Raw genomic sequence first — 119,069 nt, 5'->3', positions numbered from 1 at the left:
AGGCAGGAAGGGGAGCCTGATGCACCGGCCAGGGGCTGGGGGCTGACTGGAGGGGCCTGTCCTGCCTAGCCAGGCAGATATTTGCCCCACCTCTGTCCAGCCTGGGCAGCCGCGCTGCCAAGGTCACAGTGGCCTGGCCAGGAGCCCTTCAGGCCTCCCTGTCTCCTCTGCTCCACCCTTGGCCTGTCTCATCCCTGGGGGTCCCAGCACAGCACTGGCCACCCCAGGCTCTCTGCTGTACATATTCCAGACTAGTTTTTATTCCTTGTGAAGATGATATACTATTTTTGTTAAGCGTGTCTGTATTTATGTGTGAGGAGCTGCTGGCTTGCTGTGCGCGTGCACGTGGAGAGCTGGTGCCCGGAGATTGGCGGCCTAATGCTCCCTCCCCTGCCCTGGTCCGGGGAAGCTGTCCCAGGGGTCTTGGCTCCTGAGGTGCACCTGTCCTCCCCCACCCCCACTTGTTCCAGCTCTTTGAAATAGTCTGTGTGAAGGTGAAAGTGCAGTTCAGTAATAAACTGTGTTGACTCAGTGAACAAAGGCTCTCGTGTGCTTGGGATGGGGAGAGAAGGAGCTGCTGGGCAGGCAGAGGCTATAGGAGAGCCAGGAACCAATCCTCTGCCCTTGGAGAGGGCCTCGGCCACATCCCTTCCTCTCTCTAGGAATGAATTGCTTCACCTATACCTTATAGTGTTTTTATTGAGCACCTGCTATGTGCTGGGCACTGTGAACAGGACAGACAGCCCCTGCCCTCAGGAGCTGACATTGTAGTGGGAGAAACAATCAAATAGCCACTCAGCAAGTAAGGACTGAGCACTAGTCTGCATCGGCACAGTCCTAGGCACTGGGGATCCTACAGCAAACGAAACCCTTGCCTTTTCGAGGCATCCATTCTAGTGGAAGAGACAGGCACAGACCAGCATTGTTCAGGTTGCTGTAGGGCAACAGGTGGTCATAAGGAAGCCATTGCATTCTCCTGGCAAGAAGGACTGAGATGAAGGAAGCAGTCAGACTTGAGGTGATTTTTTTTTTTTTCCAGTACCAGGGATTGAACCCAGGGACACTTAACCACTAAGCCACAGGGTCTTGCTTAGCTGCTTAGGGCCGTGCTAAGGTGCCGAGGCTGGCCTTAAACTTGCGCTCCTCTTGCCTCCTGAGCTGTTGGGATTTCAGGGTGCACCACCTCGCCTGGTATGAGGTGACATTTTAAGGTAGAGTCTCAGGACTTAAGATCATTTGAGATGGCTGTAGAGTAAAGGTGGTGCGAGGGTGATGTTTTTGGAATGGTGATACCGTCCTATGCATGAAGGTGAAGCCCGTGCCAGCGAGCTCGCCAATGCAGACGGACTCGGCTCGTCTGGGTGGCAGAAGACAGGGAGGGCTCCTGGAGGAAGTGACAGGAGAGCAGGGGCCTACAGAGTGACTAAAAGAAGGGGATGCAGGGAGTTGGTCCTGGGGAAGCAGATGCACAGGGTGACACCCTGTCTGAGCCAAGATGTGAGAGGCAGCAGGAGCGGGAACTGAAGGTGGCCCTGAGGGCAGTGCCATCTGAGGAAGGCGGTCAGAAGAGGTGAGAGGTATGTCCCTTAGTGCCCCCAAAGGTCCCTCTGGCTGCTGTTCTGAGTGTGTCCTGGAGGGAAGCAGAGTGGAACTGGTTTGGTTAACGCTCCAGTTTCCAGAGTGGCAAGGTGTGTGTCCCGGGGTCACATGCTTAGTCTTGTGACGCGAGGCAAGTCACCAACCTCTGCATGCCCCAGCTTCTCTACAAAATGGGTACCTACCCCCTCATAGGATTCCTTCGAGATTGAATGAGATGACCCAGTGGCGGTGGGGGAGGCCTGGATGTCGGAGGCGGGGTTGGGGATGATCCCGCCATTGGACAGGCGGGCCCTCCAGGAGAAGGAAGGAGGTCCTGCTCTTCAAGTTTCACGTGGCCTTGGCTAGAGGTCCGGAGGGCCCTGGGAAAGCTGTCCGGGAGTCCAGGGGCGGCTGCTCCAGCTGGGGGGCGGGGCCTGTCTCCACCCCGCCGCTTTCGGGAGCGGGCCCGACTGCCCCCTGGTGGCCACGGGGTGCCACTCGAAAACCGCCCTCAACCCAAGCGGCTCAGTGCCCACGACCTCTGTCTGGCCCGCCTGCTTTTCCCAGTGTCCTCCAGAGTCGCCCTGCTCCTCAAAGGACCGATTCAGAGCTTGCCCCGGCTCTCCTGAGGCTGAGTCGCCCTTCTTAGTTCGAGGATAAGCCTCCAGCCTCCCGCCGCCTCTCCCTGCATGAGGTATCCCTGGATCCCACCCGCTATCCTGCCACTCGAGATCCCTCCCCAGATTTTCCATATGCTTCCAGAAATGTCTTTTCACCTACAGGCAAATACACACATTCAAATATCTTTTTATCCCTCCTCCCTTTTTAAACAAGTGGTAACATATTAGACACTTGGCCTTGCTAGTTCCTGCGTACATATGTATCTGTTTTCATTCGTGAATTCCCAATGTACTTACTCATCAGGCAGCCTCAACGATTATCAGCTGGTAACAACTTCATTCTTTTATCCAGTTGTATAAGTATTCCACAAAAAATTTTAACCAGACCTCTCAGTGATTCCCAGCCATGGATATGCCATCACACGTGAGTAAATACTGGAATTGCACACTGAGGGAAAGCTGGAAGGGAGTTGGAACTATCTAGGTGGGTCTTGTGGAAAAATTCATTCCATTTTTGTATATTACATATTTATGATAAAAGAATTGAAAGATAACACATTTCATAAGATATGAAATATTAATTTGATTAAAACATCCAGATAAAATATTTCTAAATTGTTTCTTAAACTTGATTTTGAGCCTGATACAGTGGCACATGCTTGTAATCCCAGTGACTCAGGAGGCTGAGGCAGGAGGATTGCAAGTTCAAGGCCAACTTCAGAAATTTAGGGAGATCCATCACAAGGCCCTGGTTCAAATCCCCAGCACCACAAAAAAAAAAAAAAAAAGAAAAATTTAGGGAGATCCTAAAAAACTTTGAGAGACCTTGTCTCAAAATAAAAAATAAAAAAGGTCTGGGGATGTGTCGGTGGAAAAGCATCTCTGGGTTCCATCCCCAAAAAAGAAAAAATGAAAAGAAACAAGAAAGAAAGAAACTTGATTTTGAGCTGGGTGCAGTGGTACACACACCTTTAATCCCAGCTACACAGGCCAAGGCAGAAGGATTCCAAGTTCAAGGTCAACCTGGGCAATTTAGGAAGAATCTGTCTCAAAAAATAATATTAAAAGGGCTGGGGATGTAGCTCAGCAGTAGAGCACCCCTGGGTGGAGTCTCCAGTACCAAAAGGAAGGGAGGGAGGGAGAAGAAAGACAGATGACATCTCACAGTCACATAGACACCTAGGGGACAGCTTCAAAGTCCTGTGTCAGGGTCTCTTCGGCTTTCGCTCTTTCCTGTCCTCCCTCCCTTCCTCCTTCCTTCAGTGCCAGGATCTAACTCCAGGCCTTGTGCATGCTACTCAACTGCTCTTACCACTGAGCCAGGCCCCTAGTCCTGCTCATGCAATTTTTTAAACAACTAGCTCTATAAAACCCATTTGATGGTGTTGGGGTTGTGGTTCAGTGGTAGAGCGCTTGCCTAGCACACGTGAGGCACTGGGTTTGATCCTCAGCACCACATAAATAAATAAATAAAGGTATTGTGTCCATTTACACCTAAAAATATTAAAAAAGAAAAAACAATTGAGCCCGCGGTGGCGCACACCTGTCATCTCAGGAGGCTGAGGCAGGAGGATCGCCAGTTCAAAACCAGCCTCAGCAACTTAGTGAAGCCATAAGTAAATCAGGGACCCTGTCTCAAAATAAAATATAAAAAGGGCTGGGGATGTGACTCAGTGGTTAAGCACCCTGAGTTCAATCCCTGGTACTGAAGACAAAGGAACCCATTTGATCATGATCAATTTATATCATGATCATATTCATAATGTCCAACTCTCCATTTTTCCGTCTCTACCTGTCTTTGTTATAGGCAAAAATAATAAGAACTTGTCTTAATATATAGAAAATAATAGAAATAAACATATGACACATATAAATTTATGTCTTAATTTTTAATAAATAATCCACACACAAATTTTAGCATTGTGGGTATATGGAATATTTATTCTCTTCTAAATTATTTAAACCATCTCATTTCAGCAAATTCACACATGAATAATTAGCTGGAATAATTTCACTATAAAGGGTTTTGTGAATTCTTAAGGAATACAAATAGGTGTATTACAAAGTTTTAACAAGACAATCTTACAATTTGAAGAAATCAGGCTGAGGGCATAGCTCAGTGCTGAAGCATTTGCCTAGCATTGTCCAGGCCCTGGGTTCAAAGCCCAGCACTACAAAAAAATAAAAAGTTAAATTAAATAAATAAAAATAAACAAATGATCGCGGTGGTGCACACCTGTAATCCCAGCAGCTCAGGAGGCTGAGGCAGGAGGATCGCAAGTTCAAAGACAGCCTCAGCAACTTAGGCATTAAGCAACTCAGCAAGACCCTGTCTCAAAATATCATATAAAAAGGGCTGGGGATGTGGCTCAGTAGTTAAGCACCCCCAGGGCTCAATCCCTGGTATCAAATAAATAATAAAATAATAAATAAATTTAAGAATTCCTTTTTAAAGCATTAAGATACCAAGAATATGAACAAGTAGTTCTAGAGCCTGGTGTGGTGGCTCACACTTGTAATCTGAGCTACTCAGGAGACTTAGGCAGAAAGAACTCTAGTTCAAGGCCAGCAAGTCTCAGAACTTAGCAAGAATCTGTCCCAAAAGGAAAAATAAAAGGGGCTAGGGATGCAGCTCAGCAGGAGAGCTACAATCCCTAGTTAGGCAAAGACACAAAATGTAGTTGGGGAGCCAGGCATGGTGGTGCTCACCTATAATCCTAGCTACTTGGGAGATTGAGGCAAGAAGATCCCACATCCAAGGACAGCTTCAGCAACTTAACCAGTTCCTGTCTCAGAATAAAATTAAAAGGGCAAAGGATGTATACCTCGGTGGTAGAGCCTTGCCTACCCTGTTCCAGGTCTTGGATTCAATCCCCAGCACTGCAAAAATCATAAAATTATAATAACGATAGAACCTTCCATTGCAGATCATTTATGTGGTGAAGCATCCCTCTGCTGCTATTGGCGGTCCCTTACCTGGGCTAGGCGCCAAGCTCCCTGGGCTCCTGGAAAGCAAACGGTGAAGGGGAGGTGGCCACCATATGGCCCCGCTGCACAGCTGACTGCTGCTGCGACGGAGGAAGCCTGCCTGGGCCTCCTCTGCTCCTCCGGGTACAGCAGTCGGGGCCAGGGCAGAAAGGCCAGCATGCGGTTTGGGAGTGGGATTCTGAAGCAACACTGCCCAGAATAACTGACTATCCTGGATGAGGGACTCTTGGGGCCTGAGTTTCCTTACCCCAAACCGGAGGTGGTACTCATCCCTATCTCCTGGGGTGATTGTGCAGATTCAACGCTTATGTTGTGAAGTACCTATCAGTGGTCCCTGGCCCTGTAAGTACTGCATCAATCTTATCAGGCTGAGCTGTCAAACCACCACCATGCTCTAACTGTCCCAATATGGACTCCCCCTAATGAAAGTCTCAAATCAGATTCGGATTGTGAGTAGTTCAAAGGGTGAAGTGAAGCAGTTGCTGTGGGTTGAATGTCGAATGGACCTCTGGGGCTAATGTGTGGGGCTAATGTGCTAATGTGTGGTCCCCAGGGTGGGACTGTTGGGAGGTAGTGGAACCTTTAGGAGGTGGGGGTTGGTGGTAGGTCCACTGGTCATCAGGAGTGTGCCCTTGAAGGGGACTATAGGACCTCAAGCTTCCTGTTTCCTTTTCGCTTCCTGGCTGATGAGGTGAGCGGTGTTCCTTTGTTTTGCAGGGGATTAGGCCAGGAGGCACTGCTCCACTGAGCTACGTCCCCAGCATGTTTTATTTAGAGAGAGGGTCTCACTAAGTTGCTGAGACCCGCCTTGAACTTGTGATCTCCTGCCTCAGCCTCCCAAGGGTCTGGGATCACAGGTGTGTGGCGCCATGCCCAGCACAGTGAGTGGCTTTTTCCCACCACACGTTCCTGCCATGCTGTGCTGCCTGGCCACGGGCCCAAAGCAGTGGAGCCAATCAATCATGGACCAGAACCTCCCAAACTGCAAGCCAAAATAACCTTTTTCTCTTTATAGAATAGTTATCTCAGTTATGTTGTCACAGTGATGGAAAACTGATGAACACACAATATAGGGTAGGACAATGAGGAAGTTACCACTTCAGTCCTGAGGATCCTTTGATCACCCCCAGGGATTCTTCAAAAGAACTGTGGGACTCTGGGTACGGTGGTGCACCCCTGTAATCCCAGCAGCTCGGGAGGCTGAGGCAGGAGGATCTCAAGTTCAAAGCCAGCCTCAACGAAAGTGAGGCACTAAGAAACTCAGTGAGACCCTGTCTCTAAATAAAATACAAAACAGGGCTGGGGATGCGACTCAGTGGTTAAGCACTCCTGGGTTCAATCCCTGGTAGAAAGAAAGAAAGAGGGAGAAAGAGAGAGAGAGAGGAAGAAAGAAAGAAAGAAAGAAAGAAAGAAAGAAAGAAAGAAAGAGAGAGAGAGAGAAACAACGAACTGTGGGACGCTCTTCAGAATCATGTCACCAAAATTAAAAAAAAAAAAAAAAATCATGTCACCAAGGGCCACTAGCAACAGCACCAAGGTATTCATCCCCTAACTTCCATTCCTCGCTGGCCCTGGGCTGCCGATTGCTCCCCGGCATTTGGCACATCCTGTACGCTCCATGCTTGAGTCAAGTGTAAACCTTGCAGTCACAGAGACACGGGCCCCTGTGCCCTTGGATAAGACCTGTTCACCAAGTCTGCATGCGACCTTTGAGGGTGTGCCAAGGGCACATGGCTGGGCCACCAACGCGACCACAACTTGTGAGGACTTGGTAGCACACCAGCTGGGACGAGCTGCTGGAGGGCGGAGGCGCGAGCAGTTCTCCAGCTCCGCTGATCCGGACAAGACTGCAGCAGACCACCTTGCGTATCCATCATGCGGCACACCTGCTGCTGTAGCCACAGGACAAGTCCCCAGAAGTACAACTGCTAGGCCAAAGGGGACCTGCATTTGTCATTTTGATCGATACAGTCAAATCTGGCATCCTGTGAAAGTGCCTGTCTCCTGCACTCTCGCCAACCTCAGCGTTAACACTCCTTGATCTTTGTCAATCTGGTAGATGAAAAAGCAGTACTGTACTTTAAAATTTCATTTTTAAGATTCTAATTGAGGATGACATCTTCTCGTGTGGTGGAAAGCCGCCTGCGCTCCTAATAAGTTAATGAATCCGCACCACGACCGATGGGAGCTGCTAATGGCACACAAAGAACACCAGGCACCTTGTGCCTTCTGAAAAAAGAACACAGCACACCCAAGCACATTCTTGCCAAAAATTTAAAACAAGCCGGATGCAGGGGCACACACTTGTAATCCCAGCAGCTCGGCAGGCCGAGGTGGCAGGATCTTAAGTCTAAGGCCAGCATCTGCAACTTAGTGAGGCCCTGTCTCTAAATCAGCCATACAAGGGACTGGGGGAGGAAACAGTGCACAGGCAGAGCGGTCCTGGGTTCAACCCCCACTCCCGAAAAAGAAGCCCTGGATCCAAAAGGAAGTAGTTCAATATTTTTCGACTCTTGAAAGAAAAGAACCCAGAATCCCACATTCCTGGAAAATGTCCTTCAGAGTCAGGAGTAATGGCGTAATCCCAGTGACTGAGGAGGCTGAGGCAGGAGGATCGCAAGTTCAAGGCCAGCCTGGATGATTTAGTGAGACCCTGTCTCATAAAGTAAAAGGTGCTGGGAACGAATGTCCATCAGTGGTAGAGTGCCCCTGAATTCAGTCCCCAGTACTGGAAAAATAAAAATAAAAACACAGCCTGGGATGTAGCTCCGTGGTAGAGCACTTACCTAGCATGCGTGAGGCCCTGGGTTCCAGCCCCAGCACTGGGGGGAAAAACGGTCTCCTTCAGGAATCAAGGGGAATTCAAGACATTATCACATTATCCGATGAAGGAATACTCCGAGATTTGTTGTCAAAAGACACGTTCTCTATTCTTTCTTTCTGTATATTTGAAAGTTTCCATAACAACTTTTTGTTTTGTTTTTCTCTAATCTCCTTGGTTACGATTTTTGCTCATCTCTCTCTCTCTCTCTCTCTCTCTCTCTCTCTCCCTGTCTCTCTCTCTGTCTCTCTCTCTGTCTCTCTCTGTCTCTTTCTCTCTCTCTCTCTCTCTCTCTCTGCTGGGGACTGAACCCAGAGCCCTTCATATGCTAGGTGAGTGCCCTGCCATTGAGCTATGCCCCTCTGCCCCAAAGGGATTTCTCCATTACCAATCAAAAGCTTCCAAGTAAATGCTGCCATGAAGATCCGATTCTTCTTTCATTCATTTCGAGCTCCTCTCTGCGTTCCCTAGTTTTGTGTCATTGTGTGTTGTTTTCTGTGTCTGTTATTTCCAATTGGTCCAATTTCTTCAGGTCAAATGTGCTTATTTCAATGTCAAGATTTTTGAACTTTAATGAATAACCAATTTCATATGGTTAATTTTCATTTCCATTAACTTGATTTAATGTTTACATTGTTTAAAAATGTATTTATCTTTTGAAGCTGGAGATTGAACCCAGGGGTATGAAAGGGCAGCAATTTAGGAGGCTGAGACAGGAGGATGGCAAGTTCAAGGCTGGCCTGGCAATTTAAAGAATAAAAGAAAAGAAAAGGAAGAAATTAAAAAAAAAAAAAAAAAAAAGAGCCGGGGATGAGGTTCAGTGGTAGAGCCCTTGCTTAGTCTGTATGAGGCCCTGGGTTCAGTCCCCAGCTCAGTAAAAAAAAAAAAAATAATAATAATAATAATAATTAAATTATTTAAAAATCCTATCAATTTGATATCATGTTGACTATCTGTGATAGGTGTTATTATTTGCTTTGTCTGCCTTCCTATGTTCCCCTTGGATTTCTCTGCCCATTAATATGGGGCTTGACCTTGAGTGACAGACCGTATTTTCTTGTTTGTTTGTTTGTTTTCAGGGCCAGGGACCGAACTCAGGGCCTCATGCATGCTAGGCAAGCACTCTGCCCCTGATCCAAATCCCCAACCCCTCAGACCATGTTTTCTAAAGATGACCACAGAAATATTCCCATTTCACATGCAATCACAAGTCTTGTGATTCTGACGTCCTTCTACTAAGCAGTGGGGCTACGTCCTCTTCCTCTTGAACCTGGGTGGACCCCGTCCTGCTCCATGTCTTCTGAGGCTAGAACATAAAAAGGCAATGCATGTCCCCCTGGTTCTCTTGGGACACTTGCTCTTGGAACCCAACCACCACCATGCTTTGAGGGAGCCCAAAGTAGCCCATACAGAGAGACCACGTGGAGGCCGAAATGAGGCATACCTACTGACCTCAGTTCCGAGGTCCCAGATGTCAGCCTGCAGCAACCACCAGTGTGAGCGAAACACCTCCAGCCAGTTCTGGCCACTGCCGCTCAGAGATTCTAACTGAAACTCCAGACTTGTTAGAGCAGAGGTAAGTGGTTCCCACCATGCCCCACAGCAACTCCTGACCTACAGAATCTCTGAGCAGAATAAAATGGTTGTTTTGGGCTACTCCTTATGTTCTGGGGTGGTTTGTAAAGCCCCTACCCTAACCAGAGCACTGTTTGTGGACCAGAGTGCTACTTCTTTGTACGTGAGTTTGAATCTGGCCAGAGAGGGTCCCCATTGGTCCCTCTGCCTGCTCAAAGTCTTCTGCCATGAGAAGATCATGCCCTAGGTGCCCACTGGCCCCAGACCATGGAGACACATGGAGTAAACCTGAAGCCAACGATAGGCTAAATCATGTCCCCTCAAATCCCTGTGTTGGAATTCTAACCCAAGACCTGAGATCGTGACTTATTTGGAGAATAGAGCCTTTTAGAAGCAGCAGTGAATCCCAGCGAGGCCTTTGAGGAGGTGCCTGATCTACCAGCCTGGTGTCCTTCAGAGTAAAGGAGATTTGGGTTCACAGAGGGACATCCGGGATGCTCACAACACAGGAAATACCATGTGAGGAAACGGCAAGAGGACGGCCTCCTACAAACCTCAGAGACAGGAGGATGGCAAGTTCAAGGCCAGCCTGGCAATTTAAAGAGGTCAGAAGGGACCTCTGGAGAAACCAGTCCTGGCAGCTTCTCGATCTCAGACTTGTAGCCTCCAGAAAGTGAGGAAATAAATTTCTGTTGTTTAATGACCTGGTATAGGGCTGGGGAGGTAGCTCAGTTGGTAGAGGGCTTGCCTCGCAAGCACAAGGCCCTGGGTTCAATTCCCAGCACCACAAAAAGTGAATGAATAGTAATAATAAAATAAATAAATAAATGACCTGGTATGTGGATTATTGCTATGGCCATTTTGGAAAACGAATCCAGCAACCTACGACCTGGAACCAAGCCTGGCAGGGCCTCCGCCAATTCCAGATCCTTGGAAGATAGAAATAAGCACTTAAGGGCTGAAGAGAGAAGAGAGAGCTCTGCTACAGTGTTTACCTAGCATGTTCCAGTCCCTGGGTTCCACCTCCAGCCCTGAAAAAATAAACAGATAAGACACAAAGGACCCGAAATAAATATTTGAAGTTGAAAGTCACTGAATTCTGGGGCTATTATTACAGCAATTTTTTTTTTTTTCGGTGCTGGACATCCAACTCAGGACTCACACAGGCTAGGCAGTACTTCCCCACTCAGCCAGCGACACCCCCAGCCCTGCACAGCATTATTGTAGAGGGAAAACTGACTAATACAATGTCCATTTTTTCCCTGGGTCCATCTTGACAACTTTCTTTCTTGCCCACATCAACAGAATGCCTCAGTAATTTATTACTCTAAATGGATTTTATTGCCTGCACATTGAACAAGTCTGCTTATGTCCAAGCTGTTAGCAAAACATCCAGGTCAAAACTATGGGGTGGGGCAGGGGAGATAGCTCAGTTGGTAGAGTGCTTGCCTCGCAAGCACAAGGCCCTGGGTTCGATCCCCAGCACTGCAAAAACAAAAAACTATGGGATGGAGCCAGGGGTGCTGGTACACTCTTGTAATTCCAGCTATGCAGGAGCCTGAGGCAGGAGGATCACAAGTTCGAGACCAGCCTGGGCAACTTAGCAAGACCCTGTCTCAAAATAAAATAAAAATGGCAGACCACTTGCCCAGTGTGTGCAAGGCCCTGGATTCGATCCTTAGTACTGAAAAAAAAAAAAAAAAAAAAAAAAAAAAAAAAAAAAAAATTTGAACCTACTAAAATGATGAGGACATGAACTAACCTTCAAAGACAGTAGATAGGATCTGGGGAGGGAGGAACGAAGGGAAAAGGAAGGGACTGGGAAACGAGGTTGACCGAGTTGTCTTGCGCATGCACAAATATGGCATAATGAATCCATTCTGTATGATTACGATGCACCAGTAAAATTTTAAGAGTAGATATAAAAATACCATTATGAAGAAACAAGACCTACATAGAAAACAGAGGGCTGGGGGTGTCGTCAGGGGTCGAGCATTGCCAGGCATGCGCAGGCCCTGGGTTCAATCCCTAGTATTGCACAAGGACTCGAGACAGCCTGGCACAGTGGCGCATGCCTGTAATCCCAGCGGCTGCAGGAGGCTGAGGCAGGAGGATTGAGAGTTCAAAGCCAGCCTCAGCAAAAGTGAGGCGCTAAGCGATAGTGAGACCCTGTCTCTAAATAAAATACAAAATAGGGCTGGGGAGGTGGCTCAGAGGTCAAGTACCCCTGAGTTCAATCCCCAGTACCAAAAAAAAAAAAAAAAAAAAAAAAAAAAAAAAAGGACTCGAGACAAAAGAAAACGGGGTTGGAACATATTTCTGAACACTTCTAGAGCTCCTCCCCCATTAGCTTCTGACTACTATGTCCACCCAACAGGCGGGAAGGGTCCCTATCTGCTCCCTCTCTGCGTCCCTGCCATCTCTCCCAAGGCAGAACCTGGGACCAAGAAAGCTGCTTCTCGGATTAATTAAATTGATGTTCGAGGCTTCCCACGCTTCGGTCCCGATCTTCCTCTCCTGTCTCTGCTTTCCTCCAAAATCATCTGTTTGGCAGAGGCAGCAGAACCTCCAGGGCCCTGGGTGGTCTTCTGCTCCCCACCCTCTCTGGCTCCTCTCTTCCTTTTCCTCTTTGTGTGATAGCTCCACCGACTCCCTTTATTTCTTCTCATGCCATGGCCCTCACTACCACAGGGCCTTTGCCTAGAACCCTGTCCCCTACCTCTCACCCAGCATCCTTTTTTTTTTTTTTTTTTTTTTTCTACAAGGGATTGAACCCAGGGGCGCTTAACCACTGAGCCCCATCCCCAGCCCTTTTATATATTTTATTTAGAGACGGGGTCGTGCTGAGTTGCTTAGGGTCTCATTAATTTGCTGAGGCTGGCCTTGAACTTGTGATCCTCCTGCCCAGACTCCCAAGTTGCCGGAATGACAGGTGTGCACCACTGCTCCTGGCTCATCTTTCATAGTTCAACTTCCTCCAGCCTCGGTCAGTTCCCGGGTTGGTTGGTCCAAGCACCGTGCACCTCCACTTAGCATCCATTTGTGCTACAATTTATGAAGGTGACCATCTGACTAATGTCTCTTTTTCCATTTCAGAATTTCATATTCACAAGGACTGGAATTAATGAGACTGAAATGAGGTCTCATTCGCTCCATCCCCAGATCCTGGGACATCCTGGGTACATAATAAATATTTGTTATCAAATGAATATTGCTGCAACTGCTCTGCCAAGTCCTTCCATTGGCATCTAGGGTGTTGGTGTGCTACTCAGATCTGTCTTCAAAAGGGTGATCCTACGACCACACTTTATCTCACCAGGGCTGCAGCTCCCTTGGGCTGCTCCCAGTCAAGGATGGAGCCCTGTGGGGTTTACTGGGGACAGAGCAGTTTATACAGGGTCTATTGCTGCCTCTCAGCTCCAAATTCACTCTTCAGGAGGCAGTGAGTCTCCTCCACAGGGAGATGCTGAACTCTGCCAGTAGGGGGCACTGCAGGAGGAAGGGCAGCTTCTGTGTGTGTGTGTGGGAGGGGGGAGACAGACATCTAGCCTTGGTCTGCCCACTCATGAGCCCCGTGTCCCTAACTATCAACCCCCTCGTAGCCCCCAGGCCTGGGGACCATCTTCCTGGTGTCCTCCTGATACACACAATTTAGGCCTTGCTTCTGCAAATGTGCCCTGATCCATCCACCCACCCACCCAGGCCTCAGCCCTCTTGGCCTGGTGACTCTGGAGCAGCTGTGACTCAAGCAACCCACCCAACCTGTCACCAACCTGCGGGCTGCAACCACATGGTCGCCTATGAGGTCTAGATCCCAGTGTGGGGAGGGCAAGTGGATCCCTCCCTGGTGACTCCCCTGGGTACCTTTTAAGGTCTCTGTAGAGAGCTACCTCATTGCGTCAGCTGGCGAACGCTTCCTATTAAGCAGCCTCTGTTTGAACGGCCATGTGGGCCTGTCTCCTGACTGAACTCAGACGGTCCCGACGCGCTGGGTCTGAGGCTCCTCCTGTCCACTCCTTCCTGTCCTCTCTTCCTCACAGGTTTCAGACTGCAGCCTCCATCTGAAGTTTCTTCCCATCCCAACTGCCATTGCCCCTCTCCTCGTCCCTCACAGGCATAGCCTCCAGCAAATCTCTTCGCGGGGTTGATTTTTCAGCTGCCCATCACACCAGGGTTGAAATCCCATGGGCCCCTGTGTGCTCTGCTCTTTGGCCCCGGACCAGCGGCCCCATGGCCTGGCCTGCCCTCCCGGGGCGCTCCAGGTCATTCTTCCCCTGTCACCACAGCCCCTGAAGGTCCCCCACACACAAGCCAGAATCCCACCTTAGAGGACGACGCTCTCAGGTTCATCTTTCTTCCCTCCCTCTCTCTCTTTTCTGGTGCCAGGGATTGAGCCCCGTTCCTCACACATGCTAGGCAGCGCCCTGCCACTGAGCTGCCTCCCCAGCCCCGTTCCATCTGATGCGAGGCCTGTCCTGCTATTTCGGTTGCCCGAGTGGAGGCGCCATCTCTCCAGGAGGCCCTCACCTACCGCCCGGCCCCTCTTAACGGCCCTGCATCCCGGATGTTCTGCTTCTCCAGCGCTCTCACTGCCACGGACATACTGTGCATTACAGTCACAATCCGCTTTCCTCCTTCCGTGGAGGAATGTCTCCTCCACGAGGCGGAGGACTTTGTCCTGTTCACTGCTGCAGCCTCAGGGTCTGGATAGTACACGGGACACAGGCCACAGCTGTGGTGGCACACGCCTGTAATCCCAGCAGCTTGGGAGGTTAAGGCTGGAGGATTGCAAGTTCGAGGCCAGCCTCAGCAACCTAGTGAGGCCCTCAGCAACTTAGTGAGACCCTGTCTCAGAATAAAAAGTAAAAAGGACTTGGAACATGGCTCAGTGGTTAAGTACCCCTGGGTTAAATTCCTGGTATTCAAAAAAAAAAAAGTACCCAGTATACAATAGGTGCTCAATAAATGTTTGCTGACTGAACAAAGGCACACCCTTGCCTTTGCCACTCCCTCCCCCTAGAATGACATCCCTTCTTCCTGCCTTTCCCAGTCCAGCCACAGCCCCGACTCCTCCAGGAAGCCCTCCCTGACCCTGGCAGTCTGGGCCCTGAAGGTGGCTCGTTCCCACCTCTCATCTCCTACGAAGTGGAGGCTCAAGGTGGAGAGAAGAGGCCAGCTTTATTGGAGTTAGGGGAGGGGAGGGCGCTGGGGCTCCAGGGCAGGGGCGCTGCAGGCGAAGGCCTGGAAGGCAGCCAGCAGAGGGTGTCACTTCCGCCACTCCTTCTTCTCGTAGTCCCACCGGGAGGCCAGGCCTTGCACCGGGTTGCCCTTCATGTCCAGGATGCGCTGGAGCTGCCGGGCCTTCCACTCGTCCGTCAGGGTCACAGGCTTCTCAGGAAACACTGCGGGGAGAGCACAGGGCGAGGACAGCAATGGCCAGGTCCGGCCCCCCTCCAAGCCAGTCTCCAGCCGCAGGGTGGTGACCTGCTGCGGGGAGCTCCCCCCTCCTATCTGCCCCCGCAGACTCTCCTGAGGCAGCACTCCAGGGGCCTCTAGGTTCTAACCCCAGCCTTGCCTTGACCCCCTGTAGGTGCTGGGCCCAGGCCTTCCCACCTTGAGCCTCAGTGTCCTCCCACTCTGTGGCCAATGGTGGGAGAGCACTGATTTGAAAACTCCCCGGCCATCCTAATCCCTTGCTGTGCGGCCTTGAACAAGTCACTTCACTTCTCTGAGCCTCAGAGTCCTTACCTGTTCAAAATAGGTCCTATCCTCGAGGGTTGTGGGGATGCAGTGAGTTAGCATTTATGAAACAGAGAGGAAGCATCTGCCACGTGTCACCTATTGTCATCATAATCACAGATGTGCTCCCCCTCGCTGGGAGGAGTCGAGGTGTGAGAATTCCCTTTGTTTCCTAAGCAGGGAGGGGTACATTGGTATGAGCTGTTCACTACAGGAACCTGAGAGGGCAGTGCAGAACCCAAAGACCGCAACGATCATCTGGGCACCTGGAGGGCCTGGGGCCACAGATCCCAAGAAGGCAGCCCTTCCTGCATGACCCAGCTGCGCCTGCAACCCACCCAGGCTGCCTGGCCTCCATCACCTGATGCCTTCTCTCCCAGGGAGGGGAAGGGAGGCAGTCATGTTCACGGGCACCTATGTGCCACGCTAGCCCCACCAGACTTTCCCAAAGGCTCTCTCATTTCACCCTCATGCAGGCCAGGAATTCCCATCCCACTCTCGCACAGGAAGCGAGACGGGACCACTGGACAGATTGCTAGCGCTTCCTCAATATCCTCTCATCCAGAGTAATGGCTTTCAGGCCTGAGTGAGCATTAGGACCAGCCAGAGGGTTGTGCAAACGAAAACTGCAGGCAGGGCTGTAGCTCAGAGTTAGAGCTCTTGCCCAGCACGTGCAAGGCCTGGGGTTAGCTTCCCAGCACCAAAGAGAAAGAAAGAAGGAAGGGAGGGAGGAAGACTGGTTCCACCCTCTGAGTGTCTGACTCAGTAGATCTGGAGTGGGGCTGAGAATCTGCATTTCTAACAAGGTTGCAGGTGGTGCTATCTGTCCAGGGACACTTTGAGAACCATTCTTCTAAGGTAATAAAACCTCAGCTGGACATGTGAGACCCAGCAAAAGACTACATTTCCCAGCTTCCCTTGTTGTTAGGCATGATCACGTGAGCACATCTAGCCAATGGGATGCAAGCAGAAGTGGCAGGAGCTGGAGCAGCCATCTTGTGTGTCAAGATGGAAGCTCCAGCTCCAGGTCTGGGGCTGTAGTTCAGTGGCAGAGCACTTGCCTAGCATATGAGTGGCACTGGGTTCAATCTTCAGCACCACATACAAATAAATAAAATAAAGACATTGTGTCCATCTACAACTACCAAAAAAAAAAAAAAAAAGATGGAAGCTCCTAGTGAAGGATGGAAGAGAAACAAGTCAGAAGGAGCCTGCTTTGTGGAGTCCCAATATCTGGATTCTTTTTTTCTTTTCCTCTTTCTTTTTTTTCCCATGCGGCAATAGGGATTGAGCCTAGTGGTATTTATCAGTAAGTGGGACTAAGCTACATCCCCAGTCCTTTGTATTTTTTTATTTTGCGACAGGGTCTTGCTAAGTTGTTGAGGGTCTTGCTCAGCCTCTTGCTGAGGCTGGCCTCCAACTTTCAATCCTCCTGCCCTCAGTCTCCCAAGTCTCTGGGATTACAGGCGTGCACCCCCACACAAGCCTCTGGATTATTTCTTTATCCTCATTTTGTGATAAAGGAATAAACTTCTACATTGCTTAAGTTCTTGTGTTGGGGATTCTTTGTTACAGCATCTGAAACAATATACTGGACTCTACATGGTTAATACACAGTTATCAGTAACAACACCTTCATGACCACGTGGCAAGCACTGACCAGCCTCCCTCTCATTAAATCCTCATGAGAACACTGAGACATGGGCATTATTATCCTGTTTTACTGATGAGGAAACTGAGGCTTTTTGAGGTAGAGTCCCTGATGGGTTATGGAAAACAATATTCCCATAAGACAGCTCTCCAGGAAAAAAGGAGGGACTGTAAGGCTCGGGAGGTGGGAGGGGAAATTGGCCAAACAGTGAACCTCTCCCAGTGCATTCTTTCCTGATAACAATGGGCCCTGAAGGAAAGGGGCGGATAGGGAGTGCCAGGCCATAAACCTTGACCTTCCCCAAGTCAAATTAGTCCTGAATGACCATGGGCAAGATCCGAGCACTCATCGCTGGGTCTGGTCTTCACCTGTACAACCAGCCCCTGAGGGTCAAAACTGCAGGTGCACAGCTTCCAATGACCACATCCTCCTCCACCCTACAAAGCCAGAGTCCCCTCTGTAACTGAGGGCCATTTGTCCATCTGGAAAATGGACCCGACCGTGCCAAAGTCTGTGAAGGGGCCAAGGCTTCTCCGAGTCCCTCCAGGACTGCCTCCCGGCCTTTTGCACGCACAGCCCCTACATCCCAACCCAGCAGCCCCGTTCTGTCCTTCACCCTCCGCCTCTTGGGAGACTTTGGCGAAGTCTTCAGGTGAGTCACAGTATGGCTTCCTTAAGAGTCTGGCCAGTGGCCACGGCCACAAGGCCACAGCCCAGGCCCGCAGCCACTCACCATAGACTCGCTGCCACCACACGAGCAGGGCGGTGAACCCGATGAAGAAGAAGACGCAGCCCACCACGGTCTTCCACTCGCTGGAGCGCCGATTCATCTCTGCGAAGGTCTCGTGGTACTGCAGCCGGTACACTGGAAGCAGGTGGGAGTGGGAAGGGGCCTCCGCCACCCCTATTCCAAAGACCCTGGGCCAAGAGCTGGCCCCCCTCTTCCTCCAGCAAACGCTGTCCATCTGGAAAATCCCCCTCGCCTCTCCCAACACTGGAGACTGGATCCAGGGGCACTCTACCTCTGAGCCACATCCCAGGCCTTTTATTTTTATTTTTTATTTTGAGACAGGGCCTCACTAAATTGCTGAGGCTGGCTTTGAACTTGCAATCCTCCTGCCTCAGCCTCCCGGGCTACTGGGATTACAAGCATGTGCCACTGCACCCAGCTCAGTCAGCAAATTTTTCTTCTTTATTTCTTTTTTGGTGCTGGGGATCGAACCCAGGGCCTCGTGCTTACAAGGCAAGCACTCTACCGACTGAGCTATCTCCCCAGCCCCCCTTTTTTTTTTAAATTTTATTTTTGCCATGCTGGGTCTGGTACCCAGGGCCTCATGCATGTACCCTACCGGTTTGCTATATACCCCCAGTCCCTCCCTCCTTCAGCAAATTCTTACTGAGATTGCACTACGTACAAAGTATGGTCAAGAAGTGGCGCTACAGCCTTGAATAAGCTGGTTGAAAATTCCTGCCTTTGTGGAGCTTGGAGTGGGAGACAAATGGCAAATCTTCAGACAGACTGTGGGCAGGGACTACTTTGGTTAGAGCGGTCAGAGAAGGTCTCTCAGAGGAGATGACACTGGAGCTGAGGCTTGAAGAAATCAAAGGGAGAACAGTCAAGTGAGTACTGGCAGCTAGTGCAAAGGCCCTGAGGCAGGAAAGGGTGAGTGAAGGCCATTGTGGATGAACCAAAGAAGGGAAAGTGTTGCAGTACAGTGTCAGCTGGAGTCAGATCACCCAGGGCCTTGCCAGCTATGAACAGGAGTTTAGATTTTTTTATGAGTTGGGGAGGGTGGACTTTAGACAAGGAAGTGACAAAGTTGTGCTTTTATTTGACTCAACTTTTATCAGGACCCTCGCTTCCCTCACACTAAAGGTTTTCATTCATCTACTTTCTTATTTACTGCTTATCTTTCCTACTTGACTCTAAGCCTCAGGGGAACAAGAACTCACTGTTCACTCTTCGATCCCAGTGACTGGAACAGCGGCTGGTGTACAGGAGATTTTTTTAAAAAATGTATTTAAAACATAGAACTTTTATTTTTGCTTAACATGTCTTCTACTAGTTGTCGAAATATAGCCACAGGTAAGTATCTCTATATGGGGTCTAGCCTGGTTGTCAGGAGGTGGGCAGGCTGGGACTGAGCCCACTGCACCCTGGTGACACCTGAGATCAGGTGGAAGAGGAAAGTGTGCAGGACAGCAGGAGGGGAGGGAGCACCAGGGACGCCCCTTTTCTTTCTTTTTTTTTTTTTTTTTTTGTAGGGCTGGGGTTGGAACTCGGGGCCTGCACACACTAGGCACGCGCTGGACCCTTGAGCTACATCCCAGCCCCAGGAACTACTTCTGCACACATGGACACCGTAAGAGTCTCTCAGAAAAAACATGCCGAGACCTGACCTCAGCGGGGCTCTAGAAAGGAGACTGACCCCTCTTCCTTCCTTGCTTCCTTCTGCCCTCTCCTTTTCTTTCTTTCCCCACTCCCTCTAGCTGTGCTTGGCCACCCTGAGCCCGGGTCTGCTGGGCTGTGAGCTGACGAGAGGACTGCTTCCTGGCTGGGTGCTCACTGTCAGGAGCTCTGAGCTGTAACGGGGAGGAATGGTGGTTTCTGAAATGGAAAGATGGGTGGCAGGGAGAGAGAAAGAAGGAGCGAGATCTGAGAGGAAGGGAGAGGCCTGGAAATGTGAGATTTCAGGGCAAGCATGGAGCTGGCTTGCTTCCAGCCATATGCCCAGTGCCTGGCCTGGTAGTAGGTGCTCAATGACATGCCGGGGTGTGGTGGCACCTGCCTGTAACCCCAGCGATTCAGGAGGCTGAGGCAGGAGGATCTCACCTTTCAAAGCCAGCCTCAGCAAAAGCGAGGTGCTAAGCAACTCAGTGAGACCCTGTCTCTAAATAAAAATATAGAACAGGGCAGGGGATGTGGCTCAGGTTCAATCCCAGGTACTTTAAAAAAAAAAAAAAAAAAAAAGAGCTGAAGAATGAATGAATGGAGAAGCAAGTCCTTGAACCTTGAAACGCTGGAGGTCCGGCTGGGTTCCTCCATTGGTGAGCAGCTCTGAATATCAAAGGGTCAGCCCAGGGGCACTCTGTGGGCAGGACCTGCGGGGCCACCCCGCGGCCTCGGGGTCAGGTTCCCAGCTCCCCGCCTACGCCCTCCCCTCGCTGTTCCCCTCCCCCTCCCCAGTCAATGCAGCCTTCCCCACGCTGCCCCTACTACCTGGAAGCGCCCTCCCGTCCCTTGCAAGTCCTCTGGAGGCCCGCCAGGATCCCGCCTCTCTCCTGTCCCCAGTGCCACCCACCATCAGGCTGCGCACGAAGGCTGGGTGAGCAGGAGAAGGGACGGAGGAGCTTCGGCCCTGGGGCCTTCGGCGGTCTTGCAGGGGCCTCTGTCCCACCTCCCCAGCCAGCCAGCCCGACCCCACGTACAGGCCACCTTCTCGGCATGGCTCAGCTGGGTCCAGCTGCCCTTCTCCTTCTCCTTCAGGGCCCGCTGCTCGGCGCTGAGCTCGGTGCAGAAGGGCTCCTCCGGCATAGGGTAGGAGCGCTGGGCGAAGTAGTCCGTGTAGGGGGTCATCTTGCCCTGGCCCCGGGCTGCGGGCACAAGGAGAGAGATGTGTCCAGTCTGTCCCCAGAACACCTATCTCCAACCATCTCGCTTACGGAGCGAGAGCCACGATAAGGCTTTTGGGTGGGTTGATTCAGGGCTCCGCACATCCGAGCCAGGGGTGTGGTTCTCGCTCCCTCTTTTTGGCAGGACTGGGGACTGAACCAGGGGTACTCTACCACGGAGCTACATCCTCAGCCATTTCTCTTTTTTGAGACAGGGTCTCACTAAAATTGCCCAGGCTGGCCTCGAATTTGCAAGCCTCCTGCCTCTGCCTCCCAAGATGCTGGGATTATAGGCATGCGCCTCCACACCCGGCTGGGGTTAGCTCCGTTTTGCAGATGAACACACTGAGCAGCTACGGGACTTGCTGAAATGCGCAAAGCAAGGGCTGGGCTGCAGTTCAGCCCCTTTGGCCTCGACTCCCGCATTCTCTGGGAAGATTTAAGCCAAGGTGATGTCAGGCAGAGGCCATGGCTTGGCAAAGGCTCAGAGGCAGGAATCCGATAGATATGAAGCCGCAGAGTATAGGATGCGTGCCTCAACAAGGGGTCAAGGGCATGGCTTTGGAGTCAGCGGGTTTGAAGCTGTTTGACCTACCCCAGCACCAATGAGTTCCTTGACTTTGCTGTGCTCAACCCTCATCTGTTAAGTGGGATACTGAGAGTCCAGATGGTACCTGCCTTCCTGCAGGAGCTCAGCACACCATACTGATTCACAGAGGTGGTTTTTACCACTGGCCTCCTTTTCTAGGAGCTTCCCCGATGGTTAAGCCCCCACGACTCCTTGTCGGGGTGCAGAATAAGGCTGGGCACTAGGGATGGTCTTGATAAAGGTTCCTCTGTCCACTGACACAGGAGTGACCCATGTCACCCTAAGGGGACAGCACTGGAGCTGCCTTGGGCAAGGAGTCCTGGTTCTTCTGATGTTCTGGGGCTCGGTCTGTTCATCTGAGAAATGGAGACAGCACAGCGTCCACCTCACACAGTGGTTGTGAAGTCTAAATGTATTAACCTATGTAAAATGCACATCTTGGGGCTGGGGTCGTATCTCAGTGGTACAGCACTTGCCTGGTACATGTGAGGCACTGGGTTCGATCCTCGGCACCACATAAAAATAAATAAAATAAAAGTATAGTATCCATCTACAACTAAACAAGTATATATTTTTTAAATTTTCATCTCAGCTTGGGAAACTACTAAGGGCTCAATAAATGTTTGCTATCCTCCTGAGGGTCAGAAAGTTTCTTCTGATAGCTGGCTGAAGCCTCTCTTGTTTAAGACTCTTTCTTCTGACTAGGACTGATATCAAGGTCTTGGAAAGGAGGATTCAGGGTTCGTGGTGCCGTAGCATGCTTTATCTCCAAAGGCTCTTAGGGGCCTGAGGTTTGCCAGTTGGGCCCTCAGGGGGCTCAGAACAAGGGGTCTGCATCTACATACCCTATAAGCTCCATTTTATGGAGGAAGTCCGTTACAGACCAAGGCATGGAATCAAGGGAAGTGGACAGGGGCCGGGTCCAGGGCTGCATGGGAGGGAGCAGCAGCTTGCATTAAGGACCCCTGCCCCTAACTCCAGAGTTAGGTTGGGACAGAGGGGGTGGAGCCTTACCAGTGCCTCCTGGGCTGTGTGTCCCTCGAGCTGCAAGGCCACCTCTTCTCAGCACGGAGCTCCAGGCAGCTCTGGAGAGCATCTGGGGCAGGTAAGGAGGAGTTCTACCCCTGCTGGCCCCACCTCGCAGGGCCCAGGAAACCCTGTTTCCCCAGTGTGGTGGCAGTGAAGGCCTGAAGGTTCCAAGTCGCCCTTATGCCACTGACCCTTCTAATTTTGTCCACTGTCCCGTGGGGTAGCTGGAGGGTGCTGGATCTTTGGATCCTCTCTTGGGTCCTCAAGGCACTGAGAGGAGTCTTAACTCACCACGTATGGTCTGAACACTACGGGGCTGGAGGCCTGGGTTCTGGTGCCAGCCTGGCCAGATTGGGGGCTCCACCTCAACTGCCCCCAGAGGAAACTGGGTGGGAGTCCAGGTAGGGAGAGGCGGTCCGGAGGCTCTTCCCCCAGGGCCATCTGTGGAGGTCTCTGCACAGATGGTGGGGGAGGGGGACCCTTCCCCCTAATTGAGTGCCTACGTGCGCACAGAGCCGGCGGGCTGGATCTGATGGGGGAGGGGGCAGGCTGAGCCCCACCCCCACCCCTGGGGGACGTCTCGGGTCTGGCATCCCATGGGGGTGGGGAATGGCTTTAGAGGACGGACTGAACTGGGTCAGCAGGAGGGGACAGCACATCTGGGAGGAGGAAGAAAGCATTCCACTTCTGGAAAGAGAAGGGGGTTCCCCCACATCTGGAGAGAGGAAGCGAGCATCCCACCTCTGAAGAGAGAGGGGGTGCCCCAGAACTAGGGAGCGATAGGGGGCACACCGTGTGTGATAAGTGGGAGGGACGCCCCCACAGCTGGGAAGGAAGGACTGGCTCGGCCATCTACCCGGTCAGGGATCCATGGGGTCAGGGATCAATGGGTGGGAGAGCTGGGCGCATCGGGAGGTGGAGCGGGACCTCTATCTGGGGAAAGGGAGCGCGCCCGTGGCGGACAGAGGTACCCGTCAGGAGCCCCCGACCCTCCTCTGCGGCAGGGACCACGGGGCCAGGCCGAGGGGACGGGCTCGGGGCAGCTAGGATCTCCCACCCTCTCACCTCGCGGCTGGCAGCGGCGGCGGAGCGCGACCCGGCTCTCCCAGCGAGTAACGGAGAACAGGCTGAGAAGGGACCAGAGCGCCGGCGCCCGCCCCCCGGCCCGCCCAGCAGCTTTCCTGCGCCGCCCCCGCGTGGGAACGTCCTGTCTCGCCGGTCCAGGGCGCCCGGCCCGAGTCCCTGGGGGAGCGCGGGCCCAAGCCTGCGGGGAGAGCGACCGTCGGGCGACTCCGTGTCAATTCCCTCACCCGCCCAGCTGCTACCCCTGGAGACCCTCAGCTGACAGCGCCCCTCGCTCTCTGTGATGGGCCGTCCCAAGAGCAGGATGCGCCTGTCTCCACACTTCTGCTCTTGCTGTTCCTCCTGGAACCCTCTCCTCACGGGAGCCTTGCCAGCCCTTCAGCCCAGTCCAATGCCTCCTACTACATCTGGGAGCTGTCTGTAGTGTCTTATGTCTCCCTGACCCCATTCCAGAGAGAGGTTGTTGAAAAGCCTGTCTCAGGGCTTCAAATGTTAGCTGTGTGACTCTCAACAAATGGCCTAACCTCTCTGGGCTCCTGTTTTGTTTGTTTGTTTTCTGTGAAAGGAGACATTATAATGAGAGTAACCTCCTCATTTTTTTTTTTAACCTCACATAACTGTGGTGAAGACTGAATCCAGAATACAAAAAGCCTCAGGTGGCTGGTGGTGGTGGCATAAAATCGCATAAAATCCCAGAGATTCAGGAGGCTGAGGTAAGAGGATCCCAAGTTTGAGGCCAACCTTGGCACTTTGACCCTGTCTCAAGATAAAAAATAAAAAGGGCTGGGGTTGCAGCTTAGTGGTAGAGCACACCTGTAATCCCAGCCACTCCAGAGGCTGCGGCAGGAGGATCATGAGTTCAAAGCCAGCCTCAGCAACTCAGCAAGACCCTAAGTAACTCAGTGAGACCCTGTTTCTAAATAAAATAGGAAATAGGGCTGGGGATGTGGCTCAGTGGTCGAGTGCCCCTGAGTTCATTCCCTGGTACCCCCCACCCCCGCGCGCCCCCAACAAAAAGAATATGAGAGGCAACCAAAGGAAGAAAGGGAGCGATGTGGTTAAAAGGAGCAGAGCATGAGGGCAGTAAGCGTGGCCTCAGATTGTCCATCCATGGTGGACTGATGGCGAAGGCTGTGGTCGCCATTGTGGGCTCGGGGGCCAGAGCTTTTTGGGTATCCTGGCTCTGGGCCCATGAAGCGTGCTCAGCCCCAGCCATTCATCAAGTGTTTCGCTAGCTCAGGGATGAGCCTAGAAGGAAGGACTCGGGGTAAGACCCTAGAAAGAACCTGGAGTGGGCAGACTGCACATCACCTCCTTGGACAAGGGCAGAGACGGACACCACAGCCCTGAGAAGGCTTTCACGGAATTCCAGTAGCCGCTCAGGGTCCAAGAGTGGCCCTTCTGGGTCCAGCACCCTCTGGTGTTCACTCCTGGGAGCGGCTCCTCTAATTCCAGGTTTGAGCGACCCCAAAGGGAGCCTTACCCCTGGAGCCCCGCCAGCCTTATCTCGTGTCCTGTAGAGTAGCACCTTAGAGGCAGAGGAGAGGGGAAGACCCTGCGTCACGGAGCCTGGAGGAGAGCACGCCTTGAATCTTGTCAGTGTTCGGGGCGGAGGGGAGGTAGCTGTCCTCGAGTGAGTGGCCTATGCGTGGGCTCTCCTGCTGCCTCGCTAGGTCGCCCTTTCTGGACCTCGGTTTCCCCTTTCTCACAGGGCCTCCCAAGGGGAGACGTTTGGGGAGCTCGACCCTCCGTTTCCCACCCCCGCCTCTGTGGGAACTCCAGGCTGCCGACGTGGAGTGACGCTGTGATAGGGAACAGCTGTGCGGGAAGCTGGCCCCGGGCGGCTCAGGGTAGACGCGGGGCAGCACCACCGCGCGGGCCTTGGTGGCGCATCGTCTGGAGATCCTGGGCCTGGGAGTAGACGGGCGCGGCCTGGGAGCGAGCACAGGAGCCGAGAGGGCACCCGACGGCTCGTTCCAGGTCACTCATCGCCATGGACGCTACTTCTGAGTACCGTGGGGCCACGGGCGGACACCGTGGGAACAGCCACCTGGGAAGTGATAGGGATATGTCCTCTTCCTGTCGGCTCTGCGGTTCGGACCTCCAGGGGACGCCCCTATAGAAAGGGGCATCCTGCCCTCACTCGGTCAGCTCCAGGGAGCACGAGATTCTGCCCAGACACAAAGGCATGGCAGCATGACCGCCACCCAGGCTCTGGGCTTCACGAAGGGACCAACTCCAGCCTGCCCATCAGAGGGGATACCGAGGAAGACCTAGGAGTCACGCAGGAAGCGTGGCAACACAGGAAGAGGTGTCGCCCGGACAAGCGTCGCGGACCGGACCCCCAGGGCCGGGTGTCCCGGCGGCGGGTCTAAGGTGGTCTAGCTCAGGAGGGGCCAAGGGAGAAGCCAAGAGCAGACTCCCCGGGTCGACGGAAGGTGGGACCAGCTGGAAGAGCGCTGAGGGCGCTCTGGGAGGCGGGGCCAGGGGCCAAACGACCAAGTTGCTGAGGAGGCGGGGTCAGTGGGAGGGGGGCGGGGCCAGCTGGTGGGGCGGGGCCTGCCCACTTGCCGGCCCGCGCCAGGTGGAGCAGCCGGGCTGGGGCTCCTGGGCGGGCGAATGTAACTGCAGGGTACTGGGCGATGGTGCTGGGAGGGAGAACTTCGCGTGAAGACTTATAGACGAAACCGGGCTCCATGGCACGTGGATGACCGGCTCCCCGGTCAGATACCGGGGAGGCTGAGGCAGGAGGATCACCTGATCCAAGGGTTCTAGGCCAGGCTGGGCAACGTGAAGAGACCTCAACTCTTGAATTAAAAAAAAAAAAAAATGCAATAAAACTGGACAACCAGGCAGAGTCAGAGCCGGGACGCCGAACCAGGACTGCCAAGGGGATGACCACTAACGGCGGAATTTGGGGCCCGCTACAAATCCTATAGTGTGATCCAGGGCGGTGGACGCACTGGAAGTGAGCAGGACAAATGACCTAGGGATGGAAGGCCTACGGATGGAATGGACTGGCCCCTCTGACCAGTCTGATCTCCGTATCATCTTCCTCCTGCTGGCCCTTCCCAGCGCGAATACACTCAAGAGGAGTGAGGCCGAGTGAATGCAAAACTGATGGGATTCTGGGCGTGCAGGAGGTGGAATGAGCCCGGGCACTGATCTCTTCCAGTCCTGCTCCGGAGCTGCCCACGAGCCTACAATAATCTGCAGCTTCTGCTTCAGATCTTCCAGGGCCTTTTGCACTACCAAACTGAGGGATGCAAGGCAGGCTGTGAGGGACCCTGGCTAAGCCCTCAGGCCTCACCACTTGTCCTGTTTTCCGTGTGTGTGTGTGTGTGTGTGTGTGTGTGTGTGTGTGTGTGTGGTGGTACTAGGGATCCAACCCAGGGTTTCTCTACCATCGCCAGCCCTTTTTATTTTTTATTCTGAGGTCGGGTCTCTCTACGTTGCCCAGACTGGCCTTAAGCTTGTCATCCTCCTGGCTCAGCCTCCTCAGTCCTGAGTAACTGGGATTACATGTGTGTGCCTCCACACTGCAGCATCTGTCTGCTTTAGGACATTACCGGTTCGTGGGCATGGGTATAAGGGTATGGCTCCCAGATGTGAAGAGAATGCCCTATGGCATCCTCAAATCCTTTTTTTCCCCCCAAGGGTGCTCTACCACTGAGCCACCTCCTCAGCCCTATTTTGTATTTTATTTACAGACAGGGTCTCGCTGAATTGCTTTGCACCTCACTTTTGCTGAGGCTGGCTTTGAATTTGAGATCCTCCTGCCTCAGCCTCCCAAGTTACTATTCCCCTTCCCTGAACCTGGTCTTTGTGGCAGTAAAATATGGTGGCAATAAAGCTGTGTGACTTCTCAAGCTAGGTCATAAAAATGCCAGGTGCTCTCTTGGAACACTCTTGGAATCCAGCCTTTGGTGTTAGGAAGCCACAGTAGCCCACTTGGAGAGACATGGGAGGTCATGTGTAGTGTCTTGACTGGAACCCTGCTGAGGGGCCAGCCTACAGCAGCATCAACTCACAGATGCATACATTGCTACGATTTGAATGTGCCTCCCCAAAAGCATGTGTTAGAAACAATCTGCAAAGCATGGCGCGGGGAAGGAGGGCCCATGAGAGGTGACTAGTCAATGGACTAATGCTGTCTTCATGGCAGGCGGTTTCTTACAAAAGGAAAGGCTCCACCCCTCTTGCTCCTTCTTGCCCCTTTGCCTGTCTGTCTTCTGTCATAGGATGATGCAGCAAAAGGCCCTCAGCAGATGCTAGACTTTCCCATCTTGGACTTTCCAGCCTCCAGACTATGGCCAATAAATTGCCATTTCTGATAAATTATCCAGTCTGTAGTAGTATTTTATTATAGCAGCACAAAGTAGACTAAGACATACATCTTTAGATGATTTCAGAGCCAGGCCATCAAGTCCTTCCTAGCCATCCAGTCTTTCCATCTGAGGCCCCAGACATAATGGAGCAGAGACAAGTCATCCCTGGTGTGCCCTTTCTGAATCCCTGACCGCAGAACCCATGGGCATCGATAGTTGTTTTACACACAGTTTACAGGAGGCTTGTCCTGCAGCCATATAACTGGAACAGCAAGGGCTGCTACTTGACTCCTCATTGGGTGCTCAGTTGTCATTACTTGGGCAAGGAAGAATATATTATATATTTTTTTATTCTTCTTTTTAGCTATATATGACAATAGAGCATTTTGACATATTATACATTCATGGAGTACAACTTATTCTAACTAAGATCCCATTCTTGTGGTTATACATGATACGGAGTTACACCGGCCGTGTATTCATATACAAACTAAGAAAGTGATATTTGATTAATTCTGTCTTTCCTATTCCCATCCTCCTCCTTTCCCTTCTTTCCCCTTTAGCAAAGAAAAGCATGTTATATATTGACACCCCAAACCACACTACTGTCCTTCAAATTTCATTCAAATATCATCTTTGTGTGTGTGTCTGCGTGTGTGTTACTGGGGATGGAACCCAGGGGCACTCTACCACTGAGTCGCATCCCCAGCCCTTTTAAATTTTTTTTTTTTTTTTTTTTTTTTGGTGGTGCTGGGCATTGAACCCAGGGCCTTGTGCTTCTGAGGCAAGCACTCTACCAACTGAGCTATATCCCCAGCCCAATTTTTTTAAATTTTGAAACAAGTTCTTGCTAAATTACTGAGGCTTAATTTGTGATCCTCCGACCTCAGTCTCTCGAGTAGCTGGGATTACAGGTGTGCACCACTGGGCCTGGCTAGTCAAATGTCATCTCAGAAATTTCCCTGACCCAAATGGAGAGTGCTCTCCCTAATCTGTTTCGATTTATTTTCTTCCCAGCACTCTTCATTATCCAAAATTAAACACGAAGAACCCCACTAGTGTATGGGGGTAGGAAGGATAGTAGAATGAATCAGACATTATCACCCTATGTGCATATATAAATATATGGCCACTGGGATTCTACATCATGTACAACCAGAAGAATGAGAAATTCTACTCCAGCTTCATATGATGTATCAAAGTACATTCTACTGTCATGTAGAACTAATTAGATCAAAAAAAATTTTTTTTCAGTGCTGGGGATTGAACCCAGGGCCTTGTGCTTGCGAGGCAAGCCGTCCACCAACTGAGCTATCTCCCCAGCCCCTAGATCAAATTTTTAAAAATTAAAAAAAAAAAAAAGAACCCTACAAGTTTGCTTAGCTTCCATCTTCTGCCCACAAAGCCTGTTCATTTGGGCTCTATTTCCACACTGCGATAAAGTAGCATCTGCCTGTTAGACTGATACCGCACTATTTAATATTTATCGGTGCACTTGTAAATCATAATTTCAAAAGACTTCAATCCAGGTGCAGTGACACATGCCTGTAATCTCAGCAACTCAGGAGGAGGAGGCAGGAGGGTTGTTAAGTTTGAGGCCAGCCTAGGCAACTTAGTGAGACCCTGTCTCAAAATTAAAAATAAAAAGGATGGGGAATGTAGCTCCAAGAAACAAAATTCATTTTTCCAGTGTTCATTCATTGCTATTACATATAAAAATAATTAATTTTTAAATTTTTTATTTGTAGATGGACACAATTCCTTCGTTTTATTTATTTATTTATTTTTAGCAGTGCTGAGGATGGAACCCAGTGCCTCACATGTGCTAGGCAAGCGCTCCACCATGGAGCCACAAGCCCAGCCTAATAACTGATTTTTTAAGATCATCTTTGAACCCTTGACCTTGCTTAATTCATGTGCTAGTTGTATTGGCTTCCTCCAGCTGCTATAACAAGTGACAGACTGATGGTTCATACAGCAGAAATTTATTGTCTCATGATACTGGAGAGTAGAAGTCCAAAAGCAAGTTGTTAAAGGGTTGGTTCCTTCTGAGGGCTGAGAAGGGAGGATCTATCCCAGGCCTCTCTCCTGGACACTGCTATCTTCTCCTTCTTTATCATGTTTTCCCTTCATGCCTGACTCTCTCCAAATTTCCCCTTATAAGAGGGGAGGGTACAGCTTGGTGGTAGAGAGCTTGCCTAGCATGTGGGACACAATAAAAAAAAAAAAAAAAAAAAAAAAAAAAAACAAATTTCCCCTTCTGATAAGGAAAGCAGTCATATTGATCTTTTCAAACAACCAGATTTAGGTTTCATTTATTTTCTCGTTATTGTTCTCCAGTGTTGAAGATCACTGATTTCTGCTTTCTCTCTGCTTGTTTTGGGTTTAACTTGCTCTTCTTTTTCTAGTTTGTACAAGTGGAAGTTTGTTTTCTTGATTACAGACCCTACCTTTACAGTATGTGTGTGAGTGTGGTACTGGGGATTGAACCCAGGAGTGCTCTGACACTGAGCTACATCCCCAGCCCTTTTAATTTTTACTTTGAGACAGGGTCTCACTGAGTTGCTGAGGCTGGCCTCCAACTCACGATCCTCCTACTCTAACTCCCAAGTAGCTGGGATTGCAGATGTGCACCACCGTGCCTGGCTAGAGACCCTTCTTTTCTCATATAAATATTTAATACTATAAAATTCTCTCAGCCCTATTTTAGCTGGGTCTCACACATTTTGATAGGTTATGGTTTTATTTCATTAATTCAGTTAAAATAGTTTCTAATTTCTAATGAGATTTCCATGGGTTATTTAGAAGTCAGTTATTTAGTTTCCAAATATTTGGGGGTTTTCCAGATATTGTTCAGTTCCTGATTTCTATTTTAATTCCATTATGATTGGAGAACATGTCATTTAAAATTTTAAACATTTGTTAAGTGTAAAAGGCCCCTTAAAAGGCCCATTTAGGTGAATGTTCTATTTGCACAAAGGATATGCTTTGTGTCTGTACGATATTCTCTCTCTCTCTCTCTCTCCCCCCCCCCCTCCCCCCCCCCCCCCCTCCCCCCCCCCTTTTTCCCTTTTTTGGCAGAACTGGGGATTGAACCCAGGGATGCTTTACCACTGAGCTACATCCCAGTCCTAATTTTTTAAAATTTATTTTGTTTTATTTTACTTTGAGACAGGGTCTCCTTTCATTGCCTAGGCTGGTCTCCAACATTCAATCCTCCTGCCTCAACTTCTCCAGCCTCTGGGATTACAGGTGTGCTACTACTATGCCCAACTTTGGTGGAATTCTCAATAAACGTCAGCTAGGTCAAGTTGGTGGACAGTGTTGTTCAGGTCTTTCACATTTGTTCCAATTTTCTGTTGTATCAGTTACTGAAAGAGGAGTGTTGACATCCACAAGTATGATTGTAACTTTATTTCCCCTTTCAGATTTATCCATTTTCGCTTTGTATGTTAGGAGTTTTATTGAGAAGAGCATATACACTCAGGATTACCATGTTTTCTTGCTGAATTAACCTGCAATTTTATCCCTGGTAATGTTTTCTTGTTCTGAAGTCTACTTCTGTTATTAATATAGTCACTCCAACTTTCTTTCTTTCTTTTTCTTTTTTTTTGCGGTGCTGGGGATCGAACCCAGGGTCTTGTGCTTGCAAGGCAAGCACTCTACCGACTGAGCTATCTCCCCAGCTCCCAACTTTCTTTTCCTTCTTTTTTTTTTCTTCCAGTGCTAGGGATGTTACCCAGGGCCTTGCACATGCTAGGTAAGTGCTTTACCCCTGAGCTACCTACCCAGCCCATTCCAATTTTTTTTTTTTTTTTTTTTTTTGAACCCAGGGGTGCTTAACTCCGTCACATCCCCAGCCTGTTTTATATTTCATTTAGAGATAGGGTCTTGCTAAATTGCTGAGGCTGGCTCTGAACTCAGGATCCTCTTGCCTCAGCCTCCTGAGACGCTAGGATTATAGGTGTGCACTACCATACCTAGCAAATAATCAGTTTTACTAGCAAATAATCAGTTTTACTTTCCAGGTTTTGCTGTGCTATTTGGGTTTGCTTGGGCTGACTTGGGTTTGTTGTTGTTGTTGTTTGTTTGTTTTTTTTTTTTTGTACTGGAAATTGAGCCACATCCCTAGTCCTTTTTTAATATTTAGAGACAGGTCTCACTAAGTTGCTAAGGCTGGCTTTGAACTTTTGATCCTCCTACCTCAGCCTCTTGAACCGATGGGATCTATTAGGTTTTGCGTTTGGAGATATTTTGCTGCAAGACTGGCCCAGCTTTCCAGAGTAGAAAAGCATTTAGTCTCTCCATTCAAACTGCCTGGAGTCACATAACACCAGAGGGACGGGGAGTTTGGCTCAGTGGCAGAAGCTTTGCTCAGCAGGTGTGATGCTCTGGGTTCCATCCCTGGCACCACAGATGGGGGCGGGGAAAGGCCAGAGATAAAAGAAGAAAATAGAAAATTCACCAGGAAACTCCCTACTGCCATACCCAGCACTGGCTCTTCAAAAACGGTTTCCAGAGAGCCAATCGGCTCTCACAGAGCCAATTCAGAGTTCTTCCTTAAGGAGCTGCTTTGTAACTCTGTCCAGAGATTTGTGTCATAGCAGAAGAGACGGCTATAGAAAGAGGACTCTGGCCTCGCCTGCATTAGCTCTCTCTCTCATTTGTAAGATATGTTTTTTCTTTTCAAGATAATTTTAGACTCACAGAAGTTATAAAAACCGAACAGAGAGTTCCTGTATGCCCTTAGCCTAGCTTCCCCTTTTGTGAGAATCCTATCTAATAATAGGATACTTGTCAAAACTAAGAAATTGCTGGGCGTGGTGGCGCAGGCCTGCAAACCCAGTGACTTAGGAGGCTGGGGCAGGAGGATCCTAAGTTCAAAGTTAGCCTCAGCAACTTAGTGAGGCTTTCTCAAAAAAAAAAAAAAAAAAAGAAAAAAGAAAAAGAAAAGAAAGAAAAAGAAAAGAAAGGAAGGGAGGGAGGAAGAATAAAAGGACTAGAGATGTGGCTCAGTGGTCAAGCATTCCTGGGTTCAATCCATGGTCCAAAAATAAGTAAAAGATCAACCTTAACACATTACTATTGACTATTAACTAAAGAAGGAACATTATTAGATTCCTTTTGTTTTCCTACTCATGTCCTTTTGTTCTTCATGTTACTCATAATCTAATCCAGGATCCTACATGGTGTCATATTGTCATGTCTCCTTAGCATCATTTGATCTGACAATTCTTCAGTCTTTTTTAAATTGATTTTTTAATTTTATTTCTTTTTTGACAAGTATTGTATTTTATGATTAAAATCTTTTTTTGTTGTTTTTACAGACTGCATTTTGATTAATTGTACACAAATGGGGTACAACTTTTCATTTCTATGGTGATGCACAATGTAGATTCACACCATTCATGTAATCATACATACACATGGGGTAATAATTTCATTCTACTATCTTTCTGTCCTCCACCCCCTTCCTCCCCATTTTCCTTTACACCTTCCAAAGTTCCTTCATTCTTCTCTTCCCCCCATCACCCCCTCTCGTTATATGTTGTCATGTACTTATCAGAGAAAACATTCAGCCTTTGGTTTTTTGGGCTTGGCCTATTTCACTTAGCATGATATTTTCCAACTTCATCCATTTACCAGCAAGTGCCATAATTTTATTCTTCTTTCCGGCTGAGTAATATTCCATTTTGTATATATACCACAGTTTCTTTATTCATTCATCAATTGAAGAAGGGCTTCCTTCAATTGGTTCCACAATCTAACTATTGCAAATTGAGCTGCTATGAACATTGATGTGGCTGCATCACTGTGGTATGCTGATTTTAAGTCCTTTGGGTATAAACTGAGGAGTGGGATAGCTGGGTCAAATGGTGGGTCCATTCCAAGCTTTCTGAGGAATCTCCATACTGCTTTCCAGAGTGAGTCTTTTGAAGAGTTCAGATCAGTTATTTTATAAAACATCTGCCAACCCTGGTGCTTTGGCGAGTGCCTATAATCCCAGCTACTCTAGGGACTGAGGCAGGAGGATAGCAAATTCAAGGCCAGCCTGGGCAATTTAGAGAGACTATCTCAAAATAAAATTTTAAAAAATTATAAAAGGGCTGGGAATGAAGTGGTAGAGCTTAGAGTATCTCTGGGTTCAATCCCCAATAAAACAAATCCAAACCACCATCCAACCAACCCAAATAACCCACTTATCACGTCAGTCAAGAAGTAAAAAGGAAAGAGGAAGACAGTATGGGGGAGAAGAGGAGGAGGAGGAGAAGAAAAAAATGATTGACACAAAGTTCTGGATAGACGTCACATCCCACAAGGGCAGTTGGGGATTTTGTCCAGGCAGGCATACAAGGATTGCAAAAGAACTGACCTTCTATTTCTTTATCAGCACAGCTGATACTTAAGTGTGGGCTTTGTAACTGTCTATTCATTGTATCTAGCGTAGGTATGAAATGTTTCACAATTAAGAAAACTTTTTTTCAGGAATTTAGCCTGGCCAGCACAGTGCCCCAGCCTGTAATCCTAGTGGCTCAGGAGGCTAAGATAGGAGGATCACAAGTTCAGAGCCTGCCTCAGCAATTTAGTGAAGCTCTAAGCAACTCAGTGAGACCCTGTCTCCAATAAAATACAAAAAAAAAAAAAAAAAAAGGGCTGAGGAATGTGACTCAGTGGTTAAGAGCCCCTGGATCCAATCCCCTGTACAAAAAAGAATATAGCCTGACCAGGGGTGGTGGCGCAGGCTTGTAATCCTAGCAGCTATGGAGGCTGAGGCAGGAGGATCATGAGTTCAAAGCCAGCCTCAGCAATTTGGCAAGACTCTGTCTCAAAATAAAAATATTTTTAAAAAGGCTGAGGACGCTGGGGATATAGCTCAGCTGATAGAGTGCTTGCTTCGCATGCGCAAGGCCCTGGGATCGATCCCTGGTACAAAAAAAAAAAAAAAAAAAAAAGGTGATGGGGGGTGGGAATTTAGCCTAAGATTTTTTTACGCCTGAGGCGGCTGGGGTCGTGGCTCCCTGGTAGAGCAGTTGCCTAGCATGTGTGAGGCACTGGGTTCGATTTTCAGCACCACATATAAATGAATAAAATAAGGTCTATCAACATCTAAAAAAGTTTAAAAAGGGACGTCGCACAGCAAGGAAAAGGAAACAGAGTGGTAGGAAAGGTAGCTGAGGGAGGCCCTGATCAGAGCGGGTGCCGAGGGTGGAGATTTCTGGATTCTGCCGTGTACATCTGTGCTAACACGTACTCATACACCCGACACAGAAACACAGCCTCCCCATTCACTTCCCAAACTTTCCCAGCTGCAAATCCAAGAAAGCCCACTAGAGGCCGCCAGGGCACCAAAATGGTAGTGCTTTTGCCCGCGCGGGCGCAGCGCCGGATCATCCTGGGAGGGGGCGCCCGTGGCCTGAGGACGGTCGCAGCCGGCACAGCGCGGGTGTCTGCTGATGCGTGAGGCATCCCTGTGACTCGCCGGCCCCCTTGGTCGTCTCAGCAATTGCCTGAGGCTCCGAGATCGGGGGTCTCTTAAATCTCCAAAAGCGAACAGCACCGATAGACATGATTCTTCTCTGTCTTCAGATGATTCTTCTGTCTTCTTCAACTCTGCCTTTGAACTTGGCCCTTCTCCCCCGCCCCTCCCCATTTTTGTTTGTTTGTTTGACAATATTGGGGCCTCACCCATGCAAGCTTTGTACCACTGAGCTATCTCCCCAGCCCTGTTTTTTGTTTGGTACTGGGGATTGCACCCGGGGGTGGGGGGTGGGGGGGCTTTAACCATTGGATGACATCCCACCCTCCCCCTCTTTTTTGTGTCTTTTATTTTCACATAGGGTCTCCTCAAGGTGCTGAAGCTGGCCTTGAAGAGCAGTCCTCCTGTGGCATCCTCCCAAATCGCTGTACTTATATCCAGCCCAGCCTGGTTTTGTTTGAGGTACTGGGGATTGAACCCAGAAGCGCTCTATCCCAAGCCCCTTTAATTTTATTTATTTATTTATTTAGCCTCATTAAGTTGCCCAGGCTGGATTCGAACCTGTGATCCTGCCCCAGCCTTCCCAGCAGTTGGGATTACAGGTGTGCACCACTGGGAGGGCTTCCTTTCCTCTTACGTATTAGAATCTAGGTTTTGTGGGGCCTCTATCAAGAACATAACCATTTTCAAATTTTACAAAACACACACAAAAAAACAACAGCAGCAACAAAAACAAACCCCTCCAAAAAAAAAAAAAATAGTTGGTGTGGTGGTGCACCCCTATCATCCCAGCGGCTGGGGAGGCTGAGGCAGGAAGATCATGAGTTCAAAGCCAGCCTCAGCAATTTAGCAAGGCCCTATGTTTACTGAGACTCTGTCTCTAAATAAAATATAAAAAAGGACTGGGGATATGGTTCCGTGGTTAAGCACCCCTGGGTTCAATCCCTGAAACCAAAAAATACCCCTAGAAACACAAAGTTTAGCGTTCTTCCCAGGCGACGAGCTTTGAAGTTTAAGCTTCTGTAATTGCAGGGTAAATGCACCTCTGGTTATCCATGTATTTATTTGCTGTCTGTTCCCCAGTAAGAATGCAAGTTCCAGGAGGGCAGGGATTTTCTTGTCTGCCTTGTTAATTCCACAGTTCATTCCTAGCACATGGTAGGAGCTTTCTACCTGTTGAAGGAACCAGTTGGGACTGGTGTAGTTTTCCAGGTAGAAGTGACAACAGTTTTTACCTGGGGCTCAGCATGCATGGTGGAGATGATATTGCTGAAACCTCAGGAAAGTGGGTAACCCATGCACTTCAAAGCTGGGGACTCTGAGGGCCAGGAGTGAAGCAAGTGCCTAATCGCAGGTGGTACTGGGTCTGCCTTCCCTTGCTCCCTCTTGGCCCACAGCCACCATCCTCCCCCTAACCGCCCCTTGCACAAGCTCTGATGCAACACTGTACCGGCCTGGGGCACCCCTCTTGGGGGCAGCGCTGGGAAGGAGGTTTTGCAAGAGTTGGGGTAGGCAGGAAATAGGACCAGCCAGGGCTGGTCAGGGAGATAAGGACGCCCTGCCCCTCCCTACAGCTCCTCCAGACCTCTGGTTTCCTCTTCCCTTCCCTTTCCCGGAAAGTGTGCCTGGACCCTGGCCCCAGCCTCACCCAGCTCCTGGCCTGGCCCTGTGACTCATCTCATTTCACTGTGGCAGCCAGGCTGGGATCCGATGCCTGCCTGCCACTCAGAAGCCCTGCTGTGTGACCCTGGGCACTGGGAACCCTATCGGGTTAGGCGGTTGGTTCCTGGTGTTCTATAAAAGTGACTGGCTTGAAGCAGCATTCTAACGTCAAGCCTTCACCCGAGGAAGCAAAAATGTGGGGCGATCCAGGGGCAGCATGCCCCAGCAAGCCAAGGTTGAGGTCTGAGTGAATCCCATTGGCAGGTACAAGGTTGTGTGTCTGAGGCATCCTTGACCCCTGGGGTTGGGGGAGGGGTATTTCTAGAAATCAGGGCTTGGCTTGATGATCCCTCAGCCTCCAGTATCAGAATCCAGCCTTTCCAAGACGTTTTGTTTGTCTGCACCTGATTCCGAGACATTGCCTTGCTGTATGACCAGTTCTCTCAGAACTGGGTCACACAGGACCCGATCTCAGAGGCAGAAATTGAAGGACCATTTCTTTCTTTCCAGGCTCCAGTTCGATTTTTAAAATTGAGACGTGAAAATAAAAGCTGTGATATGTATATAGTTAAAAATACATACATAATGTATGTGCATATATACGTATTATGTGTGTGTATGTGTAAGGTGACCAGGTATTACAACTGGAAATAAGATGAAAAGGCTAAATTGGACATCCTGTAGAAACATGAGGTCCTTCATAAGCCTGGTTTGGACTGGTATGAGTTCTGAAAAAGTCAAAGTCCCAATGTTCCCTTGGGTGTGTCCCTCCACTTCTCTGTCGCCTCTCTTTTCTCATCTGAATGGGAGTAGCAATGGGTCCCACCACTGATAGGGCTGCTGAGAAAACAGCCCTTAGCAAGGTCCCCAAACATTCTATACCAACATCTGCTAAGTGTCTACATGAGGCAGTCAGAACACTAAACTTCTTTTGCCGTGGTACTGGGAATGGAATCGGCACCCCACATAGGCTGGGCAAGGGCTCTCCACTGAACTACAGCCCCAGCCAGCTCCTTGTTTTCTTTTGAGGAGGGGTGTCGCTCAACAGATCAGTCCTCCTGCCTCAGCTCCCCAATAGCTGGGACTACAGGGACCTCCACCTGCCCAGCTTAAGGGTGCTAAGTTTTGGGGGGTACTGGTGATTGAACCCAGGGGCATCCTGCCACTGAGCTACATACCCAGTCCTTTTGAGACAGGGACTCCCTAAGTTGCTGAGGCTGGCCCCACTTGCCATCCTCCTTCCTGGGCCACCAGAGTGGCAGGGGTTACAAGAGTGTCACCACAGGCCTGGTGGGGGAGGGGGGGTTATGCTAAGCTTTTTATCAATTGATCCTGGAGGCTCCGTTCTGAAACCCATATGCCAGATGTGAAACGGGAGCTCAGAGCAAGTGATGGGCATCCGGGCTGACACAGGCTGCCTTCTACCTTCCTCCCTGTTGGAACGTTGGCCTCTTATCATTACTGTCATTAAACTGAGCATATAAGAGCATCGACCCCATTAAGGTTGTGAGGATTAAATGAAATGATATTTTAAAGAGTTTGGTATAGTGACCAGTAGATAATAAGCACTCTACAGGTGTTAAATAAAAAGAGCTTAAGAGCAGGGCACTGCTCTGTAGCTGCGCAGTGGCTGAGGCAGGAGGATCGCAAGTTGGAGGCCAGCCTAGAAAACTCAGGGAGACCCTGTATCAAAAGGGCTGGGGTACTGAGGATGTAGCTTAGTGGTAGGACGCCCCAAGGTTCAATCCCAGTACAGGAAAAAAGGAGATAGAGAAGAAGGAAAAAAAGAAACTTCGGATGTTGGCCCAGGGTCCTGGAATAGCAGGTCCAGTGCCCAAGGAACTTTGTCCTAGAGTTTCTAGGTGTCTTCACCCCAGCTACTGGTGGCACCCTGTCCAGGAGGGGTTAAGGTGTTAATGATTGCCAAAGGAGTAGGGTTTTGTGCGCATGCGCGCGCGCACACACAAACACACACATACACACACACGCACGGCCTCTGTCCCCTCCCTCTGCGAGGCCCACGGACACACACACACACACACACACACACACACGGCCTCTGTCCCCTCCCTCTGCGAGGCCCACGGACACACACACGGACACACACACACACACACACACGCACGGCCTCTGTCCCCTCCCTCTGCGAGGCCCACGGACACACACACACACACACACACACACACACACACACACACACACACACACACGCACGGCCTCTGTCCCCTCCCTCTGCGAGGCCCGGGCCTCTTATGCAAGCCGCCGGCGCCCGCGTTCCCAGGCCCGGCTGCAGCTGCGGGCGGAGGGCAGGGCGGGGGCGGCGCGCTGTTTGTCTAGCGCGGCGGTGCCAAAGACGGCGAGCCCCAGACAGCCAGGCGCCTCCGTACACCTGGGGATGCTCAGGTTAAATAGCTCCGCATTCCTCGGGCCCAGCTGATGGAAACGCTCCCAGGCCGCCGCCGAGTCGGCCTCCAGATGGGCTGGGCCCGGGCCAAAGGGGAAGAGAGGGAAACGTGGAATCCAGAGTGTGCCTGAATGGCGGGGGAGGTGGCCGAGGCCCTGCCGCAGCCCCTTCCTCCCCTGGACCCAGGCCCTGCAGTGTAGGAGTGCGCGCCGTGGACACGCCCACGTCCCCGTGGGTGGGCTGGCGGGCGGGAGTGAGGGAGCCCACACAAGGGAGTGGGTGTACACGTGGGCCTCTGAGGACGCTCCTAGGACACACAGGCTACAATTAATAATGCATAACTGTCAAACAGTACGTGCCAAGCTCGGTGCTAAGCGTTTTACTTGATTTCATTGATTCCGGACAATAATGTAAGGTAGTAAGTACTACAAAACAGCAACGGGTAGCAGAGGATTTCATTTACCTACAAATACCTTTTTCTTCATTGAAGTCCATGAAATGCTTGAGGGTGGGTGGTACCTGGCTTAATGCTAGTGCTCAAGAAATACTACTTTTAAGTTCTACTTTTGCTCAGCCCTTTCGGGGCTCGTTTCTTTTGTGGTAAGCGTGCACTCGGAGGAGCCCTACCTTTAGCTCTCGGGGGGGATCCGTGAATCCTTTATGTAAACGGTGTAGTCTTGTGGTTCCTGGTGCTGCTTATTCTATTTTGTTCTTTGACAAAATATATCTATAGTCCTTATCTTTTCTGGGACAGGCTTTTTGACCTTTCTGGGAACTCAGTTTCTCCATGTGTAACACATGAGAGTTGGTGTCCCCGAGGCCTAACAGTTGCCCAGATTTGGTCCTTGGACTTCTGAGGAAGTTTGCCAAAACACGGCTGCCCCTACCCTACCCTAGATCTGCAGAGGCCCAGGAATGCCAAACAATCTACGATTACACACACAGGGCCCCCCAACACAGGATCCCATCCATCAACCCAGAGCCATGCAGAGAAGCCCACATGCATTTCGGCAGAACACACAAGTCCGAACAGCTGGAGGTTACACACTTATCTGCAGAACACATGTGCTTGCATTTACCCTTCCACACCCCCAAACACATCCTTATTTACACCCCCAGGCCTGTACATGAGCAGATGACCCAACCTCCTGAGGAAGACTACCAGTTTACTCATGTCACATATACAAGCCCAGACACTTAGGCACCCCCTCTCCAGAACACAAACCCACATGTCCAGGCAGATATGCCTTTGCCAATGACACCCTTTTCCTGCTCAGGAGCTAGGGACAAGACTCACCCACTCCTTCTCAGAGCCCAGAGTAGCCCCAGGGTAGAGCTTGGTTTGAGCTGCTGGCACAGCCAGGCCAGGGTGAGGGGGCTGTGTCCCAGCACAGAGCAGGTGGCCCAGCAGCTGTGCACAGCCTGGCCCTGCCAACTTGATCACCCACTTGGACAAGCTGAGAGCCCCAGGGCAGACTCCTGGCACCCAGGGAGAGGTGGCCTGCTGGAGAGGCACCTCCTACTGGGGAATGGGGGAAAAGAAGCTTCTGCTTCAGACTAAGCTATGACCCTTGACGAGTCGCCTTCCAATGGACCTCACTTCCAACATCTTGGCTAAGAGACAGATGGTCCAGTGACCTGGTTCTCCAACTTGAATGGCTTCAACACTCCCCAACCCAGAGGGGGCCTCCACAGGTTCATCTGCATTTTAACAACCTCCCCAGGTGATCCAGATGGCCCAGTGACCACTTTGAGAGAAACCCTAGAGGTCCAGAGGATTTGATTTTATGACACTGGGGAGCAGGGAAATGGCCAGGGATGGTAAAGAATAGACTTTAAAGACACCGGAAACTCTCATTCAGGTCGGTAACCGCGACAGTCCAGATGTGGCCCTCCAGTCCCCCTCCTCTGAGAACCAGCTGTGAAAAGGGTCAGAGGTCAAGCCACAGCCCGGGCCCCTCCCCTCAATCCAAGAAGTCATTGCAACTTTACCACCATCTAAAGTATTTGTTTAATAACAACAACAAAAAAAACCACCCCCACAGAACTATTGTAAAACAATATTCTCAGTCGGTGATCATTGTAATATACAATACAAAGCAATTTCCTCAGAAATCTGAGAAGCACCAAACGTGACCATTTTTTAAAATGTCTGCTTTTCAAAAAATAGAAACACACGGGGGAACCCCCCAAAGTCTCTGGCGGCTGGTAGGTGTGGAGACCATCGGCCTCCCTCGTCAGTCTCCCAGCCCTGGGCCGGATCTCCCGAAGACCCAAAGGCCGCCAATCGTCTTGCTTCCCCCAATTCCTGCGAGGCTCCAGGGGGGATCCGAGAGCGTTTATTCCTCTTGCCTCCTGGAGGGCTGGGGTCCACCGGTCCCTGCGGGCGGCGCTTCAGCGACACAAGATGCGATCGTCCGCTGGAACACATGCTGCCTGTGAAAACGACAGAAAGGGATGAGACCCGGCAGTTTGGAGGGGACAAGGCTAAAGGCGCAGCAGGCGCTCTCCCTTCCCCAGGAGACAGCATGGGGGGACAATTCTGGTCCCCTTGGGCATCTTCGCACTGACCGGTGTCCGGAGGGATGGGCGGCTCGTACAAGTTCCCCCCTCCCTCTCTCGCCTCACTTTCCCAGTCGGTCAAAGGATAATCTGGTAATCCAACTCGGGCCTCACCTCGGCCGCCAAGGCGCTGATTTCTCCGTTCAGGGTGCTGAGCGGAGCCCTGACCGGCAGCCCTCGGCCCCCGGGGGTCCCGACTTCGGATTCCGAGTTCAGCTCCAACTGCAGATCCCTGATGTAGTCGATGACGTGCTGAAGGATCTCTACTTTGCTCACTTTGCGGTTCTGGGGCAGGGTGGGCACCAGCTCCTTGAGGCGAGAATAGCAGCCGTTCATGTCGTAGAGCAGCACGTTCACCTGCTGCTCGTCCAGCAGGGCAGGCAGGCGCGCCCCGGCGCCGCTAGCGCAGCGCGAGATGGCCACGCTCTGCTCCGACAGGCAGCGCACCACCTCGCCCGCGCCGCCCGCGGTCTTGCCGGCCTTCAGCGTGCAACTGGGGCCCGCGGCGGCCGCGGCACTGCCACTGGCGACCTTCATGATTCTAGCGACTGGCTGAGACTAGAGGTGAGGTGGGAAAAAGAGAAGGGGTCCGAGAACTCAGGAGAGTAAGAAGACGGTTGTAGAATGTGGGACGTGGGGTTCCGAACCAGACTTTTATAAGGACCCCGCCCCCCGAGGGGGTGGGCTCAGAACGTTCAAAAGCAGCCAATGGGAGACTAGGAGGCGAGGCCTCGCGCTCTCTCGGGTCCCACCCCTGCTCAACTAGGTGCACCCTCGCGTTAGTGGAGGTTAATGGAGAGGCGACCGAATCCCAGAACAGGGAGAACCGCACTGGCCGAAAGGCTGGTGGAGGCGAGAGCCGTCTTGAGCTTTTCCGGAAGGAGGCAAGGAGACTAAAGCGGTATTGCCGAAAACGAAAAGACCTCAGAATTCAGTTTTCCTTGTTCACTTTCTCACCTCTCTAGCTCCACTTTACAGATGAGAGAAACTGAGGCCTGGGCGGAGAAGTGGCTGGCTCTGGGTCGCCCAGAGAGTCCAGGACTAAGTCAGGGTTTCCAGATCCTCTGGGAAGATTTCCTATCGGACCCTGTCAGGACGTAATTTTGAAGTGGCATCTCTTGGTTTTTGTTTTTCTGCCCCCTGGTCCTTACTGGGGACTGAATCCAAGGACGTTCTTCCACTGAGTTACACCCCCAACCCTTTTTAGTTTGGAGACAGGGTCTCGCTAAGTTGCCCAGAATGGACTCAAACTTGGGGTCCTCCTATTTCAGCCTCCCGAGTAGCTGAGATTTACGAGCGAGCGCCGCGGCGCTCGGCTAAAGCGGCACTCACGCTCCACTCCCAGGGCTGGTCTTTTCCCAATTCCCAGAGATTGCTGCTGTCAGTGCTTCTCCCACCAGAAGGGCCTACCCGGGTCCCCTGAGGTGGGGGCAGTTAATTCGGGAAAGTCTTCCAGAGTTAAGGAAGCGGCTTCTGGGACCTGAACTCCATAGCAGGCGCGTGGTGGAGTGGCGCTGCACTCCCCCGATTCCACCGAGTGTGCAGCCCCCTGCAGAAGCCCCCGAATCTACAGCCACTAGCCATTTTCAGTTTTTCTCCCTTTATTAGCTAGCTTCCCCCCCTCCCTTAAAACCTCCAAGCGGGGTCTCCCTCCCACAGCGCGGCAGCTGCGGAGAGCCAGTCTCCCCCTCCCATCCCCGGGCCGGTCTGTGTCAGCGTCTGAACAAGCGGCTCAGACCGTTAGACGCCAGGCGCGTGACGTCACCCATTCATAAAACCCGGACGGGCTGTCAGGCTGGCGCCGCGCGGGCGGTCGCCATGGAGACGACAAACTGGGCTAGAGCGTTCCCTGCTCCCCCCGCGAGTCACCTGCAGACCCCGAGCGGGAGGCCTGGGAATGTGCCTCGTGGGCGCGGTCGCCGGGCAAGGGTCACTTTACCTCCCCGCCCCACACCTGCGAGGCTCCCCGACCCAGCCCACAGCTTGGCCCGTTGGGAGTTTTTCTCATGGCCCCACCACCCCAACCCCGGCTCTGCACTTGGGCCTGGGGAAGGAGGCCTGCCTTGGCGACTCCAGCTGCTGTTGGATGAATTTAGGTAAGTCTCTGTCCTCTCCGAGCCCTACCATTCAGGATCTGCCTGGTTGTGCTAATAATCACAAACGTGACAATTTATTAGCACTGGGTAAAGAGTTTGCCATTTTCATCTTCTGTAGTTCTGGCCACAACTCTAAAAGACAGGACTTATTTGAAGGGATTTTTTTTTTATTTTTAATACAAAGGAGATTAAAAAACCTCCCAAGACTCCTAGCTGCTGTAATGGCTGCATTGTTATAACAAGGACACATTATTGTAATGCAGCCCCTTCTTGCCTACGGCAGGCAGTCTTGACTCTGGGGCCCTGGGCTTGTCACAGCAGGGAAACTAAGGCTCAGAATAGTAATCCAAGGTCACCCCATAAGCAGGGGTAAATTACAGAACTCACCTAGGAGAAGGTGGCCCTATAGTCCCTCCTCTCCCGAGCAACTAATTCAGCAGTTATCAGCAGGTTCCCTTTTCCCACAGATGTTTGGGGAGGGAACAACCAATAAATCAATCCTCTGCCCCTACATCAGGAAACCAGGAAAACTGATCAGTAAGGCCAGCTTCAAAGGAGGGAGACATCAATCAATTACAGAGCTCCCACCCCTCGTCACACACCCCAATACCTTCCAGACTCTCTAGGCCTTGTTAGCAACTCCCCAGTGATGGGAGAGAGCACTGTGCTCCTTAGAGGAACTGGAAGGACAGCGGTCGACTAGAGGAAGTGGAAATATTACTTCATTACCACACGCTTGTTCATCGACCCAGCAATCCCACTTGCTGCAGCCAGTTCCAGAGAAACCACAGGGACAGGCACAAAGATGTCTACAAACGGATATTTACTGCTGTATGCAAATGGGAAGTCCAAATGATCTGAATGCATGTGGACAGGGGCATTATGTGAGCTGGGAATGGAGCATCAGTACCTGGCCTGGCTACGCAGCAGGTGGAGGGTGTGGTTCTGAGGGACAGCTGACCTCTGTTGGTCTGGGAGGGCAGCTCAGTAGTGGAGCACCTGCCTTGCCTAGCACATGTGAGGCCCTGGGTTCAGTGCCCAGTGCTGCAGAAAGCAAAAATAAGAAAAAAGAAGCCAAAAAAGATAAACACTAAAAAACTAATAGGTTTTTCACTGCAGAGAGAGGCGAGAGGGAGGGCAACCAGCGTGAAGTAGGAATTTTACTTGTACGTGTGTGTGTGTGTGTGTGTGTACACACGTGCGTGCATGCCCGGAGCCTGGAAGACATGCACGTATGCTGCGGATTGAATCCAGTGTCTGCTGTATACAAAGCATGTGCTCTGCCACTGTGCTTCTGTGAACCCTTACCTTTACACAGGTTCCCCCCGCCACTACTGGGGATTAAAGCCACTGAGCCCCATCCTCAGCACTTACTTATTTTTGAGAAAGGGTCTTACTAATTGCCCAGCCTGCCTCGAACTTGCCACCTCCTGCCTCAACTTCCTGAGTAGCTGGGATTAGAGGTGTGGGCCGCTGCAACCAGCTGACATAAGTATTTCATTTTTTCCCCTTTATTTTCTTAAAGAGATTTATTAAAGTATAATGGATAGCCAGGCGCGGTGGTGCACACCTGTAATCCCAGCAACTCAGGAAGCAGAGGCAGGAGGATTGCAGGTTCAAAGCCAGCCTTGAAAATTAGTGAGGCCCTCTGTCACTAAATAAAATACAAAAAAAAGTCTGGGGATGTAGCTCAGTGGCGAAGCCCCCCTGAGTTCAATCCCCAATTACCAAAAGAATAAAAAATAATTAAGAAAGGATATGTTCTTTTTTTTTTTTTTTTCCTTTCAAAATCCTGGGCGCTAGTGCCCCTTCGTGGAGTAGCTGGGGTTATAGATGCCCAACGAGGGTTAGATCTACTTTGGAGGAAATCAGAGAGGCTTCCTCGGGAAGGTGGCTTTTCCTCCGGACATCCTGTATGGGACAGGCACAAGGAGAAATGGCCTGAGGGCACAGGTGGCTGGGCAAAGGGGAAGCTCTGACCGCTGGGGAGAAAGGGCTGACTGCGGGCAGTGGAGGGGGCAGGATTCAAGTCCTTGGTCGGCTGTGTCACCTGGAGGAGCCCCTGAGCCTCTGCTTTCTCCTTGGCAAGCAGGTAGACGCTTCTGCCTCCTGAGGTTATTGGGAGGAGTTGCAAAGTGCCTGCCAGGGTCTTGGCCTGCAGCGGACACTTGCTGAGCGGGGAGGCACAGCGTCTGTCCCATTCTAGGCCAGGCGCCTGGACCCCGTGGTTGCAATTTTGTTTTCAGCATTTGTGTGTGTGTGTGTGTGTGTGTGTGTGTGTGTGTGTGTGTGTGTGGCAGTACTGGGGATTGAACCCAAGGCCTGGTGCTAGGCAGCTGCTCTGCCTCTGAACTGTGTCCTGTGCCCTTTTCATTTTATTTATTTTTCATCTTTTTAGTTGTCGGTGGATCTTTATTTATATGCAGTGCTGAGGAAGGCACCAGTGCCTCACACATGCTAGGCAAGCGCCACCACTGAGCCACAAGCCCAGCCCCTCATTTTATTTTTGAGACAATGTCTCGATTAGCTGAACTTGTGATCCTCCTGCCTCAGCCTCCTGAAGGCCTGGAGTGACCTGAGTGTGCTACCTCGCCTGGCTGCTTCCGGGGCTTTTAAGGGAGCCCTGCAGGACAGGCTTACAGAACCCTGAACCTCTCTTCACTGCGCTCCCCTCAGACTTCCATACCGAAATGATGGCACCCTACACACACGCTCATCTTAGGCCTGAGAAAAGGTGACTTCATTTCCGTCCAGAAAATTGTCAGTGTTCCCATGTGCCGGTTTCGATCTCTTACTTTTTTTGCGGGAGTGGAGTGGAGCTTGAACCCAGGGGCCTTTACCACGGAGCGCATCCCCAGCCCTTTTAATTTTTTTTTTTTTTTTTTTGAAACAGGGTCTCCTTAAAAACTTAGGGCCTTGAACTTGGGATCCTCCAGCCTCAGCCTCCCAAGTCACTGGGATTACAGGCGTCTGCCGCCGTACTCAGCTACCCTTATATTTTTAGGGACTAACAAGAAGTTTAAATAAGACTGCCTGTTTGTTCGTGGCTTCTCCTTGGTAGTGTGACTTGAGGGGGACTATTTCTTCCAGTTCCATCTGCCACGGCAGCTCAGGAAAACGGACCCCACTTCTGGTGACCAGGGAGGTTGGGAGGACTCCTTAAGGGAAGCCCCTAGTTCCCAGCCCAGGTTCATGCCCAGGGTCTAGGAAGCTCGGCTCACTCACCTGGCGCCATTCGATGTTACCACTGCCCCTGGAGGGCTGTTTCCTCATCTGAAGTGAAGCTGGCCCTCCTGTGCACCGAGTGGGCTCCTTGAGTGAACCGAGCCAGGCCAGGAGCTGGGCACAGCACCTGTGAGGACTGGGATGCCATTATCTTTTTTGATTTTGGAGAGCCCAGCCCCGCGTCGCTCAGGCTGGCCTTGAACTCCTGGGCTCAGGCAGTCCTCCTGCTTCAGCCTCCCCGTGTCCAGGGCACCCATGCCCAGGTGGGGAAGGCCTCTGCTTGACGGTTCTGCCCTTGCACCCCCCTTTCCGCTCTCTGCCCTGCCTCCTCTGGCTTCCAGGGTTCGAGGCCGGTGGCTCAGATTGACCAAGTGCTCACTCGGTGGCAGGCACTGTTCCAACTGTTAACCCCAGCTGGTGAGCGCAGGAGCGCGAGGACCACAGCCCAGTCTTCAGTGCTGTCCCTGGGAGCCTAGTGCAGTGCCTGGAATGTTCACTGAGTGAGAAGCAGCCCATGGAGCAGGCAGTGATACCAGTCCCCGGTACAGCCGAGGCCATGGAGGGCCAAAGAGCCTGAGTGGCTTGCTCAGGAACACACAGCCCGGAAGGTGGCACTGCACCCAGGTGCCTGGCTCCCAAGGCAGGGCTGCTGAGTCCATCCGGGTTGACATGTGTTCACATCCAGCATGTTCCCCAGAGCCTTGGCCTTGTAGGCTCCAGGGTAGGCCTGTCCTGTGTGCCACGTGACCCGCTCTGGCCCCGGCCCGGCAGCTGCTCCCCAGATGTGCCCACAGTGCAGTCTTCCAGCCGCCAGGCCGGCGCCTCTGGGCTGGGACTGCCTGAGCTGCGGGGGAGAGACCTTTGGCTCTTGTGTCCCTGCCCCCCTACACTTGTAACAGGAGACCACAGGCGCCCCCCACCCAGAACCTCCTGCCCAGCCAACACTGAATCTCTGCCCATTTCACTGGGAATAAAATCCAAACTCCTCCCGCTGCCTGCGGCCCCTGCCCACCGCCACCAACCACATCTCCCGCCCTTCCCTGCCCTCCCCAACCACTTGGCCTCCTTCACTGAACTCGCTGGGTCCTGCCCCAGGGCCCTTGCCCTTGCCGCTCCCTCAGTCTGCAGCGCATCCCGCAGCTCCTTGGAAGACATCTCATTCTTCAGGTCCTGGGTCAAGTGCCTTCTCAGAATCCCTTTCTGTCACATTCCCCTGGTCTTACAATTATTCATTTGATTTATCGCCCTCTGAAATAATCTGTTTTCTGGTATATTGTCTAGCCCTTGCACCACCCGCTTCCTCCCAGGCTCCTTCGGTCATGGCTGTGACTAGAGCTGAAGGAGAGCCTGCCTGGCCCAGAGAAGGTATGCGACTTGCTCAAAGTCACACAGTATAGTATTTGGAATGGAGTAATATTTAGAGTGGTGTTTTTTAAAATATATTTTTAGTTGTCAATGGACCATTATTTTATTTATTTATTTATGCGCGGTGCTGAGAATCGAACCCAGGGCCTCACACATGCCAGGCAAGTGCTCTACCACTGAGCCACAACTCCAGCAAGAAGTGAGAGTAGTATCTGTTGAATAATGAGTTAGTGCCTCAAGTTCTCAGTTTCCTCATGTGCAAAATTGGGCAAAAAAAATTTTTTTTTTCAAGATTGAGGACTGAATCCAGAGGTGCTTTACCACTGAGTAAAGCAGTCCTTTTTGGGGTCAAACTTTGAACGTAACGCCCAGAATTATGACATTTCAGCACTTAGTTTGTGGGAAGCACTTGAAAATGAGAATGTTTTTGTGTTCTTCTCGAGGTCACATATTTCTGTCCCTCAAATTCAGCAGGAGACGCGGGACATGAAGGGTGTGGAGGCTTCAACCTCTCTACCCTTCAAGGGCTGTAAAGCTTCTGCCAAGTCTGTTTCCTGCTCTGGACCTTAGTTTCCCCATCTGCAAAATGGGGACCGTAGCTGGTCTCTGCCCTAGAGTTCTGCTCCGGGTTCCTGGGTCCTCTTAGGGAGTGTGCGGAGCAGAGCCTGGATCCACCTTTTGCCCTCCATCCTGTTTTCCAGAGAGGCCTTGGAACAATGGACAGGGGCTGGAGCCTGAGAGTCTGGCCCCTCCCAGGTGCCCTGCAGATGGAGAGGGTGGGGCCTTCCTGTGGCTGAAAAAAGGGCCATTGCTGCCCTGGGGTCTCCAGGTCATAGTGAGAGGCAGACTAAAACCCAGGGTGCTCCCATGGGTTACTCAGTCCAGGCCAAACCTGCAGAGTTGAACAGACACACTGCTACACACACGCACACAGCAGGACACGGTGCACACACCCACACAACCGACACACCCAGCGGGACAGCACACACCAGCACACGAAGCCACCAGAGCACCCTGCCAGCATGCACAACGCATGACACGCCATAATATCCAACCAGCGCATCAGCCTCAACACACACAAGCAGAACACCAGAGCCTGCACAACTGTCACAACAACAAAACAGTGACCATAGGTCACACTGCAAAGCTCGTAACAGAAACATCCTCAGTGCACAGCGACCCAGTCGGCACACCACACACAGACCCATGTGCCCTACACAGCAACACACCAGCTACACCACACAATACACACCTATCCAGTGTTGCTCACACCAAAACTGCAGCCGTGCCAAGATACTGACCCACATGCCCAGCACTGGAGAGGTCGGCTTCCTCGGGCACCCGCCACGGTGCACACGCCCACCACCCCCGTCCCTTTGATCCCCTCGTCTGCCCGTGCCCCCAGGCTCCTGCGCGGACATGGGCGGACGCACCTGCAAGTGAGAATTCTGCGTGAGCCCCAAGACGCAGCACCACACCCCCAGACCTCTGGAGTCCCGCCCCCACGCGTGCAGGCCTGGGCCCTGCCAGTGCAGAGGCGTGGGAGCTGGTCAGACTGGCAGGCAGGAAGGCTGATGCCACCAACCAGGAGTGCCCCAAGGCCAGCTGGCCACACCCCTGGCAAAGCTCAGTAAGGACCACAGCTCCTACCTGCCAGGGTCTTGCTGGACCACTGACGTGGGACCAGTGGTCCTGGGGGGACTGGACAAGAGACCCCTGTGTGGGCGGCCTCAGTGGTTTTCCCATATGCCCACTGGGGATATAGCCGGGTCCCAGAGGTCCTGTCCTCGGAAAGAGTATCTTCCCTGCCACACCCAGCAGGGCCCTCCTTTGACTCACCCACTTCCCATACACCTGTTCCCCCTCCCACTGCCTGAGGGCCCAGAACCCAGGAACCCAGAACCCCACCCAGCTCCCTGCCCACCCTGCCAAACCCAGGGCAACCCCTACTCTCCCAGCTCAACCCAACCCTGAGTACCCTGTCACCAGGGGGCGGCACCTCTGGCCACACCCTCACCTCAGGCCACAAGCTCAGCTATACTCCTCAACTACTATGACTCAGGACAATTTCTTCCTGCATTTTCTTTTAAAAAGTATTATTATTATTATTGGTACTGGGAATGGAACCCAGGGATGCTTTACCACTGCATTGCATCCCCAGAACTTTTTATTTTAAGACAGTTGCTGAGGCTCTTGCTAAACTGCTGAGGCCAGCCTCAAACTTCTGATCCTCCTGCCTTAGCCTCCCGAGTCTCTGGGATTATGGGTGTGTGCCTGTCACTCTGGGCTATCATTTTTATTTTGCTGAGGCAAAAGCAATGACACGTGGGTCGAAAGGAAGTTAAGAACATCCAGGAACATTTAAGAAAGAAAGGGACCCTTTTCCTCAGGAAACAGCAGAGTAAGTTCTCTCAGAGGGCCAGAGAACCCTGGGTTCGCAGCTTGGCTTCACTATTTACAAGCCATGTGACTGACGGTCACTTCATTTCTTCCTGTTCAGTTTCTTCATCTGTGAAAGTGGGGATGGTGGGAACTCCCACCTCTGAGGGTTAAATAAGTCCCACAAAGAACACAGAACTGCCTCTGGCAAAGTCGGCATTGAGTGACTATTCTAGAGGTCACCCACTTTAAATAATTGGGCTATATATGCTCCACCGCTGACTTATAGAACTTTTATCAGTAAGGACTGGAGTTGTGGCTTAGTTGTAGAGTGCTTGCCAAGCCTATGCGAGGTCCTGGCCAGAGAGAGAGAGAGGGAGAGGGAGAGAGAGAGAGAGTTGCGCACACACACACACAGAAAGTAACCCCATTTGTGTACAATGAATCAAAATGCAGTCTGTAAAAATAAAAACGATTTTAATTAAAAAAAACGAATAGTCATTGAATGCCAATCATTCATCCGTAGGCAAGTGGAGGACACTCAAGTTCTGCGAGGTACTGCAGGGAGAGCACAAGACCCAGGTTCGTGCTTTTAGAAAACCACTTTCAGGTGGGGGTGACCAAATGGGAATAAATTCCACCAGGTGATTGGTTCCTGGTGGCTGTATCTACATGCTGGGGATGCACAGGTGCCATCAGAGAGTGAACTGCTGCATCCCTAGGGACCCTTTGTAGGAATTCGGAAGAAGAGTGTTCATGAATGAATGTGTAACAGTGAATACCACTATTATGTATAATTTTAATGCACCAATAAAAAGAGGGAGAAGGAAAGGAGCCCCTGCTGTGGGTAGAGGAAGCCTTCAGTAAGAAGCTCCTCAGCCCTTCACTGGCCCTGTGAATGTGGTTCCCGTCTGGGAGAGCTCAGGGCCTGGTGGAGAAACAGACCCTAAAGGGGCAGTCACTCCCCCAGCCCCCACCAAGTTCCTAGGGCTGTGACAGGGACTCACAAGGGGCTACAGGAGGGTGACACAGAAGAGTCTGTCAGTCAGCTAGAAAGGTCTTCTTGGCAGAGGAGGCCACAGCCATTTAAAAAAGCCAGAGAAGTTAGGCGGGTACTCCGGAGTCCTAATATTTGTACCTGGGATATCTGCAGGGGACAACTGCCACAGCGCACAGAAAAAAACTTTAAGGTCTGATAGTTTAAAACGTTGGTGAGGATGTGGGAAAACAGTTTCATCCGCTGCTGGTGGGTGTGTAAACTGGTATGATCACTTGGGAGCTCAATGTGGCAATGTCAAGTAAAAGTGAACATTCGCACATCCTATGACCCAGCAGTTCACTCCCACGGACATTTGCTTAGAGTCCCGCACACAGGACACAGCAGGTACGAACTGGCGCATGGCAGGCGCTTCGACAACAGCAACACTTGGAAAACCACCCCCTTGTTCAAGGACAGGAGAACGGAGAGATAAAATGACAATGGCCAAGTATGAGGCATTTAATAGGAATGGGCTAGATATACGTGCATTCTGCCCGATGCATGCACACATGGGTTGCTTAGGAAAACTGCAAAATGTTTTTTTTTTTTTGTGGGGGGCACTGGGGAATGAACCCAGGGGTGACCTTCCACGGAGCTACATACCGAGTCCTTTTTATTTTGAGACAGGGTCTCCTTAGCTTGCTGAGGTTGGCCTCCAGTCTCTGAAGTCACTGGGTTTATGAGTGGGCCACTGGGTTCTGCAGAGTGATTTTTTTTTTTTTTTTTTTTAAGCATAAATGAAAAGAAAACCATTCACAGGGCCGGGGACATGGCTCAGTTGGTACAGTGCTTGCCTAGCATGCACAAGACCCTGGGTTCAATCCCAGCACCAAAAAAAATAAAATAAAGAAAAGAAAAGAAAGCCATTCACAAACAGTGCTAATACATTTTTATGCAGTAAAAGGTGGACCGGGCGAAGTGGCACACCCCAGTAATCCTAGCGACTCAGGAAGGCTGAGACAGAAGCATCACAAGTTCGAGGCCAGCCGCAGCAATTTAGCAAGACCGTGTTTCAAAATAATAAAGTTCTGGGGATGTAGCTCTGTGGTAGTGCGCCTTTGGGTTCAATCCCCAGGATGGGAGGGTGGGCGGAGAAAATTGGGCAAGCAAGGAGGGCAAGGGGCATTTAGGCAGAAGGGCCTAAACGGGAGGTTGCAAGTTTGGGGGCTCGGGGCGGAGGGGGCGCCGGGGCTGTTGGGCGGCGCGCAGGAGGGCGCGCTGCTCCTTCCGGGGAGGCGGCAGGGGCGCGATTACACCCTTTGCCCCAGCAGCCCCTGCCGCGCTCCGGGCCGAGCCGGCGAGGAGGGGCCCGGCACCCGGGCTTTGTCCGGGGCGCGCACCTCCTGAAAGGCATTCCTGGCACCGCGCCCCGCCCCTCGGGGACGCTGGCGGCCGGACCGCCGCGCCGGGCAGCCGCCCGCGGCAGATGGGCCGCCCCTGCTTCCCGCGCTCGGCCCGTGGGAACCGGCCCGGCGGGCGGGGGCGGGGCGCCGGGAGCCGCCCCGGGGGAGCGGCGCACAGATGGGCGGGGGCCGCGGCGGCAGATGGGTGCGAGGCCGGCCTGGGGCCGCGCGACAAAGGCGAAGGGCAGATGTTCGTGGCCAGATGTTCGCGGGGGGCGGGGCGAGCGGGGGCGGAAGCCTGGGAAAAACCGGCTCGCTCTCCCGCGTCCTCCCCTGCAGCCGCTGGGCGCGCGAGGAAGGCGCGGCGCCCAGGGCCGGCCGAAGGGCTTCGCAGGCGGAAGCGCCTTACCTCCAGCCTCCCCACCACACCAACCGTCCCTCCCTTTAGCTGGAAAGTACTAGATTGCCATCTCAGGAATCTGCCCCACGTGACCGCCTCTCCACCCCTGGTATTAGCAGGAAATGGTCGGTGCAGGTAGCCTGCGCACCTGCCGCACCATCACCGGCACCGGGAGCAGCAGCGACGCTGAGTGACACTTCCCAAGCACTTACCAGAACTCCCAAGCATTGTGTAACCGACTGGATTCTCACGGCCGCCCTGTGTAGAAAGTGCCGCGAGTATCACCTCCAAAATCAGGAACGTGGAGATGCCGAGTGATAGGCGACTCCTTGAAGGGCAGATGAAGTTGTAGGCCGAACTGAAGTTGGGAGCCAAGGATTTGCAAAGCCTGAGGGTTCCTGGACACCACACCCTCTTTAGTTTCCGGTATGCTAGATGCTTTTACAAACCTTATTTCTTCCTTGAATCAGTAAGTTATAGGTAGAGGCCTGTTCAAACAGCCGTGGCTCGGATGTTATGCTGAACAGAATCAAGAGGAATCTTGTCCTGTGTGGATGGAATGGGACCCCCCCCAAAACACACACACACACATACACACACACACACACACACACACACACACACACACACGGTATATATATCTATCCTCATTTGGTGATATTGTTGCCCAAAGTTCAGCCCTTGTCCCCAGTGCCAATCCAATAAGTAGGACACCGGTTTAAGAAAAAGGAAAAAGACATTGCTTTGCCAGCAAAGGCGTAACACAGGGGACTTCTGTCCCAAAGACTGTGATTCTGCCCATCAACAGGAACAGGGGGCTTTTAAAGAGGTGACTCAAAGGCTACATTCCATGTGTTGTCTGTCTGGAGTTGTAATTCACTTTTTAATTTGGGAAATAGTCATCCCTGAGATTTTCTGGTACCATCCTCAAAGTCTGAATTACTTAATTCCTGTGGTGGGTGTGTGCTCAGGGACAGATAACTCTGCCTAGGATGGGGAAGAAAGGTAATCTTGTTTCCCACAAGTTTAGGGACAGGGAGAGGTTAGGGAGGAGCAGGGAAAGAGGAAGAGAAAGAAACATGTCCATTTAAAAAATAAGTTGCAGTGGCAAAGCAGCCAGGGCTATATCCAAAGCACAAAGTGGACCACTGTCAGATATGAGGAAAGTCAATTCTGGAAAGTAGGGGGTAGGGTGAGCTGGGTTGGGGATGGGTTGCAATCTTTTTTTTTTTTTTTTTTTCCAAAAAATTTTAATTTTAATTTTAAATGTTTTTAATAGTGCATTATAATAATAATAGTGGGGTTCATTTTGACATACTCATCCATGTATAGAATATAATTTGCTCCCTTTCAGTCCCCAGTGCTTCTTTTTTCCCTTCCTTCTTCCCCCATTTTTGCTTTGACAGAGGGTCTGGCTAAGTTGCTGAGGCTGGCCTGGAACCTGGGATCCTCCTGCCTCAGCCTTGAGTTACTGGGATTACAGGTGTGCGCCACCATGTCCTGCTGAGTAGCAATCTTCAATGAAGTGTTGGGTGGAAGTCCGCAAAGGCCTCCCTAGAAAGGTGATATTTCTTTTTCTTTTTTTTTTTTTTTTAGTTGCAGATGAACACAATACCTTTATTTTATTTATTTACTTTTATGTGGTGCTGAGGATCGAACCCAGTGCCTCACGCATGCTAGGCAAGTGCTTTACCACTGAGCTACAATCCCAGCCCCGAAAGGTGATATTTCAATAAAGAACTTGTTCATTCAGCATTTTGGTGTTGGTGGGGGTGTCAGGTATTGAGGATTGATCCTAAGGCACTCTACCACTGAGCTATGTCCCCAGTCACTTTTATTTTTTATATTGAGATAGGGCTCACTAAATTACCCAGGCTAACCTGGAACTTGAGATCCTCCTGCATCAGCATCCCAAATTGCTGGGATTACAAGTGAACAGCACTGCACCCAGCTGCTGCTGCTGCTGCTGCTGCTGCTGCTGCTGCTGCTGCTGCTGCTTCTTCTTCTTCTTATTATTATTACTACTACTACTACTATATTGTAGTGCTTGGTATCAAACCGAGGGCCTCCTGCATGCTTGGTGAGCCTCTACCACTGAGCTACATTCTCAGCCTTCCCTCAGCTATTGAGGAAAAAAAACATTCCAGGCAGAAGTCACAGCCAGTGCAAAGGTCCTAAGGTGGAGGTTTACTTGCCTGGTGTGTTGAAGTCAGTGTGACTTTAGCTGAGTGAGCAAGGAGGGTGGTACTAGGAAATAACCTCAGGGAGATATCAGGGGTGGGTGGGGCAGGACAGGGGTGGATTATGTGAGTCCATGCAGGTGACAATGAGAACTTGGTCCTTTACTCTGAGTGATACAGGAGTCATGGGGTGGGGGAATTGTGTTTGGTACTGAGAATCGAACCCAGGGGCATTTTACCACTGAGCCACACCCCCAGCCCTCCCTGCCCTTTTAGTGAGACAGGTCTCACTAAGTTGCTTAGGGCCTCACTGAATTGCTGAGGCTGGCCTTGAACTTGTGATCCTCCTGCCTCAGCCTCCCGAGTTGCTTGAAGTACAGGTGTCCGCTACTACACCAGGTGGCTGCTTCTTCCTCTTTTTTGCAGTCCTAGGGATGGAACGCAGGGCCTTACGCATGCTAGACAAGCACTCTACTACAGAGCTACCTCTGTCCATCTTTAAACTTTCATTTTATTTGGAGACAGGGCCTCCTTAAATTGCCAAGGCTGGCCTGGAACTTTCCGTCCTTCGGCTGAAGCCTCTCCTGGAGCTGCAGTTACAGGTGTGGCCACTAGGGCAGATCAGAGTTTCTTAAGGCTCCTGGGTGGAGTTCAGAGTTGGGTGAATTTGATGTGTTTTGGGGAAAAGAATCCACAGTTTCTAACACATTGCCAAAGGGGTCTGGGAGGGATATGCAAAGTGTTCACAGCAGCTGGGTTCGGAAGAGCAACCAATTAGAAAGAAACTAAATGTGCACTACAAGGAGAAAGGCTAAATAAACTATGAAATTCCTTGCGGCCCTGGGAAATCAAGAGACAGCACTTTCACTTTCAGGAATTTATCCTAAGAATAGACTCAAACGTGAGAAGAGATTTATATACAAGAAAAGCAGCCAATTGGAAAAAAAAAAAAAAAACCAAAAAAAAAAAAACCTGGGGGCTGGGGAGATAGCTCAGTCGGTAGAGTGCTTGCCAAGGCCCTGGGTTCCATCCCCAGCACCAAAAAAAAAAAAAAAAAAAGAGAGAAAAAGAGGGGGGAAAAAAAAAAAACCTGTATGTCCTCCACCCAGGCATTGGTTGAATAAAGGCCGTTCATTCCTCATGAGGGCCTACTACGCAGCTGCAAGAGGGAATGAGGAGTCGCTGGGAAGCCTGAGGTGGGAAGATCCACGGAGCCCAGGATTCTGACCAGCCTGAATGATACTGGGAGACTCCATCTCAAAAAAAAAAAAAAAAAAAAAAAAAAAAAGAAAAGAAAAGAAAAAGAAAAAAGGAAAAAGAAAGAAAAGGGGATGAGAAAGGTCGCTGTTATCCAAGGGACATAAGTGGAAACAAAAGAAGTTAAAAAAAAATAATACTGGGCTCTGTGATCCATGCCTGCAATTCCAGCTACTCAACCTGGGTAACAGCAATGCCTCAAGATAACACAGGATGTAGTTTGGTGGTAGACAGCCCCTGGGTTCAATGCCTACAACCCAAACAAACAATCCCTTACTATTTTTTATTTGTTCTTTCTAGATATAAACCCCTGGTTTTTTATTTTTGACTTTGCAGTGCTGGGGATGGAACAGAAGGCCTCCTGCACGCCAGCTCTGCTCCCGCCCTAGTCCCCAGCCCTGGAATTTCTTAAGGACTCCACTCTGCATTTGTCTGGCAGCTGGCTGTCCCCTGCCCTCAGTCAGGTACCGTCACCTACAGTTTGCAGATGAGGAAACTGAGGGAGCTGAGCTGGGGCCAGGACCGCTGGGGATCTGACTCCCAGGACCAGGGTACCAGGGTGCAAGACCCAGGCTGGGAGGAAGGGGCTCCTCTTCTCCAACCCTCCCTCCTTCCCTGGGAAAATCCAACAGGTGGTGGGGCCGCAGGCGCTGGGCCATTGTGCAGGCTGAGGGTCAGGAGGGCCCAGTGTGTGTCTGGGAGAAGATGGATGCTTTCATTACCATGTGAATCCTGGGAAAGCTCGGGCCAGGCTAGAGGTGGGTGGGCGTGGGCGGACTGGGGACCACACAGCGGCTAGAGGGGTCCCAAGGAATCCTGAGGGCCCTTTAAAAAACCCCAGATAATGAGATTTCCCCTCCTGTTTAATTTCTTATTTTAGGACACTTCCATCCGGTGGGGCTTAAAACAGACACAGACTGAAATAAAAAAAAAAAAAATTTAAGTTGCAACTTTCCCACCGATGGATGGAACTGCACAGAAGGGCTGAGCCTTCCACAGCAGGGCAGAAACCAGCACCTCTGCGGGGCATTCCCAGCCTGCTCTTCCCGACTGGCTTTTTCATTCATCTAAAATATGTCCTAGGTAAATCCAGAATGATTAGTTGCTAAACAAATTTGCTGAAGTTGGTTTTAGGCTTAAAAACCAAAGGTGTCATCAATTTGGCCAGAGCAGAAAAGATTTTGGAATTTGGAAAGGAGGCAGGCAGTAAGCAGAAAGAATTAGTATTCTTGTATTCATTGTTGTGAACAATGTATGTGACCATGTATCCCCATCTTACATATCATGAAACTGAGGCTTGGAGTCAGTTGACTAAAGCCACACAGGGAGCGAAAGACAGAGTCAGAATTCCAAGACCTGTTTCTTTAACGCCAGAATCTGTGCTCTTTGTGGAATTCTTCCATAAGGCCAGAAGAGAGGAAGGTTCAAGGAGGAGGGAGACACCAAGGCTGGGGAGTGGGAGTGATCCAGGCAGAGGGGAGAATGGACTAAAAAAAATCTGACTCACACGTGAGCAGAAAGGTCAGAGTGCCAAATTCACAAGCACGAACAAGCAAAGCTGTGCAAAACGCTTTTATGAACCCCAATACTCCCAGTTAGACATGGCCTCTCTTCCGCACATACCCACCAATGCAGCCGTTTGCTCACAAACCTTCTCACAAACATGCATTCCTAAGCATATTACCATGCGTAAGCATGCATTCTGTTAAATGAAAGTGGTAGGAGTCCGTTGGTTTGGACCGAGCTTCTGCACCAGGCCTAACAGACCAAACCAAAATGGAGCTACTCATGCTGAAGGTCCACCATCACCAAGCCAAAACTAAGCTGTTTATCTGACTTTCCAAGAAACAGAAGAGGGATAAAATACAAAAATTCCCCAAACAGGCCAGTTATGCTGGCTTGGTAAGGAAGACCCCTGCCTTTTTTTGTTACTGGGGGTTGAACTAAGGGGTGCTCTACCACTGAGCCACATCCCCAGCCCTTTTTATCTTTTACTTTGAGACAGGATCTCTCTGAGTTGCTGAGGGTCTCACTACGTTGCTGAGGCTGGTGTTAGGTTTGCAATCCTCCTTCCTCAGCCTCCAGAGCATCTGGGATTATAGGTGTGCAACACAGTGCTCAGCAAGAAAGTCCCCGTGGCTGTAACCTTGCCATAAGTAACCTCAAGATGATCGATCCAGTTTTTGTTGTTTCTGCTTCCTTCAGCCCTTCTCTGTCAATGAAGCCAGGCTCTTCTGCTTAGTTCACTGGGACACTCGTTGTATTATAGAATGAGGTCTGTCCGATTCTAGAATCACAAATGAGAGCCAGGAAAGGGCTGGTGTAGCTCAGTGGCAGAGCATTTTCCTAGAGGCGCTGGGTTCCATTCCCAGTACCAGGAAAAAAAAAAAAGTCAGTTAAAATCTTTGAACCCCATTAGTGGTGCAGGTCTGTAATCCCGGCGTCTCAAGAGGTCAAGGCAGGAGGATGACAAGTTTCAGGCCATCCTCAGCAACTGAGAGAGGCCCTAAATCATTTGGTGAGACCCTGTCCCAAAATAAAAAATAAAAAGGGCTGGAGATGTAGCTCAGGGGGAAAGCGCCCACAGGCGCTTTCAAGCCTCAGTATCATAAAAACAAACAAAACAAAAAAACACTTTAAATTTTTTGTAACCAAACAGACACAACACAGCCCTTTCATAAGATTTCAGCACCCTTACACTTATCTACACACTCGTCCAAAGCCAAGCCAAACACTTGCACAGATTCTCATAATACACACACACACACACACACACACACACACACACACACACACACACACACACACACACACTCATAATCACATAGTGGACCTGACCAGCAGAAAGGACCTGGCTCACAGGCAGCAAGGGCCAGCCCCTCCCCCAACCCCGACCTAGGCATCTGGAGTTTCAGCCTTGGTCTCCTGGGGTTTTCTCCTCTCCCCATCTGTGACACGTGTGCCTCTGGTGCCTCTACCTTCCCTCCCCCACTGAGCCCTGGGTTCCTCTGAGATGGGCACCCAGCTCCTGGAGCAAGCAAGGCCGCCTGCCCGAGGAGCACAGGCACCTGGAGGAGGCTTTGAATGCAAAACCCAGGGGCTGAGTCCTCTCTCTGGACTCCCCAGCCAGGGCCCTGCTCCCTGGCCCCAGGGGCAGAGGACACAGGGCTGGACTGGCAGCCACTGCTTTGGAGTGGCAGGAAGAAGAGTAGGAAGAGCCCATTTCTATGGAAGACGGTGGCTGGCCCCACCTGCAAGGCAGGTGTCTGCCTTCACATGCAGATGTCTGTTTGTCCCACCTGTCCTTCCTTAAAATGACAAAGGTTAACTGCTCTCTGGTATTAGATAGGATGACAAAGCCTGCTTCAATGGGAAGGAGGTAGTCAGCTGGGGATGGAACAGGTGTCAAAACAAAATGCCCGCAGATCTGATTTGGGTTAAACAATATGTGATAAGCATAGAAACAGTTGACAAAAACTGTTGGCAGGAATTTCTGGGTGGCAGGAATGTGTTTCTCCTACACCCCAACTTGTTTTGTAGTGGGGATTTAGCCCAGGGGCACTTGACCACTGAACTACATCCCCAGCCCCATTTTTTTTTTTTTTTTTGGAAACAGGGTCTCACTAAGTTGCTGAGGCTGACCTGAAATTTGCGATCCTCCTGCCTCAGCTTTTGAGTTGCTTGGATTACGGGCCTGTGCCACAGCCTGGGCTTGGGAAGGCTTTTTTGTTTTGTTTTGTTTTTTGTTTTGGTGGTGGAGCAGCGGGGCGGGTTGCTGCTGGGGATTGAACTCAGCTCATTGTGCATGCAAGGCAAGCACTCTACCAACAGAGCTATACACCACTGCCTCCCCCACCCCCGCCCCACGGCCTTTGGGACCTTGGGCAGGTCCTTTCTCCTCTGGCCTTTATTTCCTCATCTGTGTAGTGGAGATAGCAAACTACGAGGGAGGGGTTATTGAGGGGGTACAGTGCGTAAGCCGCACCCAGTGGCGCATGCCTGTAACCCCAGTTACGCAGGAGGCTGAGGCAGGAGGATTGCAAGTTCAAAGCCAGTCAGGGCAATTTAACAAAACCCTGTCTCAAAACAAAAAAAAACCCAGAAAACTAGAAAGGGTTGGGGATGTTATTTAGTGGTAGAGCACCTATGGTTTCAATCCCCAATATCCCCCCACCCCCAACACACAAAAGATGTAAGGTATGTAAACAGTTGGAGCACTGCACAGTGCCATATGCCCGTGATCCCAGAGACTCAGAAGGCTGAGACAGGAGAATTGAAAGTTCAAAGCTAGCCTCAGCAACTTAAGGAGACCCTGTCTCAAAATATAAAGGGCAGGGGATATAGCACAGTGATTAAGCATCCCTGGGTTCAATCCCTGGTTTAAAAAAAAGGGCTGGAGATATAGCTTAGTTGCAAGCATAAGGCCCTGGGTTCGATCCCCAGCTGGGCCTCAGGCATACTAGACAAATGCTGCTCCCCAGCCTTTTAAAAATGAGTGGCACCTGGGGCCTCGAATATGCTAGGCAAGTGTACCCTCATCACTGAGCTGCATTCCCAGTTCTGGCTTGGGGTTTTTTTTTTTCTTTTTGTGTACCAAGGATTGCACCCAGGGGTACTTAACCACTGAGCCACATCCCACATGTCCTTTCCTTTTATTTTATTTTTACTAAAATCTTTTTTATTTTTACAGACTGCATTTTGATTCATCGTACACAAATGGGGTACAACTTTTCATTTCTATGGTTGTACTATTTTTATTTTTTGTTTTGAGACAGTGTCTCATTAAGTTGCTTAGGGCCTTGCTAAATTGCTGAGGCTGGCTTTGAACTTGCAATCTTCCTGCCTCGGCCTCCTGAGCGGCTGGCATTACAGGCGTTCCCCACCAGACCCCCTCCAGGGCATTTTTGCAGGTGGGTGGGGTAGGGGGAGTACCAGGGATTGAACTCAGGGGCACTTGGCCACTGAGCCACATCCCCAGCCCTGTTTTGTGTTTTATTAGGGTCTCACTGAGTTGCTTAGGGCTTTGTGGTGGCTGAGTCCGGCTTTGAACTCCAGGTCCTCCTGTCTCCACCTCTGCCTCCAGAGTCGCTGGGATGACAGGCGTATGCTACCACGCCCGGCCTCAGGGCATTTTTTACAGGTGGGGGTGGTGCTGGATGAATAATCCCGAAGGAAGAGGAAATTGGTAAATGGGGTCAGGATATGGATTTATGGCACCACTGTGCTGCTGAGGAACATCTGGATGACCTGACTCCAGAGTCCACAGTGCCTGCTTTCATCCTCAGGTGCTCTTGTTCACCGAGGGCCCTTGCCTTTTTATCATTGAGAACATCATCATTACTGGCCAGAAGCCCTATCCCTGGTTTACTGACCACCTCCATTTCTTTCTTTCTCTTTTGGGGCAGGTGGTTCTGGGGACTGGACCCAGAGGCACTTTACCATGGAGCTACATCCCCATCCTGTTTTTATTTTTTATTCTGAAACAGGGTCTTGCTAAGTTGCTCAAGGCCTTGCTAAATTGCCCAGGCTGGCCTTGAACTTGGGATCTTCCTGCCTCAGTCTCCCAAATGCCTGGGTTATAGGTGTGTGCCACTGTCTGGCACCTTCTCCATTTCTAGAAAGGATGCTTGGCACAGTGGTGCTGGCCTGTAATCCAGACATGGAGGCTGAGGTAGAAGGATTGTAAACTCTAGGCCAGTCTAGGCAATTTATTGATACCCTATCTCAAAATAAAGAATGAAAAGGCCTGGGGATGAGCTTGGTAGTAGAGTGCTTGCCCAGCACGTTTGAGGCCCTGGTTCAGGCCGCGGCAGGGAGGGAGGGAGGGAGGACTCTCACTCTCCTGCTCATGGTTCTCTCCTGGCTGCCCGCTGCCATCTGCATTAAACCTAAGCTCCTTGGCCAGGCCTGGGGGCCTGCCCACCTTTCTACATCTCATCCATCATGTTTCTGGCCTCTCTCCCTCCCCTCCTGCCTCTTCCTGGGTCTTTCCCTCTGCTTGGCCTGGGATTCCCTCCTCTTGGTGGAAGTGAGGAAAAGCAAGTGAGGGAGGTGAGTTTTCTCCCCTCACTCCTCCTCCTATTTAATTTGGAGTCCAATGAATTTGCATTCAGATCTCCTCTTTGCCATTTCTTTGCTGTGTGTGATCCTGTGCAGGTCTCAGACCCTGTGTTTTAGATGCCTCCTTGGCCATCTGCAGATAATATTTATCCCCCCCCATGACTAGATTAATTTTTAATTCATTTTCCATTTTTTTTTTTTTTTTTTTTTTCTTTTTTGGTACTGGGGATTGAACCCAGGGACACTTAACCACTGAGCCACATCCCTAGCCTTTTTTGAAATGTATTTTATTTAGAGATAGGGTCTTGCCGAGTTGCCAAGGGCCTTGCTAAACTGCCGAGGCTGGCTTTGAAATTGGGATCCTCCTGCCTTAGCCTCCCTAGCTTGGCCACCTCCTCGGGCAATTGTGTTGGTTTTTGTTGTGTTGGTTTTTGAAATTAGATTCATCTGGCTCAAAATCTTAAAAATGCAAATTATGTAAGTTTGTATATACAGAAAAAATTCCCTAAGCCACCCAATTCCTTTGCCTTCACACACCAAATAGTGTCTCTTTTCATACCTTGAAGACACATACCATCTGCAGAGGACATACTACGTGTGCTGTCTTTGGATTGTTGTTTTAATCCTCAGACCCATCCATGAAGGTGCAAGAGGAAAATGAAGCTCACAGTAGACAGGAAGCCACACCGCTGGCAAGCACTGGCGCCAGGCCAAGCAAATGTGAAGGGTCACTAATGTGCCTGGGCTCAGGACTGTCCCAGACCTTTATATTCACTTCACACATACTGGATGCCTGCATGTTACAGGCAGCGGGCCGGGTGCTGGGGTTATATCGTGGGGAGGAAAACGCATGGGTTTAGCTCTCCCCGACTTTACACCCCAGTGGAGCCAACCCATGGCCGAGGCAGGTACGTTTGTTCTCCTTTTTCCAGGTAAGAAACCAAAGAAGGGAAGGGAAAGAAGGTGCCCTTTAGTCCCAGGAGCTGAGATTGACAGTCCCATTTTGCAAGTGGGAAAACCGAGTCACGATGAGGCAAAGCGCTCGCTCTAGGAAACCGGCGAGGGCGCGCCGGGCCGGGACTGGACCGCGCCCAGCCGGCCAGTCCCTGCGCGTCCTGGTGGGCGGGTCCCGCCCCGGCCCCGCCCCTCCCTCCCTCCTTCCCTCCCGCGCGCCTTCCTGGCCGCCCGGCTGCAGTTTCCTGCCCGTGTCGCTGGGCGGGCGGCGGGCCCATCTGGCGGCCCCCACTGGGCGCGCGGGGAGGCGGCCCAGACTCGCTGGAGCCAGGCGCCTGCCGGCCCCCTGCCCGCGCGAGAGCCCAGGTGTGGCCGCGGCGGGGGCGGGAGGTGGTGCTTTCCTTCCCGCTTGCTCGGCCTTTCCTGACGCGCCCGGCAGGATGCAGCCTCCGCCTCCCTCCACGGTGCCTGGGATCCTGCGGGGAGTCACGCGGGGCGGGGGCGGGAAGGGAGGGGCAGGACCCCCTGTGCTGTCCACTCCGTGACTCCGCAGGTCTCGCTTTCTTGGGGGAGGACTAGGGTTCCCCATTTGTGCAGGGACAGCTGAGCACTCGTGGGTAGTGGGGATTAAACCCAGGGACGCTGTACCACTGAATGACATCTCCAGCCCTTTATATTTTGGGACAGGGTCTCGCTGAGGCAAGCCCTCCTGCCTCAGCGTCCGTGCAGGGCGAGACGGCTGGACTCTGACCTTCGGCTAGCACAGGCTTTTGCTTTGCCCCTCAGGATCCGGCAGGGGCGTGGCAGCCTTGAGGCATGACTCCTGCGCTGTCATAACCTGTCTCTCCTTCAGGGTGACTGGGCGTTTGACCTTCGTATACCCTACTGTTCCCAACGACTTGATTGGTATCTTACCTACCTGCTAGTGAAGCCCACGGAGGGCTCAAGGCTTTCCCCGGAAGATGGACTTGCCTAGGGAAGAGGTTTTCACTCCTCACGGCTGGGGAAACAGGACAGAGTGGGTGGCTTTCTCAGGCACATTGTGGGAGCCAGCCCTGCACTACTGACTTTGAGGTTGCCGCCCATATCCCACTCCACCAATGCTGCCCCCAAGAAGAGAACCAGGAAATCCAGAATTCTAATTTATGTCAGATGCCACCATGGTCAATTGTCATGGTCATGGAATCCAGCCACCCTGGGTTCAAGTGCTCCCTGGGCACTTAAGGCCTCTTTGCCTCACTTCACTCATCTGTAAGAAAACAGTAAGGCCAGGGCATGGTGGCACTGTGAGATCAGTAAGGCTGAGGCAGGAGGATTGCAAATTCAAGGCCAGCCAGCCCCAGTGACGTAGTGAGACCCTGTCTCAAAATTTATAAAAAAAAGGCTGGGGATGTAGCTCAGTGGTAAAGCACCCAGTACCAAATCCCCAGTACCAAAGGGGTGGGAGAAGGGCATCTCAAGAGCTGCTACAGTGATTCAGTGTCTTATAATACTAGCGTAACGCTGGTCACATGTTAACTGGTACATACCAAGCCTGTACCTGGGCTTAGTCCGCCGGGCTGGTTCCCGCCTTGGAGCCCCTTGTTCTGCAGTCAGGGGAGATTGAGGCCCAGAGGAGGACACAAATAAGGGGCAGTGCTCTGGGGTTTTAGAGTAGCTTAAGAATCTACCCCCACCCCAGGGAGAGGCTGGCACCAGGCCCACTGTGGCCCTGCCCAGCCACCCACCCCTGCCGCCCAGCGTGCAGGCCCAATCCGTGCCCGGCCTGGTGCCATTTTTCCATGGGACTCGGGCGGTGGCGGTTCACATCTGGAGTCTAGACTCGGAGGCTCTGCAGGCTGGGCCTACCGCCCGGGCTGGGCCCCGCTGCCCGCTGTTTGCTCAGCTGAAGCTGGTTAATTGGAATTGGAGTGGCCTCTGCGGTGCCGGCTGGCCAGGCGGCCCTGCCGAGGTCTGTGGAACATCTGGCCAGGCCAGGATGGTCATTAGGTGGCAGGCGCCCGGCGCCACTGCCACCTCAGCCTCCGCCGGGGGCCAGCGGTGACTCAATGAGGCCTTTGTGGGCCTTGGGCCACAGAGCCAACCACGCTGTGTGCCTGGGCTGCCTGCCCCATCTGCCGCCCTCAGAGGGGCTTTGTTCCAGGACCACACGGCCTCCCCCTGGAGGCAGCTGGAATCTGCAGAGATCCAGAAGTCCCTGAAAGGACCCCCTGGCTAGAAGCCTGAGATTGCCTTCCTGTTCCATATTATCCCAGGCCCAGAGAAGTTTGGTGGCTGGCTCAGAGAGGCCCAGCATACTAGTTACATTGACTTGGTCCCAGGGGTCTGGAGAGCAGCTGCACAGTCCTTAGAACTTTGAATTCCAACCTGGATTGCTCGAGGCCACATCCATGTCTTCCTCAGTTCCCTCACATGCGCGCGGGCTGACAGCAGCACCTACAGCCGGGGACCGTGAGAATGAGATGACTGATGATCAGAGTGGCAGTGGCCCCACGCAGTGGCCCCTTCCCAGGCAGACGGATGAAGGCTGTCACTCCCTGCCTGGTTCACTGGGGGCCCTCTGGCAGGCCAGGGGTTAGGGAAACTGGTCCTGGTATCTACAGCTCCTGGGCCCGATGGCTCTGGAGTTACTGGACTGAGTCTCTTCCCCTCCAGCCTCTCTAAAGGCCTGGCCCTTGTGTGGTACTTGGCCGTGCAACAGTCTTTTGGGGGAAGAACCAGGAATGGATAGAGTGGGAGAGATGGGGCCTTGATCTCCACCAGCCCAGGGTGCGGGCCCTCTCCAGCTGAAGCCATATGGACATCAGGGCACGGGAGCTGGCAGGCTGGCTTTGTAACTGTTGGTCCCCTTGTGGAGTCAGGTTGGCCTCAGGTTCTCTCCCTACAACACACCAAGGTGAGTGGGGGTGGGGGGTGTGTTCAGTGAGCAGCTGCTCAAGTACTGAGAGGAAGGTGGTGAGGAAAACCCAAGACTCGCGAGGGCTTGTGGGCCCCCTCTGCCGGCCACAGGGTGTTTTGGGGGTGTTGAACTGACCCCGCAGATCAGTGGGTACTCAGGAAAGGGCTTGCTGAAGTTTCGGGTGGGCAGATGAGACCCAGTGAACCCGGCAGGAGACGCTTCCCGGAGCACAGTGGCCCGCCCTGGCCGTGGGAGCAGTTTTTAATGTGAGGCAAAGTCAGTCCACAATACAAAAACCTAAAAATCACACCCAGTCTCCCACCTGGCTCCGGGGAGGGAGGGAGCTGGGGGTTTCCTTTGCCTGCAGGGGGTGAGGAGGAGCAGAGGAGGGCCAGAGAAGGGGGAGAGGGAAACAGGCCACAGAGACCCGCCGGAGGGATCCTGCTGCCCGCTTCCCTGTCCTGGAGCGGTCTCCTGCACCCTCTGCCCACGCATGCCTGTCAGTCCATCCCCGCCTGGCTGGTCTGGCCCTGAGGGGTCAGGCACAGCTGCATCATTTCTCCTTCTTCTCTAGTCCCTTCGATGCTGATGCCTCTGTGGCCTCTTTGGATTCTGTTGCTGCTGCTGGATCCTTAGGATTTGACTCCTCATAACTGATCAGAAAACAAGACAAAAAACAAACAAACCAACCACATTCAGAGGAGGCAGAGACAGAACTCTGCTGCCCTTCCACCCATTGCTCCTAGGAAGCCCTGGGCATGTAAGGACATCAGCTCTGCATCGCTGCCCAGCACCTTCCAGTACCTAGCCCCAGACCCACTGTGCCCTCCCCAGACTGCTTTCTCTGTGCCCTGGTGGTGCCAAGAGGCAGCAAGAACAGCAGCAAGTGGGGCAGGTTGGGCCTGAGCTTATATGGATCAACTTTAAGCTTCCTGAACCTTTTGTTGAAGAGTGGAAAAAAGGGGGCAGGGAGGATGAGCCGATGGGAGGGAGATGGGCTGCCTCTCAGGCCGCATGGCTGGAGCCCAACAGCTCAGTCCCGGGGGTGCAAGTGGCGGGGACTGTTCTTGAAGATGGACACCTTAGCTTAGCTCTTCCTGTGGGCTTCACTTGTTGACCAACTGTGTTCAGGTCAAGGGCAATACACACATTTCCTCACCAGATTAACCTTGTGAGGCAGAAATGTGCCCACTGACAGATGAAGAAAGGAGATTCTCAAATATTGTGGTGAGGCTGCACACACGGGGGCAGTCACAGCATCTACCGTTGCCTGGCAAAGGCCACTCACGTCCACCCTCTCACATGAGCCCCACAATGCTGGTGAATACACCAAAGTTCTGGGCTCCCTGCTCCCCAAAGGGCTGGGTGTGCAGAGTGCTGGTGGCCGTGGAGAGCTGGAGTGTGTGCCCTACCTTGGGCCCGGGGCAGTGGGGGAGCGGGCAGGTGGGCACCCGCTGGGCATTACATGGCGCTGGGATTCTGCGGGCGCCGGCGACGAGGGCCAGCTAGCTTCTGCTGCATGGAGTCAGCCAGGCTGGCAGGGGAGCCCGAGACCGTGGGGAAGTGGGTGAGCCTCGGGGTATGAGGCAGGATTTCCGCAGAGGACTCGTAGCTGTGTGAGAGACAGAGACAGAGAGAGAGAACAAGAGATGGAGAGGAGAGACTCGGGGAGGACAGAGTGCCTTTCCAAGGGGCAAGGAGCACACACATCTGATTTTTATCTTGCTCTGCATTTCCAGGCTTTGTGAGAAGAGGCCACCATTACTTGGAGGAAAAAGGACAGATGTACCTCTAAGAGGACAAACCGCACAGCTGAGCAAAAAGACAAGGATGCCCTGATGGTGCGTGTGCTGCTGCTGCGGCATCTCGCAGGTAAAAGCCAAGGGCTGGTGGTGTGGCTCAGTGTGCCCAGCCTGGGTGAGGTCTGACCCCCAGCCCTGAGAAACCGCACACATCCACATGCAAAAACATCAAGCCGCGGGATGCAGGATGCTCAGGAACAAGCCGGGGGATGCAGGATGCTTAGGAATGCCGCCAGGGGTGTGTGCACATTTGCATTTCAGAGCACAGGTGTTTCTCAGTGTCTGTGAGAGCTGGCCTCCTGGGGTGTGAGGGTGTTCTCCCTCTCACAGCTGCGGAATTTCAAACTGTGTTTAAACCAAACTTAAAAAAAAAAAAAAATGTAAAAAGAAAGGAGCCAGGTGACATGGCCCACGCTTGTAATCCCAGCTACTTGGGATGCTGGGGCAGGGGGATCACCAGGTTTGAGGCCAGCCTCAGCTATTTAGCAAGATCCTGTGTCTCAAAATAAAAGGGCTGGGCAGGCAGCTTGGTGGTGAAACACCCTGGGAACACCCTGGGTCATCCCCAGTACCACCACCGCCAAAAAAAAAAAAAAAATAAAATAAAATAAAAAAAATAAAAAGGACAAGTAACAGAAAAAGAAAATAAAAGCAATAAAGTGGGGAAATCAGGGGAAAAGAGAAAGGCCATAAAAAGAAGAGAGAGGGCGGGGCGGGGCTCAGTGGAAGAGCACTTATCTAGCATGCAGGAGGCCCTGGGTTCAATCCCAGCGCCACAGAAAAAAGAAAAAGAAGAGAAAAGGAGAGAAGAGGAGAGAGAGAGACCCACTGCTTTTCCACCTTTACCCAAGGACCTCCTTGGTGAGAGGGGGCCAAGGTGGGGTAGGGTGCCGGTACGGCAGAGTATTTAGGGATACCAGGCACCACGTGGATGAAAGGGTACCTTCTGCCCTAGCTGGGCAGAGCTTTGGCTGCTGAGGGCACAACAGGACTGAACTAGGGAGGTCAGCCCAGGGCCTGAGGCTGGGTAAGTTAGAGGGTGAGGTGCTGAACTCAGGGATCAGGGGCCATGCTTCACCCCAAAGGTTCCTCAAATCTGTCCTCAAGTTCACATCTCACCCCATTTGCCTCAGAGACCACAGGGCTTTGCCAGGCCAGGAGGACAGACAGGGAGGCTGGGAGCTGGGGATTCCAGGCAGGACAGGGAGGGCAGATGCAGGTACGGGGGAGGGGTGAGTCACAGGCTGCCCCGCGGGCAGCCAGGTGCACAGGAGGCCCTGGCAGGCGCTTGAGGGGCAACTTGGAGACCAGGCAGGTGGAGCTGGGTGGAAGCCCCCGAGTGGGCAGCTCTAATCGCAGCTGGCAGCTATTTCTAGGTCCCTGGCAGCAGGTCTTGGTGCTAGGGAGCAGACACCTGCTAGAGTCACGCAGGCCTTGGGGTAGGGGTGGGGCTGTGCCTAAGGTGTGGCAGATGTGGATGTGGCCCGGGGCGGGGTACACGAGTGAGACAGCCCAACTGGAGAGAAGGCAGGGAGCCGTGCGGTGAAGGCCACGGGGCAGCTCAGGCAGGGCATATCGAGGGCACTTTCCCCCACACCTCCCCATCCTACTGATGCTGGGGAGGAGGAGGACATGCTTCCAGTCACCTGATGGCAGAGCCAGGCTGAGAGCCCAGGACCCCGGGCAGTGGGTCGGGGAGAAGCCAACACTAGCGTTCCCTTCCTAAGACCAGCTGCCTAGAGGGTCCCAGGCCTCTCCCTCCCCAGCTCCTGGCCAGGTGAAGGCTTCCACTGGTATCCTCGGGCCAGACTCTCAGGTGCTGGCAGGTACAGTGGAGGGGCGGAGCAGGTGGGGGAACAGTGGTCCCCTGGAGACGAGCACCATCACCCCCTTGGCCACTGAAGGTGCACCTGTCCACGTGAGCCTCTGCCCGTCCAGCCTTACCTGAACATCTCTGTCACTTCTCCTTTGGCCAGCGCGACCAGGACGGGAAAGCCAACACATGCAGGTACCAGGTAGAGGAGGGCAGGCTGTGGGAGAGAGGCTGGTTAGGCAGAGCTAAGCAGGGCGCCTGCTCAGGGCCGTGCCCCACACCCACTCTCTCCTGGGCCTAACTATGGGTCAGTTCTGGCCCGGATGGCAGAGCAAGCCAGTGGCTGACCTAAATCCAGAGCTCTCGGGCTCGGGACCAGGGCTGCTCCCCCCTGGAAGGGAATGTGGCCAACACACAGCAGCGCAAGGACACGGGCTTCAGGGGTGCCAGGAGTTTGGCTGGCAGCATGCATCACTCAGACACCAGATTTAAAACTGCAGCCTCCGGCCAGTCTCATTCTCAGAGGCCGTGCTGCCAGGGTCAGGGTTAGGGCTCTGGGAGATGCTTCTGTAATGGTGACGAAGATGACGCAGCTGCCTTTGATGCAGCTTGTGTGAAGGTGAACCAGCAGTTGCTGGCTCCCCTGGATTCACCCCCAGCTGGCCTGGCCCGGAAAGTCTGCTGAGATTCCTGGTAAAGCTGGGTTTAGAGAAAGGACAACTATACCAAGAGCCCCTGAGGACACGAGATTGCCCTACTGTGCAGGCCCTGAGCTGACCCTCCCTGGCACGGTTCAGCCTATTTCCACGGCCCAGGCGTACCGCCTTTCCCTTGCAGCATCTGAAAGGTAGACATCAACCCACAAGTCAACCCTCCCAAGTCCCCAGTGCTGGCCAGTGGTGTGAAGACCCCATGAGATGTGGCTCCTGCTTCCTTCTCCATCCTCACCTGCTCTGGCCACAGCCCCAGGACCTTTGCATGTACTGTTTCTGCTAGCTGGAGGTTCTTGCCACTAGCTGGTTTCTTCTTCCTTTAGCCCTCAGCTCAGACACGACCTGACCTCTATGTCATGCACTCACAAGGCAGCAGGTCTCCTTGATGCGTGCTCTCAGAGGACCCTCTAACTCTCCCTTATAGGAGTCCTGGGCCCTAGCTGACAGGTGTCTCCTTCCCCTCTGGACTGTGACCTTGGTGAGGGTGGGCCCCAGCTATCTTGTTCACTGCTGCATGCCTATCAGCAGAGGGCCTGATAAATACTAAGTGACTGCCTTCTTCAAGGGTGTTCGGGAAGGTAGGTGTCTTAGAGATATCATTCTTGGTGCAGAGCGGCCCACGGTCAGAGAACAAAGGACCCCTTCTTCTGCACTCTCTAGTCAGATCTTCAGATCATTTCTTGGCATCGGCCAGGGTGGGCTGTGAACCATGACATTTTATGTAGATTATCCTTGAATTCATTAATACCCTAAGTATTTGGATCTGGTTTTTACAGATGATGTTACTGAAGCTCAAGAGGAAATGACTTGCCCAAGGTCATACAGATATGTAAGTGACTGAGTTGGGATTTGACCCTGGACAGCTGTGCTCCTCCCTCTGGTATTAGGTCTTTGCTGTGTACTAGGCTTCGGGCCAAGAGCAAAAAACAAAACAGAACAATAACAAAATGGCAAAGGTCCGGTCCTAGAGAAGCTGAGGTAGGAAGATGACGAGTTTAAAATCAGCCTCAAGAAATTAGCAAAACCCCAAACAACTTGGTGAGACCCTGACTCAAAATAAAAAGTACGTGACTCAGTGGTGAAGTACCCTTGGGTTGAATCCCTTGTGCAAAAAAAAAAAAAAAAAAAAAAAAAAGTCCACATCAAAACCTTTAAGAAGCAGCCAAGTGGTACTCATGAAAAAATTTTATGCCAGGCACAGTGGCACATGCCTGAATCCCAGCAGCTCGGGAGGCTGAGGCAGGAGGATCACAAGTTCAAAGCCAGCCTCAGCAACTTATTGAGGCCCTAAGCAACTCAGTGAGACCCTGTCTCAAAATAAAATATAAAAAAAGGACTGGGGATGTGGTCCAGTGTTAAATACTCCTGGGTTTAATCCTCAGTAAAAAACAAAAAACAAAAAACAAAAAACAAAAAACAAAACAAAACAAAACCAATATATATATGTTATATATATATGTGTGTATATATATATATATATATATATATATATATATATGGGATATATATATCCCTAAGTGAATGCATGAGAAAACTAGAAAGACACAAAATACATAATCTAAGCTTTCAAGTCAAGAAACTAGAATGCATGGCCTGAGTTCCATCCCCCAGCACTGAGAACAAAAAAACAAAAACCAAAACCAAAACCCAAAAAAACAACAAAAACAGAAATGAAAACAAAACAAAACATAGAAGTAGGAAAAGAACAAAATGAACAAATAAAAAACAAACTCAAGTCTATTAAAATCTAACTTTTTTTGGGTACTAGGGATTGAACCCAGAGGTGCTTAACCACTGAGTCACATCCTTGGCCCTTTTGATTTTTTATTTTGAGACAGGGTCTCGCTAAGTTGCTGAGGCTGGCTTTGAACTTGCAATCCTCCTGCCTCAGCCTCCTGAGCTGCTGGGATTAAAGGTGTGTGCCACTGCACCCAGCTAAAATTTAATTTCTGAAAAGTAGTTAACAGATGTGGAAACTGAGGATCAGGAGGGAGAAGGATGTGGACCTAGGCTCCTCTGCCTCCAAGACCAGTGCATTCAATTCACTGAAGTCAGACCGAGCAGACAGGGTCTCTAGGTCAGGCGGGTAGAAACCTGGCTCTTCCTCTGCAGGCCGTCACTGAGGGGCTGCAGGAGCCAATGGGAAGGGCTCCTTTAGAAGGCAGTACGTTCACCGTATCAGGGTTATAAGCCTTGTATTATTTTCCTTCCTCTCAAGATTCAGGGAACTTCACCAGTCAGTGCTGAGAAGGTGGCACATACAGCGCAGGGCAGTGAGCTGGGGGTCAGGGTCCCGGCTTTCCACTGGCTTTGCTACGTCACCATGGCTAAACTAAACTACTTTCCTCGCTGGGCCTGCTTCTTCCGCATGGTGAGGACGTTATATCCAATCATCTTCCAAGGCCTTCCTGAGGGGGCTGCCTGCTAGCTTCCTGGCTTGAAGCAGGTTTCTGAAAGAGGATATTAAGCTGAGGTCTCACAGAGGGCACCGAGGTGACTCCTGCCTAGAGCCATGCTGGTCCTAGGACCACCTGCGTCTTAGAGAGGGGAGACTCCACAGAACTAGGTTCTCCTAGTGTCCTTGATGCCCTTCCCAAAAAGGATTTCAAGGATGATGCCTACTTGGGGCTGAGCACAGTTGGGGTACAGCACAGGCCTGGTGCCAGGGACCAGGGTTTCATAGGGGGCCAGCTCAACTTCCTGTGTGTCCTGGGGAAGTAGCCCTTCCTCCTAGGGTTGTACCTTGCCTCAGCCTGCTCCCTGCATGCGAGGAGCTTGGAATGGGATTCCCTTTGGAGTCCCAGGTAGAAGGCAAGCCTGCCACCTGGTGGCTGCCAGGGGAATAGCTCTGGGGCTGAGTTGGAGCAGAGACCGCCAAAAAAGCCCTCTGAACTAGTCCCCCCACCCAAGTTGGCTCACTGTGATCCCCTTGCCAAGTGCATGTCGCTCTAAGCTGGCCCCTGAGGCCATTTGCCGCACAACTGAGTGCAAGGGCATCTCCACCTATGGGCTGCGGGGCTTTGTAAAGGGTTTAGCACAGCGCCTGACAGTGGTCAAAAAGCTCTTGTGATGAATTCAAAGGCAGCTCCTCTGTGGCTGAGTTGTGGGGAGGGGGAAGGGAAGGCAGCAATAGCAGGCAGCACCCAGCCCACCCCCACGGCGAGCGCCTGCCACTGTGGGCGGTACGGAACCCTGTTCCTAACCCAGATGGCTAGTTAAGTGACTAATGGGTGAGCAGTGCATACAGTGTAGATCCCCTTGAAAAAGGGAGGCTTCTTGTGGGACGGTGAGATTTCATCATGATGCTGAGGACAGCATGCAACTTCAAACATTTTTAGAATTTTTCATTTAACATTTTTGTGCTATGGGTAACTGAAACCACGGCAGAAGTGTGCGTGCGGGTGTGGGGAGAGTACTATGGCCACAGCTGACGGACGGCTCAGGGTGTCTCTGGGTAATTTATACTAACTCGTCCTCAAACCACCCCAAGGTGGCTGTTACTGATCCATTTCCTGTTTTTATGAATGAATGAGGAAAACCAAGCATAACTTGGCCAACTTGCCCACAGCCGCGGAGCGGACTGGTCTGGATTCCCAACAGGGCTCCCTCGGCGTCTGTTCCACACTGCCTTCCTTAGAGCCAGGCAGCCCGGGTCTGGTTTCCTTGCTGGGACCCTGGCTCCACTGCATACATACTCAGGTATGGTACCTGAGCTTTATTTTCTCATCTGTTCTTAGGGACCCTCATGAGCCCAGAGCCTGGCATGTGGGATGCTGAACAAATAAGAGCTCCTCCTATTGCCAGCAGAGAGGAGGTAATCCTGTCTTCTCCCTTTTCCCTCCCAGCCATGCTGGTTCACTCTGGCAGCTCAGTACCCAGCACCCATCTTGGTGGAAGGAGGAAGAGCCTTGGCCAACTTGGGGAGAAGATGGAGGGGAGGCCTCAGCACCTCATTACCCATCTGTGTGGACACCAGAGTGGATACCCAACACCCACCCAATCCCATTCTTGTTTGTCTGCGTCCACTAAGAGCTTGAGAAGCACAATCCTCTTCCCCACTCTCCTGCTCCCAGGGTGGCCATGTGACACTGATCTATCTGACCCTTGAGAAGTGAGCAGAACTTTGCTGGTAGAGTGCCGGGAGAGTCCCTGCCTTCCTGATCACGTGTGCAGCGTGTGCAGCGTGCGGTGCGCTGCTTCTCCCTCCATGCCGCAAGAGTGCATGCGTTGCCCGGGGCACAGCAGCCATCTTGCAGCCACACGTGAAAGGCAAGAGTCACCAAGAGGACGCCTCTGATGCCGGCAGCACCTGCCTCTGGACTGCCTGCCCTGTGGCAGAGGAGCCCTGGGGAAGTCTGGCTCACCTGGGCATGCTTGAAGACGTGCATGATGAAGATGGTGAGGCCCAGGCCGAAGATGTAGGCGGCGAAGCTGGTGTAGAAGTAGGTGTGGGTGTCCTTCTTCAGGCTTCCAGGGGGCAAGGGAAGAAAGGGGGTTAGCGCAGGAGTGGGGCCGCAGTACCCCCCAGGAGGGGGTTGGGGTCGGGGCTGATGGAGCTCTGGCTGCACTCCACCCGAGCCCCCAGCTAGTGTCTTTGAACCAGTCACTTTCTTTCTCTCAGCCTCAGTTTACTTATCTGCAAAATAGGACAACCACGTGCCCATCCCCTTGGTGGTGTGACTATCAAATACCGTGACTCAGATCAGTGACTCGAAGAGTTTAGTTAACACGAAAAATCATCTAGAAAGCTTGTGAAGGAAAAAAAAAAAAAGCCGGGCTCTACGTTCAGTCCTCAGGGAGGGTCACTTTTTTTTTTTTTTTTTTCCTACCAGGACATAACCCAGGGGTGCTTTACCTCTGAGCTACATCCCCAGCCCTTTAAAAATTCTGAGACAGCATCTTGCTAAATTGTGGAGGCTGGTCTCAAATTTACAAACTTCTTGCCCACAGCCTCCTCAGTTCTCAGTTGCTGGGATCTCGGGCATCTGCTGCCACACCCAGCGGGGAGGGTGATCTAATAAGCCTAGGGCAAGGCCATGGAATCCACATTTTGGAAAACAACTGAGGTGAATCTGATACAAGTGGATCCTTTTAATTTGGGGGGAGGGATCAGTGCTGGGGATCAAGCCCAGGGTCACACTCATGCTAGGCAGGTACTTTCCCACTGAGCTACATCCCATCCCCAGTTCATGCTCTCAGAAATAATAGGACAAACCTCACAGGCAAGTTATTACTTTTAAGTGCAGGAGATGCTACGGTTCAGCAACCTATTTGTGGGTACTAAACAGAATCCGGCTGTATGCCAGTGGCTTCTTGGAGGTGACTCATCCAAGGTTCCCTTCAGCATGTATGAATCATACTCAATCTGGCATTGCCTTTACCTGACTTCCTTCACAAGCCAGCTACATAACCTCTGTGTGTCCTCAGCACCTGGAACAGTGCCCACCAAGTACTCGAGGCTCAGGTAGCATCTGAGTGGAGTGAATGGGTGCTCCCGACTCCCCGCTCTCCTCGCTCCAGTTGCTTTTAAGTCTTGAGCTACATCGACAGCGATGCTGTTATGAGCGATGGGGTACAAGTGACTCCCTCTGGGACAGTCACTGATTCTGGAACCACTCCGAGGGCATGCTTACCCTGACAGCCCAGCTGGGAAGGAATTCTGTCCTTGAGGTGCTGGCTGCTGAGCATGTCTGCAGCACATGAGCCAAGGGACTCTTGTGGGTTTCTCTCTCTCTCTCTCTTTTTTTTTTGCGGTACTGGGGATTGAACTCAGGGCCTTGTGTTTGCAAGGCAAGCACTCTACCAGCTGAACTATCTCCCCAGCCCTTGTGGGTTTCTCTTTGTGCTAACTCAGGACAGCAGGAGTAGGACTGGCTGGTCCACAGGTACCTCTACTCACACACTGGCCGGAAGCTGTGTGTTTGGGAGGCCCACTGGCACTACACAAAACCCAGCACTCCTGGTCTGGGAGTGGAGAACAGCTGTTTCCTGTGAAAACTGGATATTTCTTTTGTGGTGCTGGGGAAGGAGCCATGGCAGGCAGGTGCTCTGCTACTAAGCTACACTCCTAGTCCCCAAGCTGAATCTCCTTTATTTTTTGGTACTGGGGATGTGCTTAACCACTGAGCCACGTCCCCAGCCCTTTGTTTTTTATTCTGAGACAGGGTCCTGCTGAGTTGCTTAGGGCCTTGATAAGTTGCGGAGGCCGGCTTTGAACTCACAATCCAGAGCTGCTGGGATTATAGGCATGCGCTACTGTGCCTCGCCCCCGAACAGAATCTCAATGATGCTGGCACTGAGATCGTCATTTACACTGTTTTGCAATTACAGGGTGTGAGGAGATTAAGAAAAATTCACAAACCGCCTCCAAGTTGAGTGCACACACAGCAAGCCCTGGCTGGGAGGACTGAGCGTGCACCCGCGCTGGCAGGAGGCCCAGCTGCCCAGGTGCTGTCACTCCCACACCGCCTTTTGTTCTAACTGGTGACCCAGGTTGGCCCCCTTTTCTCCCTTGGGTTCTATTTTTCCTTGGTACTAGGGATGGAACCTGGGGTGCCCTACCACTGAGCTGCATTCCTAGCCCTTTTCATGTTGAGAAAGGGTCTCACTAAGTTGCTGAGGCTGGCCTTCATTGCGGTCCTCCTGTCCTGGCCTCCTGAATTGCTAGAACCACAGGCCTGTGCCACTCACCTAGCCCTGGTGTTCACTTTCTACGTGAGGCTGAAACGAATCTCAGTAAGGAAAGGGCAGGGGACAGCCCCAGCACCCGGGACATGGTGACCTGATCCCAGGCTGATAAATGAGGATGAGGACAATGATGATGACCACAGCTGACCTCCCCCAAGCCACCAAGGCCAGTCTGTGCCAAGCACCCTCTCTTCATCAGCAGGGTAACTTAAGGTTGGAACTCGTTTATCACTAACTTAAGGATAAGAAACCCGAGGCTCACAAAGGCCAGGCCACTTGCCAAGGGTACACATAGAGAAAGCACTACAAGTACCACCAGGACCTTTTTAGGGTTAAATCTCTTGGCTTATGATTCTCAACTAAAAAAAAACAAAAACAAAATAACTTTTGGCTGTGGGCTCTTGACATGCTTACAGCTTCAGAATGTAGAGGAAATCAGAACTGCCCTGGTTGCTGTGGGGGTGGAGGGTCTGGTCCCCTCAGGTCCCTCCTCTGGGCTCCGGAAAGCCGCTGGAGAATCCTGGGAGAACCCTAGTCCATAGCAGGCCCTCCCGCGCTTACCTGATGTCAAAACGCAGCAGCAAGGCGATGAAGATCCCTGCGGGAGAAAGCCAGGGTCAGAGGGGAGCAGGGGCGGAGGGTCGAGAGCGAACACGGGACAGGGCCTGGCCCCCAACCTGGGGTTCCCCATCAGGAGCAGTTACTGGGGGTCGAGGGTGTGGCTGATGCTGCAGGTGCCGGGGAGCTTCCGTTTCCAACCTCGGAGAGTAAGGAGACCTGGCATTCTGCTCGGGCCTGGGAGTAATCGGCTGGGCGTCTCACAGCACCGTGCTGTCACACTGGGTCCTGTTCCAGTGTTTGCTCACCACCTACTAAGCACCGGGCACTACAGGCAACGGACACTACGCTCTCAGAGCTCAGCCAAAGGAGCAGGGGAAACAGGCCGTGCTTCCAATAGAGACAAAGACCAGGGAGGCTTCTAACTGCGAAGGGCTGCTTCCTGGTCAGAGAAGGTGTGCTGCTGGTGGAAGAGGGGGACGAAGGCGGGCTTCTCTCAGGTGGGCCTTGCAGGGGAGCGGGTAGGGGCTGAAGGCCAGGAAGGCTGCAGCCCGGGGCAGCGGACGCAGGGCTGGGCCAGTCAGGCAAGGCTCCAGGCGCTATGGGGATGAGCTGGATCTACATCCTGAGCTGGAGACACATTGAAAGAGTCATAGGCAGGAGAATAATCGAAACAGATTTTTTTTTTTTTTTTGGCGGTCCTGGAGATTGAACCCAGGGCCTTGTGCTTGCGAGGCAAACACTCTACCAACTGAGCTATATCCCCAGCCCCTAAACAGATTTTGAAAAAGAGTCCTTGTGCAGCTGCCTGGCTGGAGGGGGACAGCAGGAGCAGGAAGAGACCACCAGGAGGCTCTGCAGGAGCTCAGGAGAGGAGAGTTAGCTACTCTGTTCAAAGCCAAGCCCCCACCCCAGAAGCCTGTAAGTCCTGAGATACAGTCAGCTGCCTCAGCCTTCACGTTGCGCACACCACGGCATCTGTATGCCTCCCTCGCTGGTCTTCAGGATCATATAGGGCAGAGGTGGAGGCTCATTTAGCTGAGGGTAAGTTCTCAAGATAATCAGAAGCACCAAGTAACAACCATGATTTTTTTTTTTGTGTGTGTGTGTTTTGCAGTGCTGGGGATTTGAACCCAGGCCTTGTGCTGCTAGGCAAGTGCTCCACACTGAACTACTAATCCTTAGTCCCATAGGATTACTTTAAAAGAGAAAAATGAGCTGAATCATATCATTCCAGTGACTTGGGAGGCTGAGGCAGGAGGATCAAAAGTTTGAGGCCAGGCTCTCTAACATACTAAGTTCCTAAGCAACAGTGAGATTGTTTCAAAATAAAATAAAAAAAATAAATAAAAAGGGTTGGGGGGGTATGGTTCAGTAGTTAAGCCCCCGTGGGTTCAATCCCTAGTATCAATAAATAAGTAAACAAAAGATAGAGGGAAATGAGTTACTCCTCAGTGAAGCCTCTGAGTAGGGAGGTGGTGGGCAGTGAGACCAACGCTGCCTTTCTGAAAAGGAAGAGGCAAAACTCTGCGCCCTCTGGTGGCTGAATTCTACAAACGTCTTCTATCTAACCCAGGGTCCCACTGCTAGGATTTTTGGTACTGGGGTTTGAACCCATGGGTGCTTTACCACTGAGCTACATCCCCAGCCCTTTAAATTTTTTTAAAAAAAATTTTCAGACAGGGTCTTACAAAATTTCTTAGGGCCTTGCTTATTTGTTGAGGCTGGCCTTGAATTTGCAGTTCTGCCTCTGCCTCCTGAGTCACTGGGCGTGCAGGCATGTTCCACAGAGAGTGGACTTTCATTCTTAACAGTCCATCAGGTCCCCATGACAAGGCTCTGCCGGGCTCTGTGAGGGCGTGATCGACTTACATTTATTGTGGCTGCTGACAGATTTGTGGATATATATAGAAATGGGAGGGGCAGACATGCAGATATCCTGTGCCTGCTGGAAGCCCAGAACTGTGACCAAAAAGGACACTGGGGAAGTCTGTGGGGATGCTTGTGACAGGCCATCGCCTGGTGAGCCAAATGCCTCACTGCAAGGCTTTCTCCTGGTTCCTGGGGAAGCAGTCACCCTGCCTCACAGCCCTGAGAATTACAGAAATACCTAAGTTCCAGTCCATGCCCCTGGACCCCCATGGCTGGAGGCAGGGGAACCAACTCTGAACTTCAGTTTTCTTATCTGTAAAATGGAACCCTCTTCCTCACAGGGCTGCCAGGAGCAGTAAAGACGACATACAGACAGCACCTGCCTCAGTGCCTGGTGCACAGCAGGTGCTTGACAACTGGCAGTTGTCATGACTGTTCTCTAGTTATTGTTATTACCATCAAAAGTACAGTCCCAACAGTGTAGCCTTTTCTTCTTTTCTGGTGTGTTATAATTTTATTTTATCTATTTTTTTGGTTCCAGGGATTAAACCCTGGGGTGCTTAACCACTGAGCCACATCCCCAGATCTTTTTTGTATTTTATTTAGAGACAGGGTCTTTCTGAGTTGCTTCGGGCCTCACTAAGTTGCTCAGGCTGGCTCTGAACTCGTGATCCTCCTGCCTCAGCCTCCAGAGTGCGCTGGGATCATAGTGTGCACCGCCACACCCGGCTGGTGCGTTATAATTACACATAACAGTGAGACTCAGTGTTACATAATTGTATATGCTCAGGACATAACAACACGATTTGGTCAATACTGTTCCCCAGTATTTCCCTCACCCTCCCCTGGCCCTCTTCCTCTCCTCTACAGGTCTTCCATTGCTTTTCATAAGACTCCCCCACCTTTCTTTTCCTTTATCCTGTCTAGCTTCCATATACAAGAGAAAACATGATCCTTGACCTTCTGAATTTGGCTTACAAGCGTGTTAATTTCTAACAGTCCCTTCACTTCTGAGTGTGTTTCCTCACTGGTGAAACAGGGCAAGCCTCTGCTTCACCCACACCTGCCACGAGATAAAAGAATCACAAACAGAAGCACCCACAACATCCTAGGTAATTATGTGCTATTACTTCCAAAGTGGGAACTGTTGTGTCATCTTCTTTTTAGCGGGCTTCCAACCCTCTGACTTCCAACCCTCTTCAGTTCTGAACCTGATCCTAGGGGAACAAATATGGCCACCAGTGTTCACTTAGCCCAGGTCTGTGTACAGTGGCATCCAAGCCTTCAGAGTCGCGAATGGAAGCGCAGCTCTGTCCTGTCTTTGGACTGGGAATTTGGGAATCTGGTGCCCCAGAGTGAGGCAAGCTGACAATGTGAGGGATGTATGTCCGTGTGTGCAACTGTGGACGGGCCCCTGTGCCACATCCACGGGCACACTGACGAGCACCCACAGGCAGAGAGAGAGCGAGCGAGAGAGGGCTCAAAGGCCAGTCTGTGCATCAGAGTATGCAGGCCTACATCTCTACGCATGGCGGGTATGCTCTCTGAGGCTTCTCAGTACAGGGGAGGGGGAGCAAGGGGGCTTGGCAGTTCTAGGACATCTGTAATCCTTGGAAACACTGGGATATGTATGCATGAGAGGTGTCAGGTTCCTTTAAGACTCACAGGATGGGTTTTTTTCCCAAAGTGTATCTTAGTCTTAACGTTGTACATTTATTTTATTATTTTTGGGGGGCAGTACTGAACTGGGACTGAACCCAAGGGGTTTTGCATGCTAGGAAGGTGCTCTACCATTAAGCTACCTCCCCAGTCTTATTTTGGTAGTTCTTGAGTTAGATGTAACTGGACCAGGGCTCTGTGGGGATAGCATTTTTCTTTTTCTTTCTTTCTTTCCTTTTTTTTGTACTGGGGATCGAACTGAGAGGTGCTTTACCACCACTGAGCCATGTCCCTAGTCCTTTTCATTTTGTATTTTGTGACAGGGTTGCTTAGGGTCTTGCTCAGTTGTTGAGGCTGGCATCAAACTTGTGATCCTCCTGCCTGAGCCTCTGGAGCTCTGGGTTTCAGGTGTGCCCCACTGTGTCTGCCCTCCGTAAGGAGAGTCTTGCTTGCTGTTATCCGCCCAGGGCTCTGCACAGGGCCTGGCACATGACCCACGTTCCACAAACGTGCACTGAGGTGGAATCCTTCACCAAACCCTGGGCTGACTTTTCTCTTGTGCCCTTTCCCAGAGAGTAAGGCTGTCTGTTTCACAGTACTCCTCCTCGTTCTAGAAAATACTTTCTCCACCCCCTGCACCACAGCCACACCCCAGCACTCACCTGGAATGACGATATCTCCGAGTCCCAGCATAGCAAAGTTGTCCGCTTCGAGGCCCTTCTCCAGCAGATCCTGGGGAAACACCACTGCAGGGGGAGAGAGAGGGATGGGAGGAGTTGGCTGGAGCCCAGCTTACTGAGACTCCCAGCCCCCACCCCCACGGTACGAAACACACACATCTGTTTCTTGGGGGCAGGGGGCTGATGATTACAGGCCTGCCGGCAATGTCTCCATCTGGAAACACAGCTGGTTAGAGTGGGAAGAAACCTGGGGTCACCTAGGCTGAAGGTTTAATGCCTTTATTGCCCTATAACTCACATGCCACACTATTTCAATGCCTTTTCACAGTTTTAGAATCCTTTGGCTCAATGGGATGGATCCTAAAGTCCAGTATGTACAAGATAAAAGAGCCACACAGTTCTGACATGCAAAGGTTTTCCAACTGACAACAGGAGTGTGGACAGATGGTGGTCCTTGTTCTGAAGCAGTGTGAGCCTGGGCTAAGGGCTCTTTATGTGCCAAGGGAGAAAAGGCCACACCACTGCAAATTCCTTGCTTAAAGTTCCTTATTCAGAATCCTGCCGCAGTGGTTTTGGATAAATACTGATCAGAGAAATGCCTCCCTGTGTCCAGGGACAGCAAGTGGCAGCTGTATCTGGGTTTCATCACTGGGCCTGTGAGTGGGGAAGCAGTTCTGTGCGGGCTGTGGACTGTCTCCTGACCCGCTGTCTCACTGCACGGGTCACTCAGCTGCCCTGGCTTCCTCACTTGCGGACTCGGTATGCCAGCGGAAGCCTTCCCATGGTAGCACTGAGGAGTAGCCGGCTTGCACACACAGTACTGACTGCTACTCCACGCCAGCCCTGACCCTGTGTGGGGCTTTGAGTGTGGTGTAGGCTATGCCAACAAGGACAATCTGCTTCCAGAATTCCTCCTGCCTTTGTGTCTAGGGGTGTTTACACGACTCAGCTCTGGGCAACAAGGGGCCCTCAGGACTCTGGCTAAGCATGCGCTTCCTGAATGCACACGGAGCTGCCCTGTCTGTCTCTGTCTCCCTCCTTGAATGTAAAGTGCACCATGATTTGCAGACTTCCTCATCTGACTCTCCCAGTCTGGAGTGGTGGCAAATTTTACAGATTTGGAAGCCAGGACTTGGAGAGGCAGCAAGTGGCAAAGACGGGACTCGAGCCCAGCCAGTGTGCTTGTTGAAGATGAGGTCTCACTGTGTTGTTCGTACTGGCCCTGAATGCCTGAGCTAAAGCGACTCTACGCTTCAGCCTCTGGTGCTACACACACTCCTGTGCCTGGCCAGCGTGTGCTCTTAAGCATTCAGCTCCGGAGCTTCACTACAAGAACACAAGATCCAGGCCAGGTGCAGTGGTACATGCTTATGATTCCAGCTACTCAGGAGGAGGCTAAAGCAGGAGGATGGTTAAGTTTAAGGCCAGTTTGGGAAACTTAGCAAGACTCTGTCTCAAAATAAAAAAAATAAAAAGGGCTTTGGATGTAGCTGAGTGGTAGGGTGCCCCTGGGTTTGATCCCCAGCACTGCAAAAACAAACAAAAAAACCCTCAAGACAACAGATTTCCCCAATCTAGAAAATCAGATTCTAAGTACCAGAAACTAAACATGAAAGCATCATTTCTGTGTTCAGAGCCCTACAATGGCTCGTTCACTGCCTAATGGGCAGTGTCAAGTTCTTAGGCATGGCATCCTGGCTTCTCCAAATCTGGCCTGTCTCCCTCTTTCCAGCCCCTTCCCCGCTGCTCCGCTGAACTCAGCCACACTTCCTCTGTGCCTCTGTGGTTCTTTGCTCCCAGGTCTCCCATGCATTTTCCTGCCTCTAGCCCTTTGCTGAAGCGAGACACTCTTCTCAAACACCCACCCATGCTGCCCTTGCATGCTTGGTAAATGAGCATTTATCCTTCATGACCCAGGAAAGCTGCTCCTCACATCCCGGCTGGGATCGCTGGGCTCCCACACCCCTGGGTTCACCCATCATAGCTTGTGGGGCATGAATGTCATTTGGCTTGCCCAGTTTCTGTGTCCTTTCTCTAGAGAACAGCCCTCCTTCCCCTTATAGACTTGGTTCTGGAGGAAGCCAAGTCATGCTCTGCCCCCTGGTCTTGGAGAGGACAGGCCTGGGGCCTGTTGACCACCTGCCCAGTGCTACCCCTCCTTCCTTGCTATCATGTCTGACTGGTTCTGGCCCCTTCGGAGTCTCGGGACCCTGGAGGCTGATTTGTGGTTAGTCTAGGGCTGAGACTTCAAGCTAGTCATGCTTTTTCCATCCCCCTGTCTGATGCACGATTTGGACTTGGGTCTGTCCAAGTCCCAATATTGGTCAGTGAAACATGAAGGAGGCTGCAGTGGCTGTACACCTTCCTGATGAGACACAGCTTCTCCTTTGTGCCTCTGGACTTGGCTGTGTGAGAAGTCAATGCTAGGAATACCATTTCATCTAGGGACCACAAAGGGACGAGCCGAGTGACAGGTGGACAAATGGAGAATGGTGGGATGGGAGAACCAAGTAACCTGGCTCGTGGTGACTCCACTGAGGTCACTGACCCACCCCTGACACTTTGTACCCTTGGGTTTGCTGTAGTATAACCAAATTGTCCCCTTCTTTAGGGATGCCAATAGTTGGGACTCCCCTCTCTTTTTTGCCATGCTGGGAATTAAATCCAGGGTATCATGCATGCTTCGCAAGTGCTCTATCATGGGGCTACCAGCCCAGTCGAACCCCTGTAACTCGATTCTTAAATACTTATGAAAAATGGCTATACTGAAAAACAAAACGAAGGCTGTGTGAGATGTGGGACAGACAACACGGTTCTCAGGTCTCAGCACAGAGGTCTCCTATTCTGGGAAGCCCCTGCATGCCCCACAACAGGCTGTTTGGACACCTCGATCCCATTTCTGCTGATTTCCCACCACACTGCACCATTACCAAGCAGCCCAAGGTCAGGGCCTGGGCAGAAAGCAGCTGCTCATGGACACAGCCGAAAGAATCCATGAAGAGAAGGAAACTAGGTGGGAGAGACCCATGAGATCTTGGAGGTGGAAAAGGGATGTGAGGAGATAAGGGAGAAGTAGTGACCAAAACAGGGACCATAAGCCAACTGGAGAAGGCAGAGGGTGTTCCCCATTGTGGGGTTGATCACTTACATTTTATTGGTGCCTCAAACGACTTGGCCACAGTCACCATAACATTGGTGCCAAATACCTGGAAGGAGAAGAGAAGAGTCTGAAGGGAATTGAGGGGCTACGTGGGAAAGAACAGCTGTCTCTGGACTTCTGAATGTGCTGCTGCCTGAGATGTGTGGGGAATGGGACAGGGGGCTGGCAGGGACTCCAGAGCAGATCTGAAGTTGAGCAAGGTGGCTACCTACTGTTCTGAGCAACAAAGAGGAACTTCAGAGGTTTCTGCCCAAGCCAGGCAGCCTGTCTGTTCAGGGTTCTGTCCCTTCTGAGATAACAACCTTGGGTGCTACCCAAAGCAGGGGAGAAGCGGTCATCTGGGGCCAGGGAAAGGGTGTCTGAGCCAGGATGACCTTAGTCCCTTAGTGGTGCCTCACAGAGTGAGTGTGTAGGTCTAGAAGCCCAGGGCTGGTGTGAAGCCAGAGCACAGATTGTCCTCCAGGTCAGGGACCTTGATGGGCCCATTCTCCAGCATTGTACCACCCTTCTCCTCAACTCTTTGTTATAGAAATGTGGGATTAAGTTATACTCCTGCTAGGGCCCCCGAGAGGAAGACATGAGTCGGAGTGGAAGGCCCTAAGCACTGAGTGTGCTCTTGGTAAGGGGCAGACTGTGCCTGCTGACTGCATCACAGATGGGCCCAGAGAGGACCTGCTCTGGGGTACTGACTTCCATCAGACAACTGCCACTTGGGCCAGAGAGGCAGAGGAATAGGGAGGTGGGAGGTATAAAGGTGGACATTCTTGGTGTCCTGGTTGACTCACCCAGAAGACGTCGTAGATGAAGAGTCCACCCAGCAGGATGCAGCCGGTGCTGACGTTGTTCAGGTGCAGAAGTTCCACCCCATTAAGGGAGAAGGCCAGGCCAAAAAGATTGTTGGCAATCCAGTGCTGGGGAAAGGAAGGGGTGAGGCCAGCTCGCTGTGCCCCTGATCACCCCAGCCTCCCCTTCTGCTCAAGCCTAGCTACTTACCTTCCGCAGCAGGTACCAGACACCAACGATGCTGCTCAGGCCCAGGCACACCAGGTCCTTAGTGTCAAACTCATAATTGATGATTTCTGGGCAGAGAGGCCAGGTAAGTCCACTCCCCAGGGCGGGGCTGCCCCTCCCACCTTTCAGCCCCTGGACAGAGGAGGGCTTGACTGTGGGCACTGTTAGAGGCCCACAGGCCCAGGGGCTCAGCCGTAGTTGCCCCAGACTGGCAAGAGTATTATAACGGGGAGAGCTCATTGGAGTTTCCCCTAATCCCCTTAATTTTCTAGAGAAGGGAAAAGATACCCAGAGAGAATACTGGTTTGATACGGATTCAGTGGGAAGTGGTCCTTGGTGCTGAATGCACAGGCTCTGCCACTGGTAGCTAGGTGACCCTAGGGAAAGCAGTTCCCTCTCTGAGCTTCATCTGTAAAAACGGCAACAGCACCTCCCTCATAGGGCTGCTGTGGGAGTGAGTCTGTCCCTACAATGTCCTCAGCACAGTGCGGGGCACACAGCAGGTGCTCAATCAACGCCAGCTGTCACTGAGCTCAGGCCTTTAGCAAGGTCCTAGTTCATTCTGGAATCTTTCTACTTTGCTACCAAAGGAATCAAGGTTATTGGCAGCCCTAGTTCACTAGCAGAGGAAGAAGAAGGTAAGAGATAGAGGCCTGCAGAAAAGGCAGGAGGGAGCCCCCGGGTAGACATCCTGATGTCAGACCCATTCTCAGTTGCTTCCAAGCTTCCTAATGAGGAAGCCCAGGGAGGTGGTGGAGGTTGCCCAGGGTCACAGGGTGCAGTCACTCCTTCCAGATTCAAGTGCAGCAGACTGCTGCGTGTCCCCCAATTTGTTTTCTCCTCTGTGGTAAGAGCACCCTAGTTTTTTTGTTTTTGAGGCATCTGTTGAATTTATTCAGCATAACCACAGAGGCATTGTCATCATGCTGTCACACACAGACACAAACACATATACGACACAATATCCATAATTTAGCACAAGTGCATTCCTTCTAAGGCTCATTTATACGTCTTCATGTGCCACAGCCCATCATTTAAATAATGGATATTTTCAATGCCGATTCCTTTGTTGACTTTCTCGATATCTTCTGCAGACATCTTCATGACCCCGACACACAGGGCGTGCTGTTTTCCTTCTGCCATGACTGCAACAATCGTATCTTCCGCAGCGGGGTAAAGCTTCGCGCCAGAAGAAGTTAAACCTGGGCACATGATATTTGCGCCACTGAGCACAAATTTGATGGCTCCTTTATCAACCTGCTGGTGTGGCAGGATGAAAGGGTATTTGTGAAGTAATCTTAAGGTTGGATAAAAAGGCCCTTTTCTTTGTCTGAAAAACAGTAACTCTCCATTTACCGTAAGGATTTCCATATGCTCATGGCATCGGACTATTTTGACAGGATCTTTCTTAGGCATGATTTGATTAAGCCATGGCTCAATACCTGGAAATTGCTCTATCAGTTGGTTCTTAATGCCCTTAATAACTGAAGTTTTCAACTGGATGCAGTTGGACACATTTTCCTTTTCGTCAAATTTCTTGAACATGATCCAAGATGAAGGAAGGGGTGTCGACTGGGGTGGGCAGCAACGGGAAAAAAATGAGACTCGGCCAAGGTCCGACGATCTCCGTGCTCCAGGAAGGCTGGTTGCGGACGGTCGCAGCCGTTGTCGCTAACCGGAAGACGGGCCAGTCAGCAGTGCTTTACGGCCCCATTAAATGGACTGCTTCCGCCGCTCTGAACCCCACGTCAGCGCTTGCCCGGATGTTCTTCCCACTACTGACTCCTCTCCGGTGGGGGCAGCGGAAAGGGCGGGGCGTGGGCAGGAAGGAGAGATGATGCCAGTCAGTCAGGTGGACGGAAGATTTCAGGGGCACGCCTGTCGCTTCCTAACTGGACACCGGACTGATCCGCTCCTGTCAACTTTTCCGGCTGCCCCCTGTAGCTAAATGGGCCCATGACAGGGATGCCCCTCCTTCCCTGTGGCTGCAGTGAGTAGGGATGGTAGACATCCCGGGCCCGGGGGTTACCACTGAGTATGGCAGAGCTTGAGACAAGATGGGGCTTGGGACACTGTAGACTATGTTGCAAGCTTAGCTTTTAAAACCCCAACAATCATCTGTGTGGCACAGATGCCCTAGAGATGCAGAAAGGAATCATACAACATCGCTGCTTCCTAGGGACAAAGCAGAATGCGCTAGGCACTAGTTAAGAAAGCGATACCTTCTACAAGCTTAGAATTTTGTGAGAGTGTGTGCGCATGCGTGCACTTCCGTTCCGTTTGGTCAAGCCTTTGATGATCTTGCTATACTGTATTTGAACCCAGGCTGTAAATAACCTGTTAATCCCAGCCTCTCCTAATGTCCCCATAGTTTTCATATTAAAAAAAAAAAAAAAAAAAAAAAAAAAAAAAAAGGCTGTGGAACCCCTTTTCCAAAATTTTAGGTGGCCAGAATCACACTAAATATAAACACTATAAAAATGGTCACTGATAGTCAGCTTTTACTGAATGCTTATGTGTGCGAGGCAGTGTGCTTTACACTCATCATTTACTCCCAGTCCTAATAATTGTGCCTATGAGGAAGGTGCTAACTTATCATTGTCATTTTACAGATGGAGGGGAAAGAAATAAGCCAACAAAAACACCCAGTGCTCAGGGAGGTAAGGCGTTCCCCAGGAGTCCCAGGTTTAGGTGGTGGCAGAGCTGGGAAATGAACTAAGCCATGAGATTCCACAGCCGGCTTCTTCTATCCCGTACACTACTGAAGAACCCAATATTGGAAGAGAGACAAAGGGGAGTGGAAGGGAAGACACCCAAGACGTACCACAGGGGAAAGTGGGCAGCACTGACCTTCCTTGTTCTCCCCAGAGCCCTGTGTGAAGAGCAGCTGATACTGTCGATTTGGGAAGCTGGCTGGAAAAAACTTATTCATGAAGGGGCTGGAAGGAAAGACAAAGCAGGTCGGCAAACAGAGCCCCCATGGGCAACCACGGCTCTAATAACCCCCACCAAGACCCACTTAAAGCTGTATTTCCTGGTACCCTCATAGCTGCCCTTTTAGGTAGGTGTTACTGTTCCCACTCTACAGATGGGAAAACACAGGCTCTTAAGAGTGTAACTTGCCCAGGGTCTGAGCTGAAATTCAAACTGAACTGCTAGTGACTTCTGTACTGCCTCTTTTATTACCACCACACAAATAGAAAAGTTGAGGCAGAAAGACGTGTGTGAAACAGTTTTAGGATGAGTCAGGGATTCCCAAGTCTAGCCCACACACCACCTATACGAGAGCCCCTTGTCAAGAAGCTCATTCCTGGACTTCTTTCCAGACCTACCAAGTAGGATGACCTGACAGTCACCCCACCCCGCTCCAGAATTTGCTATCCTACTCTCCAGCAACAGGCCTGAGATTTTACAAATACAGCTGGAATTGATCCACCAGATGAATCATGGCCCCCAGGGCAGGATCACCCTCATATTCACTTCTTCCATGAGGCCTCTCTTGCTCAAGACTAGCCTGGCCTCAACGATTACCCAGCATGCCCCACTTCCCAGCCAGGCAGGGAACAGATGTTGTTTTCCGTAACTATCTTCAGAGCAATAAAGCAAACAAAGGCCTCTTGGCCCAGTCTGGTCTTGGGGTTGGTAATACTGTGGAGCGGCTACCAGCCCCGGCAGCCCAGCCCTGAAGCCTGCTTTGTCACACCCCAGCGGTGTGATCCTGGGAGACCGACTTCAGTGGCTGTCTTCTTGGGCTTCAGTCTCCTCACCTGTATGTAGGGATCATAATACCACCTGTCTCAAGTGGTTGTGTGAAGATAGAAGGCAGATAATCGAAAGGCTTAGCCCAGCACTGGGTCTTGCAGCAGAGATCTTGAGGAACTGTGAGCTTTGGTCCTGGTGCACTCTTCTAGAGCCTCAGCTCGAAAGCATGTGACATCAGATCAAGTTGGTAATGAGGAAGGCAAATCCCAACTAACAAGTAAGCTGAGGGAGGTAGGAGATGCCCAGGTCACAGTGGTAAGGGATAAGGGAGCTCTCTTTAACAGCTTGGTGGCTCAGAGAAGAAAGGATTCAAGAGTCATCTCTGGGCCTCAGTTTCCCCACTGAGGTGTGAATGATGAGAGGCCTTGTAAAGATGTGGTGGGCATGGGCCTGGGGTCAGGAAGCGGCTTCCACAGCACAGCTTTGGGGTGGGAGGCAGAGCTGGGATGGATGAGACTAGAAGCTACTTTCAGCTCAGTTGGCAGAATCACTTTTGGCTGTGTCTACTATCAGGGTGTGTGTGCAGATGTGGGCAGGAAGGTAACCTGAGGAGCTAAGGCCTTCACCCCAGACTGGCCTCTTCTTTGGGAGCTTGGTGCTGCACTTCTCAACCAGGAGAGTATGATGGTTAATAACATGGATGCCGCAGCCAGCCACACTTCATAGATTCAAATCTCTGTTCTCATACATGACAGCAGTGTGAACTTGGGAAAGTGACTTAACTGCTCTGTGCAACTCTTCTCAATATCTTTCTCATAGGATTATTAAAAGAATTAAGTGAATGCTTGGCACCCTGTAAGCTTATCTGCAGCTTCAACTTCAAGTAAGAAGAAGTCTCTAGGCTGATGTCTTTTTTTAATTTTTATTTTTGGTGCTGGGGATTGAATTCAGGATCTGGTTCACAATAATCAAGTGCTTTACCACTGAGGAATACCACTGGCCCACAGACTCAGGTCTTTGTTACTCTGAGCAGAGATGGGCTGCTGGGCATGGTGGCACATTCCTGTAATCCCAGCCACTCACGGTTGAGATAGAAGGATTGAGAAGCTGGTCTGGGCAACTTAGCAAGGCTCTCAGAATAAAAAAAAAAATAAAAAGGGCTGGAATGTACTTCAGTGGTAGTGTCCCTGGTTCAATCCCCAGTACTACATAACATGAGGGAAGTCACATGATCTTGCTGGTGTGAGTCTATGAACTTGATAGGGGCCCCACATTATCATCTCTACCCATCCAGCTAGCCACGGTGTCTGGGAGGCATGCAGTAAATGCTTGTTGAACAACTCCGAATGCACTTTTGTAGTAGGCAGAAATGCTTTCTGGTCTTTGATGGCTCACATCAAACCTAAAGGTCACTGCTTCCTGCTAAGAAACCACATCCTGGTGTCCTTCTCTGGGAGTGGAAGGTAAGGGTTAGTGAAACTGCTGATGTGGTTTGCTTCCCCTGGGGTGGCAGATTGGGCCTTCTCTCTTCCCAGAGTAGCTGGGTGAGGCATTAAGCTTAGTCCAAAGGTGACAAGAAATAAGCCCAAGTTCTCCTGGCCAGGAATGCCTGGGATTTGGCTAGGGCTTGAGTTTTGCTGACTGTAGAAGGCTGAAGGTAGGCTGTGATCCCCGCCTTTCCCCAATATGGGGAGCTGTGGTTTGTTCTCGGAGGTTTGCGATGGGTGGAGAGATCCTGAGGGACGCACAGCCTGGGCTGCCCTGGCTTGGGGCTCAGCTTCTCAGAGCCCTTCCGCAGACCTCTCCTCAGCACGCCATAGGTCCATCCTCCCTAAGGCTCCCTTCCCCTCACTGTGGCCCAAACTGTTAAGAACATTGGCTCTGGAGTCAGACTGGGGCTCAGAACCTAACTCTGTCCTTAACAGCTGCAAATCCTGGTGGTCACACAGCCCTCTGAGCTCCATTTCCCTGACTTGAACTTTTGCACCTTATGTGAGTCCTGAGGAAGGTCTGGCTCTTTTAAGTTTGTAGATATAAACAGCTTGTTGAAATTCTAATATTGTGACTTTCTTTGAGGAGGTCTTAAAGAAAATTCAACTTAATTGAAGAACAATCAATTGAATCTTTGGATCAACTCTCTAAAAAATATGATTAATTGTATTTCCCCTTTTTATTAAAAATTATTTCCAAAAATAATTTCATTGGATTCATTTCTTTTCCATGTACAGTTTACAATAACATTTTCATTCATCTGACAGTCTTTGGTCCCTATCAGATTTTTCAGTGGACAGTTCTGACCCTGAATGTTAAGCACCCTTCTACCCATAGACATCCAATATTTTTAACAACATCTAATTTTCCCAGGTCAAATTTTGTTGCTCTAAGTTTTATTAAGAAAACAATTTCTCTGTTGGTTCCTGATCATTAACAAATTTTACCACATGCAGTTTTAGCAAAGCTGATGGTTTTCTTTTTAGCAGTGCTGGGAATTGAACCCAGGGCCCTATGCATGCTAGATAAGCACTTTACCACTGAGCTATACCCCAGCCCTTCCTATTTTAAATTTTGCTAAGTTGCTGAGGCTGACCTCAAACTTGTAATCCTCCTGCCTCAGCATCCCGAGGAACTGGGATTATAGGCATATGCCACCACACCTAACTCTTTTGGTTTTTCCGTTGACAATATCCATCACTACAATAGTGAATTGGTTAGAAGACAAAGAGAAAATTGGCTAATCTATAAGAAATATGGGACAATATCTCTCAGTTTTTGTTCTAAATGAAAAAAAGAGTCTTTGGTATCAAAATGATAGTTTCCAAACACTCTGCTTGGGCAGTTGGATAGAGTAATGACCTTTCTTGCAGGACTGCTGAGATAAAGTTAAATAATTCCTCAGCACCTGGTCTAACAGTGGCTTTCAAAATATATTGGATTCCCTTTCTGTGTGGTGGCAGTTGGGCTGGGGGGTGGGGTAAGCTAGACTTTTGGGGAGAGTCCTCACAGAGTGGGAAAGAAGGGGACTCTGTGCCTGGAATGACTGCTTCCCACCCCCTTCCCCAGGTTCATCACGACTACAGGTCTGTCCTGACACTCTTGCTAGGTTCTCTGGACCTTAGTTTTTCAGAACAAAAAACCTAGCTCTCCCAAGCTGGCTAGAATATCAGTTTTTGGGGTAAGGATCAGTGTAGGCAAAGACAACACTGACTTCGGCCTTAAGACCAGAGCTGAAGTCCCAGGTATGTAACCCTGGGCCAGCTTCTCTGTACCCCGAGTGTCTGGCATGGGCCCTGGGCAAGCTGCACACAGTGGCCACTCTGATCCTCCCTGCACCTGTGAGGAGAGTCTGGTAGTCTCTCTATTTTATAGGTGGAAAAACTGATGCTCAGAGACTTGAATAACTTAAGAAAATTACAAAGCTGGCAAAGCAAGGCCTTGGTCCCAGGGTGCCTCTGGAGCCCATGTTCTGACTGCCACTGTCCCATCAGCATGCCCACAGAAGTCAGGCCATGCTCAGCCTGGTGTTCAGAGGCAGACCCTGCTCCTTCCCTTGACGACTCTGGGAATATCCTGACAGTGATCTTTCAAAGTCCATGGACCTTCTGGCTCCTGGCGTGGCCTCTTTTGGCACCTCTTCCAGTCCTCCTACCCTTCAAAGCTGAGTTCAAGCTGACTTCCTTCCTTCTGAGAACTTTTCCTGGTCTGCACCACTGCTCAACCTTATCAGTGGTTCTCAGCCTGTTGCTGTACGACTCCCACTCATTGAGCAGATCATGGATGCCAAATGTTTGCAGTGTACAGGCTAGTCCTGCACAGAGGAGGCCGCCAATGGTAGTTCCTCGTCCTGAGGAACACTGGTCCAGATCACTTATCCCCACAGAACAGACAGGAACAGGTGATCTGAGCAGGGTGGCGGTGGCAAGAAGATGGGCTCTGGGGTCACACAGACCTGAGGTTGAATCCTGGCTGTGTTGCTTATCTGCTGTACCACCAGAATAGTGCCCCAACACTGCCCCCTGGAAAAGGGATTGAAGCCAGTGGTGCTTTACCACTGAGCTACCTCCCTAGTCCTTTTTAGAAAATTTTGAGACAGGGTCTCACTAAGTTGCTGAGGCTGACCTTGAATTTGTGATCCTCCTGCTTTACCCTCCTGAGTCGCTTAGATTATAGGCATGCGCCACCACGCCTGAACAGAGCAAAGTTCTTAACTTCTCTGAGCCTCTGTTTCCCTGACTATAACCCAGGATTAAAAGCAAAAGCTAAACATAAGTTTCTCTGGTAGGTTAACACAGATAATAACAACAAAGTTAACAGTTATTGAACATATTAAGTGCAAAAAACCAAGCTAAAAGCTTTCCACATGACCCCAGAAAGAAGGTATTATTATCTTCTACCATCCTGGTGAGGAAATTGAGGCCAGAGAGATTAAATAACTTGCCCAAGGTCATTGGGCTATTAAGTGGCAGAATCTGGATTCAAAGTCAGGTAGGCAGATTCCAGAGCTTGCCCTCCTAATCTCTCCCTGTACTGCTTCAAAAAGACAATGCGCCAGGAGCCAAGGCTAGTGCTTGGCAGGCCACAGCACCTGGCATTACTCGTCTCAGCAGTGACAACTACCAGGACGTTACTGCTCGCAAACAACTTTCCCAACAACAGCGGCAGTGGGAAATATCCATGGGTACTTTTATAGGCCCCTAGAAAGACACTGTAGCCCTGACATGTTACAGTTCTAGTCCTCAGCCACCTTTAGTGTGACACAAGGGAAAAGATTCCCTTGGGTTTTTGAACCAGGATTCAAACCTGGCTCTGAATGACACCAAAGGTTCATATCCAAAACCCTGTTCTGGCTCCTGTGAAAGCTGCTTCATATGCTGCAGAGATGCCTTCTGACCTGATGGTGTGGGACAGCGCCAGGATTCCCAGCACGAAGAAATACATGGACAGCAAGAGGTTGATGTACTCCTGGGAGAATATCTGAGGCAGAAATACAAAAAGAAACAGGAAGTTAGGGTTGCCTGTGGCCACAAGGAAACTAGAGTCCCAGCTTCTCTTCTGGAGGTTGATCTCATGCCCCTGGAGTCAGGGAAGAGTTGGGAAGAAACCTCAGACAATACCAGAACACTCCTATTTTTTATAGCTGTGGGAAAAAATGGTGGGACTTCAAGCCCCACCATGTACCTCCCAAAGGAGTCTCGAGGTGTATGAATGTGACTCCATTATCTGGAGACAGGCAATTACTGTCCGTGTCCAGAGTCTTGCAGGGGTCCTGCCTGGACAGGGGATCTGGAGCACAGAAACCTGAGAGCTGTTGGAGCTGCAGGACTTGCTCTTCCACATTTCCTTCTCCTGCTCAAAAATCCTGGGAGCCCCTACAGAGCGGCCATCAAAGCCAGGATCATGCTAGTTGCAAAGCATCTGGGCGCCCTGCTCCCCTCTCCATGTCAACTCTACTGAGAACTCCTCCTGGTGACTGGTGGGGGAGGTTAGGACAGCAGGCCCTGACAGCTGTCTCCTGGCCACCTTACTGTCGGGTGAAACAGATATATTGTCTGTCAAATGTCCTGAACTCAAGCATCACCCGTTAATTTGGGGCCATGGAAGGCTCGTCACATTGCTCCACACTTGTTGCATCTTGGCTGGATATTCTGCTGGGATGATCTGCGGGAGGGAACGTCGTGCTCCTCTGTGAGGGCGGGGACACTGGCTGCTGCTCTCAAGTAAGTCTGCTATGGAATCTACTTAAATGCCAACCCGAACATGGCAGTCCCCTGGTTAAACCCTTACAGTGGCCTCACCTGGTGACCACTGCAGACCTCACTGCTCCTGCGCGATGTGCCCCAGTCAGGCTGGCTTTGCTACACTGTCCCTCATGGGCCACCTGGGCTGGTGCTCCTGGGCGGCTCTTCTCCTTTCACTTGGCCAGCCCTATTCCTCCTTCCTAGCCCAAGTGTGGCAGTTCCCCCAGGAACTCAGTGGACATTTACTGGTTTACCCTCCATGCAGGACGCTGTGCTGAACACCAGGGACATAACACCAGCTAGCAACAGGGTGATGTGCCCGCCCTGAGTTCATGTGCCAGCGAGGGAGAAAGAATCTCAAAAGAAACAATGATATATGACGTACTGTTAGGTATGCTGGCACTAAGCAAGGCAAAGCAGGGCAAGGAGTTAAGTGAAGGGGGTTTGGATATAAGTGTCCCCTGCCCAGAAGCTCATGGTGGTGTAAACGTGATATCCATTGCAGCAATGTTCAGGGGTGGAATGATTAGTTTATGAGAGCTGTAGCCTCATCAATGGATTAATCCATTCGATGGATTAAGTGGAACACTGGGTAGAACTGTAGGGGGCTGTGGGGCTGGAGTAAGCAGCTCACTGGGGGCGTACCCTTGGGGATTTTATTTTCTCACTGGCTCTCTGAGCTCTCTCTGTTCCTGGCTGCCATGTGCTGTGTAGCTTTCCTCTACCCTGCCCTTCCACCATGATGTTCTGACTCACCTCAGGCCCAGAGCAATGGAGTTGGCTGACCATGGACTGAACCTCTGAAAATGTGAGACCAAAATAAACATTTTCTCCTCTAAGTTGTTCTTGTTGGGTATTTTGGTCACAGTAATGAAAAACTAACGGGACAGCTGCTATTTCACACAGTGGTCAGGGGAAGCCTTCGGAAGAGAGGACGCTGGAACAGAGACCTCGAAGTGAGGGAGCAGGCTGTGGAGATGCTCAGGGAAGAGCACTTGAGGTGGAGGGAAGGGAGGTGAAAAGGTCGTGCAGGGAATAGTGAGGGCTTATAAGCCTGGAGCTGAAGGAACAAGGGAGCGTCGGGAGGTGAGGCTAGGGAGACAGGAGGGAGCCAGATCCTGCAGTACCATGAATGACTTCAGATTCACCTAAGTGAGACAGGTCAGCACTGGAGGGCTGAGGGCAGGACTGTGACATGCCCTGATGGCCTGAGAGGATTCCTCTGTTGCTATGCAGAACAGGGACCCTGATGGACAAGAGTGGAAGTGGAGAGCCCCGTGAGTGAGGAGGACCCTGCAAAATCCAGCACAGGGAAGATAGTGTCCTGGCACTGGGGGACATGGGGCAAAGTGATGAATAGCAGAAAGACTCCAGATCTGTTCTGGGATCAGAACTGCAGGAAGTGCACAGGGACTGGCTGTGAAGGATGAGAGACGCGGGGACAAGGAAGACTCCTGGGTGTTTGGTCAAGCAGCTAGGTGGACTAAGCTGGAGGTGTGGGCAGCAGTGGGGGTTCACCCTAGGCTGGTTCTCTGTGCTTCCTGTCTCCATGGGACCTTGTCTTTACAGCCCTCTTAGAGCTTTAACTTCACATCTATCTACGTGACTGCTGTCTGTCTCCACCACTTAACAAGATGCTCCTTAAAGGTGGGGCAGTTGGCCATTTATCTGGGTATGGTGTCCCCAGCACAGGGCCCAATGTAGCAGGCACTAATAAATGCAGGAGGACTGACTGGACGAGCGGTCCGGTGCCAGGCAACGTGACTGCTACAGGAAAAGACCTACGGACACGTCCTGCAGGCATCTGGATCAGGCCTCATCTAGACATGTGCTGCGCCCTACAGCATTCTTCCAACGTGGGCCCCAAGGGAAAAAGCTCGTTTAGGCCACACTTGTGAGCTCCAGTGGCTGACTATGTGGACATGGGAACTGAGCACCAAGTCGCACTCTGTTTTGTGCTTGGCTGCTAGAAAGTCAGAGCCACAGCTATGGTCCATTTCTGGCAAGAATACAAGTCTTGAGGCCATGGGGTCTGGGTAATGTCCTCACCCAGGACTTGTTTTATCAATACTATTTCAATTTTCTTCTTCACCCTTCTCTTTCTCATGCCACTGGATTTTGATAAGCTGCCTCAAAGCAACGGGTAAATGACAGGATAAAGGAAATGCTATGACACTGAGAAATGCTGCTGTGTTTTTCAAACTTCATATTTTCCTGATGTCACAACATCTCCACAAATAGACTGTGAGCACCCTGCCCAGGTGACAGGTGCACCTGTGTGATAAGGCTGAGTCCTACACAAGTTCCCCTTCCAGCCCTCCCCAGACTGTGCCCTTGTGACATTAAATATACCAATGACAATGATATCCCCTCCCCTCATGCCTGTGTTCTCTGCACTGACCTCCAGTGCAGGCCCTTGCCCTGGGGGGCCTTCCTCTCACCTGCTCCCTGGGAACTCCTCCCATGTGGGTCCCCATGTACTGCGCAGGGACCTCCTCCAGGACCTCCACGTAACTGATCCTGCACTTTCACACGCCTCTGAGCGTTGAGCTCCTGGCTGTGTTGGAATGATCCTTAAGGATTCTCTGCAAGGGGGACATCCCCATTTATAATACAGCCGGGGACAAGAGGGAACATTCTAAACCAGGCAGTAAGTCCCTCAGAAAGGCATATGAAATGAAAGGATCTACTATACTCACAGATCTGAGAGAGGGAGACTCGTGGGCAAATGCCTTCTGGGGTCAAGGTAGAGCACACAAACACAAGACTCGAAGGGATTTCACTGGTTTGTCTGAATGTCACTGGGTCAAAGTCAGGGAAGAGCCAGAGTGGGAACTTGTGACAGAGACCAGCCTTAACCACACCTGGTCACCTGGACAGGATGCTTTGAGCTTGACTATGGATATGCTGTGGTCTCAGGAAAAATTTTGAAAATGTACATTGCAGTTTCAGATTCTAGTACCCCAACCAGGAGTGGGAGGGAGAGGCGGAAAAGCCAGTGTGGCAGGCTCTTCTGCTGTTAAACCCCCAACCACCCAGCTCAGGCTGCAGCTTCCGGGGAGCCTGGTGACGGCACTGTCCCACAGGCGCCTTTCAGAAACCTCTATGTGGACACTGCAGAGGCACAGGGAAGAGCCTGGCTGTCTGCTGGCACAAGGCAGGTGGGGCTTCCTGCCCAGAGAGGAGAGCTGGCTGAGCAATTAGAGCCATGCCTTAAAAATGGTTCACCCCTCAGAAATTCCTTTTGGAGGCCTCCAGCCTAAGGAAAGAATCCTAAATCCTAAACACAGGAGGTCTTGAAGCAAAGGACTTGGTGTCTTCCTGCACTGAGCACAATGGAGACTTCGGAAATCTGCCCAAAGCAAAGTGAGAAGCAGTGGGCTCGCAGAGCCCAGAGCCACGGGGCCTCTGAGGCACAGGGAGGAGAAGGAAGCCGAGGGAGATGCACCGCACAGTTCGACATACAGCAGCTCGACTCGCTCAGACACAAACACCACACGACACATGACAGCAGGCACCTCCGGTGAGACCGGAATGAAGGTGGGAAATGGAGGTGGACGTAGGGGTGAAGTGGGGGAAACAGACAAGATGGGGCCCCTGAGGGTGGTATGCTACAAACCAAGGCAAGCTATGCACCCAGATCCAGGAAAAAAAAAAAAAAAAAAAAAATCAGTGAACAGCAATGCTATTTGGCACATCCTTATTTTTAAGAGTAAAAATCAGAATGACATTTTCTGTTTGAAGTGAGGGGGCTACTGTGAGTCGACTGTGGCATATCTGCCTGTGGGCATATTCTGAAACCGTTAAAAACAGTAGTTATCATGGAACAGTGAGAGGGCGATGCAGTAGGAAACAGGCATGAAAAATGATGCAATTGCTTCATTTGTCGAAACCCAAAAACGTAGCTGCTTGCTAACGCAGAGGAGAGTTCAGGGAAGCCAACAGTTGTCACTGCCAGTGAGAATGGAAAGCTGCCCCTTTGGAGGGCAATTTGGTCCTATCTGTCCAATTATAAAATAAGCCTCTGATTGACCTGGTAACTGCAGATAGGCTTGAGGAAAATATGTGCCAGCACCAAATACTTTAAGCCAAACTATGTGCAGGAAGATGTTCCCAGCAGCACACTTTTGATACTCCAAAAGAGACACATATCCTCAGGTGTACATCAAATAACAGGACCATGAGCAGCTGTTAAAAAGAATCAAGTGTATTGGACTGTGGTGGTATAAAAAAATACCTCATGGTGAGAGTTGTAGAGTTGATAAATATACTTAAGATATTAAAAAAAAATACAATTCTATGTCTATCTGTAACAGAGCCACAAAAAACTATATGTGGGGAGACTATGGCTCATTTGTATCTTCTTCCCTTAGGTTGAAAAATTTTTTTTCTCTCTTTTAGGTGCTGGGGACCAGATAAATCTAGGCCTTGGGCATGCTAGGCCAGCACTCTACGACTGAGCCACACCTCCAGCCCCAGAAAATAGTACAACTATATATATTAAAAAAAAAAAAAAAAAGTTCAAGGAGAGTTTGCAGTAACATGAGAAAATGCTCATGATATTATCAATGTGAGTGAGAAAAGCAGCTACAGACTGAATACACCACGTGGTCACAGCCATGGAGAAACCATGCACGGGAAGAACGCGGAAGGACACACCTCCAAAGGGAAACTGTGACTGTCTCTGGAAGTGGGGTTTTGGATGATTGCTGTTTTCCCCTTTTTACTTTTCTGTGTTTTCCAGGTTTTCAACACTGAGCCTGTGTAAGTTTTATTGGGAAAATAAACCTCGATAAATTAAAAAAAAAAAAAAAAAAAAAAAAGGCGATTAGTATGGTAGAGGTAATGTCAGAGACACAAGCTATACCCCAGCCCAACACACAGTACAATAAAACCAAACTGGTATCATGAAACAGAACAGAAAGTTACATGGAGAAAAGAAATGGACTGGTGGGACAGGGTCCCACACAGGGACAGCAGCTGTCTCTGGGTAGTGGGTCTACCTGTGACTTTAATTTTTCCCTGCTCTTTGTTTTCTAGAAACGAACATGCATGGCTCCTGTGATGAGAAAAATAAAACAAAAGAAAATAAAGTTATTTAAACCAAATGACAACACAGGTGGCAAACGACTTACTTTGAAAAAGAGGTAGAGCCCCAAGAGTGTGCAGCTGGCGATGATGGGGAAGCGGGCGGCATCCCGGCTGGTGATGGTTTCGGGCATGTCCGAGGAGTTCTGCAGGAGAGAAGAAAGGCACACTGAGTGGGCTGTGCATCTACCTGTCCTCTGCGGCTGGCTGCTGGTGGATTGGATGCTTTAACAGCTCATTCACCTGGTTCTTTCATCGCTTTTGCTAATGCTACTCCTGCTGCCAGGGAGGCTGCCCGCCTCCCCTTGGGGCAAGGTGATCTGATCCCATCAATTTCCCATTGAGGAGATCTGGACTGTGATGAAGACCATCCAGAAGAACCCAGGGCACGTGTGGCACATCTGGGGAGAAGAGCTATGGCAGAGGCAGTTACAGCATGTGACAACTGAGCAGGCGGGGGCGGGTTAGAAAAAAGAAGAAAGAAAAAGGGAAACAGGGCTGAGGATATAGCTCGGAGGTAGAGAGCTTGCCTAGCATGCAGGAGACCCTGGGTTCAATCCCAGTACCACAAAGGGGGCCAGGGGGATGACCAGCCAGAAAACATAAACCACTGGGAGAACTGAATATGGTACAACAAAACAAAACAAACCACCACTACATTTATAAAGGGCACATGCTATCATTGGCAAGAATGTGAGATGGTCAAAGGGACTGATGAATGATATTTACATGACAGACAGCTGAATGCAACCAAATTGACAATGGAGTAGCAGCATTTAACATAGGAATTCAATCAGTTTCATAGAATTAGTGCCAAAAGACTTTTCCTCATGGTCCTCAAAGGCCCAGCAGACACTCGCTGCCATGAAGTCCTTCCAGATTCCCCCATTAGGATAAGCTAACCCCCAACTATTTTATATCATAATCACCAAAATCCTAGCAAAGGCAGAACAGACACCCGTGCCAAGGTGAGAGTCTCTCCACAGCAGCCACACTGTTCACTATTCCACCACTGCCATGTCTATCTTATGAAGACGCACAAGCATTCCTGGGACAAGGGATGCCATTCAGCTGCAGAGTCTCACCAACAGCTTGGCTCTACGCCGGCTCTTAAAAGGAAAAGATGTGCCAAGAGGGGAGCTGTCTGGAGAGGATGATTTTGGCTCGGAGAGGCTCTTCCACCCCAAAGTGGAAGATTGCAGAAGGGGAAGGAGATGGGGACATGGGCAGCAAGCTGAGGAAACGATCACTAGGAGAGGGAGGTGTGGGGAAACCGGTGTGCACGCGCCACTGGCTTGAGTACAAACCTGTCCAGCCTTTTGGGCAGTGCAATCTGGCAGAATGTGTCAAACCATAATTTGCACATGCCCAAGGACATAAAAAGAAGACTGACCGAACAGGAAGCACAAATGGCTTTCAGTCATAAGGAAAAAAAGTTCGCCCCCTCCCCCAAGGGCCACAGTGCTGGGGATCGAACTGAGGGCCTCATGCTAAGAAAGTGCTCTAACACTGAGCTACATTCCCAGCCCTTCACTCTCTTGTTTTGGTACTGGGGATTGAAGCCAGAGGGGCTTTGCCACTGAGGTACATTCTCAGATCTTTTTATTTTCTTGAGACAGGGTCTTGCTAAATGGCTGACACTGGCCTTGAACTTGAGATTCTCCCACCTCAGCCTCCGGAGTTGCTGGGATTACAGGTGTGCACCACCACGCCCAGCTCCCAGCCCCTTACTCTTAATAGAACCTGAAATTAAAGTACACTGACATTGGGCTGGGGAGATAGCTCAGTCGATAGAGTACTTGCCTTGCAAGCACAAGGCCCTGGGTTCGATCCCCAGCACCAAAAAAAAAAAAAAAAAAAAAAGTACACTGACATTCCATTTTTCCTCAGAATGGAAAAAATTGACATACTGAGTTGGCAAGCTGTGGGGAAAGAGGGCGACTCAGTCTTCCTATAGAGACAACTTGGCAATACACTTCAAAACCACAAATGCATGTACCCTTTGATCAAGCAACTATACTTCTGGGAATTTTTCCTACAGATGTTAATCCTCACGCCAGCAAAACGATGCATATGAAGTACATCCAAGATATTCATTGCTGTTAATCGTTTGCTGGTGACTGAAGCAAGTCATTTGCTTTCTGAGTCCAAGTTTACTCTTCTGTCAAACAGGATGACAATCTTTAGCTTAACTTACTTCAAAAAAGGGCAAAGAGGCTTAAACCAAATGAGGTGTAGAATGTGAAAGAGCTGGGTAAACTGTAAAGTACTGTGATCACATGAGAGGCTGTGATTATTGGGGACGAGTGAGGAGTCCTTTACCAAAGTGTAGGCTGGATGGCAGCCCTCCCCTCTGTCACCATAGGCAGCTCTGTGTGAATCACTCTCCAGCAGCTTGGCCAGGAGGTGGGGGCGGGGAGGGTGAGCAATACCAATACCAAGAGGCCAGTGTCCTTCCTTTTGTCTTTTCTGCCAGCCCCTGGTTTTGGTTTGTTTGTTTTCTTTTTTTGGTGGTGGTACTAGGGTATGAGCCCAGGGCCTTACACATGCTAGGCAAGTGTTTTACCAATGAGTTACACTCTATGCCCTTTTATTTTTTAGTTTTTTGGTACTGGGGATTGAACCCAGGGTCGCTTAACCACTGAGCCACACCTTTTTTAGTCTTACTTTGAAAGAAGGTCTCATCAAGTCCTTAGGGCCTCACTAATTTGCCGAGGCTGGTCTTGAACTTGCCTCAGCCTCCCAAGTTGCTGGGATTATAGGTGTGCATCACCATGCCCATCCTTTTTTTATTTTTAGGCAGGATCTCTTTAGGCTGCCTTGGCTAGCCTTGAACTTGTGGTCCTTCTGCCTCAGCTCTGGAGGAGCTGGGATTACATGTATGTGACATACCATGCTGGCTTGATTTTTGCTTTTGGCAGTACTGTGTGGTGGAACTTGGGCAAGTGTTGCAGACTCTCTGTGCACCTGCATGGATTTAATACGATTCCTGTGTGGCAGCAGAGTAGGTGCAAAATAAATCAGATAGCTCCTGACCTCAGAGTTCCCAGGAAGGGAGGTCAAGGCTTTGACAGATATTACAGAATATTACAGTGCAGTGTGACATATAACAAAACAAACATGCATACTGATGTGATTCAAGGAATGAGTGCAAAGCAGTTAGGAGGGCTGAGGTCAGAAGTCCCAGCGAGACTCCCAGCCGCACTCCTTCCCAGCTGTGGGACTTGGGAAGGTGATTTTCTCTCTCAAAGCCTGAATTTCCTCAGCTGTAAAATGAATTGTGAGAACTCCCATTTCTGCACAGGAAGTACTTGAGTAATCATTCAAGCTATATACACTATTTGTATCACTTTTATGAATGAGGGAATCATGCGTATGTGGGGAAATAGGGAGTGTCAGAGGTGGCCAGAGCAGATGCGATTTAAACAAGGCCTTGAAAGCCAGATATGGGGTCAGGTATGCAGTAGGAACTGAGTTTAGGAGTTTGCTTTGTGCCCAAGGAAATGAAGCACTTAGCAGACAGCGACCTGCACGTACAGAGGCTCAGGGCTGGGAAGTACAATGGGCCTCTGTGGTTTCACCTATAAGCCAGTGTTATGGCTCATCTTCACAGATTCCTTCCAATCCAGCCAATACCTTGGCAGAAGAGTCTTAATGTTATTTGATGACAAACTAAGGTTGTGCAGATGCTCCACCTAACAAAGAAACCTGGTCTTCTCTGCAGGTGACTGTTATAAATATCTCATGCTGCAATGGTGAGTCAGAATAGGACCAGCAAATCTGACCAGCAATATTACTAATAAGGATAACATTTATTGAGAGCTTTCTATGTGCCAAGCAGTGTCCTAGGTGCGTTACATGAACTCATCCTCACAAAACAGGTACATTTTACAAACGAGGAAAATCAGGCTCAGAGAGTGAAATAACTCGCTTAGTATAATACAGATGGCGGGCAGCAGAGCCAGGATTCAAACTGTGGCGGTCTGCTTCCAGAACCCAGGCTCCTGGCTACCATTTACTAGATGACCTCTCTCGTTACTATCTGGAAATAGCTGCTGGAAAGTTGTGACAAGAAGATGCTCAGGAAGCCTGTGACCTTCTTGAGGCACAGATCCTGAAGGTAAAGATTAGCTAATCCCCTCTGCCGATTTTCGTGTGGTACTAAGGACTGAACCAGGGGTACCTGACCCTTGAGTTACATTCCAGCCCTTTTTAAAATTTCATTTTGAGACAAGGTCTGGTACAGGCTGACCTCAAACTTGTAATCCTGCCTCCAATAGCTGGGATAAAGGTGTACGCTACTGCGCGGGGCCCAGAACAGTTAATCTTTGTAGTTACAAATATATTAAAAGTTGTTGGGATTCTCTACCAATGTGATTTGAATTTTTGTTGTTAACCAGGCACACTTATGCAAATAGCTCCTGGAACACAAAAATATAATTAGGCAAAGGGGAAAACTGTTGAAATAAGTGAACGGCAGAAGTTAGTTTCCAGTAACATTCTGGATGTTCAGTTAGAGGGTGGACACAAAAGCAGAGAGGGAAGATAGAGGCCCGGCTCTAGCCCTGGGCCCAGCTTGAGCTCTGGAGGCCACGCCCCAGAAATGCTCGGGAAGTCCTGGACCATTCCATTACTGTCATCCAGCTGGAAGCCACCGGTCTCCTCTACTTACCCTAGCTCACTCACTCACTTCAGCAAGATCCTGCTTCCTGCACTAATCCCCCTTCATCCTTTGACCCTACAGCTGTCTTTACAACTGCACTAGTGGCTTCAAGCTCTCCAAAGCCTACACCTGACTGTGGCACATACCTGCCTGAAATCTCAGTGGACTGCTGAGGACCCTGCTGACAGGTGTGTGTGTGTGAACTGACAGCACCTGGGGGGGGGGGGGGCAGGCTGGGAAAATCTATCCAAGTAAAAAATGCACACACATAGCCACCGGGTGAGGCATGAGGATCACAAGTCCAAAGTCAGCCTCAGCAAAAGGGCAAAAGTGAGGCGCTAAGCAACTTAGTGAGACCCTATCTCTAAATAAATTACAAAATAGGGCTGGGGATGTGGCTCAGTGGTTGAGTGCCCTTGAGTTCAATCCCAGATACCAAAAAAAAAAAAAAAAAAAAAAAAAAAAGGCATACAGCCTTGGACCCAGCATGTGGATTTTGAGAAATTTATCATAGAAATACATAAAAAAGGGAAATAATAAATGTATAAGGATATTCAATTCAGCATGGTTTGTAACAGTCAAAGACTGAAACAACCTAAATGACCACAGAGGCCTCTAAGTCAACGGTTCTCCAACTTGGGTGTGTATCAGAATCACCAGGAGGGTTTGTCAAAGCACACCCTGCTGGGCCCACCTTGAGTTTCTAATTTTGAATCATATTTCTCACAAGATCCAGGCAATGCTGATGCTGTAGGTCCAGGGACCACCCTTTGAGAACCTGGGCTCTAAATAAACTGAGAGGTGCAGCTGGGACACCACAGCTGTTAAAGAACACGAAACCAGGTGTGGTGGAGCTTGCCTGTGATCCCAGCAACTTGGGAGGCTGAGGCAGGACTGCAAGTTCAAGGCCAGCCTCGGCAACTCAACTTAGCCTCTCAACTTAGATTTGAGACCCTTTTTATTTGAGAAAATAAATAGGTCTGGGACGTAGCTTAGTGCTCCCTGGGTTCAATCCCCAGAATAACGCCGACAACAAAAAGAAAGAAAAAAACGACATGACCATAACATTCAGACCAATATGATTAGATCTCCAACATATATTCAGTGAAAAAAGCAAGGTGCAGAAAAGACTGTGCACATAATAAATGTAACAGTTACATAACAAAATGGGGAAACATAAGCTTACTTACTGTACAGTCTCCCTGGAAGGAAATTTAAGAAACAGGTGACAGGGGCTGCCTCTGGGGAGGGAAACTAGGCAGCTGGGGTGGAAGGAGACTCGCTGTGCATCTCTGGGTACATTTTGAATTCTGTACCAGGGACAAGCATTATCTACCCTTCCTAACATGAAAGGATGAGGTAGATCTAATGTAGAGAAATCACTAATATATACTGATTAAAAAAAATAAAAATCAAGTTGCAAGGCAATATGTAAACTCCTATTGTTATAAAAATAAACCTACTCCTGTATATACACACAAGCACATACTTATGTTGGATTATACACAGAAAAAGTTCTGGGAGGTGGGCTGGGGATGTAGCTTAGTGGTAGAGCAGGTACCTAGCAGGTTTCAGCCTTAGGTTCCTTCCCCAGCATCATAAACAAATAAATAGATAAATAAAATAAAATGAAAAGTTCTGGAAGGTTACACTCTAAACAGCTAAGTGGGCTACTTCCAAGGAGTAGTGCTGAGGAGGCTCTTCATTCGCTTCTGGACTGCTTGAGTTTTTTACAAGTGTGTAGTTATTTTTGTCACTACCAAGATTGAGCATTGCCTGGGGATTCTGTCCCTCAGAAAGGCTATGTTCTCTGGGCTCCTTGGCCCTCTGCTGGGCTCATTGTCCCCGCTCCTGTTCTGTCTACTCCATTCTCACTTACTCCTGCAAGGACCTACACCTGCAAGGTCAACTGCTGCCTCCTACAGGAGGCACATGAGGATTTAGCCTAGTTGACTGACCACACATCTGTGCATTATTGGTGCCCACGGTCTGTGAGGAGGGCTTGGCCTTCTCTATCCTGGCACCTGGTCCAGGGCTTGGCCCACAGCAGATGCCTTGACCCGTGAGGTGGGGGGCTGCTTTGTTCTACTGGCCAAGGCTGCTGAACGGGCTGCTTGGACAGCATTTGCTTCCTTCTGGGGACACAGGTCTTGGGCAGGGTGGGCGCTGCATCCAGAGCGCCTTCAGCACTCCTGCATCTTCACCTTCTTCCTGGGATTTCACACAGTGCCCTGGATATTCTGACCCCAGGGCAAGTCTGTCCTCACATGCCCTCTGTCAGGTGGCTGTGTGGTCTGACATGAGTGGAAACCCCAAACTCTTGGGCCCCACACTAACTTTTCTCCCTCCTTGCTAAGTCGAGGAAATGATGCGGGGTGAGAAAGCAGCTCATCCGGCCTGTCCTCTCCCCAGGTCAAGACGCTACTTGTGTGAGACTTTAGAGGCACCTGTATCCAGGAGAGTCCCTGATCTGAGACTAGGCACACCTGGTTCTGCCCCTCTATGGTACAGGGATCTTCAAAAGTCATTCTTTGATCCCGGGTTTCTTTCTCTATACAGTGGGAATAATACGACTAGCTCTACGTGCCACACTGAGGTCTCCACACATCGAAGTGGGTAAAGACTTTTTAACTTCAGAGCCTCCTGGTATTGGAGGAAGAGGCCATCAGTGAATGGTCAGGCCCTGTTTGTAACTTCATCTTCCAGCCATGCAGGAGATGCTTCGGAGAGGCAATTACAGGCCGATTTTATCCACACTCTCTGCTCCAGCCACTCCAGACCTTCTGTGCTTCTGTAACTGCTTTGTCTCCTCCAAGCTTCCACCTCTCTCTTTCCTCTGCTAGAATGCCCTCTCCTGGCTGGAATTCTACCTCTCCATCAAGGCTTGAGCCTCCCTCGGCACAAAGCCTCCCTGCCCTGCTCCAGACATGCGTGCGCAGCCTTTCCCTGCAAACCCTGTGGCTGCTGGCATTACCGCCACAGACCTAGTTATCCTTCCCTCATCCACTCTCCTGAACGCCATGGTAACAGTACTCTGACCCACTCATCCCTGCAGCATCCCTCCACCCTAGACAATAGCAGAAGTTCAGGAAACACCGTTTCCTGAAAGGTGTTTTTGGAAGAGATGAGAAACCCTGTGCAGACGGTACCAAGGAGAGGTGTTTAGAGCATCTGGTTGCCACTCAGATCAAGCTGCCCAGTCTCCTGCCACACGGCCCTTTGCCTCCTTTGTCTTGGTCTATTTCTGAACTTCTCCTGCACCAAGTGTCTGCCTGATGGGCCTGGTATTGAGGATAAGGCCACCTGAACTCTGCTTAGCAAAGGCATAATAGAAAGAAAAACAGGGTGGAACTGAGTTTCTCAGCTTAAGCCCTAACTGTTCTCCCTTGCATCTGACCACACAGACGCAGCAGCTGGTTCTCTGTTCTTGGAAAGAAAGGTGGCAGCCTTCAGGTACTGCTCAAGTTGGGCAGTGTTTTGAGAACCTGAGCTGGAGCAGTTTCAAAAGTGGCAGCTGCTTTGTGGGCCTGCCCTCTCTGGGCAAGACAGCTTCCGCTTGGGTCCATCTTCAGGTTTGGTTGGGGAGGAGCAGTGGGGTGCTTGCAGATTAAGAGGCTGTTAAGGAGGAGAGAGGGTACCAGGAAGTGAGAAGCTATTGGTTCAAGGGGCTAGAGAGGGCTTCATATAGGGAAGTGGAGGCGGGGAGAGAGGGAGAGAGGGAGGCAGGAAGAAAGTGCTAGAGTTCTCTTAGGTATCCAATGGGATAGATATTAAGGAAGGCCAAGGATGGGGTCTGGCCCAGTCTCACCAGGGAGACCAACAGTGTCTCAGTTCCTCAGCAGGCAGGCCCAATTTGATGAAGGGACTTGTCTTAGGGGAGACAGGGAGAAAGGATGCTTTGAGGTAGGGCCAGGGGCTGGGGTGGGAACAGGGTGAGGGTCTAGGTTTTAGCTAAGACAAACCTGAGTGGTAGTCAGAGAGAAGAAGCCAACAAAAGAAGTGGTCTATGCCTGGATAGAAAGTACAGGCACCAAGGTGCCAGATCTGTGGAGCTGGCAGGAACTGGTTCCAGAAAGTAAAGCAAAAGTCTGGTTGCTGAGGTGAGGCCATTTCCTGGGTTCATTTTTTTCATGGCAAGGGCTAGGGCCTGATCTGGGAGTTTCCTGTGAGTGCCCAGATGCTATGATTTCAGTGAGACAGAAGCCGGAGCCTAGGGATGGGTCTGGATGCTAGAATTAGCCCTGGGGTGAGGAAGGCAGGGCTCCTGACAGAGGGATGACAAAAGACGGTACCACTCAGGTCTCAAGACCATTACTCATCAGACACAGAATGGGGCTGACCCAGAGCCCTGGATGGGTGATTGTTCCAGATGGGATGGGGATATCTTGCTGCTGACCAGCCACAGCGGAGGGTGGGGCTGGGCCCAGGGGGAACAATCAGTGCCCAAGTGGCAGTGAGGGTCGGCCGGCCGTTCCTAGCTGCCGCATGATGCAGACCGAGAGGGATGTGTCAGGGTCTAAGTAGGGTCAGAGACCAGCCCCCATTTGGGGAAGGCGTGGGTACCCAGTTAGAGGGTCGGTGCCCAGATCCGACGACGCCAAAGGCCAGCCCCGGAAGGTGGGCGCGTGGAGGGGACGGTGGTGATAAACGCTGGGAAGGGTCAGTGACCCGGGCGAGGTGTCAGTCCCTCCAAGAAAGGGTCGGCTGGGAAGAGTCCCCGCCAGCCGCGTCCAGGATGAGGGGGGAAAGGCCCGTTTTTGCCGCTGACCCTACCTTGCCGCGGGCACAGCGCACCGAGCGCAGGGCGCCGAAGAAGATGGGCAGCAGCGCCATGAGCAGGAGGCTGCCGTAGGCCAGCGCGATGCCCTCGGGCGTGGAAGGCGGCCGCGTCGTGCCGTTGGCCGGGCCGCCGGCCTCGGCGCTGCCGTTGTGCGGGTCGCTGAGGGCCGAGTCCATGGCGAGGCTACGCTCCGGCTCTCACTCCAGCTCCGGCCGCTGCAGCAAGAACGCAGATGGAGGGACGGGCGCTGCGGGGAAAGCCACGTTCCCCTAAAGAAACAGGAAGTGACGTGCCGCCGTCCGGCGCCGCGCCCGCGCGCACACGCCCGCGCCGCGCCCGCGCGCGCCCGCGCCTCCCCGCCCGCTCGCCCCCTAGCGGTGGCGGCGGGCGGAGAGGCCGGTTGCTAAGCAACCGCTAGCGGCCGGGAGGGGGACACTGGACCACGCAGCCCTAGTCCACCCTGGGACCTGAGGCCTCATCCCCTAGTTCCCGTGGATTCCTTTGACCCCTCACGGTTCTGTTCTCCATCGATCCTCGTCTCCGACTAAGACCTGTGCTCGCTCGCGCATGCATTCACCCGGTATCAGCTGTTCATCCGACCCTTAAACATTTGCTGTGTCCCCCCACATGCCGGGCACTCTGCTGGGGTCTGGAGACACTGGTGGGAACAAGACAGGCAGAAGTTGGTCCCTGTTATCACGAGTCTTGCATTTTAGTGAAGTATATACGTGTGTGTGTGTGTGTGTGTGTGTGTGTGTGTGTGTGTTGGGAGGTTGGGAAGAGAAGAAATAAAATAGGCAGTCTAAAATATAACTTATAAAGATGGAGCTGGGCGTGGTGGTGCATGCCTGTAATCCCAGCGGCCTTGGAGGCTGAGGCAGGAGGATCGCGAATTCAAAGGCAGCCTCAACAACTTAGCGAGAACCTGTCTCTGAATAAAATATAAAAAACGGCTGGGGATGGGACTCGGTGATGAAGCACCTCTGAGTTCAATCCCAAGTACCGAATACATAAATAAATAAACAAATACGTCATGTATAATTGTGTATTGTACCATGTAAATGCAGATAAATGATTCAGAGAAAAATAAAGATAAAATGGGAGCAGGTAGGGTTTTCAAATGTATTAAGTGCCTACCATGTGCCAGGCAATAATAATTCCTTTACAGTTCATAACACTGTATAGTTTATAAAGCTTCTTGTCTTTTATCACAATTAGAAGGAACTACTTATTTAGGTTATTTTTAGTATGGGTTTTTAAAATAGAAAGCTTAATATATGCACATGGTAAAAATTCCAAGGTACAAAAAAGTACACAAAGACAAGAAAGACTCTTTCCCTTTTTAGGTTCCTGTCCTACCTTCCTGAAGGCAACCACTCTTAATAATCTCTTGTGTATCACTGTAGAACTTCCCTGTGCATTTATAAGCAAGTTGCTAATCCCTTTATCCAACAAATCATTTTTGCATACCTAGCACATAGGTGGTGCTATTAATGAAACAAACATGGGCCTAGGCAGTTAATAGCAGAAGGAAACCATCTTGGGTTGGGTGCTCAAGGGAGACCTGACACCTAAAGGGGAAGGGAGGAGCCAGCCATGGATTAGAATCCCAGGGAAAGATACATATGTGCCTCCTCAGGGGAGGAAGGGCTCTATGAGTTAGAGGAACCAAATGATGTTTGGAGGAAAGGGGAAAGGGAGCCGGTGGTGACAACCGGGTCCAGTTGACTGGCATGAGTCATTGCTCGTTGGACCTGGTTGGCTGGCATGGATTTTATTCTAAGTGTAATGTGAAGACAGTCTAGGGTGTATGCAGGGGAATTACATATTTTTGGATGTGGAATGTCCTCCACAGTCTCATGTACTGAAGGCTTAGTCCCCAGTACAGCAGTGTTCAGAGGTACGGTGGATCATGAGCACTCTGACCTCATCAAAGATAGCTGGATGGACTATTAGGAGGTGGTGGGAACTGTAGGCAGGGGGACCTCGCTGAAGGGAGTGAGTCCTTGGGGTGTGTCCCCAGGAGCTACATCTGGTCTTTTGTCCCTCCTCTCCCATTCTTCCTGGCTGCCATGGGTGAGCGTTTGTCCTCTGCCACACCTGTCTTCTATGATGTTTTTGCTGCTTCTCAGCCCTAAAAGCATTGGGGCCAGCTGACATGGATTGAAGCCACAAACTGTGAGGCAAAATGAACTTCCTCTTCTAAGTTGATTGTCTTAGGTATTTTGTTATAGTGATACAAAGTTGACTAACACAACATCCTTAATTATCATCAGCAGTATTATTATTTAGGGATTGAACTCAGGGGCAGGCACTCGGCCACTGAACCACATCCCCAACCCTATTTTGTATTTTATTTAGAGACAGGATCTCGCTGACTTGCTTAAGGCCTGTTTTACTGAGCCTGGCTTTGCAGTCACGATTCTCCTGTCTCCTGAGTCACTGGGATTACAGGCCTGCACCAGAGCACCCGGCTAACATCCTTGCTTTTATTTGGTACTTATTTAATGTCTATTTTCTCTGCCAGATTATATGCTCCATGGAGGCAGACACCAGGTCTCTAACATCCATTGATGAATTTCCAGCACCTAGAATTGTGCCTGGCTCATAGTGGGCACTCACTGAGTGTTGACTGAATGAATGAATAAACATTTTCTTTTCTTTTTCTTTTTTCCTCCCCACCTGGTACTGGGGAATCGAACCCAGAGCCTTGTGCTTGCAAGGCAAGCACTCTACCAACTGAGCTATCTCCCCAGCCCAACATTTTCTTTTTTTTATTTTTCTTTTTTTGGTACTGGGGATTGAACTCAGGGGTGCTTTACTATTGAGCTACATCTCCAGCCTTTTTAACTTTTTAAATTATGAGGCAGGGTCTCAATAAGTTGCTTAGAACCTTGCTATATTGCAATGGCTGGCCTCAAACTTGTGATCCTCCTGCTTCAGCCTCCCAAGATTACAGGCCTGTGCCACCATGCCCGCCTCACTTGATTTTCAAAACAACTTTGACACAAATAGGAAATTCCTGAGGCCTCTGATTATACTACTGGTGCTCTACTTAAGGGATGTGGTGAAACCTGGTCGAGGGAAAACTGGAGAAACCTGCAGCCCACAGGTACCTACCCTGGAGAAACTGTGGGCCAAACAGTAGAGAAGAAAGCTGCCCTCTGGGGACTTGACAGCAAGCCAGCCTGGAACTCAGAAGGGAAGATACACTGCTGAAAAGGCTGAACCCATGTCAGCTGGCAAAGGGAAGATATTTATGAAGCCCAGATGGATTATTACAAAGCAGGCAAAAAAGAGTGCATTTGGAACTGAATCATTTTGTTGAGGCGGTAGCTTGAAAAACAGTACAGGTGGTGTAAAATCACATGACCTAGGCTAGGCTAGCAAGGTCGCATGCATCAGGCACCGTAGCAGTAACTTTATGCATGTTTATCTGTAAGAGATGATTGGTCCCAATTTATAGATGAGAAAACTGAACCTCAGAGAGGCAAAGTTGCTTGCCCAGATCACAAAATCATCAACGGAGGAGCAGAGCCTTAAACTGGTCTGTAGGCCTCCATGCTTCTGCTCTTTCCAGTGTTCCAGCTACACGGGAGGCTAAGGGATTTGGACCAGTGAGAGTAATACAGTTCTGGTCCAGATAGTGTAGTTTCAGTTTTTCGATGAGCTGGACATGGTTTGAGTGGATGGGTGGAAGGCACTCTCTCATTAATTCACGTTTTGTGGTTTGCTTCTTAAATTCCCACCCCCGTCCCCCAAAAGTTCATGTTTCGAAGGCTTGGCCCCAAGGCTACAGTGTTCAGAGATGGTACCTTTGGGAGTGACTGGATAAGAAGAGCTTTAATCTCGTCAATGTAGTAATCCATTGACGAATTCATAGCTTAATGGGCTATTTGGATGGAGGTAGTGGAAACTTTGGAAGTGGGTCTAATAGGAGGAAGTGGGTCACTGGAGATGGGCCCTGGAAGGGTTTATTTTGTCCCCCTCTTCCCTCTCTGTTTCTTGGCCACCATGAAGTGAGCAGCATTGCTTTCCTCGCCATGAAGTTCTATCTCAGAAACAATGGAGTCAAAGCACCATGGGCTGAAGCTTCTGAAACCATAAACCAAAGTAAATCTTTTCTTCTTTGTTTTTTTAGATGTTGATAGACCTTTGTTTTATTCATTTATTTATATGTGGTGCTGAGAATCGAACCCAGTACCTCACACATGCTAGGCAAATGCCCTACCACTGAGCCACAACCCCAGCCCAAATCTTTTCTTCTTTAAATTGATTTTTCCTAGTTTTTTTTTTTTTTTTTTTTTTTTTTTTTTTTTTTTTTTGTCACAGTAATGGAAAACTGACTAACACGTCATCTATCAATAATTCGGGACATAGAATCTGCCTGGGAGCCAGACTCAGAGTCTCTTCATCTGAGAGCGGAGGATTGGAAGTTGGAGACACTTCTGCCTCTTGCTGGGCTGAGCCCTTAATTTGGTTTGGCCTAGGGCAGAGCTGGCATCTCTCCTTACACCTCAGGGTAGGAGATTGCGAACCTGACCCAGGGAATCAGAGTTGATCCAGGCTTGGAAGGTTGCTGCAGAGGCTTCTGTGTGGAGGGTTGACTGCTGCTCGGAGTCCACTTGTCCTGAAGACCCTGGAGATGGGAGGAGACAGTCAGAGCACAGGTGCTAAGGTGAAGTCTTCCACGTGCATTACTTTCTCGGAAGAAATCTGAGCCGAGGTCAAGAATAAAACCTGTTAAGAGTCGGGGATTGCTAAATTACCAAACATTTGTTCCAAAGAGGTAGCTTCCATTTTCCCGCTTATTACTGTGTTCAGTTACCATGGATGGATATTAGACTTTCCCTTTTTTTCTCACATATGTTCACACACACACACACACACACACACACTTGCATGCACTACTACATATTTGAATTGTTCCTGCAATGACAAGGAGCATCAGTGGATGCTAAAACCATTGGGACAAAGGTTTTTGAGAAACTTGATAGTCACGCAGCCTCACCTCACGGTGTCACCCCACAGGTGGCTTATAAATTAAAGAAGAGAAAAAGTTTCCCTATGATGAAGTGATCTGGTGGACACTTCCTTAACCAGGTGATCAAACTTAGCAGCATCGATAATAAGATGCACCGAGACGTGGGGTGCATCTCCTGTGTAGGGCCAGACGTGCCAGACACCGTTAACCTGAGTCTACCGATGAGAATGGTAAAGAAAAGTCAGAAAAATCCCCATTGCAGCATATTCTACAAGACGATGGGCTGGAACTTTAAAAAAAATGTTAGTGACTTGAAGGACAGACAAATCCAAAGGAAACAAAAAACCCACGGAGCCAGGTAAGGTGGTGCCTGCGTGTAATCCTAGCAACCCAGGAGGCTGAGACAGGAGGATGGCAAGTTTGAGGTCAGCCTGGGCAACTTAGCAGGATCCTGTCTCAAAATAAAAAAATCAAAAGGGCTGGGGATGTGGCTCAGCGGTAAAGTGCCCCTGAGTTCAAGTTTCAATCCCTAGTACCACCAAAACAAGCAAGCAAGTAAGCAAAAACAAGCCACAAATTATTCTAGCTGAGAAGAGTTGAAGAGAAGTGAAGATCAAATGAAATGTATTTTCCTTGAATAAATTGTGGCTCAAAATATATTTGTTAATGCTATAAAGAAAAATTTCAGACAAGTAGGGAAATGTGAATATGAATTGTGTATTAAACAATGATGTTATTGCATCAATGTACAATCTCTTGTGTGATAATAATCTGTGGTTCTGCAGGAACTCCTGGCTCAGGGTGAGGTCCCTAGGCTAGCTGCATCGGCCTCATCCGGGTACCTGCTCTCCTGGAGACCTGCTTTGTCTCCAGGTAACCCACGTGCACATTTAGTTTGAGCAGTGCAGACACAGGAGAACTCCTCATTGGTGGACGTCTGTCCTACCTCAGGGATGATTCACTTATTTCAGAAATTAGGCCTGCAGATGAGACCAGGAAGAGCCCAGGTAACGCCCTGTTCTTGATCCTTGTGAGAGAATCTGTTAGAAAGCAGTAAAGCTCAGCATAAGTTTGTTCTTCTTGCTGCCAAGGACTTAGGGCCTTTAAATGTATGTGCTCAATAAATATTTGTGTAGAATGGATGAATATATCGTTCCCTCCTCCTGGCTTTCTCCGCCCCCCGCAGGCTTGCAGGCCCCACTCCTAGCAGGGTGGAGCTGCAGTGCCACAGGAGTTTTATTTTATTTTAGGAGTGTGCCCGCGTGCACACACACATACCCAGGGCCTCACCTGTGCTAGGTGAGCGCTCTACCACTGAGCTACAACCCCAGCCCTAGGAATGTACACATATTTTAAAGTTTCAACAGTTCTTTCTTAAGTAAAACCACAGTGTGGCACAGGTGGAGAGGGAACATCTAAGGTACTACTCACACGGCTGGTTTGCTCAGGCCTCATTTCTGAACTGCCACAGGTACTGTATGATAGCACAACACCTGGCCACCCCCCATGCCTGACTTGCTCTCTCAAGCTACTAGGTAAGTGGGAAGAGGAGCCACCCAGTGTGGGCTCACCCGTGAAAGTCTGTACAGTGGACATAGGTGTGAATTCAGCATTTTCTGGGGTCACTGTCAAGGTCTCTCCTTTCTCTTGGGTATTTCTATTCCCTTATTTTTATTCTGTTTACAGAGAATTGACACTCCAACCTTTAATAGCCAGTTTTTGCAACTTGCTTATATCAGTTCTTTGAAATATTATTGCCTATGATCCAGAACATGTTCTTTGCCTAACAGAATCTGAAAGTTGTACATGTCACACAGGCTTATTCAATGACTATTTATTCATTTATTTTTTAATTTTTACGGTGCTGGGGATTGAACCCAGGGCCTTGTGCTTGCAAGCAAAGTGCTCTACCAACTGAGCTATTTCCCCAGCCCTCAATGTCTATATTAAAAAGAGAAAACAATGATAAAAATTCATTTGCCCACTTGGAGGATTTTAGACATTCCAAAGTATTCTATTTTGTTTCTGTGGCCTGATATTTCTCACTCAAGAAAACAGACTTCATTCCTAAACATTTATTGTACCTTTCTCTGCTAGCTTTTGTTTGTTTTTAAACGTGGACAAGAGCCTTTACTGTGCTTTTGCAGGAAAGACAGGGTAGGCAGACAGCACTGGCTACACCCCCAGCCATAGTAATTTATTTATTTATGTATTTATTTTTGGTCCCCCACGGGGTGAGTTTGAGCCCAGGGCCTTGCATATGCTAGGCAAGTTCTCTACCTCTGAGCTACTACCCAGCAGGAAGGGCGTTTTCTCTCTGACAAACTTCTCCCAGGGGAACAAATTAAATGCTTTCCCAAATTGGAGCGTAAGTGTGCCTTAAATATCAGTGTTTGAGAACTGGGATAGAGTAGCAGTTTTTAAAATGTCATGAGTTAAAGCTAGGAGGTGTTTTGGCCGTTTTGCAGATGGTCCCTCTGAGTGAGTTCTGTGGTCCACCTTATTTTCGTTATCTGCATCATCTTCATCATTAGGGTCCAACCCCTCATCTGGGGCCACTCGGTCCTGTGCTTCCTGCTGTCCCAGGGGACGGAAGATTTGGGTTATCAGCTCCTTCATCTGGGCCACGCCTGATAGCAGGTTCTGAAGGGAGTCCCTGCCACCCGACTCATCACAGAAGCCCCGCAGTCACGGCTGCCCGCGTCTGGCCCCACGCACTCTCCTCGCCACACGAATTCTATAAGAGAAGAGAAGCTGGTGTGAATCTCCGCCCCGGAACGCCTTGTGTTTGGACTGAGATCCTCATCTGGGAAAATCTTTGTAGAGCCCAAACTGCTTGTGTGGAGCCGTAGCTAATACAATGTTTTCAGCTTCAGGATCCTGGAGAAATTCGCACCTGGGCTGACCAGGGGACACGCCCGGGATTTTCCTGCTGTGTGGGTGCGCATGCGCGCTCCCATTCGTGCAAGTTGGACTAGACCTGGCTATGTGTCACTGGGGAAAGGATGGACAGAATGCCAGACGCTCACAGTGGGACAGCGGGCAGAAGCAAGTGCCTGCCCAATTAAGGTGACGCTACATCCCGGTGTCCTGGTTCACATAGTTCGACATGGTCTGATTAGAGAGCCCCCTTTTCACTCAAAAGGGTATCAGTGTGTTGGGCTGGGGTTGTGGCTCAGTGGTAGAGCGCTTGCCTAGCACAAGTGAGGCACTGGGTTTGATTCTCAGCATCACATATTAAAAAAAA

The 119,069-nt window shown here is 50.7% G+C and overlaps 4 protein-coding genes and 2 long non-coding RNA genes across 14 annotated transcripts; 2 read left to right on the top strand and 4 right to left on the bottom strand.

The window, feature by feature from the left end:
• Nucleotides 1-14,741: 14,741 nt before the first annotated feature.
• COX4I2 (cytochrome c oxidase subunit 4I2) lies at nt 14,742-23,385 on the bottom strand. Its single transcript, XM_079126461.1, has 5 exons — nt 23,268-23,385; nt 22,188-22,269; nt 20,402-20,566; nt 17,706-17,837; nt 14,742-14,984 (listed from the first exon to the last, which is right to left on the bottom strand). The coding sequence occupies exons 2-5, from the start codon at nt 22,267-22,269 to the stop codon at nt 14,848-14,850; spliced, it is 516 nt and encodes a 171-aa protein (XP_078982587.1). The 5' UTR covers nt 23,268-23,385; the 3' UTR covers nt 14,742-14,847.
• A 17,758-nt stretch (nt 23,386-41,143) lies between these two features.
• Nucleotides 41,144-43,286, bottom strand: ID1 (inhibitor of DNA binding 1). Its single transcript, XM_079129199.1, has 2 exons — nt 41,833-43,286; nt 41,144-41,592 (listed from the first exon to the last, which is right to left on the bottom strand). The coding sequence occupies exons 1-2, from the start codon at nt 42,253-42,255 to the stop codon at nt 41,551-41,553; spliced, it is 465 nt and encodes a 154-aa protein (XP_078985325.1). The 5' UTR covers nt 42,256-43,286; the 3' UTR covers nt 41,144-41,550.
• An 87-nt stretch (nt 43,287-43,373) lies between these two features.
• LOC306655031 lies at nt 43,374-57,742 on the top strand. 2 transcript variants are annotated; one of them, XR_013762162.1, is made up of 4 exons: nt 43,374-43,814; nt 48,321-48,404; nt 51,310-51,365; nt 57,339-57,742. It is a non-coding gene; the product is annotated as an uncharacterized lncRNA (long non-coding RNA). The 2 variants fall into 2 exon arrangements; XR_013762163.1 differs by lacking the exons at nt 43,374-43,814; nt 48,321-48,404; nt 51,310-51,365 and adding exons at nt 53,520-53,991; nt 54,972-55,127.
• A 3,900-nt stretch (nt 57,743-61,642) lies between these two features.
• Nucleotides 61,643-75,598, top strand: LOC306654615. 4 transcript variants are annotated; one of them, XR_013761994.1, is made up of 3 exons: nt 61,643-62,142; nt 68,655-68,787; nt 74,812-75,598. It is a non-coding gene; the product is annotated as an uncharacterized lncRNA (long non-coding RNA). The 4 variants fall into 4 exon arrangements; XR_013761995.1 differs by lacking the exon at nt 61,643-62,142 and adding an exon at nt 63,572-64,382; XR_013761996.1 differs by lacking the exon at nt 61,643-62,142 and adding an exon at nt 63,572-64,480.
• On the bottom strand, nt 67,159-111,132 carry HM13 (histocompatibility minor 13). Of its 5 annotated transcripts, XM_079128293.1 has the most exons (14): nt 110,832-111,132; nt 101,443-101,541; nt 100,967-101,095; nt 95,461-95,543; nt 89,721-89,809; nt 86,853-86,938; nt 86,645-86,770; nt 85,848-85,905; nt 82,682-82,765; nt 78,492-78,528; nt 75,608-75,710; nt 70,662-70,747; nt 68,328-68,527; nt 67,159-67,568 (listed from the first exon to the last, which is right to left on the bottom strand). In XM_079128293.1, exons 1-13 carry the CDS (start codon nt 111,012-111,014, stop codon nt 68,377-68,379), a joined length of 1,314 nt encoding a protein of 437 aa, XP_078984419.1. In that variant the 5' UTR covers nt 111,015-111,132; the 3' UTR covers nt 67,159-67,568; nt 68,328-68,376. The 5 variants fall into 5 exon arrangements, with proteins under 5 accessions (XP_078984419.1, XP_078984420.1, XP_078984421.1 ...); XM_079128294.1 differs by lacking the exon at nt 68,328-68,527 and having other exon boundaries at nt 110,832-111,130; XM_079128295.1 differs by lacking the exon at nt 100,967-101,095 and having other exon boundaries at nt 110,832-111,130.
• On the bottom strand, nt 87,547-89,714 carry MCTS2 (MCTS family member 2). The gene has a single exon (XM_079128398.1). The coding sequence runs from the start codon at nt 88,413-88,415 to the stop codon at nt 87,870-87,872; it is 546 nt and encodes a 181-aa protein (XP_078984524.1). The 5' UTR covers nt 88,416-89,714; the 3' UTR covers nt 87,547-87,869.
• Nucleotides 111,133-119,069: the final 7,937 nt, after the last annotated feature.

The sequence above is a fragment of the Sciurus vulgaris genome (genome assembly GCF_902686455.1).
Source record: "Sciurus vulgaris genome assembly, chromosome: 2".
Taxonomy (NCBI): domain Eukaryota; kingdom Metazoa; phylum Chordata; class Mammalia; order Rodentia; family Sciuridae; genus Sciurus; species Sciurus vulgaris.
The sequence above is the reverse complement of the archived record's forward strand: the minus strand, read 5'-3'. Positions and strand labels throughout refer to the sequence as shown.

Excerpts from the sequence above, each read along its gene's own strand:
- HM13 (XM_079128293.1), bottom strand. The coding sequence starts at position 111,014 with ATGGACTCGGCCCTCAGCGACCCGCACAACGGCAGCGCCGAGGCCGGC. Across the intron at positions 86,771-86,852 it reads TCTGGTACCTGCTGCGGAAG|CACTGGATTGCCAACAATCT; the intron begins GTAAGTAGCTAG and ends TCCTTTCCCCAG. Across the intron at positions 75,711-78,491 it reads CTGCTGCGTTTTGACATCAG|CCTGAAGAAGGACACCCACA; the intron begins GTAAGCGCGGGA and ends GCCCCCTGGAAG.
- ID1 (XM_079129199.1), bottom strand. The coding sequence starts at position 42,255 with ATGAAGGTCGCCAGTGGCAGTGCCGCGGCCGCCGCGGGCCCCAGTTGC. Across the intron at positions 41,593-41,832 it reads TCAGCGCCTTGGCGGCCGAG|GCAGCATGTGTTCCAGCGGA; the intron begins GTGAGGCCCGAG and ends TCGTTTTCACAG.
- COX4I2 (XM_079126461.1), bottom strand. The coding sequence starts at position 22,269 with ATGCTCTCCAGAGCTGCCTGGAGCTCCGTGCTGAGAAGAGGTGGCCTT. Across the intron at positions 17,838-20,401 it reads CCATGCCGAGAAGGTGGCCT|TGTACCGGCTGCAGTACCAC; the intron begins GTACGTGGGGTC and ends ACCTGCTTCCAG. Across the intron at positions 14,985-17,705 it reads GTGGTGGCAGCGAGTCTATG|TGTTTCCTGAGAAGCCTGTG; the intron begins GTGAGTGGCTGC and ends CTCTCCCCGCAG.
- MCTS2 (XM_079128398.1), bottom strand. The coding sequence starts at position 88,415 with ATGTTCAAGAAATTTGACGAAAAGGAAAATGTGTCCAACTGCATCCAG.